Source organism: Telopea speciosissima, chromosome 6 (genome assembly GCF_018873765.1).
Source record: "Telopea speciosissima isolate NSW1024214 ecotype Mountain lineage chromosome 6, Tspe_v1, whole genome shotgun sequence".
NCBI lineage: Eukaryota > Viridiplantae > Streptophyta > Magnoliopsida > Proteales > Proteaceae > Telopea > Telopea speciosissima.
In genome coordinates, this window is record NC_057921.1 from 30,004,486 (window position 1) to 30,143,623 (window position 139,138).

General features: G+C 39.3%; 1 protein-coding gene and 2 long non-coding RNA genes across 3 annotated transcripts; all 3 read right to left on the bottom strand.

Moving 5' to 3' along the window:
- Positions 1-22,462: 22,462 nt before the first annotated feature.
- On the bottom strand, positions 22,463-22,705 carry LOC122664970. The gene is made up of 2 exons (XR_006333406.1): positions 22,621-22,705; positions 22,463-22,530 (listed from the first exon to the last, which is right to left on the bottom strand). It is a non-coding gene; the product is annotated as an uncharacterized LOC122664970 (long non-coding RNA).
- A 33-nt stretch (positions 22,706-22,738) lies between these two features.
- On the bottom strand, positions 22,739-43,237 carry LOC122665603 (high mobility group B protein 13-like). Its single transcript, XM_043861757.1, has 9 exons — positions 43,131-43,237; positions 31,341-31,545; positions 30,982-31,113; positions 23,718-23,960; positions 23,603-23,631; positions 23,408-23,513; positions 23,252-23,317; positions 22,988-23,155; positions 22,739-22,897 (listed from the first exon to the last, which is right to left on the bottom strand). The coding sequence occupies exons 1-9, from the start codon at positions 43,235-43,237 to the stop codon at positions 22,739-22,741; spliced, it is 1,215 nt and encodes a 404-aa protein (XP_043717692.1).
- Positions 43,238-43,869: 632 nt separating this feature from the next.
- Positions 43,870-59,703, bottom strand: LOC122664119. Its single transcript, XR_006333292.1, has 3 exons — positions 59,558-59,703; positions 50,504-50,508; positions 43,870-43,881 (listed from the first exon to the last, which is right to left on the bottom strand). It is a non-coding gene; the product is annotated as an uncharacterized LOC122664119 (long non-coding RNA).
- Positions 59,704-139,138: the final 79,435 nt, after the last annotated feature.

Here is a 139,138-nt window from a genome sequence, read left to right on the forward strand (position 1 = left end):
TGGAAAACCAAAGGTTACATGAACAATTGAAGGACTTTCAAATTATTAGGGTTACAGACACGCAGTAATGTTGCCCAAGGTTTCTACGAAGAAGGTTCTCAGACTTCTTCTCCTACTAATAATCCATCCTCACCAACACAAACTGATATGCAACATGATGCACAAGTTAGGGTTATTTCTCTAGAAGAATTCCAAATAGACAAACCAAAACTCCGGCAAGATTTCCTTCTCCCCAAGAACAAAGAAAAAAGAGAATGGTTTTTTAGTTATTTCTCTGATGAACAGCAACAACAGATTAAAAACCTTTGGTATGAAAAAAACAAAACCAATATTATGTTCTTCACCTATCTAGACATTTATACAAGTAACAGAAATATTGACTACCCTTTTACAAACATTAGTGTTAACAAAAAAGTCTTTCGTACTTACACTACGGCAGATGATAAGACTATTGAATCAGTCCACCCTCCAACCTCAAACATAAAACTAAAAGTCAACAATGGTGAAATCCATGCAACACCTTTCAGGTCTATTGAAGGAGTGAATGATGGATCAAAAAAGGTTATTGAACAAGTTAATTATACAAACCAATATCTACAAACTATAAGAAACCAACTTGTCCGAATAGAAAATCTTGTCCAAAAGGATTCCCATACCGAGTCTTCATCTGATAAAAATAAAACCTCCTCAACAACTACATTGTTCAAACCCTTTACCATATCAAACAAAAGTCTAAAAAATCTCAATACCACTGAAAGAGAAAATTTCTTAGAACAAGTCTCCTCAAAATTATCTTCCTTAGTTATCCTCGACATACCCCAAAAAGAATCAAAGGGCAGCACTGTTGCTACCATACAACAACATTCTTCCTCTGAAACATCCAGTGATGATGAAGAACAAGTTAATACCATAACCAGTTCCTACATGTCCCCAAACTATTATCCAAGACCTACCTACCCAGATCTCCAACTTGAAAATAGAAAATATTTCTCCCAAGCAAACTATCAAAGTGGCATCATCTATGAATGGAATATAGATGGAATGTCTGATTACAACTTAGTCAATAAACTTCAAGAAATGACCATGGTCAGCAATGCCCATCGCATAAAAAATATACCTGACCAAGCCATTGCCGAAATACTTATTTCTGGGTTTACTGATCAACTCAAAGGATGGTGGGATAATGTTCTTAGTTCAACAGACAAAGAATCCATACTAAATGCAATCCAAATTACTGAAACCGGACTTCCTATCATAATCAATAATCAACCAATAGGAGATGCTGTTAATACCCTTATTTTCAGTATCACTAAGTATTTCTTAGGAGATCCTATCAGACTCAAAGATAGATCCTCTGAACAATTGTCTAATCTCAAATGTAAAAAACTGCATGATTTCAAATGGTATAAAGACACGTTCATGACAAAAGTCCTAACCAGAGAAGATGCTAATCTTCCCTGTTGGAAAGAAAAATTTATCACAGGACTCCCCAGCCTGTTCTCTGAAAAGTTAAAACAAAAATTAAGAGATGAAAACAACGGTGATATACCTTATCAAGACCTTACCTATGGAGACCTTATAAGTCTAGTTCACAAAGAAGGACTAGCCTTGTGTACCGATATCAGACTCAGAAAACAAATTAGAAAAGAATTTAAATCCTACAAAAAAGAATTAGGAGGATTTTGTGAACAATTTGGATTTACATCAAAAGAAACTTCTCATAAAAGACACAAGACCCATCATCATATTAGAAAATCCAGATATAGATTCCAAAATAGAGATCACACACCAAAGCAAGAATCCAATAATAAGATAAAAACTTGGCAATCTTTTAAAAAATCTTCCCAAAAACCAAGGCCTACTCAAAATATTGGATGTTACAATTGCGGTAAACCAGGCCACATTGCCAAATATTGCAGACTTGCTAAAAAGATAAACTCTCTAATAATGCCTGATGATACTAAAATCCAACTATTAGCTGACTTAGCATAAATCAAATTTGACTCAGAAACTGAGTCTGAAAACAATGAAATTAATCAAGTCGAAACAGATAATGAAGAACAAATCTCTCCTTGCACTTGCAGTCAAGGAATATTTTGTAACAATTGTAGTAGTGATTCTGAAGAATCCAAATCTATTAACATGATACACACAAATCTAGGAATAAAAAATTTTGACAAACCTGAAGAATTTCTTCATTTTGTTGATCAAATTAAAGGTAAAAATACTAAAAGATTATATCTTCAACATGCCCAAGAACTTATGCAACAATTATCAACAACCAACACACAAACTAAAGCCACTTCTTACGATATCAAACAAATTTATAAACGCTTTGAGAAAACTCCCATTAGTTCACAAATTTCTGATCAAACTAGAATCACAACTCTTGAAGCAACCACCAATGATCTTAAAACTGAAATAAAAAACATTAAGGCTGATATAGCAAAGTTAAGGAGAACCCAACAATCCATTCTTGAACAATCAGAGATCGAAGAACTCCAAACGAACATAGAAAGACTCCCAACCAAAGAAGCTGAATTTATTGATCTTATCAACAAAGTTTCATGTCAACAGTGGTATGTAAACATAACACTTATAATATCTTCTTCCCACAAGATAAACACTGTGGCCCTAATAGATTCCGGAGCCCAACTAAACTGTATACAAGAAGGATTAGTCCCGACACAGTATTTTGAAAAATCAACCCAAAAACTAATAGGAGCAAATGGATCAAGACTCAATGTAAATTATAAACTTTTCGATGTTCACATATGTAACCAAGGAACCTGCCTAAAACAAGTTTTTATTTTAGTGAAAGATTTAAATACTGAAGTAATCTTAGGACAACCTTTTCTCGAACTCATCGAATCTTTTACAGTAACTAACCAAGGTATCTCAACAAAAATTTTGGGGAAACAAGTTGATTTTGAATTCCTAGAACCAGCCCAAACAAAACAAATTGACCTTCTCAAATCTGTTGCTCTTTCTACACAATCAACTGTTAATTTAATCAATAGTAAACAAAAATATCTTAAATACTTAAAACAAGAAGTAGCACATAGATATGTTGAACAAAAACTCAACGACAAAACCATACAAAAACAAATCTCTAATATTAAAGAAAAATTTGAAAAAGACCTTTGTTCTAAATTCCCCGATGCTTTTTAGTACCGACATAAACATATTGTTAGGTTACCTTATGAACCAGGATTTCTTGAGAAGAACATCCCTACCAAAGCTAGACCTATTCAAATGAACCAAGAACTTCAAGAAACTTGTAAAAAAGAAATACAAGACCTTCTTGATAAAAAATTAATCAGTAAAAGTAAGTCTCCCTGGAGTTGTACAGCCTTTTATGTTAACAAAAATACTAAAATTGAAAGAGGAACACCCCGATTAGTCATCAACTATAAACCTCTCAATGATGCATTACAATGGATCCGATACCCTATACCAAACAAGAAAGACCTACTACAAAAACTTTACCAATCCACCATATTTTCCAAATTCGATATGAAATCTGGCTTCTGGCAAATTCAAAGCCACAAGCATGATAGGTACAAAACAGCTTTTACTACACCTTTTGGCCATTATGAATGGAATGTCATGCCATTCGGCCTCAAAAATGCCCCTAGTGAATTCCAAAATATCAATGACATTCTAAATCCATTTGACAATTTTTTAATTGTCTACATTGATGATGTCCTAATATTTTCCACCTCAATTGAACAACACTTCAAACATTTAAAGAGTTTCTTCCAAACTATGAAAATAAGCGGCCTGGTACTCTCTCAAAAGAAAATGGAACTATTTCAAACCAAGATCCGCTTTCTAGGACACTACATTCATCAGGCCCAAATCATTCCAATCGAAAGATCAATTGCTTTTGCTGACAAATTCCCAGATCAAACTCTTGACAAAACACAACTCCAAAGATTTTTAGGAAGTCTCAATTATGTCAGAGATTTCATTCCTCAAATCAGACATATCTGCAAAAATCTATATTCTAGACTTAAGAAAAATCCCACTCCCTGGACAACTGACCAAACTACTGCCGTCCAAAACATCAAAAAACTTGTTAAAGAAATCCCCTGTCTCCACCTTGCTGATCCTACATTATTCAAAATTGTCGAAACTGATGCTTCAGAACTAGGCTATGGGGGTATACTCAAGCAAGTCCATGATGATAAGGAACAACTTGTCCAGTACACTTCTGGTTTATGGAACCATGCTCAACAAAATTACAGCACCATTAAAAAGGAAGTTTTATCCGTGGTTCTTTGCATCAAAAAATTTCAAGGAGATTTATTAAATAAAAAACTTCTTGTTCGAGTTTATTGTAGTGCAGCAAAACAAGTTTTAAAAAATGATATTCAAAACATTGCTTCCAAACAAATTTTTGCTCGATGGCAAGCACTTTTATCCAGTTTTGATTTTGATATAACTTATATCAAAGGAGAAATGAATTCCATCCCTGATTTCCTCACTCGTGAATTCCTACAGGGCCCAAAAACCATTTCTTTCATTATGGCTCCTAAGGAGCCCCCTAAACCCACAGTCAAATCCAAAGATTCCTATGCAAAGTCTGCCCCTTCTAACCAATTGATCAAAGTCTCCCCTTCCAAACAGGTCACCGCAAATATTCCATTCAGTCAAATTGTAGCAACCAGTTCTACCAAAATAGTCCCAGCTACCAGATCCTCACAATCCATTTCTCGAACAAGTTCTTCCACCACAGTCTCTAAACCAGCTCCCCCTCAAAATATCCCTCGAAGCCAATATATTCAAAAATCTTTTTACCAAGACCTTTTTTCCCTTGATGAACAATTCACCAAAGGATGCAAATCTCCCCTTGAAGTTGCCCAAAGAGTTTTCTACCAAGGCTGGCATTTTTATTCTCCAAACAATGCCAAAACCCAAGAATTCTATGAATTCATTCTTTTTTATACGGACTCTATTCGTATAAAACAAAACTTTGATAAAAATGACCCCCACATAGTCTCTCATACTTCGGTAACAATCCTTCAAATCCTTAGCCCAAAAGATTGGGGTACTCACCCTCTCACTACAAAGAGATTCTCATAAAATTACCACCCCCAAGACTATCACTACTTTGACTACATGGATGCTTGGCACCATGCATTCTTCTACCAGAATAGTAAGAACCAACATTCCTGGTTCTTTTGTTTCGACTACAAGTTTTCCAGTCCAATTCCCCACTGATTCCTCAGATGGTGGGCCGACTTTGGCCCAATTATTGATATCCTCCCAGATCCCATTTTTGAAGCCTTCCACATTTTCTGCCAACATACTGAACAGATCCCTGAACAGCCAGACCTCCTCCGTTTCTGAAGCCTTCCACATTTTTTGCCAACATACTGAACAGATCCCTGAACAGCCAAACCTCCTCCGTTTCTTTATCCAATGTCGTCTGGCATGGATCATGTACTGGGAGTATGCCATTGAACAAGCCGAAACTCCTGAATTCTCTATCCCTATCCTCATCAGAGGATTCAAAGTCAAGTGGTGGGACAAATGTGACCTTAGCAAATGAAACTCTTATCAAAGCCTTAACCACAATCAAACCCAAACCCCAAATTACTTTGTCTGACAAACCCAACGATAGTAAACGCCTTCAACTTAAGGCCAAATAGGCTGAGATTGAAGCCCAGCTTGCCGCATTGGACACTGAAGAAGAAGAGGAGGATGATGCAAGATCTAGTATTGGGTCCATCACACCTCACCTCCATGAAGGCCAATTCGCCAAGATCCTGATGAGGGGCTTGACCTTTTAAGCCAACAATTTTCTTCTTCTTCTGCAAGATCCCCTCGAAGGTCCTTGGGTCAGATTGCCCAAACTTCCAAGAAGACCCTTGATAAGCCTATGGGCTAGTTTCCAAGCCCTTATGTTGGAAAACCGTCAGCCATGACGACATCAAACTAATGGCTAAGCAGTTGACACGCGGCCGATTTAATAGGCGTGTCTCAGCCACTATCCCTGATCATGGATAGTCAAGCCACCACTGGGCCCATACTAATACAGTGTAACATCTAAACCAAATCAATGAGGAAAATAGTGTTTTTACACGTGGAATGCCTCGGTGCGGTTTTTGAAGATTCTACAAGATCTACGGCTCAAATCTCCACCGACACTTTTATAAATAGTAAAAAGTCAATTTTACTGTAGCACTCCAGTCCAAAATTACTTTCGGTGCCTCTTTGCCTCGAAAGTCAAAAGTTTCGTCTCTTCTTTCGGTGCTTGTGGTCCACTTTTCGTCCACTTGCCCCCAAAGTCAAAAGCAGCTGACAAGCCCATGTGCTCCCTATCCAAGATTCCCTCCGGATAAGATTTCTTGTTCAATGGAGAGGCAGCAAGTTCTCTATAAAGGACCATTTCATCTTCCGAAGAGGAGGAGGAGAATTGGAGAGACACAAATAGTGCAGATCCTCTGCAACTCATCTCTTCAAGGTTCTTCAAACATCAAAAGGGTTTAAGTAAACCCTCTGCAAATTTTAATTTTATTTTGAAGATTGTACTTCAAGTTCTCAAATGTTTGCTTCAAGAATCAAGTTTATGTAATATTATTCAAAAGTCTTTCAAGTGTTCGCCCCAAGTTCCATAAGCTTTTATCTCAAGCTTTCAAGTGTTCAACCTCATACTTGTAAGTTACATCTCTGAAGTCCTTCTAAGTCTCAAGTCCTAAGATTGTTGATGAGCACATTTATGTGTGAAATCTTAGGGCATAAAACATACATTTTACCACATTGGACAGAGTTACTCGCTGCTTTTTTGTGCTTTTCAGGTTTTAGGTGATTTCTTGTGAAAACGGAGGAGATGATGCTAAGAAAATGTTTTGATGTAGTTTAGATGTGTTAATGGCTTAGATGCGTAGCCCATCGAGTCAGCTTCGCAACAGTTCAAACAGCACATGATTCCAAGTTGAAACGAAGAAGTTACGGCCGTTTCCGTAACGAAGCGCGAAAATGGTCTATAGGGGTTTATTTGAAATTATTGACAGTCGACCGGAGACAAAGTGAAGCGAAAGTTCAGATTTTAGGGGCCTTAATGCAATAACTAGAAGTTATATTTCCTGTACCCGAAAGATTCCATTTGGAGGGCTCTGGACAGTCCAACTTCAACTTTAGATATCTTGGGCTCCCGAACTCCAAATTGGACGAAATTCGGGTCTATTTTAGGTGATTTTTCGTAAGGAACACAATGGTGAGGCCTATATAAACACCCCATGCTCCACGTTTTCTGAAGGACAGAATGGATATTTTATTTATTCTTGAAGGAATCCTAGTCATCACCCTTACTCTCTCTCTCCTCCAACTTCTCAAGGGCACTTCTGAAATTCTACTTGAGATAGATTTATTTTGAAAGATATTCTCTCACCTATGGAAAGTTGAAAAGTCAAAGATGATTTGATTTTATTGCTTGGAGAAGATATCTACAAAGAAAAGGAAGCACTTGTTAGAATTGGAAGTTTACTTTTCTAGAAATAGAAGGTCTATATGTAAACAATCTTCTCTTCTTCTTCTTTCTATTTTTTTCTTTTTTTTCTTAGGATTCAAGGCATTGTAAAAGAGGAAGGAGAAGAGAATATTCTCTCTTCTTAGGGAATATTTCTCCTACACTTCCCTCTTCTCTCTTCTCCTCTCTCCCCCTATAAATACCCCTTGCCCTTTGGGTTGTAACAAGTTATTTTTTTAGTTCAGTTTTTAGTTAGTTTCTAGTTCAATTTTAATTCAGTTTTTTAGTGTAATTTTTATTTCATTCACTTAGTGAAATTTTCTCTTCTTTTCCTATTTTTGGCTTAAGTTCTTAGTTTTGATTTCAAGTTCTTAGTTTTGATTTCATAAGTCTAGTTTAATGGTTGTAATATTTTTAGTTTAAAGCCTCCTAGTCTAAGTTCCTATGTTGATGAAAAGACATGGAGATTTAGAAGAGGAAGTCATGGTGAGTTTATTCAAGTATTCAAGCACATCAAGGTATCTCATTCTCTAAACCCTTTATCTCATTCTCCCTTTCCTCTATCTCTCTCTATCTTCTTCTTCTTCTCCCTCTATTTCTTTTAGTTTTTTTATATGGTTGTGGTATGTGGATGCACTTTTATTCCTTTATTTCTTTTTATGTGATTATGAAGTGTGGCTGCGTTTTTGTTATTCCTTTCAATTCGCTTTAGTTTGATAGGTTAGATGCTCATGTGTTAGGACGCCAATTTAATCCCTTAATTTTGTTAGATGCTTATGAGTTAGGATGCATTAATTTTTATTAGTTTAATTAGTTTAATTTAACACTTTAATTTGGTTCACTTTGCATTACTTTTAAGTTAATTAAATAGAGTGGCGTATATCTCCTCGTGTTCGACCCGTAGCTACGATTGACCCATACGCTTGCGGTATTATTTTAACTCAAACAATTGTATCAAGTTCTCTTTATTCATGTTTGTAATTCAAGATCTCCTTTAATATAATATATCAAGTTTTATTATTTTCATTTCAAATATCTTAAATTCACTTGGCTGGCGCAGCCGCCTACTCAAATCACAGCAAAAGACTACATGCAAAACGGTAGATCGCTGAGGGTTACCCCCTCTGAGTGTGAAAAAGGATCCATCCCTCGATCATCAGCACCTGCTTTGCACACAAGACACTTTACATTATTTCATTTTTGTATAATTTTATTCAGCATCCTGGTTAACCTACTGGTATCAGAGCCAAGTCGTATTGCGCCGACGACTGATTATTAGTCCTATTCCTCTTTTTCGTCCTATTTTTACCGTCCTCTGGGAGTTGCGTCGAGGAGTTTTAGTTGCTTTCTGGAGCCGTGTAGGGCAGAGTGTAAGTCCCGCTATCGGTTGTTAGCACTGAATCACCCTTCACCCTTTGGTGGATGAAAGTGTGTTTCTGTATGGGGGGATAGTACCGATAACTATGAGTCGACTAAATAGGTCAATGTCTTCGAGATTTGTAGGCGAACCTAGTTCGCATAATAATATCATCAGTAATGAAGTTTTCACAAGTGATCTTGACCAGTCCCTTCAAAATTGGCAAATGCCTAAAGTCCCTACCAAAGAAGTCTACAAACAAGATTGGTATAGTTTCTGTGAAACTATCAAGACCTTTGAACAAACTATAAACTATTCTCCTGATATGGAAGAGATCCAACTCCTAGATCCAACTCTTGTTTCTCTTCTGTTTTAAATAGTATGCACCCAATCTAAAGTCCTTCATATGCCCAAACCCAACCAATCTTGGTGCCCCTTGATTCTTTGGGTGGTTTGGATTGGCATGTGACTTATCTTTGGAGGTGACCACTCTTGATAATAGGAAAGCAACATAGTGAGAGTTTTGGAAACATAAACGTATAGTAGTCCTCCACCCTACATCAGAATCCATTTGGAGTCACCCGTAGGTGGCTCATGAAGACTATACGGGTTCCCTTGCTGTCAACCTATATGGCAACCTTACAGCTTTGGAACTATTGTTTCGATTTCTGAGGGATGGATACATTATCTACCTTGGGCTCCCTCTTGTTTTTAGTATTTTTTTTTCTAGTCTTTTATTTTTCTTTAAACTTTTTTTTTTTATGGGAGACCTCAATTTGGGATAGGTGGTTAATTTAGAATAATGGGAGATACACTTCCATATAAGACTTTGGGGGAAAGATGGACCTATGCTAAGGCAACCATGATTTTGGAGGAAATGTTTAAATAGGTTAGGGAAGCCAAAAGTAGTGAGATAGAGAACAATTTTGCACCACCCCAGTACAATTTTGCTCCCCGACCCAACTATGGGTTTTCGAGAAATTTTGATTGGTCACTTCCCTAGACAATCCATGTTATGGAAGGATGCCCTAATCTTTATGGGTGTAGCTATGGTGATGAGAATGTGAGTCCTCAATTTCAATACAATTCTTTTGGCACTTACAATCAGGGGTGGAGTGATCATCCCGATTTCTTGTGGGATCAATGGAATAACCAAGCTGGACCACCCAATTTCCAATATCATGGTCAGTTTGGTCCTCCAATGCCCAACCCTCCATTGAATCTCAATGGGCCACCTCTCCTTGAACCATACCACCAACCCCCTGAATTTCAGAACATGGGTGAGGAGGCCAGACTGAGTGAGCTTGAAAAATACATAGACCTTCTCACAACAAGCCAAAATACCATGGAGAAGCAACTCTCTCAACTGATAACCATGGTACAAGAGGAGGAAACGGGTACATTACCTAGTCAACCTGAACCGCCCCATCCCCAGTTTAATGATATTGAAAGTCCACCATCCCAATTTGAGGTTAATGAGAGTCACTCCCAACAAGATGCTCTTCATGATAATTTACATGTTGAGATTGAGTCTCCTAAAGATATTAGTGAAGTGAGGTTTGATGAGCTACCTGGGGAAGTCCACCTTTTGCCTAAAATTTCTGATTTTAGTGAACCTAGTGAATTTATTGATTTAGAATCAGATTTTCATGATAACATAGAAAGCCAGGAAATTCGATCTCCCCCTCTCTCTTTGGAAAACTTAGATAATTGTCATTTTGAGGATTTCATTGTCTCACATGTTGATTTGTCCAAACCTCCTAGGTTTGACGATTTTATTGAGGAGGATAATGTTAGTCATAATGCCTTTCAAGCATTTTTTCATGATCCTTATTTGACAAACCAAGTTATGCAAAGAGCGGATAGTTGTATTGCTAGGATTGATTTGAGTAAACCTCCAATTTTTTATGATTATTTAGATGAGGTTATTCATAATCCTTTTTATGCTTATTGTGATCCGTTTTTGGTTGGTTTTTCAAAGAATGATAGGTGTTCTACATTGCAAATGGGAGAGAAGGGAAGGATTTATGGCCTGAGTTTTATTGCCTTCATTTTTCACTGTCCCATGAGGACAGATTTTTCTATTGGATATTTCTCAGTTGTGCTTAACTTTCGTATTATTTCTCGCTTTACTAAAATTCATGGTCGAGTGTTTTCTGGTTCTGAAGCTATTTCTCCATTTACTGGTCATGGATTGAGATTTCTATTGTTGCTCCTAGCACTTTTTGTAGAGCTCATGACTCTTCATGATCCTCTTTGTTAATTATATCTGGTAAGCCCCTTCATCTCCTCCCTTGTCCTTATTTTTTTTCTTTTATGCATGCATTGAGGACACTGCATGAATTAAGTGTGGGGGGGATGTTGGGTTTAATTGGTGAATTTTGATTGTGGCAATAGTTTGGTTTTGTTCACATGTCTCTTTGATTGCAAAACGAGAGAGAGAAGAAATTAGGTGTCCTAGCATGCGAAATAATAAAAAATCCCTTTTCAAGGACGGTAGTTGGTTTGTATCCGGTGATGGGGATTGAGTTTGAAAATATGAGCGTTATTTCATTTGATGGTTAGATTCCTCTATGTGTTTTATGGACCCTTTGATCTTTTGGCTAGTAGTTGAGACCAAGTTGTTTGTGGCAAGGCAAGGCATGAAAGTGGAAGTGAATGAAAAAAAAAAATGAAAAAAAACAAGGAACAGAAAAGAAAGTGGAATTCCTTGGGACTAGACAGGGCACTGTGCCTCATGAAGCAGGGTGACTTGATCGAAATTCCTTGGAAGAAAACTCAAAAAACTCTTGCATCAATGTCTCAAAGTCTTATGGATATATGCAAAAAGCGAAGCTACCAAGTATTTGGGTGTCTGGTGTATGCTCCACCATGTCATTCAGAGAACAGTAGTGGAGTAGAAATAGAGTTTGTGGTTGAGAAAGAAAAAAACTTTTGCCTTAATGCCTGAAAAAAAAAAAGTATGGTCAACAATACTCAATGCCTAAGTCTTTGGTTCCATCGATGCTATGGGGGGGTTTACTTGAAAGTGAGTAGTGTTTAGAAAATATGAGGAGATCCCTTGAACTTGTTGCATGCTTGTTACTTAAATTGATGTGGGGTGATAAAATTCAAGTGTGGGGGAACCTTTGGCTCCTTAATCTTTAGTTGAGTATTTCTTTGAGATTGTGTGCCCTATCTTACTTATGCCATGAGAAAAATTTACATCATTCTTTTTGATTTATTGAATATTGGGTGTATATTCATTGCAAACACCCACAAGACACAACTCGTCCACTAGGGGTAACCTAGGGGTTGAAAGGCTTGTTGTACATACTAAGTCCAACCGTGATTCCTACGAAAGTGAGTTAGGATTTTTTTTGCATTCTAGGTTAGTTTATCTTTTGTTTTACTTGAGGAAAAGTAACGTTCAAGTGTGGGGGAATCTGATGAGCACATTTATGTGTGAAATCTTAGGGTATAAAACATACATTTTACCACATTGGACAGAGTTACTCGCTGCTTTCTTGTGCTTTTCAGGTTTTAGGTGATTTCTTGTGAAAATAGAGGAGATGATGCTAAGAAAATGTTTTGAAGTAGTTTAGATGTGTTAATGGCTTGGATGCGTAGCCCATCGAGTCAGCTTCGTAACAGTTCAAACGGCACATGATTCCAAGTTGAAACGAAGAAGTTATGGCCGTTTTCGTAACGAAGCGCGAAAATGGTCTGTAGGGGTTTATTTGCAATTATTGACAGTCAACTGGAGACAAAGTGAAGCGAAAGTTCAGATTCTAGGGGCCTTAATGCAATAACCAGAAGTTATATTTCCTGTACCCGAAAGATTCCATTTGGAGGGCTCTGGACAGTCCAACTTCAACTTGAGATATCTTGGGCTCCCGAACTCCAAATTGGACGAAATTTGGGTCTATTTTGGGTGATTTTTCGTAAGAAACACAATGGTGAGGCCTATATAAACACCTCATGCTCCACGTTTTTTGAAGGACAGAATGGATATTTTATTTATTCTTGAAGGAGTCTTAGTCATCACCCTTACTCTCTCTCTCCTCCAACTTCTCAAGGGCACTTCTGAAATTCTACTTGGGATAGATTTATTTTGAAAGATATTCTCTCACCTATGGAAAGTTGAAAAGTCAAAGATGATTTGATTTTATTGCTTGGAGAAGATATCTACAAAGAAAAGGAAGCACTTGTTAGAATTGGAAGTTTACTTTTCTAGAAATAGAAGGTCTATGTAAACAATCTTCTCTTCTTCTTCTTTCTATTTTTTTCTTTTTTTTCTTAGGATTCAAGGCATTGTAAAAGAGGAAGGAGAAGAGAATATTCTCGCTTCTTAGGAAATATTTCTCCTACAGTTCCCTCTTCTCTCTTCTCCTCTCTCCCCCTATAAATACCCCTTGCCCTTTGGGTTGTAACAAGTTAGTTTTTTAGTTCAGTTTTTAGTTAGTTTCTAGTTCAATTTTAATTCTGTTTTTTAGTGTAATTTTTATTTCATTCACTTAGTGAAATTTTCTCTTCTTTTCCTATTTTTGGCTTAAGTTCTTAGTTTGATTTCAAGTTCTTATTTTGATTTCATAAGTCTAGTTTAATGGTTGTAATATTTTTAGTTCAAAGCCTCCTAGTCTAAGTTCCTATGTTGATGACAAGACATGGAGATTTAGAAGAGGAAGTCATGGTGAGTTTATTCAAGTATTCAAGCACATCAAGGTATCTCATTCTCTAAACCCTTTATCTCATTCTCCCTTTCCTCTATCTCTCTCTATCTTCTTCTTCTTCTCCCTCTATTTCTTTTATTTTTTTTATATGGTTGTGGTATGTGGATGCACTTTTATTCCTTTATTTCTTTTTATGTGATTATGAAGTGTGGCTGCGTTTTTGTTATTCCTTTCAATTCGCTTTAGTTTGATAGGTTAGATGCTCATGTGTTAGGACGCCAATTTAATCCCTTAATTTTGTTAGATGCTTATGAGTTAGGATGCATTAATTTATATTAGTTTAATTAGTTTAATTTAACACTTTAATTTGGTTCACTTTGCATTACTTTTAAGTTAATTAAATAGAGTGGCGTATATCTCCTCGTGTTCGACCCGTAGCTACGATTGACCCATACGCTTGCGGTATTATTTTAACTCAAACAATTGTATCAAGTTCTCTTTATTCATGTTTGTAATTCAAGATCTCCTTTAATATAATATATCAAGTTTTCTTATTTTCATTTCAAATATCTTAAATTCAGTTGGCTGGCTCAGCCGCCTACTCAAATCACAGCAAAAGACTACATGCAAAACAGTAGATCGCTGAGGGTTACCCCCTCTGAGTGTGAAAAAGGATCCATCCCTCGATCATCAGCACCTGCTTTGCACACAAGACACTTTACATTATTTCATTTTTGTATAATTTTATTCAGCATCCTGGTTAACCTACTGGTATCAGAGCCAAGTCGTATTACACCGACGACTGATTATTAGTCCTATTCCTCTTTTTCGTCCTATTTTTACCGTCCTCTGGGAGTTGCGTCGAGGAGTTTTAGTTGCTTTCTGGAGCCGTGTAGGGCAGAGTGTAAGTCCCGCTATCGGTTGTTAGCACTGAATCACCCTTCACCCTTTGGTGGATGAAAGTGTGTTTCTGTATGGGGGGATAGTACCGATAACTATGAGTCGACTAAATAGGTCAATGTCTTCGAGATTTGTAGGCGAACCTAGTTCGCATAATAATATCATCAGTAATGAAGTTTTCACAAGTGATCTTGACCAGTCCCTTCAAAATTGGCAAATGCCTAAAGTCCCTACCAAAGAAGTCTACAAACAAGATTGGTATAGTTTCTGTGAAACTATCAAGACCTTTGAACAAACTATAAACTATTCTCCTGATATGGAAGAGATCCAACTCCTAGATCCAGCCAATCTTAACAAACTCAAAAAAGATTTCAATTATATCCATATAGGACTCATCCAAGTGGCCATCAAACCTCTCCACAGAGAAGGACTTAATATATCTCTCCTTCTCGCACTCAGAGACCAAAGATTCATAGACTTTGAAGACTCTCTTCTAGGAATGCTAGAAACCAGTCTTTGCAAAGGACCAGTCTACTTCAATTGTAACCCTGATATCAACCTCCCTCTTAGTGATGCCAACTTACTTGATGCCTTAAAAGTTAACATTAACACAAGTGGTTACAAAATGAAGAAGGGATCTATCCCTATTGCCATAGTTCATCGCATCCAATATAAAGCCATGAAAACCATCAGATCCAGAGCCCTTAAAAGAACCACTAAAGGCCAGACTACATTTATAGAAACTGACTTCGTGCATTCTCGAACCATCCCACCAAAGCAGTTGATCGCTGAAGTTTTATTTACATATCGAATTTGGAAAATATGGTGGATTGGTAAAGTTTTTGTAGTAGGTCTTTCTTGTTTGGTATAGGGTTTCGGATCCATTGTAATGCATCATTGAGAGGTGGTGACTTCACTGGGGAGATTTGCATCACCCTTCATTTTGTAATAATTGTAGTAGTGAATCTGAAGAATCCAAATCTATTAACATGATACACACAAATCTAGGAATAAAAAATTTTGACAAACCTAAAGAATTTCTTCATTTTGTTGATCAAATTAAAAATAAAAATACTAGAAGATTATATCTTCAACATGCCCAAGAACTTATGCAACAATTATCAACAACCAACACACAAACTAAAGCCACTTCTTATGATATCAAACAAATTTATAAACGCTTTGAGAAAATTCCCATTAGTTCGCAAATTTCTGATCAAACTAGAATCACAACTCTTGAAGCAACCACCAATGATCTTAAAACTGAAATAAAAAACATTAAGGCTGATATAGCAAAGTTAAGGAGAACCCAACAATCCATTCCTGAACAATCAGAGATCGAAGAACTCCAAACAAACATAGAAAGACTCCCAACCAAAGAAGCTGAATTTATTGATCTTATCAACAAAGTTTCATGTCAACAGTGGTATGTAAACATAACATTTGTAATATCTTCTTCCCACAAGATAAATATTGTGGCCCTAATAGATTTCGGAGCCCAACTAAACTACATACAAGAAGGATTAGTCCCGACACAGTATTTTGAAAAATCAACCCAAAAACTAACAGGAGCAAATGGATCAAGACTCAATGTAAATTATAAACTTTCCGATGTTCACATATGTAACCAAGGAACCTGCCAAAAACAAGTTTTTATTTTAGTGAAAGATTTAAATACTGAAGTAATTTTAGGACAACCTTTTCTCGAACTCATCAAACCTTTTACAGTAACTAACCAAGGTATCTCAACAAAAATTTTGGGGAAACAAGTTGATTTTGAAATCCTAGAACCAGCCCAAACAAAACAAATTGACCTTCTCAAATCTGTTGCTCTTTCTACACAATCAACTGTTAATTTAATCAATAGTAAACAAAAACATCTTAAATACTTAAAACAAGAAGTAGCACATAGATATGTTGAACAAAAACTCAGCGACAAAACCATACAAAAACAAATCTCTAATATCGAAGAAAAATTTGAAAAAGTCCTTTGTTCTGAATTCCCCGATGCTTTATTGTACCGACATAAACATATTGTTAGGTTACCTTATGAACCAGGATTTCTTGAGAAGAACATCCCTACCAAAGCTAGACCTATTCAAATGAACCAAGAACTTCAAGAAACTTGTAAAAGAGAAATACAAGACCTTCTTGACAAAAAATTAATCAGTAAAAGTAAGTCTCCCTGGAGTTGTACAGCCTTTTATGTTAACAAAAATGCTGAAATTGAAAGAGGAACACCCCGATTAGTCATCAACTATAAACCTCTCAATGATGCATTACAATGGATCCGATACCCTATACCCAACAAGAAAGACCTACTACAAAAACTTTACCAATCCACCATATTTTCCAAATTCGATACCAGTAGGTTATCCAGGATGCTCAATAAAATTATACCGAAATGAAATAATGTAAAGTGTCTTGTGTGCAAAGCAGGTGCTGATGATTGAGGGATGGATCCTTTTTCACACTCAGAGGGGGTAACCCTCAGCGATCTACCATTTTGCAGGTAGTCTTCTGCTATGATTAGAGTAGGTGGCTGAGCCAGCCAAGTGAATTTAAGATATTTGAAATGAAAACAAGAAAACTTGATATATTATATTAAAGGAGATCTTGAATTACAAACATGAACAAAGAGAACTTGAGACAATCTTAGGACTTGAGACTTGGAAGGACTTCAGAGATGTAACTTACAAGTATGAGGTCGAACACTTGAAAGCTTGCGATAAAAGCTTATGGAACTTGGGACGAACACTTGAAAGACTTTAGAATAATATTACATAAACTTGATTCTTGATGCAAACACTTGAGAACTTGAGGTACAATCTTAAAAATAAAATTAAAATTTGCAGAGGGTTTACTTAAACCCTTTTGATGTTTGAAGAGCCGTGAAGAGATGAGTTGCAGAGGATCTGCACTATTTGTGTCTCTCCAATTCTCCTCCTCCTCTTTGGAATATGAAATGGTCCTTTATAGAGAACTTGCTGCCTCTCCCTTGAACAAGAAATCTTATCCGGAGGGAATCTTGGACAAGGAGCACATGGGCTTGTTGGCTGCTTTTGACTTTGGGGGCAAGTGGACGGCAAGTGGACCACAAGCACCGAAAGAAGAGACGAAACTTTTGACTTTCGAGGCAAAGAGGCACCGAAAGCAATTTTGGACTGGAGTGCTACAGTAAAATTGACTTTTTACTATTCATAAAAGTGTCGATGGAGATTTGAGCCGTAGATCTTGTAGAATCTTCAAAAACCGCATCGAGGCATTCCACGTGTAAAAACATTGTTTTCCTCATTGGTTTGGTTTAGATGTTACACTGTATTAGTATGAGCCCAGTGGTGGCTTGACTATCCATGATCAGGGATAGTGGCTGAGACATGCCTATTCAATCGGCCACGTGTCAACTGCTTAGCCATTAGTTTGATGTCGTTATGGCTGACGGTTTTCCAACATAAGGGCTTGGAAACTAGCCCATGGGCTTATCAAGGGTCTTCTTGGAAGTTTGGGCAATCTGACCCAGGGACCTTCGAGGGGATCTTGCAGAAGAAGAAGAAAATTGTTGGCTTAAAAGGTCAAGCCCCTCATCAGGATCTTGGCGAATTGGCCTTCATGGAGGTGAGGTGTGATGGACCCAATACTGGATCTTACATCATCCTCCTCTTCTTCTTCAGTGTCCAGTGCGGCAAGTTGGGCTTCAATCTCAGCCTGTTTGGCCTTACGTTGAAGGCGTTTACTGTCGCTGGGTTTGTCAGACAAAGTAATTTGGGGTTTGGGTTTGATTGTGGTTAAGGCTTTGATAAGAGTTTCTTTGGAACATTTGCTAAGGTCACATTTGTCCCACCACTTGACTTTGAATCCTCTGATGAGGATAGGGATAGAGAATTCAAGAGTTTCGGCTTGTTCAATGGCATACAATTTGACTGAATGGAATATTTGCGGTGACCTGTTTGGAAGGGGAGACTTTGATCAATTGGTTAGAAGGGGCAGACTTTGCATAGGAATCTTTGGATTTGACTGTGGTTTTAGGGGGCTCCTTAGGAGCCATAATGAAAGAAATGGTTTTTGGGCCCTGCAGGAATTCACGAGTGAGGAAATCAGGGATGGAATTCATTTCTCCTTTGATAAAAGTTATGTCAAAATCAAAACTGGATAAAAGTGCTTGTTATCGAGCAAAAATTTGTTTGGAAGCAATGTTTTGAATATCATTTTTTAAAACTTGTTTTGCTGCACTACAATCAACTCGAATAAGAAATTTTTTATTTAATAAATCTCCTTGAAATTTTTGGATGCAAAGAACCACGGATAAAACTTCCTTTTTAATGGTGCTGTAATTTTGTTGAGCATGGTTCCATAAACCAGAAGTGTACTGGACAAGTTGTTCCTTATCATCATGGACTTGCTTGAGTATACCCCCATAGCCTAGTTCTGAAGCATCAGTTTCGACAATTTTGAATAAGGTAGGATCAGCAAGGTGGAGACAGGGGATTTCTTTGACAAGTTTTTTGATGTTTTGGACGGCAGTAGTTTGGTCAGTTGTCCAGGGAGTGGGATTTTTCTTAAGTCTAGAATATAGATTTTTGCATATATGACTGATTTGAGGAATGAAATCTCTGACATAATTGAGACTTCCTAAAAATCTTTGGAGTTGTGTTTTGTCAAGAATTTGATCTGGGAATTTGTCAGCAAAAGCAATTGATCTTTCGATTGGAATGATTCGGCCCTGATGAATGTAGTGTCCTAGAAAGTGGATCTTGGTTTGAAATAGTTCCATTTTCTTTTGAGAGAGTACCAGGCCGCTTATTTTCATAGTTTGGAAGAAACTCTTTAAATGTTTGAAGTGTTGTTCTATTGAGGTGGAAAATATTAGGACATCATCAATGTTGACAATTACAAAATTGCCAAATGGATTTAGAATGTTAACACTAATGTTAACATATATATAAATATAAATATATATATATATATATATATATATATATATATATATATATATAATATTATATACTTATAATTAATACAGGTTTGGGTTGGGTCGGGTCGGGCTGGGCTAGGCCCAGGATCTAAACCCTGATCCGACCCGATCTTGCCAGGGCCAGACTATGACTAAACCCAAACCCGCCCTCAGGGTTGAAAAATCAGGATCGGGCCAGGGCCGGGCTCAGGGCGGGTTTGGGCCAGCCGGGCTTTATTGACACCCCTACGTCTAATAGGATAAATTTTAGGGTTTTTGAGTATCGTCTTTGCAAGGGCCAGAATGATAATTAGCTCAGGGCAGGCTTTTCGGCTCTTATTGTCTAATTCGTTATCTCGTATGTGCGGTTTTATATTTGAGACTTAAAGAACATGACCAAGTTTCCCAGATCTTGGAGAGACTCTTCTCTTAACCTCTTCAATCTATCTTTGTCTGCTTCTGATCCATGGCCTTTCTCCATGAATTACTTCTTGTAATATTAATGATTCAAGAGACCCAATAAAAACCCAAAAAGCAAGTAGGGTTTTTTTTTTCAATTAAATTCTTGGTTGTTAAGTGAGAAGGGAGATGGGTAGAGGAGACAAACAACTTGAACTTTCAGATGCAGTTCTCGCATCATCACCATGGGGCATGGGATGAAGGATCAGAAGGCCATCCGAAAGGGGTACCTTGCGACTGAGATTGAGATTCCCAAACCTGCAACTCATCTTCTCTAATAACTTTCCCTCATCTCTGTTATTCACCATCCCGTGTCATCAGGGCCATGAACGCTAGTCCTCTCACGCCTCACTCTCCATCTCCTCTCTCATTTTCTCGGTTCAATTTTTGGATGTATGTAACCCCCTGGCCCCCTACCCCCACCTCCTTTTCTCTTCACTTTCCATTCCTCGGATCCTTAGCTCCATCCATTTATCGTACAAATTAAAGCCATGAGTTTGGTGGCTTGTTGTGTTAAGTGAACTCTCCATTCTTTAGATTATTTTACCGAAAAAAAGTTTCAGGCAGAAAATTGACAAATGGTTTGGTTTCTTTTAAAAAAAAAACCTGCAACTCATCTTCCCCAAATCGATTTGGGGAAGATGAGTTGCAGGTTTTTTTTTTTTTTTTTTTCTTGAAGGGGCATTTTGGTCACTTTACCTTTTTATTTTAACAGTATTAGTCATAAACTGACGGAATGAGTTTATTTGTTACCGTTTGTAAACCTCAAGGGGGGTACGCAGAATTTTCCAAAACTGGAGGGTAAAATCATCCTTTTGTCAAACCTCAGGGATGGTATGTGTAAATTACCCAAATATGAAAGATAGGAAGAAAGAAGAACCAACTCAATAACTCTTTCTTTCGGTAAAGTCTTCTTATATCAAGATGATGTGGTCTTAAATTAAAGAAGAACCCCACTGTTTGAAAAGCTAGGGCTATGAAAGCCAACCACTCTCCACTATGAGATTCAATCTCTATGTGGCACTTTCAAATAGAATAGAAAAGAGTTGCACCACCAAGGCCTGTTTGTTCAAGCTGCTTGCTTGCATTCTATGGTAGAGCTTGTTGTATTGCATTTTATGGTAGGCCTCATGTATTTTATGGAAAAGGGTTACTTCACCACTTCTTGGAAATTTTCAGATATGAAAGTTGAATTCACTCACTGCCTCATTTATTTTAGGGTAAAGTATGCGTACCCCCTATGATGCACCCAATATTCCTCGTACCCCCCTAAGGTTCTGAAAATTCTGCGTACCACCCCTCATAATTCCACGTATCACCCCTACTTTACCCCCTAATGCCAGACAAGTCCAAACTGTGAAGTTTAATCGTTAAGTGCTAAAAACTTGACCATTTTACCCTTTCTTCTATTTTTATAAATTTGAAAAGTCCTTAATGCCTTCACCTATTTGTTCATAATATGAAAAGACCTTTGGGCATTGAAAAGTCCTAAATGCCCTCACCCACTCAACCCAATACCACCACCACCACCACCCACCATTGCCGTAGCCACCACCACCGCCACCCAACATTACCATCATCACCGCCCTTTGTTACAGAGAGAAGACTCGCACTTAATGAAAACCGCACCTTTGAGGCTTAGACTTAAAAAGAGAAAAGAACACCTTTACTCTATCTACCCCCTCACTTGCTTTGGATTCTTTCCTGAATCTCCGCCGCTCTCTATGCACTCCAAAATCTTACCCTGTCTCTCTGTCTTCAGGCTTCCCTCTTCAACCTCAGCGACGAAAACCTAGCCATACTGACTTAAACGTTGTGAGGAACCATCTTTTCTTTTTTTTGAATTTATCGTGTTGGCTTCTAAAGATGAGGAAGATGAAGAAAAGCCATCTAGAGTGTGGAGTTCTAGACATTCTTTTTGTAGTTTTGATCTCTTCCGTGTTTATTCATGTAAAGTCCCAGACAAACTCAGTAGATGTTGCAGCGATGATGGCTTTGAAGTAGAGTTTGAACCCTCTGATGCAAGGATAAATGCGGGTTATCCTTGCATCTGTGCAGCCCACATTGGTGGGTGGTGGTGGTGGTATTGGGTTGGGTGGGTGAGGGCATTTAGGACTTTTCAATGCCTAAAGGTCTTTTCATAATATCAACAAATAGGTGAGAGCATTGGACTTTTCAAATTTATAAAAATAGAAGGGTAAAATGGTCAAATTTTTAGCACTTAACGGCTAAACTTAACGGTTTGGACTTGTTTGGCATTAGGGGGTAAAGTAGGGGTGGTACGTAGAATTATGAGGGATGGTATGCGGAATTGTCAGAGCCTTGGGGGGGTACGAGGAATATTGGGTGCATCATAGGGGGTACACGTACTTTACCCTTTATTTTATACATCAAAATAAGGCAGTGGTCTGTAGATTTTTAGAGGAAATTTGAATTGGAAAAAGTGATTCTCTTGAAATCGCAATTACATCTTGTAAAAAAAAATTACACTGGCCTCCACCTTTTGAATACAAATATATTTTTAGGTTAGCATAAAAGACAAGCCCCCACAGGCATGCAGCTGTTCAACAGAACTACTTGAACATGAATATAAATCTTGGGGTGTTCAGGGCTTAGGGTTGTTGTTAGCTATTATCACATTAGATTGATTGTATTCTTCCATCTCCTTTTTGTAAGCCTCCATTGCTTCTGCTGCTTTAACATTCCAAAGCTGTTTATCCGCTTCATTTAGCTCCTGTGTCACACAATCCACATTCACAATGAAAAATGCATAATGTAAAGCATGGAAAGAAACCATAGCCAATCACATCTATCCTGACTATACCTTCCATTTTACTGAAATCAGAGTATTAAGAGTGGAGTAGCTGATGCTTGGTCTTTCCAGCAGAAGTTCCTTCCTCATTTCTTTGCTGTGGCCACAAAATAAGAACACCTCATTGAAGTTAGCAAGATACATACTTACAAATTAAATTGACCTGTGTCAAATTTTTTTTAAAAAAAATACCTGAAAAGAAAGAATGAAGAAGCTTCTTTCGCCTTTTGGGGTCTGAATTCTGTTCTTCCTTCTGCTTCTTCTTCTTCAGGCGGTTCTCTTTTGTTTTTTGTTAGTAAAAATACCAACAATTGATCAGCCGGGAAGCTTCATGAACAAAATTTCACAGATCATATATGAATAGACTGATAAAATAAACCTTGATTATATTTTCTGCCTTCTCTTTCTTTTTGAGCAATTGCAAGGCTTCCTGTTTCTGAATTTTCATCTGCTCCTCTTTCTTATGAAGGCTTCCAGCTTCCTCATCCTTTTTCTGTTTGTATATCTCCATTTCCCTCAGATACTCTTCCTTCTGCTTTTTTGCCATCTGCCACGTTCATAAATTTTAAATAGAATCTTCCATCAAGGATGAGAAACAGGCTCAAACAAGTCATGGCAAATCGATCTCAAGGATGAAATGAACCTCTTCATATGGTCCACGCTGTTCTTCTGCCATGTTCTTCCGTTCCTCTCCTGCAAGCTTGGCAATCTGCCAAACATTAACAATGGCAATGAGGTCAGTGAAGAAAAACCCAAAAAAAAAAAATGAATCTAACAGGATGATGGGCTAGTCAAATACCTCCAAAATATTAATGTTATCTTGAAGCAGGGCAGCATGTCGCTCCTTTGAAAATAGGAAGAAAGCTGATAGAGGCTGCTTTGGCTTAAGAGGGTCCTTTTCTTTCCCGCTGATGGGTAGAAAGGAAATTGTAAGCAAATGTCTTACCGGATAGGAAAGGGCAAAGATAGGAGTCACTGATCAATCAGGGTTTACCTTGTCTTCTTGGTCTCTTTTTCTACTTCCTATTGGACAAATTTAGAATGCGTTCAGTTTTTCGGAAGCTAACACAAACGGTGCAAAATACAATCCAGGTTTGGCTTACTCTAACCTGTTTGAACTGGAGATACTGTTCAAGTAACTCCATTGCTGCCTTCTGCTTCTGTTCCTCCTCAAAAAGCTTCTTTGCTTCATTTTCACGCTTCTCTTTTCCAATGATCTGTAGGTATGCTTCTTTGTCAGCCTGGTATTTTTCCTCGTAGGGCTTCTTCTCTTCTGGGCTGAGGTTCTTCCATTTCGATCCCAATATGTTTGAGATTTCTTTGAACTCTGACTGTGAGTTCTCTTTCTTTACCTGTATCAACTGTAGGGATTTGGAAACCCCAATCAATCATATATATGCCCACATGGATTCGGAACACCATAAATGAGAATCGAATAATAGAACTTACCTTTAGAATGGCGGCTGTAGTCGATCCCCAAGCTTTTCTCCTTCCCTTTAGCCTTCCACAGTCTTTTCACCCTTTCTCCCGTAAGTAGGAATTCAAAACAATAAGTGACGGCTGTGGGGACCTTAGGGTTGAATATATAATATTCTCCCTGACCCTAATCACACTCCCACAATGTGTAAGGTCAGTTATACCCCTCACTTAACCTGGAGTAAAATAACACCTTATGGGCCCAATAAAGCAAACCCATATTAATTAAGCCCAATAACCCAACAATCTCCCACTTGGGCAAAATTAATACAGGTATCTTTATTGGAATTGGCCAAAGTCCCACTTTCACTCAAAATTACTTTGGCCCTATTAATGCCCACTTGTGTCGAACGACAACAGAAGATATGCCTCAACATACGGCATACAATTTTCTGTCATCACGGCCACAAATGATCCATTAACTCGAACCGCTTTGGGTATATGTAACAACAAGGAAATCAAGAGCATAACAAGTGATCAGCAAGTAAATGCTCGTTTCCTCGTAGGTCCTCTACCTTGAACATCCTCACAGGTAGTACACTTTGATATTGACTCATACTTGGGCTAAACCGCCATGAACCTTGAGTCAATACCTTACTTTGGCTTACCGCCCATGGCTTATCCGCCAATCTTAAAGCTTTGGCTAAATACTGCCTATGGCTAATTGCAATTTTGAAAACTTTGGCTAAATACCGCCATTTTGTAAGACATGTCTTATAAGAACAAGTAACGAACCATAACCAGTAGATGTATTAAGATGGCAAAAGAATACAAACAATCACTGGTTAAATAAAAGAGCTCAAATAATAACTAGGGAAAATAGACTCCCACTGAACAAGCATAAGAAAAACCAGACTCTCACTAAACAAGCATATCAAAAAACTCTGCTAGTCTCATACGAGTAAAATGACCCCTGAACACTCCCATTGAAAGAGCCTTGGTGAGAGGATCAGCCACCATCTTCTCAGTAGGAATGTGTGCAACATCAACTTCTCCCTCAGTCACTTTCTCCCTGACCAGAAGATACTTTATTTCAATGTGCTTCGAGCTGTTGGACTTCTTGTTGTTCTTTGAGAAAATGACTGCAAAGTTGTTGTCACAATAGAGCTGTAGAGGTTTGGAGATGGAGTCAACAACCCTCAGTTCTGTAATGAAATTTCTCAGCCATACCGCCTGCTTAGTCGCCTCAAACAATGCCACAAACTCCGCCTGCATGGTGGATGAAGCAATAATGGTTTGCTTGACACTTTTCCATGAAACTGCACCTCCACCCATCAAGAAGACATATCCAGAGGTTAACTTCATGTCATCAGTACAGCCACTGAAATCTGAATCTGAGTAGCCGACCACCTCAAGCCGCTCATCTCTTCTGTAGACAAGCTTGAAATACCTGGTCCTCAGTAAGTACCGCATCACCTTCTTAGCAGCAATCCAATGAGCCAAACCAGCATCAGACTGCAACCTACCAAGCATGCTAACTGCAAAGGCGATGTCAGGGTGAGTACATACCTGTGCATACATTAAGCTTCCAATGGCTGAAGCATAGGGCTTGTCCTTCATAGAATCTCTCTCAAGGTTATTCTTCAGGCACTGCTACTTATTCAACTTATTCCCTTTGCTGATGGGTGCATCATTCCCTGAACATTGGGACATGTTGAATCTTTTCAAGATTCTATCAATGTAAGCCTTCTGTGACAAACCAAGAAGACCTCGCTTTCTATCCCGACTTATCTCGATGCCAAGTACATAGGTGCTCTCACCCATGTCCTTCATCTCAAAGTTACTGGATAGAAAAAGCTTGGTTTCCTGAAGTAAACCAAGATCACTGCTGGCAAGTAGGATATCATCAACATAGAGTACCAAGAAAATGAACTTGCCCCTGGTGGCCTTCATATAAATGTAATTGTCAATTGCATTCTCAACAAAACCGAAAGAGGTCACTATCTGATTGAATTTCAAGTACCACTGTCTCGAAGCCTGTTTCAATCCATATAGTGATTTCTTCAGTTTGCAAACTTGATGCTCCTTCCCTTTCTCTTCGAAGCCTTCGGGCTGACACATATAAATCTGCTTAGCCAGATCCCCATTCAAAAAAACCGTCTTCACATCCATCTGATGTAGCTCAAGGTCAAAATGTGCTAATATGGCCATGATGATTCTGAATGAGTCTTTTGAAGATACAGGGGAGAAGGTCTCCTTGAAGTCAATCCCCTCTCTCTGGGTGAAGCCCTTTGCCACAAGTCTGGCCTTGTAGCACTCTATGTTTCCCTAAGAATCAGTCTTGGTCTTGAAGACCCATTTTGATGCAATGGCTTTGTAGCCCTGTGGAATCTCCACTAATTCCCAAACACCATTGTTGTGCATGGATTGTAACTCTTCCTTCATAGCTTTCACCCATTTATCAGACTCCCTGCTATTCATTGCCTGCAGAAAAGTAATAGGATCCTCCTCCTTACTGATATCGAACTCACACTCATTCAGATATGTGACATAATCTGAGTAAATGGTAGACTTGCGAGTCCTGGTAGATCTCCTCAAAGTCTCGGGGTCCGCAGCAGTAACCGTGTCGGCTGGTATCGGATTATCAGTCTCAGGGAGTGGCACATCCACAACTGTAGTGGCAGGGGTGACAGGATCTGTAGGCACATCCACATCAACATCCATGTGAGAATCATCGCCTTCAATTAATAAAGGCCTGCTCAACCCCGGTGCCACACTGGATGTTCCAATTTGTCCTTCATCAAACCTTAAGTTCCGAGGTACAGAAGGATCTCCTTGTGACTCAAGAAACTTGGCATGGGTGGTCTCCACTATTCTATTCCCTACACCTGGGCAATAGAATCTGTAGCCCTTAGACCTTTCTGGGTACCCAACAAAATAACAGCTCACAGTTTTTGGGTCCTAGACTTTCTGTTGTGGATTGAAGAGTCTGGCTTCGGTAGGGCAACCCTAGACTCGAAGATGTCTAAGGCTAGGTTTCTTACCTGTCCAGAGTTCATAGGGAGTCTTGCTTACCGATTACTCGACACTCTGTTGAGAATGTAGGCCGTAGTTTTGAGTGTCCCCATAAAGACTCTGGAAGGCTGGTGTTACTGACCATGGTTCGCACCATATCTTTTAGAGTACGATTCCTCCTCTTTGCTACACCATTTTGTTGTGGTGTACCAGGCATGGAGTACTGTGGAGCTATCCCCTGTTCCTGTAAATACTTGGCAAAAGGTCCAAGTAGTTGTCCTGCATCACCGGCTCTTCCATAATATTCACCACCCCTATTAGACCTGACAGATTTTATCTTTCTACTATGGAAGAGTTCCTCTTCAGCCTTGAAGACCATAAAGGCATTCCACGCATTCGCTTTCTCAGCTAGGAAGAAAATATAACCGTATCGAGACCAATCATCTATGAAAGTAATAAAGTAACATTGGCCTCCAAGTGCTGGAGTTGGAAAAGGTCTGCATATATCTGTGTGGATGAGATCTAGGGCCTCACTGTGACGAAATGCATCCTTCTTGGAAGAAGAAGTCATCTTCCCCTTTATACAGTCAACACATATTTCTATGTCCTGGAAATCCATCTCATCTAGTACCTTCTCCTTGATTAACCTATCCATTCTCTTTCTAGAGATATGGCCCAACCTTCTGTGCTAGAGTACAGGAGATTTCTCATCCACAAGTTGGCATTTAGTGCCAACATTCATAACCCAAGAGGAGATACAGTTCAGTCTATACAAACCATCAGAACAATAGCCAGAACCAACAACCACATAATTCGAAAGTAAAGTGAAGGCAACTTTATTGAAAACAACAGAATATCCATCTGAAACTAGTCTGGAAACAGAAATCAAATTCTTCCTCATGGAGGGAATAAAAACTACATCCTTCAAATCAATAAAATTGTCTGTATTGTCTGAATTTAAACATAATCTAACAGTCCCTATGGCTTTCACTTCCACTTCCGCTCCATTCCCGACGAACACCGTCACCTCACTCTTGCTTGGTACCCTCCTGCTTGTGAACCCCTGCAAGGAATGAGTGACATGAATGGAGGATCCAGAATCTAACCACCAAGAATCTACTGGTGCATCTATGAGGGAAGATTCATAACATACTAAGGATGTATCCTTACCAGTGTTCTTTTTCTTCTCAAAATAAGCCTTCCTTTTGAAACAATCCTTCTTCATGTGCCCCTTCTTCTTACACCAGAAACACTCAACACTGTTTGAATCTTTCTGCCCTGTGTTGTCTCTGTTGACCTGTTGCCCTTTATTGCCCTGTCCACTCCGATAAGGTGCAAATCAGCCTCTCTTGGAAAATCTCCTGTGATTCCTGTGAGGTCCCCCAGATGAGGACCCCTTGCCCTGTGTCAGATTGACACTTTCAATCTTGTCCCTCTTCATTCTAGCCTTTTCCTGCCCAACTATGGTGATCAACTCATGCATACCCCATTTATCCTTCAAGGCATTGTAGGTTCCATGAAGGTGCTTGTACTGCTCTGGGAGCGAATTGAGTGCAATGGTGACAAGGAAGTCGTCATCAAAGTTTATTTCCAGCTCCCTAATCTTGTTTCCTAAAGCAACAAGTCCTAAAAGATGTTCCCTGGTACTGCCATTTCCATCAAATTTGGCAGTGGTCAGCTTGCTCATCAAGTCACCTGATTGAGCTTTCTTGGATGATTCAAATTTGACCCTAATAGCCTCCAAGTACTCAGTAGCAGTTGCCTTCATAGTGATGCTATCTTTCATTGTTTATGGGATAGCATGCTTTATAACTTTTAGGCACTTCCTATTTGCAGTTTCCCATTTCTCAAGTTCAGTCTTCTCAGCCTGAGTACTGGCTGGGGTGAGATCTATAGGCTTAGGCTCTCTCAGACAAAGATCTAGGTCCCTAAGGCAAAGATAGACCTCCAAATCCTCATTCCAACTCCTATAATTTTCACCAGAAAGCTTGGGAATGTCCAATAAACCTTGACCTAGAGACATCTGCCATAGGGATATCATACAATCACATATCTATCATAGAAGAATAGAATATAAAATACCGGGTATTTAAATACCACTAACTTATGCTGGTTATATTAACTAATGTACCAGCACATAACTGAGAGTGTCAACCGAATCTACATCCCTAACCTTTGGGTTTTGAAATGTAGTGGTCCACTCAATACTTTGCATTACCGCGGGATAGCACTAACCTATGAAAGAACTGTCACCTTTGGGTAAACAATTATTCCTAGGCTAGTCTCTCCCTATGTGTGTGTCTCTATTACTTTGGTCTTGGATGATGCTACCTTTGGGTGAGCATCACCATTCTTTGCTGCTCTAAGAAAAACCTTAAGTTATTGGGCATTCTAATAAAATCAGATTTTACCAATTTGGTGGATTCCACCTGACCTTATTAGAGTACCCAACAACTCATGATGCAGCTATGGGATATTTATTTATAAATTAAAACAACTCAATATATAAACTTTATGACACACAAACAATCTATAAAATTACAGTTGTTCTGCATTGCATCATGACATAATATTGCATATGTTTGTTTATGATTAATAGGCAATCAGGAATGCAGGAACTCATGCTTTCAAGAATTGCACAACATAGTAAAAGTCCACTGTGGGTCCCAAAAGTCACAATTGAGGCAAGTGGGGCATACCATTGCGTAGCCCTCGAAAAAACAGACGCAGTAGAAAAAATCGCGACCTCAAACTCCCTCCCACGCGTGGTTTGAATCAGACGCGTGATATCACCCGCGGCCGGTCAAACCCAATCAACCCTAGCGGTTTGAACCGGATTGGTCTAACCCGGTTCGAACCAAACCGGTCCGACTAAGTCGGGCAGATTTTTTGGGTCAAAACCCCAGGTCGGATTACCTGCCTCAGCCGGGTTCAAGTCGTGGGTCAACCCGTATTTTTCGGTTCGGATTTCCCATTCGGGTTGGATCCGGGTCGGCCCACTTGGATCGGGTTTGGTCTGATCGGTTCGGCCTAGCCCACTTGGGTCGGGCTTGGTCTGGCCCACTTGGGTCGGGTTCGACCTGGCCCACTTGGGTCGGGCTTGGCCCAACCGAGTTCGGGTCTGGATGGGTTTGACCCGCCAGCTCATCGGGTTGACTCGGAAACCCTACCGAGTCGACCCGGGGATGAATCGTCCGCCACAGTCTCATCAAAGAAAAACGGTTTTTTTTTTTTTTTTAAAACTAGAAATCGGCGCGTGAGATTCACGCGCTTTTTTCGGGGGCGCATGCCGGCGCGTAGAGATGATTCTGACGAAATGGCTTACATGGCCGTGACCGGCTCGACCTCCTCTTCAATTCCATATCAAATTTTTCACATTTTGGTGGCCGTACACCACCAGCAGCGACCGTACAAGGTCGTTCCAAAACCCGAAAAACCTTAAAAAATTTGTTTCAAGCAAAACCATGGATTCCAGATCCATATGGGTTGGCTCTGATGCCACTTGTAGGGATTTGGAAACCCCAATCAATCACATATATGCCCATATGGATTCGGAACACCATAAATGAGAATCGAATAATAGAACTTACCTTTAGAATGGCGGCTGTAGTCGATCCCCAAGCTTTTCTCCTTCCCTTTAGCCTTCCACAGCCTTTTCACCCTCTCCCGTGAGTAGGAATTCAAAACAACAAGTGACAGCTGTGGGGACCTTAGGGTTGAATATATAATATTCTCCCTGACCCTAATCACACTCCAACAATGTATAAAGTCAGTTATACCCCTCACTTAACCTGGAGTGAAATAAGACCTTATGGGCCTAATAAAACAAACCCATATTAATTAAGCCCAATAACCCAACATCAACATCCCCGGAGAACAATTTCAGGAGAAATCAAGTAGGAAATTGCTAAATATGTGAAGCTATTTCTTCCTCGTGTTTACCTCGTTGCATTGGTCTCTGCACCCGAGGACATAAGTTGGAGATGGCTTTTTGATGACTGGGCCCGCCTTCTTCTTTCTCTTAACGTTCTTTTCTTGCTCCTTTTCTCTTAGAGATTTAACCAGGGGAAAGCTCTACATGAAATAAACAGAGAGAGGAGTAAAGATCAAATCTGAAATCAAGATCAAGTGAAAACTAAAATTAACCCCAAAAAATAAAAATGGCAATCAACAGGGCGTACCACCGTGGGTTTGAACTCCTTCAATATCTGTATCTTCTTCAACTCCAACTGCAGCTTCTCCTGCTCTCATCCACGGTTTTCAAGTTCTTCCTATTTCTGCTTCAACATCTCGTCTCTGACTTTCAAGAGCTCTTCAGTCTTCTCCTTCTCAAGGCGCATTTGATCAAGCTTTCCTTGAATTTCTTGCAACTCCTCAAATGATTGCTTGGATTCCTTCGCCTTCTTGGTTTGCTTGCGTGATTGAGGCTGAGACAAGTGTGCATTGTTCTCTTTACCGTCATCTACGACTGATGGCAAAGGAGAAGCAGAGGATTGAGATATCTTTCTGGCCAAGATGTTTCGTCGAGAGCGAGAGTAATAAGAAGGGGCTTTGAGACGTGAGAGGGACTTAGATTGGGAGAGGGAAGATCGTAGAGAAGGAGAGTAATAAGAAGGGAAAGTGAAAAAGAAAACTCTAGGAGAAAGATTTTTATTTTTTTTGGGAGGGGGGTTAATAACTGTATGAGAAGAATTATGAGAGAATAAAGAAAGAGATATAGTAAGTGGAGATATCTAGCGTGGAATAGGAGTCGTCAATTAGGGTTATCAAAAAAAAATTTAGAGTTGCCAAAAAAATTTATTATAAAATGTTGAGCATAAGGGTACCTCAGATTATGAAATTATAAAAGAAATGACCATAGATTAAGAATAGCAAATTAGAATTTTAAAATAACAATAAAGGATAAAAAAGGTAATTGAAGATTTTCCACTAATTAAAAATAGTAATTAATACTAAGGGTACCTAAGATTATGAAATTATTAAAAAAATGGCATAAAGATTAAGAATTTAAAAATGAAATTTTAGATTTGCCACCATGTGCTTTTATATAATAGTATGATATGATATACATAGATTACTATTTAATTCTTTTTTTATTATTTTATTCAAACCCCATACAGATTCACTTTCCTAAAATCCATCTTCCACCTCTTCTCTCCATATCCTAGTCGGCCACACTCTCTCTCATTCTTTTCTTTTCTCTCATGCCACCTCACCTTCCCACATCTACTACCTAACTAACTCCCATATCTTTATTTATTTTGTTTTATCTCTCCTAACTCTCATATGCTGCCATATCCTTTTATCCCTCTCTCTTACTTATACGTAGTTCACTCTTTCCCTTTCTCTCTTAGGCTGCGTTTGGTAACGGTCTGAACAAAGAACGCACGTTCTTGACTAAGAATGTTCTTTTGCGTTCTTGGTCTGGAACGGCGTTCTGAGATAAAAAATGAGTGTTTGGTAACGATCACAAGAACGTGTTCAGAACAAAAATGGTGTTTGATAAAACCTGTTCTTTCAAATTTGATTTTAATGACAATAATACCATTTCCTTCAAAATTATACCAAAAAATACTTGTAAAATCATTTTCTCTCTTACCAACCTTAGTATAAAATTAAAATATCTCATTAACATAACTAAAGTAATAAAAATATGTCAAATTTCAAAGATGCCATTAAAAATTGGGTTCTTGTGTGGATTAGTGCCATAACTGACTATGCTATGAACAATTGACTAAAAAGGGCCTTGGTGGATTTGAACCACCATCCCCTTGGAACATGCTCATATTCCAAGTGCTCTACCAATTTGAGCTAAAGACCCATCAAGTACTCATTGATTAGGGGAGGGGGAGTTGCCAATGGTGTAGGTGTGTTGTAGGTGGTTGGGGCTGCCAATGGTGGCCTCCCTCCTGTCTCTGTGTGTGTGTGTGTGTGTGTTGTAGGTGATTTTAATTGTCAATGGTGGCCTCAGCCACTGTTGTGTATAAAAAAATAAAGTGACATAGAAGAGACCAATCTATTCTACCACATCCATGGAAGCACATGGAATACCAACTTCTAAAAAATTATCAAAATTACCATAGAGGACTGCTGGCAGAAAATTTTTGGATGATGGAGTTACTACGTCAAGAAACTATGTAGGTTTATAAAGATGTTCCATCATCATTCTTTGAAAAAGAAATACAATTAGGTGAAGAAGAAGAATAAGAACTCAAAGGAGGAGCTGTGCCACACATCAACCAAAGCCCTTCAAAACAACTACCTGAGGATGGAACAGTGATAAAGGTAATTTGAGTATGGATCCATGATTCTGCTCCTAATGCACACACAGCCAATTAGAAGCTTAAAACAAGCATCAGAAGGGTATCTTATGATGAATACATGGATATATTGGATTGTTAGTACAGAACAAAGAGTCATCTTTTTTTCACAATTCCAAACCAAACCTCACATCTATGCTTCATAACATAAATAAATGGATTTCTGATTTGCACCTATATATGAATGCAAATTCCTATATATTTTCGCTGATTGGCGTATGTGATTCAATCTTCCAACTACTAAATGTTCATGAGATATTTTGACTAAGTACCACAAATATTTACACAACCTAGAGATAGAATCTCCCAACATTTTAATGTATCTAGTTAACCTTTCTCCATTTAAAATGAAAATAAAATCCAAGGGGGAAAACCCAACTCACCATTTTGAAATAGATGAAGAGGGACACAAGAACCATGCAAATATTTCTTAGCTCACTGAATGAAAAGAAATTGAGATGGATGGATCTGTTTTGAGTCCATTCAAAATCTGTTTAGAGGCATTGGTTGTTCAAATTGAACCTAACTTGAAAGAACTTGCCATCCAACTTAAATAGAAATCTCCACCTACTTGCCCGGAAGGGGCATTTCTCCCTACCTTACATTTCAGTTCCATTTTTAATTTTGAAGTTAGCAACAAGTTCAATATTTCATTGAGCTTTAAGTAATGCCAATGATAGCTTTTGTCAGCTATCCAAAACCATTAATAACCATCATCACAAAGAAGCAATTAATTCAGTGGAGCAGTTAGTCGATGAACATTTTATAGATTTGAATTCTTTAGTTGCATCTCATCCCATAATCTATAGATCCAATTAACCAAGGTCTAGAGACATGGAATCAGAGTGTCATTTGATCTCATCATGGACAAAAATATGCAGCGTATACGCGAGATTGGTAAAAAAGAACAGGAGCAGATGTAAATAAAAAAGAACCACAAATTCAGTTTCCAATCAAAATTTCAAGTAACATCATTTTAAAATAAATGTACTGCTAAATATTTCCAAAAATCAGGAAATAAGAAAGAAAATATAAATATCAAAGTTGCGGTATGCATAAAAATCGACCATCAATGTCGATTACCAATAATTCTGATCCAAACTAAAATAGACCCATTAAATAAGAAAGAATGTGAATGAAAGAAGGTAGAGAGGAAGGACCCAATCCCTCAAAAGTTCCAATGAAAAGATTTTCTTTTCTTTTGGATTTTTATTTTCTTTTGGCAAGGCCCATGGGAAAGATGAGAGGCTCTTAACCTTACATGAAGGATCAAAGATAGGCTCTGTCTTTGGTGTAGATGAACTAATGGTGTTTGCTATTAAAAATTATGGTTTGTATTATTGATTGCTTGATGTTGAGACCCTATCCCTGTTTGGATAATTTTAATTGATGTATTTAGTTGGAAAATTTTGTTTACACCATTAAAATTCATTGTTTTTCATTCAACATCTATGCTTCATAACATAAATAAATGGACTATGATAACATTGCACCTTTGGCACCAGCCTTCCGATTTCAGCAATACTACAGAGTGTTGCCACTACCCCAAAAAGCTCCTATTATTTTGAAATCATCACCTTTCGGCCCGTCATAGACAATAGTTTTGCTCGCATGTCAATTTCGCATGGTGGAAGATGATTCAGCTATAGTCATTGGTTGGATGATGAGAAAGCCTCTAGTTAGCCTTGGTGTTTATACCCACCTTATTTGTTTCATCATTCACATTGCTTCCTCGGAGAATACCTCATACCTCATTCCATTAGAAGCCAAAGTTAGCAAATGAGATAGTCAATGATCTAGCAAAGCAAGGAGCAATCGCTAATAAGTCCAAAATTATGTAGTGGGGATAGTAAAGATTTGTGAGAGAGTTTCTTGTTATATAACTTCTGTCCACTTTGAATAGCCCTATGTGAGCTTACTAGTTTTAACACAAATTCAAGGCTGAAATACCCATGGATTGGCCTACTAACAACCCCCTACTAGTGAACAATTGCCTCAGTGCACTTGGTAGCTTGTGGTGCATAAAAGCCCATTGCCACCTCTTTATATTGTTGCTTCCTTTCTATTGTTCTTTGAGACTCTTTTTTTCTTTCTACTTCTTCTTCTTCGTTTTAATCCATTCTATCTTGAGCTTCTTTTCCTTTTCTACTTGATGGGTTTCTTTGTTTTCAACGATAGCAATGTAGTTTCGCAATTTTTATGTGTCGTTTCTTCAAATTCCTCTACGCTTTGTTGGGGTGTTCTCACGAAAATGGGTTTCAGCTCGTGAGTGATTCAACCCTAAAGATAGTCTTCTCCCACATTTGCATATCATTGTTAGCTTAGATTTGTTTCTTTTGTTCTTAGTTTAAAAATCAGATTTAATGCAATTTAATTTTCATCACTTTCATCTAATCATCTTAGTAATTTAGCCTTCCAGTTCCCCGTAGATCGACCCCGTACTTGCTACTTGCTAGATTAATTTAGGGTTTTATTTTTGACCGGTTAACAACACGATCAACCCTGTGTTGCAGCAGCCTCAAACCACCCTATTTTACGTAGGATCACCCTTGCACGCAACCCAAACCATGGCCATATGCTGGAACACAGCTGACTTACTATTCCCTGTGCTGTCTGGGTAGCTCCTTGGTAGAAAAGGAAACTTGGTGGGTGAATATTGAATATTCAACCTAATATTTGATTCCTCTAGCAATGCATATCTTTCCTATTAGAGAAAGATTGGATGGATAGATAATTGAGTCACTTTTAGTAACTCAATATATCACATCCATATGAGCTAGCAATTTTAGGGATTTTGTGAGATAAATATATATTATTTGTGGAATCACAAAATCACAAGAGACACACAAGAACCAAAAATCGCAGAGTTCTCTCTCCCTCCTAGAAACCGTCCTCTCCCTCCCTTGTTCTCTTGGTGTTTGATCCTAGAGGTGGTCCAAGCTCTTGTGTTCTTGGAATTGTGGAGGAGATAGCTTGAGCATGGTGGGAAAGCAAAGCTTGCGTGGTGCGTGGAACGATCGAGAAAGGGCTATCATCGGTTGGAGGTCTTGCGCTTGTGAGGCTTAGGTAATAATCTATCCTTGCTTCGTTCAGTTGTTTGAATGACTTCTCCATCGATATTGTGATCCTATTTACGTTTTCGTTGCTATCGCACTTGCGATGCCTTCAGTGGCATCAAAGCCTCTTTATCGATGGAGTTGTTTTCAATTTATTTGTTCATTATTATGTGATGCTCATAAAATTTTTTATTCCACTTTGTTTATTAAAAAAAAATAAAAATTTTGGAGATTGAGATGCATGGGAAGGAGGGGCCGCTGGCTTGTTGCTTGCGTGCCCCGCCCACCGCATGCACCCCAACCCCCTCTCTTGCAGCAGCCTGCCCTCCTTGTGCGTGCCATGGCTGCACGCATCTGCGCAGATTTGGCAGCCCTGCCGTGTGTGGTGCTGCATATGTGCCTCTGTGCACTATATGTATGTGATCTTCTCATGTTTATGTGTTTTTGTTTTGGCTATATTATGTAGCAGTTTTTCAAAAATTTTTTTTTTTTTTTCTTGTTTGCTTTATTGGGAAGATCTCTTAGAGAAGATGGGTGAAAAGATTCTCTCATTCACCCACCTTCCCCATATGCATAATGGCTTATGATATTTTTATGGTTTAATAATTTTATTGTAAGCATGTATGTGATCATTTATGTGAGGGCATGAGATATAACCATTATGACATAAGTTGTCATGGTAATGGTTATGTGATGCATATGACTATAGTGACACTGGTTGTCATGGTAATGGTCATGTGATGCACATAATCATTATCACATAAGTTGTCATGGTAATGGTTGTATGATGGGTGCATTGGATGCACATGATCATAGTGACTTGGATTGTCATGGCAATGATATTTTTATGTGTTTTTAGCATTTTTCACATAAAATATTGGAATATTAATTTTTGAGCATCATATGTGTAATGAGGACCATGGTTATGGGATGTAAAATTACATGCATTAGATGTATGTGTGTGCTAGGCATGGCATGATTGTGATTTTATATGTAATTTCCTTTATTATCCTCCAGGCAGTCCAATTTTGGTGGACTGGTTTCCTGTTATGTAATTTTATTTATTTGGAAAATGTTGTAATATTTTTGGCTTAGTTTAAAATATTTATTATAACTACTTGGAGACTTTTGTGGATCGTGGATCATGGATCATGGATCATGGATTGGGGATTTTGTCGGTTCGTTGGAGAGAAGATTGAAGGATGGACTTGCTATCTTGGAGAGTCCAAATTTATTACAGTTTTGAAATTTCCTTGTAATAGTTATTACATATGCATTATCACACTATAATTGGCATGAGTGGGAGTGACATATGAGGCTATGATTGCTCCCATCCATTTTTAGGCAAAGTGAGTTTGTCTTAGTCATGAACTCATGTTGATTAAAAATGCTATCCCATAACCATTGGTGTTTATGTGTTTATTATTTCCATTGGATGGATGTGCTTTTATACATTGGATGTATGTTTATGGTTTATATACGTTTCCGTTTTCCCTCATTTAATACAAGTGTGATATGGAAAACCCTGGTTGGTAGGATTCTCATGGCCTCCCTTAGTTGGTGAGTGTAGAAATGTCATTGATCCACCCTTGTAGATGCCGATAGGATAATATTTGGGTGAATTGGTGAAATTGTCTGCACTCATCTCACATGTGATAGGTAGAGAATATGGTCAGTGGTATGTGTTCTATGATAATAGGCATTAACCCACAAACACCATAGTTCCCTCCGAAATTAAGGGTAAACACTTGACTTGAGTGTGTGTCAGCCGATAGGAATGGGCACGACACTCAGGTGACCAATTACATTGGAAGTCTAAGTGGCGGACAGAATAGTCCACCCAACCAAGATGCGAATGATGAACTCCGATAGACTAAGTCAGGAGCATGAGGGTTGGTCGTTTCCAATTCATGCCCACAAACTAGAGGGAAGCTTGGGGTGTGATTGACCATTGATTGGACTTACCTCAGTTATTTCAATGGTTGTAGATCATGCTAATCAGTAATTTTTGTACATCATGTAGATTTAAAAATGTCAACCCAAATGAACTATGCCGCCCTTATCAAAGAGCATATTTTGACTGGCCCAAAGTATGTTGATTGGAGGAGGAACATCAAGTTACTCCTGTCTGCAGAAGGTCTAATGTCTGTCTTGGACGTAGATGAGCCTGAATTCCCTAATGAGGCGAACCCTAATTCTAAGGCTGTCTATGAGTTGTTTTGATAGAAAAACTCTAAGGTAAAACTCCTTGTGTTGAGTTCTTAGGAGAAAACCATCGCTGATTCGGTTAAGGATCTGTACTTGACCAAAGACATGATGGAGGAGTTGAAGAAAATATATGGGAGGGAAGAACGACATGCCCATCATCAACTGGTGACACTCCTCCATGGCACGAAGATGGCTCAAGGTACTCCGGTTATTGACCATGTCATGAAAATGAGGAACTTGTTCCTGGATTTGGAGAACATTGGGACATCCTTCAAGCTGAATTATACGACGGATGTCATCTTCCACTCATTGCCTCAGGACATCTACGGATCGTTTATTGTCAATTACAACATGAATAAACTTTTCGTGGAACTCCCTGAGCTGGGTAACATGTTGCAAGAGGTGGAAACTGCATCCAAGAAGCTGAAAGTGGAGGTCTTGACTACAGAGGACAAGTCTTCTTCCTCAAAGCCCAAGGGCAAAAAGAAAAAGAAGAAGAAGAAGGCTAACAAGGGTAAAAACCCTAAGGCTGGCGATAAGGGAATTCAGAAGAACAAGAGCAAGGGGACTTGTTTCTATTGTAAGCAGGACGGACATTGGAAGAAGGAATGTCGAGCTTTCTTGACTGCTCAAAAAACGAAGCAGGAGAAACAGAAAGAAGGTATTTCTGAAACCTTGGTCCTTTATGAGTCTAATTTATCAGAGGAACCTACTAACACATGGTTGGTGGACTCAGGGTCTACCACCCATATTTGCAACTTATTGCAGGGGTTCAAGTTGATAAGAAAACTGAGTAAGGATGAAGTTCGGTTGCAAACGGGTACGGGTGCTGAGGCCGTTGGAGATTTTACTTTATTTTTCAGTAGTAGTACTTTAATTTTAAGAGATTGTTTTTATGTTTCTCGGTTTAGGAGGAAAATTGTTTCTGTTAGTAGGCTTGTTAAGGATGGTTATACTTTCCTCTTTGGTAATAAATTAACTATTCAGTTGAATAATTCTTTTATTGTGTCTGGCCTACTGGATAACAGGTTATATCTCTTAAAACCAGTACTAGAGGTTAATGAGATCTCCAATAATTCTTTGAAAAGAAAATCAGCCCAAGATAATTCTACATACCTTTGGTACTTGAGATTAGGTCATATTGGAGTAGAAAGGATAAACAGGTTGGTGAAGGATGGGCCTTTGGAATCATTGAAGGTAGAACCTTACCCAACCTGTGAGTCGTGTCTACAAGGAAAAATGACCAAGAAACCCTTCTCTAACAAGGGAAGAAGAGCCGAAGCAGTGTTAGAATTGATACACACAGATGTATGTGGACCCATCAACGTTCAGGCAAGGTATGGTTACGAATACTTCATGGCCTTCACTGATGACTACTCTTGTTATGGTTATATTTACTTGATGCACCGCAAGTCGGAAACCTTTGATAAATTCAAGGAATTTCGAGTGGAGGTTGAAAAACAGTTGGTAATTGCATCAAGTGTCTGCGATCTGATCGAGGAGGAGAGTACTTATTAGATGAGTTTAGGGACTATCTAAAAGAAGCTGGGATCATAACCCAGTTGACAGCCCCAGGAACACCTCAACAGAACAGAGTTTCAGAAAGGAGGAATCGAACCTTGTTGGACATGGTTCTATCCATGTTGAGTTATTCCGAACTGCCATTGAGTTTTTGGGGTTTCGCACTAGAAACTGCCATCTATATACTGAACAGGGTACCAACAAAGTCTGTGACCAGAACACCTTTTGAGTTGTGGTATCGACATAAACCAAGTCTTCAACATCTCAAGGTGTGGGGTTGCATAGCGTATGTAAAGAAACAACAGACAGATAAGTTGGAATCCCAAGCAGATAGATGCTATTTCTTGGGATACCCTAAGACTACAATAGGCTACTATTTTTATGACCCTGTTAATCAAAAAGTCATAGTTTGTAAGCATGCGACTTTTCTTAAGGATGACACGATCTCACCGAGATCAGATCCAGTGGTCATTAAAGAAATAACTGATGACCAAGTACCCTCTGCGCCGATAGAGGTTCCAGTTGACGTACCCACAATTGAGCAACAGCCTCAAGAGCCTAGGAGGAGTGGGAGGTCTATCAGACCACCAACTCGTTTGAACCTTCTCACTAAGGAGGATCACAAGGTGGAAGAATTCCACATGGTGTCTGATTGTTCATACACAGATCCTTATACTTACGTTGAGTCTCTTAAGGACGTTGACTCGGTGAAATGGCAGGAAGCTATACGCCGTGAAATAGATTCCATAGATTCTAACCATGTCTGGACTCTTAAAGATCTGCTAGAAGGGGTAAAACCCATTGGGTGTAAATGGATCTACAAGAGGAAGAGAGGTGTGGATGGAAAGGTGGAACGTTTCAAGGCAAGACTGGTGGTGAAGGGATACACTCAGAAAGAGGGTGTTGACAATGATGAAACCTTCTCACCTATAGCGATGATTAAATCCATACGGATTCTATTGTCAATTGCTACATACCATGACTATGAAATCTGGCAGATGGATGTACAGACCGCTTTCTTTAATGGTTATCTTGATGAGGTCATTTACATGAATCAGCCAGAGGGTTTCATCACCCCAGGAGAGGAAAATAAGGTATGTAGGTTGTTGAGGTCCATTTATGGACTAAAAGAAGCTTCCAGATCATGGAACATCCGTTTTGATCAAACTATAAAGGATTTTGAGTTTTAACAAAACATTGATGAGCCATGTGTGTACAAGAAAATCTGTGGGGGTGCCGTCTGTTTCCTAGTCCTATATGTGGATGATATATTGCTCATTGGGAATGATGTGGAGTTACTTTCATCTGTAAAGATGTGGTTATCCAAAACATTCTCAATGAAGGATCTGGGTGAAGCCAGCTACATCCTGGGAATTAAGCTTGTGAGAGATCGCAAGAAGAGGATGTTGGGATTGTCATAATCCACCTACATTGACAAAGTGCTTGAAAGGTTCAACATGCAGGATTCAAAGAGAGGTAATGTGCCTCTCAGACATGGAATCGGTTTATCCAAGTCACAATGTCCTCAAACTCCTGAGGAAATTGAGGCTATAAAGAGAGTTCCTTATGCTTCGGCAGTAGGAAGTCTGATGTATGCCATGTTGTGTACCATGCCAGATATTTATCATTCTGTAAGGATTGTGAGTCGATATCAATCCAATCCAGGACAGGAGCACTGGACAGCTGTCAAGGGGATCCTCAAGTATCTAAGGAGGACCAAAGATTACTTCCTTGTTTATGGTTGTGATTAGTTGTCAGTGCTTGGATATACGGATTCGGATTTCCAAACTGACAAGAATAACAGAAAGTCTACCTCTGGGATGGTTTTTAAGATTGGTGGGGGTGCAGTGATTTGGAGGAGTGCCATACAGAAGTCAACAGCTGATTCCACAATAGAAGCTGAGTACTTGGCAGCTAGTGAAGCAGCCAAGGAAGGTGTCTGGCTCAAGAAATTCTTGACAGACCTAGGGGTAGTGCCTGAGCTATTGGAGCGACCCATACAATTGTTATGTGACAACTGGGGAGCTATTGCACAAGCGAAGGAACCAAGAGCTCATCAGAGGAACAAGCATGTGGAGCGAAAATATCACTTGATTCGTGAGATCATTCAGCGTGGTGACATAGCCATAGCTAAGGTTGACACTTCAGATAACTTATCTAACCCCATGACTAAGGCATTGCCTCCTAGTGTTTTTGAGAAATATGTTGGGAATATAGAGGTGAAGTCCATGGGTGACTGGAACTGATGTACAAAACTCCTTCTATTTGAGTTAATAAATTCTTGTTTTTATTAGCATGATCAGTTGTTGAGCTCAGTTATTGTCCTTAGGTATTTATACCTAAAACTGTTCACCACTAGGGATGGGACTGGACATCCCATCCGGCATGATGGTCACATTGTGTGTGCTTAGGGAGGTTACTTTTCCAAGACACAAATGTGAGTGTACATATGGTGTGTACATTGGACTGGATCATTGAGAATTTTACATGTGGTGTACTGTCAGTGTATAAAGAAAATGAGATTCTCTTAAGTAGTTCACGATTGGTCCCTTGACCTGAGGGGTCCTTATCGACGCATTCACATGTTGAGTGTTTTGGTGTACCAACGGTTGATGTCTTTCTCTGACTATATATCGGTGCACTGGATTCTCAGTGTCTGACTGTATTCGAAAGAGATGCCCAACATGGAACCCACAGTCCATACGTTGGGAATATGTTGAGGAGAGTATTCTATATAGGATTGGACCCAAATCCAGATCCGGTAGCATCTTCAAAATGTTTTTGAAATGTTTTTAGTTATAAATATGAAACATTATCTATTTTCTTGAACATTTTATTTGAAACGTTTTCTTTGGTCCAATCAAGGTAATTGAATCTCTCAATCGGTGTAACGGTTCATTGAGGATTGACAGTCTCGTACACATGCCTTATATTGAACCATGCAACATTGTTTTGTGTGGGACTGATGCGTGTTTTAACTACTTACCTTAGGCGTAGGTTATTACATCTGCTTAGCATCTTCGATGTTGCATTTCTTAGAAGCTGAGTGGAATCCCATTGCAATCCTACCCCTTTGCTTTCAGTTCCATTCATCTATGCGGTAACGGTTGATCGTGATTCCCTTTTCATGATCCTATTGTAAGATTGGATCTTACAGTAGGATGGAGGAGATTGTTAGAAAAGGAAACTTGGTGGGTGAATATTGAATATTCAACCCAATATTTGATTCCTCTAGCAATGCATATCTTTCCTATTAGAGAAAGATTGGATGGGTAGATAATTGAGTCACTTTTAGTAACTCAATATATCACACCCATATGAGCTAGCAATTTTGGGGATTTTGTGAGACAAATATATATTATTTGTGGAATCACAAAATCACAAGGGACACACAAGCACCAAAAATCGCAGAGCTCTCTCTCCCTCCTAGAAACCGTCCTCTCCCTCCCTTGTTCTCTTGGTGTTTGATCCTAGAGGTGGTCCAAGCTCTTGTGTTCTTGGAATTGTGGAGGAGATAGCTTGACCGTGGTGGGAATGCAAAGCTTGTATGGTGCGTGGAATGATCGAGAAAGGGCTAGGTAATAATTGATCCTTGCTTCGTGCAGTTGTTTGAATGACTTCCCCATCGATATTGTGATCCTATTTACGCTTTCGTTGCGATCGCACTTACGATGCCTTCACTCCTGGTTGCCAAGTGGTGGGCCCAGGTCATGATCCGTGTGGACCATTGCAAACTACTCTACATGGGGTCCACAATGACCTACCATGCATAAGGGATCGACCATGGCACTTCTTGTGGTGCAAAACCCAAGAATTTGAGCCTATTCACGTTCTAAACAGGCTCTAGGCGATGCACACATCACCCAGTGAATCGCCTAGAGAATTAAAAAGGGCTGATATACAGATCTAACCATGGGGGCTTCCACCTATGGACCATAAATTGTATAAGGAGGTCATAAATGACCAGAATATCCCTCCTCACATCTGTCCACAATTATGTACACCGTGAGTGCCTAAGTGGGCCCCGTAGGGCTTGGAAACCCTGCCTGTGTTGGTTCAGCAACACTGCTTACCTAGGGACCAAACTGTGGGACTGTCGGGACCATGTACGAAGTATTACACTGGCAAAATGCCATATCTAACCCTATACCACATTCTCCAGATGATGCACCGGGGCATAGACTTAAAGCCCAATGCATGGCCTAGAGAATTCCAAGTGATACTATACTGAACACCGAGTCAGACCAGTGAGCCTAGATCAACACTAGGACATCCGCAAATAGTTTGGAATATTAAATAACATAATTCTAATTTAGCCTATAGGATTTGATCCCGCACTCGAGGTACACTACAAGACACCGGCTGGGGCTGAAACAACAACTGAACCTGTAGGACCAGACCAAGGTGAGTGGAATGTCATCATGTATGTATATGTAACACGAATGATATGTTGGAATTAAACTTTATAATATTATTACTATGATACATGTTTAATTCAAATCTTATAAATCCATTACAACACTGTGTTGACTGTTGGACAATTCTATTTGAATGTTCTATGCTGATTGTGAATGCTAGACTAGATGCAGTAGCCGGCTTGGAAATGAGGCCTGTGGTAGCCCATAGAATGGGATACGGTTGACACCGCCCGACTCATACAATGCCATATAGACATGGGGTTATAGTTTCATCACCCGTGCTATGCACCCTTACCAACAGGGGTTAAGGTGTTGGGTGCCTGTAAGAGTGACCATATATATGAGAAAAGAAATGTGATTATGGGCTATATGCCGGGCTATAAGCCAGAAAAGAAAAGAAAAGAAAAGAAAAGAGAAAAAGGGACGGATGCTTCATAGGTTAATCACAGAGGCCTGGTTGGGCTGACCTTGGTGAACCAATGCAGGAGCTGACTGGTCCTCTCCGAAAACTCAATGGGTGTATCGTGGGAAGGGGTTAAAAGCCCGCCCCAGGGACACATGTATTGGGGATTGTAGTAGCACTTGTCTGACTTAGCTCTATTTACAAGTGACTTATAAATAATTTGATCTGCATATCATGTAGGATCATATGTTTTGTGGTTGCATATGCATGCATGATGATATGTTTCATTCACGGGCTCAGTGGAGCTCATACTCTGTTATCTATGTTTTTCTATTAGATGATCTTACAGGTGGATGTCATTTGTGGCGGGGAGGCTTATTACCCAGAGGAGAACCATGGTGGTTATGATGATATTGGTATGAACCCCGACGGAGGTCATGCCGTTGATGCGAGTATTCTCAATGGTTACTGAAGATGACCCGTGAAGGATGCTCTTGATGCTTTTCATCTTGGGGACTCCTTTTTGTCTTTGACATGAGTTTATCCCCGTTTTTGCTTTAGCTTTCTTCTTTCTTTTTAGGGCTTGAATTACCTTGCCCTCTGTATATATTATTTTTATTTCAGCTGATGTATATTTTATCTTTTACTATTTTGTTTGTGGGAATGTGCGAGAGAATGATCAGAAATATTTATGTATATAACATCATTTCCTATAACGCTACGCTTCTTTTATTTCTCAATGTATATATAGTTTCTCTGTAACACTCTGAGTTACATGTTGTATTACTATGGATGTGTGTCTATTAATGGATTAACTACTTCTAGATCCGTGGGATTTGGTGGATTGCCGATATACAATTCGGGTCACCTACCTAATCCTCCCAAGGGTGGTTTGGGGTGTGACAGATCATATGTATGGAAAGCTTGAGATCTTTGACCATCAAGACTTTGACATTGGAAGGAGTAATGTATTTTTTTTCTTTTGTTTTTTTTTCAACAATAGTCATGAGATCATCATAAAATGCTATTTTGATGAAAGTGAAAAGAAAGAGATTGAATAGACAGAAATGAAAAAATGTTCATTGATAGCTAATAGAAAACACACTGTGGATGAGATTAACTAAACAGAAGGAAATTTGATTGAATGAAAAGCCTAAAGACTTAAGGGACATGGACCCAATGATGTCTTTAGTGTGATCCTGTCTATACAAGAGTAAAGTACTATCGCTGCTTCATCATCGGACTCTTCAGTTTGTACCATCAAAAGTGCCCATTTAATCGGAGCTGATTACTGGATCCATTTTAAGTCGGCCAATAAGACTGGTGTTCATCAAGTTAATGATTGTAATTTAACACCTTTGGGCGACAATGGTGCCCTTAGTCAGTGTTTGTCCCTGTTCCATAAGAGGAATATGGAGAATTTCCTTTGGCAACCTCGCCTTCCTGTATCCTCACAACATCCTGGGTGACTGTCATTAATGGAGGCATTTGATTTACTGTGACTCCTTTTGCCGGTACTGAAAAAGTTCAGATCAATATGGTGGGATTAAAGCCTTCTAAATCTTGTTCGAGAACATTGATTGTTTGATTAACAAACTGTTGTTCTGCCTTTGGCTTGAGCTTTCCTGGTTCCAGTAGGTCCTGGATAGCATGGCTGAGTGCAATGCATTCATTAGTAGGGTGTCCCTTGTGGATGTGATAGTCATAGTAGTGATCTGGGTCATACCAAGATGGTGGAGGATCTCTGACCGATTATGATCGAACCGCGCCCAAAAGCCCTATTTTCTTCAATTTGGAATATGCCATACACCAAGTCATGCCCAAGTCAGTGAACTCACATTGTTTTGAATTTACCATATTCACCTCTGGGTTTTGGCTCTGATTTTTCATCGGGTGATTATCCTGGCCAAGTGCATCTTTGAACAATTTGTCTTCAATGCACTTCTTTGTGGTCAAGTGCTTCAAAAGTTGTGAGGTGTTGACAATAGAGACAATCATGATATTCTCCATACAGATTCTCCAGGATCATCTCTACTTGTTTTGCTTCTGTCGGGCAGCTCCACATCTTTGCGGCCTTCTCTCTAAACCTCATGATGAAATTAGAGAATCCTTCATTTGGCCCTTGCCTTAGTGTCTCCAACTCTCATCGTGTGATATCCACTTCAGTATTATATGAGTATTGCTTTATAGATGCCTTTTCAACTGTCGACCATGTCTGGGTTTGACCTTGATCTAGTTGTGTAAGCCATCTCAAAGTAGACCCAGTAAATGAATAGAGGAAGGCTTGGCTCATTTGATTTTTGTGAGATCCCAAGCCTTGGCCATATTAGCAAAGATCTTTAAGTGAGCCCTTGGGTCCCCAGTTCTATCGAACATTATCAAACTTCCACTTGAAGTCTATGGGTATCCTTCCTCCTGAAAAGAAAACCAAGTCATCTTTTGGTTTCTCAACCGCTTTGCCTTTCATCATAATTTCAAGCTTCTAAACCTTCTCTTTCATCTTCTTTTCTCTTTCACTCTGATGGATTCTAGAGGGCGTTGATGGCTACATCCTCCTCCTCTATCATAATCCTGAGTTGTGCTCTAGACATCATTGGGGTCACCCTAGGCTCCTCAGGGATTGTGCATTATCACTTCGAGACTAAAATTGCATCACCTGAACCAATTGTGTGACTAGTTGTTTCATCTGTCATGTCTATCCACATGCTAACCATTTCCCAACTCAATACTTCTTCTGAAGAGTTGGCCTCTGTTGGATCCATGGTGCTTGTAACAAGGGATGACCTTATTGGATTCTGCTTCCCAAAGTTGAGCGAAGAAATTGAAGTACTTAAGACCTCTGGGGATCAGATTTGACCAATTCGGGTTAGCCTATCTTCATGACGGGCCCACACAGGTGATAGGGATCTCTCTCGATGTGAATCGTTCTTTAGAAAAAGCTTAATTTAGGACTTGAGAAGATTTTTTTATTGATTTTATTTTTTTGTTACAGTTTATATCAAAATATGTTTACAAATAAGGTTAGTCCGCGCAATAACTCGCCTTTAACCTCTTGATTCCATCTTACTCAAGTATTCCATGGTGCAATTTCACTGGCACTCATGATTAATCAGGGAAGACCCTTATAACCTTAGAGTTGATGTAATAAAACCATAAATCCTTCGTTGTTTGATGATTTTTTAAGGTCAAATTCAAATTGTCACACAGCAACAGACAAAATGGCCTAATTGAGGAATTCTTGGTGGTCTATCCTTTGCTAATATAGAGTGCCTTCCATTACGGGATAATCAAAGCTTTATCAACGACGTACTATACTGGATAGTGTATCATTCTCCGAGGGAGAATTGTGGCTACATTCTTTGATACGCTAATCTAGGTAGGTATGTCACTTTTGATGAGGGACTATCGAGGGATAGGTAGAGCTCTTTCCTATGACAGGCAATCCACATTAGGAGGGGTATACCATTGAGAATCTCGCTTATAGCCCTAAATAGACTATGTTAATTTGTGGCATATCCTAGTCGTACATGGTCTAATTTCTTACATGATACATGCAATAGGTAGGTTGATAGGACAGAATAATGTTACCCTTGATAGAACCAATATACCGATTGCTCGTGATAGCGAATTGTGGGTATATGGTTCCTTTGATATACCCTGGGGAATAAACTCAAGTGATTTCAGAGTAATCAAGCTAGTGCCCTTTTTGAGTAGCAAAGTACCCCATGACATACTAATGAATACCCTCGCCGATGATTCTAGACCCGTACAGTAAATATCAAGGGTTGTGGCATTGTTGCTAATTACCCATGACTATATATGGAGTCCAATGACTAACCATAGGGCTAAATGTGTTCCCATGCCATGTGTGCATGATACTGGTGCAGGAAGTGGATATCATCTGATCTCAAAGTACGTAGTATGATGTGTCCCACTTCCCTAGGGTTAGAGGCACAACAGGGAGTACCCCCATCATTTGATTTCACTTTGAACACGATGCATGATGCAGTTAATACAACAAAAGGGGTTAGCAAAATATGTTATCAATCACAGAATGCATGAGGGAGAAAATTTTTACGTTCAACAGTAAGCATCTAGTATTGAAAGCTTGACCATCAATCCCTAGTTGAGTTGCCACTGTGAGGATCCGTTCCTGCAACGCACGTGCAATGTGTGCGGAGGGTTAAGGTTTGTTGCTCCTCGGTTGGAGGGAGAAGGAATGCATCTTCTCAAGGTTATGATTATCAGGGGATAGGGGTCATGCAATCATGTGAAATGGAGTCACCACCTAGGATTAGGGCCTAGGACCCGTTGGTGTAGCCCTAAGAAGGGTTACATGACTTCGTTTGGTCTAGTCAGAGATTCGAGGCAAGTGGTCAAGTTACGAGAGTGGGAAGGTGTTAGGCACCCACCTCGCTCGGGTAAGCCTGTCATTCTACTAGATGTTTGTTTTTGAATATTCTCCCTATATGAATGTCCTATACCTACATGCTAGGCTAAATAATGATGCACAAACTGCTTAAATAAATTGAACTATGTTACACTAACTACTATGTACACTACACAAGAATGCTTGAAAGACTAAATTGTGCCAAAATTAAAGGTTAATGATAGGAATGTATACCTATACACTAAACCAATGCAATTATGGAAAATGCAATGTGAAAGGCATCCTCGGCTCAGGTTTAGACAAATGACTGACTTTATCCTCTGTTGGACAGAGTAATAGCTTATAAGTATTGAAACTTTGATTTTTGACCAAATAACGGTGTTATGAGGTTTAGGGAGCTGACATTCGATTCTCAGGCAGAGTGGCTACGCCAAGAAAGATTTCTAGGACTTGGGCAAAAAAGGGTCGAAGAAGTTAGGTTCGAATAACCTGGACTTCAGATAAGGGGACAAGTCTCAAAGACTCGGAATCGGGTTGGGGAAGGGCCTCAGAATAAGGAAACTAGGAAAAATAAAAAAACTGGAGCTCTAGGGTGCCCCCATCCCACAAACTTGGAATGTGCAAATGAAGAGGGGAAGGGGCTATTAATGGGAAAATTTTGGGTTCAACGGCACCGCGGTAAAGTATGTGGGGCCGCATGTCGGGGCTGCGAACGATGAAAAAAAAAGGTTGGGTGTTTGCAGGGTTGCTTGTCAGGGATGCATAGCGCGTGTGGTGCTGCATGGCAGGGTCGTACAGGCTACAGTACCGCTGGGCGGGGCCGCGTGGCACACACAACGCTACCTTGCAGAGTTGCACAACACACGGTGCTGCAGGACGGGGCTGCGTGGCACACGGCACTGCCTTGCGGGGCCACACAACACATGGCACTGCCTAGCATGGCTATGCAGTGTGTGCGGGGCTGCCTTACGGGGTCACACAGATTGCGGTGCTGCCTGGCGGGGCTACGCCTTGTCCGTGGGGCTGCATGGCAGGACGACGTCTATTGTGGTGCTGCCATGCATACGGTATACACTTTTCAGGATGAACAGAGATGCTTTTAGGTTTTTCTGTGTTTCTGTGGTGTTGGGATATGGATTCCAAGGGACATTGTCTCATTCGTGTCAGATTATCATCATCGCCGGGTGGTGGTGACAAAATTCAGCATCTAGACCTAGGCCTAGTTAGCCCTGATTTTTGTCAATGTTGATGTCACGTGTATTGGTTTGCATGCCATTAATTTTTGAAGTATTTACACAGTTGAAAATCCATGAATTGGTATATTTTTTTATGCCTTACAATGCCAACTTATGTGCATTTATAATCTTTTGATTTGATTCCATTCCCAGGAGTCAATCATGACCTGGACTCGGTGCACAGGAGTTGGAGATCTACTTCCCGTAAACCAAGATGGAGTGGGGACATCGAACCCTCCTCCTCCTACAGCCCCAACTATACTAACAGCCAAAGATGTGACGAACATCATGGGGGATATGATGCGTGGGTTCTAACATCAACAAACATAATTCTTGGCTCATATTCATGCCCGATTCTAGGCTATGCCATAGGCCCCAGCTGTGCCACCTCCTCCTACACCTATGAACCCTCTGGCACCAGCTGTACCTCAAGCACCCATAGTCCCTCTAGTACCAGCTGTACCCATTGGACCCGATGTACTCCCACCATATATGGCAGCACTAGTGTGGGTTGACCTATCCAAACTAATGGAACGATTCCAAAAGTTCTGTCCTCCCTACTTCATGGGCCTAACCCGGGACTCTCTTCAACTAGCAAAATGGGTCCGAAAAATGGAAAAGGCTTTTACGATGCTAGGCTACACAGAAGAATAGAAGTTGATCTATGCTGGATATCAGCTCCAAGGAGAGGCAGATGCATGGTGGAGGGCCAAACAACAAATATTGGCTTCCACACACTCTAATCTTACATGGGAACACTTTCAAGAGGCCTTCTTTGGCAATTACTTTCTAGAAAGCTTTAGGGATTGCAAAGAGGAAGAATTTATGGAACTCACTTAAGGATTCAAGTCAGTGTGGGATACCAATAGAAATTTGAAGATCTCTTCTATTTCTCACCAGAACACTGGAAGGTGGACTGAGCGAATGCTAAGAGGTTCAAAAGAGGATTGAGGCTAGGAATCAGCTCAAGTTTTTTTGGCTCATAGGTTACACTCTTATGTGGAGGTTGTACAGCTAGCTAAGTTAGTGGAAGACCGACAAAGAGATAACTACTTGGCTCAGCACGGAATGGGAAAGAGGCCATGGTTGCACCAGAAGCTAGAGGATCCAATAAGACCTTCAAGAGACCTTATACCAGCTCTGCTATGGTGCAATATAAGAATTCGGAAGTGAATCAACCAGCCAGAGTTCCTCAACTAGCTGTTGCTCCTACAATAGTGGGACCTCACACTTGATGCTACAAATGCAATTAATATGGCCAGTTGTTTAGGACCTGCCCGCAAAAGAAGACGGATGTACCTCACCCAGTACCACCTAGGCCACAATAACCTTACCAAGCTGCCCATGCCCCTCAGCTACCTCAAGGCAATTGAATTCCTGGCCAAGTTTATGCTATCATTGGTGCTGAGGCGGAAGTGACATCAGACGTTATGACAAGTATAATACCTAAACCCATTGGTATGCATGCATGTTGTCCTTGTACTTCCTTACATGACCAGCCCGGGATTAATTTTAACTGTCATGTCAGGTACTCTTTATATATCTCTAACCCATGCACATGTCTTGTTGATTTTGGCACGTTACAATCCTTTGTCTCGCCCACCTTTGCAAGAAAAATGGGAATTCCCTCAAAGAACTTAACACATGGACTAGCAGTGAGTACACCAATCGGGAACGTCGTGAGTTTGGATATAGTGTATGAACCATGTCCAGTACAGGTCGGTGATCATGAATTGATAGCTCACCTCATAAAGCTTGATATGACCAATTTTGACGTACTTTTGGGCATGGATTAGTTGTCAGCCTATAGGGCTAATGTTTTATGTGTGGAGAAGAAGATTATTTTTAGACCAAAGGAAGGGGAAGAATTTCTTTTTGGGTAAGAAGACGAAGAAGCCCAAGAGATTGTTAATTTCAGCCCTACAGATGAAGTTAATGGATAAAGGATGCCAAGTATTCCTAGCCTCGGTGATGGATATAGAGGCAAAGGTTAGGCCAATGTTTGAGATCAAGATAGTGAATGAGTTTCCCAATGTCTTCCTAGAAGACTTGACTGAGATACCACCGGACCAGGAAACAAAATTAGTCATTGATCTTCTACTTGGGTCAGCTCTAGTATTGAAAGCACCTTATCAAATGGAACCCAGTGAATTGAAGGAACTCCAAGTTCAGCTACAAGACTTGTTAAAGAAAGGATTCATCAGACCTAGTGTCTTGCCATGGGGAGCACCCATACTATTAGTCAAAAAGGACAAAAGTATGAGGATGTGTATAGACTACTGGCAACTAAATAAGTTGATCATCAAGAACTGGTATCCCCTATTGAGAATAGATGATCTATTTGACCAGTTGTAAGGTGCACAGGTGTTTCCAAATATTGATCTCCGATCTAGGTACCACAAACTCAAGATCAGGGAGGGTGATATAAGTAAGATTGGCTTTAGAATCAGATATGGACAATACGAACTTTTTATTTTGTCCTTTGGTTTAACCAATGCATTGGTGGTGTTCATGGATTTGATAAAATAAGGTTTTTAAGATGTCTTGGACAAGTTTGTGATAGTTTTCATCAGTGACATTTTGATGTACTCAAAGAGTAAGGAAGAGCATGAAGTACACCTAAGATTTGTATTGCAGCGACTGAGAGAGAACCAACTATATGCGAAGTTTAACAAGTGTGAATTTTGGTTATCACAAGTTGTATTCTTAGGACATGTGGTCTCAGATAAGGGTTTGAAGTTGACCCAAGTAAGGTTAAAGCTTTAGCTACTTGGGAGTAGCCCAAGACCGTGATAGAGATACCAAGCTTTTTGGGCCTAGCTGGGTATTGTTGGCATTTTATTGAGAACTTTTCTAGTTTAATGGCACCGATGACTCGGGTGACACGGAAAGGTGTCAAGTTTGTGTGGGCTGAAGCTTGTGAGAAGAGTTTCCAAGAATTGAAACGTAGGTTGGTTACAGCTCCAGTGTTGACCATTCCATCTGGCACAGGTGGAATGACTATCTATACAGATGCATCTAGGATAGGCCTAGGATGTGTCTTGATGCAAAATGGAAAAGTAGTCGCCTACGCTTCTCAACAACTGAAAGACTATGAGAAGAACTACCCCACTCACGACTTGCAGTTGGCGGCAGTGATCCTTGCTCTTAAGATCTAGCGATACTACTTGAATGGGGATAAAAGTGAGATCTTTAGTTATCACAAAAGCCTCAAGTATTTTTTCACCTAAAAAGAGATGAACATGAGGCAAAAAAGATGGTTAGAGCAGATGAAGGATTATGACTTTACGATCCAATACCAGCCGAGTAAAGCTAATGTAGTGGCGGATGTACTTAGTAGGAAGTCGCAAACCCTATCCCTAGCATCTTTGGCTGTTAGCAAGGAACTCATTGAAGAAGCTAGGTGGTTCGACTTGGAATTATTGGTAGAAAGTACTACCTTTTCTCTAGCTGCATTGGTATTACAACCATCTCTTCGGGAGAGAATCATCACGACTCAATCATTGGACTCTAATTTACAAAAGATAACTGAGAACATCGAAATGGGAAGCATCAGTACACAAACTTCACTTTGACTGAGGAAGGTGTTCTCAAATTCAAGGATAGATTGTGTGTGCACGTAGATGAAGATTTGAAGGGTATTATTTTGAAGGAAGCTCATAGTTCTCCCTATGCTATTCACCTGGGCAACACTAAAATGTACAAGGATTTGAAGCAAACCTATTGGTGGTCAGGTATGAAGATCAATGTAGCTAATTATGTATCTAATTAAATGCTTGGTCCATCAACAAGTGAAGATGGAAAGGCATAGGAGGCCACATGGACTTCTACAACCTCTACCAATACCAGAATGGAAGTGGGAGAAAATTTCTATGGATTTTGCCATAGGGCTACCCCGTACCTCTAGGGGAATGGATGCTATTTGGGTGATCCTGGATTGGTTGAGCAAGACAGCGCACTTCATACCAATGAAGGTGACATACCCGATGGACAAATTGGCCAAATTTTATGTGGAAAACATAGTTCAGCTACATTGTGTTCCGGTTAGCATTGTCTCTGATAGAGATCCCAGGTTAACCTCTAAATTTTGGGATGGCTTTCAAAAGGCCATGGACTCACTTTTGAATTTTAGTATAGCTTTTTATCCTCAAACAGATGGCCAAATGGAGAGAACTATGCAGACCTTAGAGGACATGCTTAGGGCATGACGAGCACATATCTTTCATAGAGTTTGCTTATAACAACAGTTACCAGGCCACTATAGGCATGGCACCCTTCGAGGCTCAGTATGGAAGGAAGCGCATGATACTCTTATATTGGGATGAAGTAAATGTGCGATGCATTTTGGGACCAGAATTGATACAAGCCATTTGCGAAAAAGTGGATTTGATCTGGGACCGAATAAAGGCAGCCCAGTCTAGACAGAAGAGTTATGCAGACATAAGGCAAAAATATTTGGAGTTTGCTATCAGCGACAAGGTATTCCTGCGAGTGTCTCCAACCGTTTGCAAGAAATAATAACCGCAAGCGTATGAATCAGTCGTAGCTATGGGTCGAACTTAAGGACATGTACACCACTCTATTTTACTCACTTTAAAGCAATGCAAAGTGAACCAAATTGATTAAAGGGTTGAATTAAACTAATGATAATTAAACTAACATGTCATAACTCACAAGCATCTAGCAAAATTATGCATCTAACAAATTGAATTGGCGTCCTAACACATAAGCATCTAACCTATCAATACTAATGTTGATTTGAAGGAATAAATTGCAGCAACCACACACCACAACCACATAAAAAAACAAAGGAAAAATAAAGCTAAGAGATTAGAGAAGTAAACCCTTAAGGTGCTTCAATCGGACTGAAATTTCTTGCTTCTACCACACTTGAAATGATGCTACCAAATCTGAAATTAAAACAAAAATAATTAAATTAAAATCCTAACATAATGCATGATAATGATAGTGAATAAAAAATAAAATCCTAAAAGCATGATTGAATTAGAGAGGTAGATAATGAGAATAAGATCAAAATAATGAAGAATTAAAAGTCCTAATAGAATGGAGGGATTAATGGAGATGAGAATACTAAAAATAATAGAAGAAGAAAGAGGTAGAGAATAAGAAGAAGAAAATAGAAACTAGAAATAAGAACTAATACTCTCTTCTACCAAAATTGAATTTGCATGAATTAAGTAGGCCTTGCATGAATGTAGTTGAAGAAGCTTGAACACTTGAATAATCCTTGCATGGCTTCCTCTTCCAAATCCTCCAAGTCTTCTCACAAACTTAGGAACTTAAACTAGAAAGCTTTAAAAACTAAACTAAAATTAAATTATTACAACCAAATTGAAGACATAAATTGAAAGTAAAGCTTGAATTAAACCTATTACAACCATTAACCTAAGCTCATAGATCAAACTAGAAACTTAGAAAGCCAAAAATTTAGAAGAAGAAGAGAGAAATTTTACTAAGTAATTGAACAAGTTACAAGCCTAGAGCTATGGGGTATTTATAGGGGGAAGAGGAGAGAAGAGAGGAGAGGGAGAGAGGCCTCCCCGATTTTGGGGGCTTCTCTCCTTCTAAAACCGTGGAGGGGAGAGAGAAGAGAATCTCCAAATAAAAATATTCCCCTCTCCTTCATTTACAATAAGGCTTGAACCCCAAGAAAAAAGAAAAAATAGAAAGTGGAAGAGATAAAAATCTTAGCTACATAAATCTTCTATTTTCAAAATGTGGACTTTTTATTTCTATTCTTGTGCTTCCTTTTCTTTGCAGGTGTCTTCTCCAAGCAATGAGATCAAGGCATCTTTTACTTTTCAACCTCCCATGCATAAGAGAATATTTTTTAAAAGAAATCTTACCAAAGTTAAATCCCAAAAGTGCCCTTGGAAAGTGGAGTAGAGAGAGAGAGTGGTGCCTAGGATTCCACTCAATAATTAAATAAATCCCCATCAAGTCCTCTAGAAAAATCATGGAGGGTTGTGTGCACCCTCTAAAATTCGTGGACAGCTGTGGTCCTTCAAAAATCATGGAATCTTGTGGCAATGTGAGTCCCCGATGTGGATGGCAGCTCTTCCCTCTCTTCAAGATTGGAAAATTGCTGAAACGGTCATGTACGTGCTGTAGATCTCTACCATTGATTAGAAATGCCTTCTTTAATGTTAAAAATACCTTTGGGAAGTGGCAGAATGGCTATGGGATTACATTACAACTCATTTCTAACCTATTTTCCTTTCTTAGCCTGAAAAGAATAATCGACTGCATGGAGGCCTAAACGAATGCGTAACTGAATTCCGTCACATCCATCTTGCTCAAAACTTAGCTCTGAACACAACCATACAAAAACATTGGGCAGCTTCAAGTGTAAATTTTGACTTGCAGCCCCCGATAGTCCAGAATAGCAATAAATATCCCAAAAATCTGAAAAGCACAGGAAAGCACCAAGTAACTCTGTCCAATGTGATAAAATTCATGCTTTATGCCCTAAGATTTTACACATAAATGTGCTCATCATATTCCCCAACACTTGAACGTTACTTGTCCTCAAGTAAATAAAAACAAAAAGTAATCTACAATGCAAAAATCCTAACTCACTTTCGTAGGAATCACAGTTGTACTTAGCATGTGCAACAAGCCTTTGAACCCCTAGGTTACCCCTAGTGGATGAGTTTAGTCTCATGGGTGTTTGCAGTGAATGTACATCCAAAATTCAATAAGAAAAAGAATATTGCAAATTTTAATCATGACATAAGTAGGATAGTGCACACAAGCTCTAAAAGTGCTCAACTAAAGATCAAGGAGCCAAAGGTTCCCCCACACTTGAATTTTATTACCCCACATCAATTCAAGTAACAAGCATGCATCAAGATTAATGGATCTCCTCATATTTTCTGAACACTACTCACCTTCAGGTAAACCATCGATGGAACCAAAAACTTAGGCTTTGAGTATTTTTTACTATACTTTCTTTCCAGGCATTAAAGCAATAGTTTTTCTTTCAAAATAGTAAACTTTATTTCTACTCCACTACTGTTCTCTGAATGACATGGTGGAGCATACACTAGACACCCAAATACTTGGTAGTTCGCTTTTTGATATATCCATAAAGATTTTGAGACATTGATGCAAACGTTTTTTTTTTTTTTTAAGTTTCCTTCTAAGGAATTTCGAACAGGTCACCCTGCTTCCTGAGGCAACAATGCCCTGTCTAGTCCCAAGGAATTCCACTTTCCTTCTTGCTTTTTTTTTTTCATTCGTTTTCATGCCTTGCCACAAACAAATTGGTCTCAACTACTAGCCAAAAGATCAAAGGGTCCATAAAACACATAGAGGAATCTAGCCATCAAACAAAATAGTGCTCATATTTTTCAACTCAATCCCTCTCACCGGATACATACCAATTACCGTCCTTGAAAAGAAATTTTTTTTTTATTATTTCACATGCTAGGGCACCTAATTCTCTCTCTTTCTCTCGCTTTGCACTCAAAGAAATGTATGCACAAAACCAAACTACTGCCACAATCAAAATTCACCAATTAAGTCCAACACACCCCCCACACTTAATCCCTACAATGTCCTCAATGCATGCAGAAAAGAAGGAATAAGGACAAGGGAGGGGATACATACCAAGAAGTCAGTCTTCAAGGTAAAGAGGCTCATCGAGATCCATGACCTCTTCCACACTTGGAACAGGTATCTCAATATATGGCTTCAAACATTGGCCATTTACCTTAAATGTAGCACCTATACTGGGATTGGCCACTTCAACAGCCCCATGAGGATAAACAGTCTGAACTATATAGGATCCATCCCATCTTTAGTGCAACTTACCTAGAAATATCTGCAAATGAGAATTGTACAACAAAACTTTCTGACCTATCTCAAAAGATTTTCTCAAAATATGCCTATCATGGAAACCCTTGGTTTTTGCCTTGTAAATCTGGGTATTCTCATATGCCTCATTTCTAAGCTCTTCCAACTCAGATAGTTGAAGTTTCCTTTGGGCACCTGTAGTGGGTAGATCAAAGTTAAGCTTCTTAATAGCCCAAAAGGCTTTGTACTCAAGCTCAACAGGTAAGTGACACGCCTTTCCATATACCAAATGGTATGAAAATTGACCAAGGTCGATCTTAAAGGAGGTCCTATGAGCCCACAAAGCATCTACCAATTGATTAGACCAATCCTTGCGGTTCAGATTGATAGTTTTTCTCAAGAATTTGCTTTATCTGCCGATTTGAAACCTCAACCTTGCCACTTCTCTGGGGATGGTAGGGTGTGGCCAACTTGTGAATGACACCTTATTTCTTCATGAGGGCCTCAAAGGGCCGTTTGTAAAAGTGCTTGCCCCGATCACTAATGATAGCACAGGAAGTACCAAAACAGGAGAAGATGTTCTCCTTTAGGAATTTCACAACCACCTTGTGGTCATTGGTTTTACAAGCAAATGTCTCAATCCATTTGGACACATAGTCCACAGCAAGTAATAAGTACAAGTTACCAAAAGAATTAGGGAAAGGCCCCATGAAATCTATGTCCCATACATCAAACACCTCAACCACCAGAATTGGGTTGAGGGGCATCATGTTCCTCCTGGTGAGACGTCCTAAAGATTGGCATGAGGAACATGCCTCGCAATAAGTAAAAACGTCTCTAAAAAGAGTAGGCCAATAAAATTCACACTGTAAAACCTTGTCCGTTGTCTTATTGGGCCCAAAATGGCCTCCACAAGCCTGATCATGACAAAAAGATAAGACAAATTGTTGCTCATGATCAGGAACACACCTCCGAATTACTTGATCTGGACAAGTCTTAAAAAGATAAGGGTCATCCCAAAAAAAATATTTTACCTGTGAAAAGAAACGATTCTTATCTTGGGTGGACCAATGTGCAGGTATCACACCCGTAACCAGATAATTAACAATGTCAGCAAATCAAGGGTTACTAGACGCTGCCATCAAATACTCATCAGAAAAGTTCTCATTGACTGGAGAACCAACAGTCAAGGAATTAGGCAGCCAGGATAGATGGTCTGCAACCAAATTTTCACACCCTTTCTTATCCCTAATTTCAAGATCAAATTCCTACAATAAGAGGACCCACCTAATGAGGCGAGCCTCATCTTTCTTCTGCATAAGATATTTGATAGCTGCATGGTCAGTGTAAATAATCACATGTGAGCCTATCAAGTAGGGCCTGAACTTCTCTAATGCAAACACAATAGCTAAAAATTCTTTCTCAGTGGTGGTATAATTAAGCTGTGCATCATCAAGAATCCTACTTGCATAATAAATCATATGGGGCAATTTGTTGATTCTTTGCCCAAGAACAACCCCTATTGCAAAATCAGAGGCATCACACATAAGCTCAAATGGCACTGTCCATTTTGGAGCTTGAATAATGGGGGCTGAGGTCAAGGCTCTTTTCAATTGCTCAAAACTCTTATGACACTCAGGGGAGAACTCAAATGGGCAGTCCTTTACCAAAAGGGAAGTCTGAGGTCCAACTATCTTGCTAAAGTCCCTGATGAACCTTCTGTAAAAACCTACATGACCTAAAAAAGATCTAATGTCCTTCACACTCTTGGGTGGTGGTAAATTGACAATGAGGTCCACCTTAGATCTGTCGACCTAAATCCCATCTTTCAACACTATGTGACCAAGAACTATGCCTTGCTTCACCATGAAGTGGCACTTCTCCCAATTCAAGGCCAATTTCTTTTCTATGCATCTTTTGAGAACCAAGGAAAGGTGATGCAAGCAATTAGAAAAGGTAGAGCCGTGAATAGAAAAATCATTCATAAACACCTCTAGGAAGTGCTCTACCATATCAAAAAAGATACTCATCATGCACCTTTGGAATGTAGCAGGGGCATTGCAAAGCCCAAAAGGCATACGTTGGTAAGCAAAGGTTCCGTAAGGGCATGTGAATGTGGTCTTATGTTGGTCCTCCAAAGCAATAGGGATCTGATTATAGCCTGCATATCCATCAAGAAAACAATCGTATTCATGGTCAGCTAGTCTCTCTAACTTCTGATCAATAAAAGACAAGGGGAAGTGGTACTTCCAAGTTATCGCATTTAATTTTCTGTAGTCAATGCACACTCTCCATCCCATTTGGATAAGGGTTGGAATCAATTCATTATTTGTATTCTCAACTACAGTGACTCCTCCTCTCTTTGGCACAACCTGCACAGGACTCACCCATTGGCTATAAAAAATATGATAAATTATGCCATGATCTAAGCACTTTAGGATCTCTTTCTTGATTGCCTCTTTCATCACAGGATTAGCCCTCCTTTGGGGTTCCCTAGAAGATTTAGAACTCTCCATCAGATGAATATGATGTTGAACAATGGAGGGGCTAATATCTTTGAGGTCTGACATGGTCCAACCTATGGCTTCCTTATGTTCTTTTAGAAGCTTGATCAACTCTTCTTCCTGAATAGAAGTCAAATCAGAAGAAATAATTGCAGAGAGAGTGTGATCTTGCCCAAGGAAGACATACTTGAGGTTAGAGGGAAATGCTTTCAACTCTAATGTGGGGGGCTCAATAATAGAGGGTTTAAGAATGGAAGTAGATAGGGGTCGAAGGGGCTCCAATGGTGGTTGGATGCTTCAGACCTTAGATAAGGGGGTATCATCAACACCTTCCAATTCCTGCATATATTCCTGGAATCCGAAATCAAAATCAATCTTAAAGAAAGGATCAACATCATCGGGAAATCCTTGAAGCATATGTACCTCTTCATCCATATCAGGCTGCTTGCCCAACCTAAACACATTAAAATCCACAGAAGTATTGCCAAAAGATAGCTTCATGAGACCATTCCTGCAATTGATTAAAACATTATTGGTAGCAAGGAAAGGTCTACCCAAAATAATTGGGATTTGATCCTTAAATTTGGCAGTAGGTTGGGTGTCTAAGATAATAAAATCCATAGGAAAGATAAATTCCCCAACCTTTAACAGGACATCCTCAATCATCCCCTTAGGAACTTTAACCGACCTATCTGCAAGTTAAAGAGTAATTTTAGTTGGTTTCAGCTCTCCCAATCCCAACTGTTGGTAGACATAAAAGGGTAATAGGTTCACACTTGTACCAAGGTCTAATAAGGTATAATCAATAGTGGTGTTGCCTCTAGTGCAAGAGATGGTGGGGCTTCCAAGATCCTTATGCTTGGCTGCTACTGGCTGTGTGATGAGAGAACTGATATTAGAACCAAGAATGCCTTTTTGGGCACATTGATAGTCTACTTTTGGGTGCATGAGTCTTTGAGGACTTTAGTATAAGTGGGGACCTGGGCTATAACATCTACTAAAGGAATGTTCACTTGAAGCTGCTTAAAAATATCCAGTATTTTCTCCATAGAAGGAGACTACTTGCTAACCAACCTATTTGGGAATGGGGTAGGATGGGGTATAAACTCTCCTAGGGGTGGTCCTTTTCACTTTTTCAACAGAATCATTTTTGGTTTCCTCAACCAAGTCATCTAGAATTTCTTTAGGTTCATCAGACGAACTAGGAACATAGGGCACTGCAATTTTCTCTTCAGAAGGGGGAGAGACAATAGGAGTATGAGATGGTAAAGACTGAGGTGTACTAACCTGTTGATACTCATGACCACTCCTTGAGGCATACACTGCATTTACCTTATTGGAGGGCCCTTGATGCTTTTGGTTTGGTGCAACATTGAGTTGAGGAGCTTGGGTACCTTCATGTATTAGAGCTTGATGCTAGGATTTGGCTCAGGTTGGCTAGGCAATTTCACTGTTTGCCTCTCATGCAAGATTGTGATAAGATGGGTGAGTTGTTTCTCCATATTATTGTGGCTTGTCATGAGAAGGGCTATCCTGTTTTCTAGCTCACTTATTCTTGTTGCTTCTGCTATATTGGTAAACCCTGGGGGTGGTTGATAGGGTGCAAGGGAAGGAGGCCTAACAAAATTTATTGGAGGTCCTAGATGAGGACGAGGGAGAAGGGGGTGAGGAGACATACCTTGGTTTTGTGGTGCAAAGTTGGGCCTTTGGAGACCAAACTGACTTTGGTGGTTAAAGTTGGATAGGCCTGCTTGATTCCCTTGATTCCAAGAGAAATTAGGGTGATTTCTCCATCCTGGATTGTAAGTGTTGTTGTATGGACTATTTTGGTAGAGAACACTCACATTCTTAGTGTTGGAATTACCCACAAAGGTGTTGGGGCATTCCTCCAAAATATATCCAGGTGTATGGCACCAACTGCATATTGACACATGGTTGACCTAGTTAACCGGTATTGGCTCTTTAGAAACTATGGATTCAAGCCTTTTGATGAGGCAGTCAAGTTTGGCCTCTTTGGCTAGAACACCCTCAATGAGATAAGCCTTGGTGGTTCTTTCAGCCTCTTGGGTGGATTCTCACTCCCGAGTCTTTTTAGCCAAGTTGGTCAAGAATGTCCAGGCCTCATTCTCATCAGTAAAAGAGGTAAAGCCTACAGGACACATAGATTCTAAAAGTTGCTTGGTCTGAAAGTCTATGCTCTCATAAATAATTTGACAAAGCTGCCACAAATCAATACCATGGTGAGGGCATTCTAAAAGGAGGTCCTTAAATCTTTCCATGAACCTAGAGAAGGACTCATGTGGTTTCTGCCTGAACTGGAGGATATCACTCTTAAGTTTATTGGTCTTGTGAAGAGGAAAAATTTTCTCCAGAAGACAATGGTGAACTCATCCCATATAGATATGGAATTAGTTGGCAGTCCATAGAGTCACTTCTTGGCTTGGTCCTTCAAGACAAAGGTTATAAACCGAAGACTTACTGCATCATTAGTTAAATTTTGAACCTTAATTAGAACATAGACCTCCTCAAATTCTCTAAGTAAAAGATAGACATCCTCATTAGCCATCCTATAGAAGTTGGGTAGTATACTAATGAAGTGGGTCTTGAGTTCATAGTTGTTCCCTGTAGCAATTGACAGATTGATGCATGAAGGCTATGCAGAACTAGCATGATAAAACCTATGCTATTGTTGATCACCCATGGTCAAAGGTGGGGTCAAAGGTGGTGGAGAAGGTGGTATTCTAATAAGACGGTTACTTGAATCACAGGTCCACACTATAGCCACCTAAATAGATATGAGGTCTCCTTTAAAGAATAATAAAAGACTAGAAAAAATCATCAAAAACAAGAGAGAGTCCAAGGTAGATAGTGCATCTGTCCCTCAAGAATTGAAATAATGGTTCCAAAGCTGTAAGGTTGCCATAGAGGTTGACAGCAAGGGAACCCGTATAGTCTTCATAAGCCACCTACGGGCGACTCCAAGTGGATTCTAATGTAGAGTGGAGGACTACTATACATTTCTGTTTCCAATAGCACTCACTATGTCATTTTTCTATTGTCAAAGTTGGTCACCTCCAAAGATAAGTCATATGCCAATCCACCCAACCAAGTCAAGATGTAGCGTCATAGGTAACTTAATCCTTTGAGGGACATCAAAAGAGGTAAGGTTTGGGCATATGAAGGACTTTAGATTGGGCGCACAGTCTTTGAAACAGAAGAGAAACAAGATGAGGTTTTCAAAAAAAATTTATTTTTTGAAATAGAAGAGGAGAAGGAAAAAAAACTAAAACACTTTGAATTACTTAAAACTTATAAAAATAAAGTGGACAATAATCTCCCCGACAACGACGCCAAAAACTTGTTTGTAAGAAATAATAACTGCTAGCGTATGGATCAGTCATAGCTATGGGTCGAACTCATGGAGATTTACACCACACAATGCAAACTGAACCAAATTGATTAAAGGGTTGAATTAAACTAACGTGTCCTAACTCACAAGCATCTAGCGAAATTACGCATCTAACAAATTGAATTGGCGTCCTAACACATAAGCATCTAACCTATCAATACTAATGAGGATTTGAAGGAATAAATAGTAGCAGCCACACACCACAACCACAGAAAAAAACAAAGGAAAAATAAAGCTAAGAGATTAGAGAAATAACCCCCGAAGGTGCTTTTACCGGACTGAAATTGCTTGCTTCTACCACACTTGAAATGGGACTACCAAATCTGAAATCAAAACAAAAATAAGTAAATTAAAATCCTAACAAAATGCATGATAATCATAGTGGCTAAAAAATAAAATCCTAAAAGCATGATTGAATTAGAGAGGTAGAGAATGAGAATAAGATAAAAATAATGGAGAATTAAAAGTCCTAATAGAATGAAGGGATTAATGGAAATGAGAATACTAAAAATAATAGAAGAAGAAAGAGGTAGAGAATAAGAAGAAGAAAAAAGAAACTAGAAATAAGAACTAATACTCTCTTCTACCAAAGTTGAATTTGCATGAATTAAGTAGGCCTTGCATGAATGTAGTTGAAGAAGCTTGAACACTTGAATAATCCTTGCATGACTTCCTCTTCCAAATCCTCCAAGTCTTCTCACAAACTTAGGAATTTAGACTAGAAAGCTTTAAAACTAAACTAGAATTAAATTATTACAACCAAATTGAAGACATAAATTGAAAGTAAAGCTTGAATTAAACCTATTAGAACCATTAAACTAAGCTCATAGATCAAACTAAAAACTTAAAAAACCAAAAATTTAGAAGAAAAAGAGAGAAATTTTACTAAGTAATTGAACAAGTTACAAGCCTAGAGCTATGGGGTATTTATAGGGGGAAGAGGAGAGAAGAGAGGAGAGGGAGAGAGGCCTCCACCGTTTTGGGGGCTTCTCTCCTTCTAAAACCGTGTAGGGGAGAGAGAAGAGAATTTCCAAATAAAAATATTCCCCTCTCCTTCCTTTACAATAAGGCTTGAACCCCAAGAAAAAAGAAAAAATAGAAAGTGGGAGAGATAAAAATCTTAGCTACATAAATCTTCTATTTCTCAAAAAGTAGACTTTCTATTTCTATTCTTGTGCTTCCTTTTCTTTGCAGGTATCTTCTCCAAGCAATGAGATCAAGGCATCTTTGACTTTTCAACCTTCCATGCATGAGAGAATATTTTTCAAAAGAAATCTATCCAAAGTTAAATCCCAAAAGTGCCCTTGGAAAGTGGAGGAGAGAGAGAGTGGTGACTAGGATTCCACTCAATAATTACATAAATCCCCATCAAGTCCTCTAGACAAATCGTGGAGGGTTGTGTACACCCTTTAAAAATCGTGGAATCATGTGGCAATGTGGGTCTCCCCCATGTGGATGGCAACTCTTCTCTCTCTTCAAGATTGGAAAATTACCAAAACGGTCCTGTACTTGCAGTAGATCTCCATCATTGATTAGAAATGCCTTCTTTAATGTCAAAAGTACCCTTGGGAAATGGCAAAATGGCTATGGGCTTGCATTATAGCTCGTTTCTAACCCATTATCCTTTCCTAACCTGAAAAGAATAATCAACTGCATGGAAGCCTAAATGAATGCGTAACTAAATTTCGTCACGTCCATCTTGCTCAAAATTTAGCTTTGAACATAGCCATGTAAAAACATTGGCCAGCTTTACGTGTAAATTTGAACATGCAGCCCCCGATAGTCCAGAATAGCAATAAATAGCCCAAAAACCTGAAAAGCACAGGAAAGCACCGAGTAACTCTGTCCAATGTGGTAAAATGCATGCTTTATGCTCTAAGATTTCACACATAAATGTGCTCATTACCAACCAAAGGCGTAATGTAGTTTAGTAAGAAGGTCAAGTTAAGTTCCTGATACATTGGACCCAATGAGATATTGGCTAAGATTGGATCGGTAGCATACATATTGGCATTACCCCCATCCTTGGCAGGTGTGCATGATGTTTTCCATGTGTCAATGCTAAGGAAATGCATAGCCAACTGGACACACGTGTTCACTCAGGAGCCACCCAAACTTGCTGAAGATATGACTCATAAGGAGTTGCCAATGAAGATTTTGGATCGCAAGGAGAATAACCTTCAGAATCATACTATCTCATTCGTAAAGATGCAATGGGGTAACCACTCCGATCAAGAAGTATCTTGGGAGCGTGAAGACGAGATGCAGGCAAAGTACCCCCATCTATTTGAGGCACCAAGTACGTCAATTTTGATGATGAAATTCTTGTGAGGAGGGGGAAATGTAACACCCACACTTTACCTAAACCTACCCTTGACCAATGGTGAGTGATCCCATTAAACCCGGGCCCAAAAATACGGGCTAATTTGAAATTTTGTTGAAGGTCCAAAACCCGAGTTCAATGGCCCCAGTACCTTATGGAGCGTTGAACGAATTGTCGAGATAAATGACATAATGTAATGCCCGCATCTTTGTATTAATATTTCCCCGTTAACTTTGGTTGGCTACAAATGCATCGCCGATGTAACCTAGCGATCGATAAACAATAAAACAACTTATATTTGTAATATAGAGGCGTTATGGTAATTATACCAACTCATGAAAAATTGAGTAGTAACAATGTGAAATTGTTACATTCGTGCTCGGACCCTGACCCGAACTTCGAATGTAGGCCCGAAACCCGATGGATCCTGGGACTTACCCACTAGGAACCTGTGGTGCACTGACTCGATACTCATTGTTTTTTTTAGGGGGATCTCCGATAATATCATACCTACCGATTCAGAGGCAACTACCAGACCTGTGTTGCTGTTCCATACACTAGATGATGAGCAACCTAAGGTATAACCCCTGCTTAACCAAAACAGGAATAAATTCATTTTTAAATGATTAAATGGGGTTTAAAGGCCATAAGTTCTACAAGGACAATGCCCTAGGCATGGTACAGGCCTTAGTGGGACCCTGATGCAAAAATAGCAGGGATTTACCTACTGGTCCATCCCTACTGGTCTATTGGATCAACCAGTTGGATCGACCAGTACAACTGTACTACATAAAATGCATCTCAGATGCATGGGGCCCTGTGTTTCGTACCCCGGGTCACCTCTCCATACATAGAATGACCCGAGGAAATATTGCCCTAACAATGTGATCATGTGGGGCCCACTTTGAAGCTATTTACATGGGAAAATGGGTTTCAAGAATGTCTTTCTTCATAAAAACACCCTTGGCAAACAGGCCTTAGTGGCTGGGCCTATATTAATATGACTTCAGCCCAAAAACCTGCTCTAAACATTTCGTTGGAAGAAAGAAAAAGAAGGAGAAAGAGAAAGAAGAAGAGGAAGAGGAAGGAGAAGGCTTGGAAATCCTCTTTGAGGTTGGAACCAGCAAGGTAAGCCCCAAACCCAGCAGTTCCCTGCTGTATCTTCCATTTTCCATGGCTGTAACCCTATTTCTTACCCTGTTGTTGGTTGTCCAGCCATGTTTCCATGAGTTCTATAATAAAAATCATGATTTGCTAACCTTTGATGCATGAATCATGCATGCATATGAAAATCTGCCATGCTTGGCCTATTACTTATCCTTTTTCTTAAAGATTATATGTTGTGCCTACAGATTTCAGACTTAGTTGCTCAATTGCCAACCCATATAGCATGCTTAGATCATGAGAATAAGTGTTGGACATGCTTATTTTAGATGCATGATAATATTTGGCTCTGTTCTCTGAAACAGAATTATTTTATCATAGTTATAACCTACTTTCAACTATTTTCTTGCATATAAAGCCATGTATGCTGTCCATAGTAGCCAAGAACTCTAAACCTCCATGCATGTTTGATTTACCACCATGTATAGGTTAGATGTCATGCATGGAACCCTACTGTAACCCCTGATCATCCAAGCAAGCTATTGATCCAAAGATCTAAGCCAAAACAGCCTTAACTTTTGAATTTTTGAGCTGTACTTGCACTGGTCCATTGCCACTGGTCCATTGGATGGACCAGTACCAATAGACCACTACAGGAAACTGAAACCTGTGCTACCCCTAGCTTACCTCTTGGTTTATAATGCCCCATAAGAGACCTTGCATGTCATCCCAGCTGAAATCCATGCTCTATACCGATGTTTAGAGCTAATCTGACATCCCGGGATGGGTTTTAGGCAACCAAACTTGTATCTGGCATAGAAGCATAACCTAAATCATTGATGGGACTACTGTAGTACCATCTAATAACCCTGGTATGAACCCCTTTCAATTCTGTGGCTGAAACCCCCACTGGTCAACCACTGTAGAGAACCTAACTCTGTGTTGTCCCAGGCATACCCCAAGGTCTGAAACACCCTTTCCTAGGCCTTTGGAGTAAACCCTAGCCTAAACCTCATTAACTCAACCCTGCGCCTACACTTGGAGTTATGGGTTGATTGCCACTAGTCCATTGGATAGACCAGTTCAATCAACCAGTGTTAACCATTGATGAAGAACTTGACCCTAGCCTTTGTATTTACCTAGAACAGTACTTGGGCACCTCTTGGGTCTAAAACCATAAACCCCTTTTGAATTTTGGCCACAGCAGCCTACTAGTCCATTGCCACTAGTCCATTGGACAGACCAGTGCCAATCGACCACTGCTGCTGTCCCATCTATTTTGAGTCTGGCTTTGGTTTGGGACTTTAACCAAAGGTACCCCCAGACTCCATTACTCATTTAACACTCATTGATGTATTCTTTTGAATTATTAAACCTAGGCTTTGATTGTTCGCCCGAAGACGCATATCCAAGCACTTTCGTGGATCAATAATTTTTAGAACCAACGGAGTATAGACAAGGTGAGTGGATATTGGATCATCCTTGTAGGTGTAACCTTGTGAACATTCCAAAGATAACAAAATTACTTTTCATTATTTATATCTGTGTTACATTATTATTTATTTGCTTTTAGACTTTAAAATTTGAGATGTAACTGTGGATTGTGATTATCAGCATGTTGATAAAATAATTAATGACCAAAATGCATACTATGTGAACTGTTTAGATTAGATGCCGCAATAGACGACTTGGAAATGAAAGGCATGGTGAACCGTAGTATGGGCTGCAGAAGCACCATGCATTTCATACTGGAAATGAGGTTTGTGATAGCCCGTAGAATGGGATACGGTTGACACCACTTAACTCATGCTTATCATGTAGATCATTGGGCTAGGTGAACATACCCTTATGCTATAGCCCTTCCCAACAGGGGTGTAGGTGTTGGGTGATCATGGCATCCTGAATGCCGAGGATAGCAGAAGCCGGGTCAGTTTGCTATGGTTAACTAGAGGTCCGCCAAGGGAGGAGTTGGTGCTAACTACCCAGCGCGGGTTCCGCCCACAGTGATTGAGGTGGCAACCGAAGACGGAGGAGAAGCAACGGAGGTTGTTGCCCTAGTCATTGCAAGTAGCATATACCTAGTGACTTAATTGTGATGTTAGGTGGACTAGAGTAATAAAATTGCACCCAACATGTAGATTGATGATGATGATGGTTGTACCTGCTTGTATGATTTATTATTCATTCGCTGGGCTCGGTGGAGCTCATCCCTCGTGGATTGTTTCTTTTAGATGATTTTACAGGTACCAATTCATTTACCAATGTGTGATGAAGCTGTTGTTGCAGTTGTAGAACGTCCGTACTTTGCTATCCCGTGAAGATCTTATAGTTTTGTTGCTTCCTTCCTTTCGGAAGCGTAATCTTTTTGTATACTGTATCTTCAAATATAATAGAATATGTATATGATATAACATAGGTACTTGGGATCGTACTATAATTAATATAATCTATCTTGTGGGTAGTTTCTCTTTTACCTTCCGTTGCCTCTGATATTTATTTATTATCTTTTACCCTCATTGGGTGGTTTGTGACATGTAAATACTGCTTCGAGATCCTTGGGGTTTGGCGGATGTGGTTCGACATCTGGGTCACCCGCCCGATCCTCCCAGGGGGTGGTTTGGGGTGTAACAAAGTGGTATCAGAGCGAGAAGTTCTATTTACATTCACAAACAACGAAAGTAGGATGATGGGTGGGCTAGAGACAAGGAAATAAAAATTTTAAACAAGCACACAAATAAAGAAATAGAAGAATAAGTAGGAGACTAGCTAGGTGCCAAAGCCGATAACCTCATAATTTAAAGAGCATAAACTATTGCATTCAAACAAATGGAAGTACTACTTTCAAACACAAAAAAAAAAAAAAGAGAGTGCTACTAATAAACAGAATCAAACATGAATATAAACTGAGAAATTCTAAATTTTTTTAAAACAATAAGACCTAGGCCTACTCTTGAGTTGAACTAAGAGCTTGAATTGATGATCAATGACCATAGAGACCTATAGACCCAATTATATCAAAAATCAAACCTTGACAGTCAAGGATTTCTATGTAATTGAAGGGGGGAATAGATTAACTCCAAGACCAAACCACCCGTATTGAGAAGTTACCCAATCGATGGTCGGACCAAATCCAGTGCCTAAATTAGGATACACAGGTGCTTATTTTATTAACTATACCACATGATCACTACACCCATGCATTTCAAACTTCTTGTTCCAAATCATTTCATTCGAATATTTCACATACGTAAATGCTTTCTCAACATATGAAATATGTTGAATCTTCCCGTTGCGACCAAGTAATCCTAAATCCTAAATTCTTTTCAGAAAGCAATCATGGTGCAAACTCAATCCAACAGAAACATTCCTAGTGGAGCATGTCCTCCTATTATTCCTTCAGTAAATCCTCCCAATGAACCTATTGCTTAGAACATAGAAGTTCCACTTGCATCTGTACCTAAGGCCCCTCCAGCTTATGCACCTGCACCTCCCCCTGTTATGATCGCTAATGAGGTGTCTACCATCATGGCCAATATGATGCAGACAATGCAAAAACAACAACAAATCCTGATGCAAATCCAGCAACAATAACAAGAGCTGCTAGCCAACATGACCACTCAGTTTGTCACTGCAATGCAACAGCAACAGCAACTATCCTGACTTACATGAACGCACATTTTTAAGCTGTAAAGCAGGCACATGCCATACCGGGGACTTCTTCCGCATCTGACTCACCACCTGTACCGGATAAGTCTGTGGAAGACGGATAGGGAGTTGAGGGCGTAACACAATATGAGTCTAGGAAGAGACCTATAAACTCACAAGAGTCTGAAGAACCTAATAAGGCTCCTAAAGGACCCTATCCTGATTCAATTCCAGCATGCTCTGACGGAAAGGGTGCAAACTGACCTAGCCAATCCGTACAATTCACCACTACTCCTCGGATGTCTAAGTCGTCAAACATTCGATGTTATGTCTGCAATCAGTCAGGGCATATGGCCAAGGATTGCCAGTATCGTGGAGCCAATTATGTGCCGTATCTGAATGTCATCTATTCGGGGCAGCCACATCAGGATAGTAGGCCAGAAATGGAACAAACTTTTTAATCTTCTCGGCCAGCACCAGGTCAAGCAAGTCAAGCTTCTTCTCAATTTGCTCGCTATGTTCCTCCTTCCCAATCTATCAAATCCATCCAATGTTTCAGATGCGGTCAGCTTGGTCATTTCGCAAGAGAGTTTATGAGTTGGGGAAACAACGTACCCTCAAGATTCCAATCATCTGGCCAGCCCTACCAGCACCAAGACGGTGAAACTCAAGGAAAAGTGTACACGTCAACCAATGAGGAAGCAGAAGCGGATCCGAAAGTAATGACAGGTACTCTAAACCTAGCATCCATCCCTGCGTATGCGCTATTTGATTCTGGTGCATCGCCCTCCTTTGTTTTTAAATATCTTTGCGAGTAGAATAAACATAACCCCAAGAAATATAGGGCACAAGTTTGCAGTTAGCACCCCAGCTAGAAGTGTAATAAGTTTAAAGGAGGTATTCGATGCTTGTCCGATAGGAATTTACCGGCGGAACTTGATAGAACGTTTGATCAAGTTTGACATGGAGGACTTTGATGTAATCTTTGAAATGGATTGGTTGTCCGCCTATGGAGCTAATGTCACGTGAGCGGAGAAACAAGTTTTATTAGGCTAAGAGAAGACGATCAAACCTACTTGCAAGAATGTGTAACCGATAGAAGAATGGAACCAAAACTAAGGGATTTGACAAAACCTTGCTCAACAAAAGCTATGGGTGGAGTAATGGATCCCCGAATGTCCCCTCCGTTATTGGGAGCGAACAATAGGGATTCCATTAATATTTCAATTCATTCTTGAGTTGAGTCAGGTATTGGAGAACCCAACGCGAAAGTTTTATTAGAATGGAGCCTTACAAGCTCAGGTAGTTCAGACTTATGCCTTACAACTCAATACTAGAAAAGTATAGATTGCTGAATGAAACCAGCAGAGATAGTTGGATCATTTGAATTCTTGAGGTATATGTTTGAGGTTCGACTCTCCTTGGACTTTTATATTAAGCCGAGACTTAGATCAGCCGAACTCGTAGGTGATTTAGATCTTTGGTTAAGAAGTGAATATTATTGGGAACCGAATCTTGGTAGCCCAATCAAACAAAAGAGTTATGTAAGATGAGAGACGGAAGCAAAGGTAAGGCCATTAGAAGAGTTGGATGTAGTCTGGGAATTTCCTGATGTATTCCCTGAAAACTTAACTCAACTGCCATCAGAGCGAGAAACAAAGTTTGCAATAGGTTTGGTCCCTGGAGGAGCCCCGGTGTCTAAAGCACCGTATTGTATGGCGCCCATAGAGTTGAAGGAATTACAAATACAGTTGCAGGATCTGTTAAAGAAAGGGTTTATCTAGCCCAGTGTGTCACCTTGGGGAGCACCGGTCATGTTTGTAAAGAAGAAGGATGAAAGTATGCGTATGTGCATCGATTATCGGGAGCTAAACAAACTTACAATCAAGAACCGATCTTCGTTGCCGCGCATCGATGACTTGTTCGATCAGCTGCAAGGCGCAAGTGTTTTCTCAAAGATTGACCTCAGATCCGGATATCACCAGCTGAGAATCAAGAGCAGTGATATCTATAAGACTGCGTTCAAAATGAGGTACGGACACTATGAATTTTTTGGTACTGTCCTTTGGACTGACAAATGCCCCTGCAGCATTCATGGATATGATGAATAGAGTATTTCATGACGTTCTGGACAAGTACATCATAGTCTTCATAGATGACGTTTTAATCTATTCGAAGAATACAGAGGATCATGCACATCACCTGAGGTTTGTACTTCTACGACTAAGAGAACATCAATTGTTCACAAAATTCAATAAGTGCAAATTTTGGGCTTCGCTAGATAGGATTCTTAGGGCATATAGTCTCAAGTAAGGGCATTGAAGTCGATCCCGGGAAGGTCAAGACGGCCCTCGAGTGGGAGACACCAAAGAATGCCATGGAAATTCGTAGTTTCCTGGGACTGGCTGGTTGTTACCGGTAAATCATTGAAAACTTCTCACGAATATCGGCGCCTATGACTCGTCTGACCAGGAAAGGGGCAAAGTTTGAATGGACGGAGGCATGTGAGAAAAGCTTTCACGAACTTAGAAGATTATTGGTGTCAACTCCGGTTTTGACCATCCCAGATGGCACAGGTGGCATGACTGTGTACACAGATGCGTCTAGAACTGGCTTGGGCCGTGTATTAATGCAAAAAGGGAAAGTGGTCACCTACGCATCAAGGCAACTAAAGGAACATGAGAAGAACTACCCCACTCACGACCAAGAGTTAGCGGCGGTGGTTTTTGCCCTAAAAATTTGGCGGCATTATTTATATGGTGAGAGAAGCGAAATCTTAAGCGACCACAAGTGCCTGAGATATTTCTTCACACAGAAGGACCTAAACATGAGACAGAGAAGGTGGTTGGAACTAGTAAAGGATTACGACTGCGACATACAATACCACCCTAGAAAAGCCAACGTAGTCGCAGATGCATCAAGTGGGAAGGCCAAAACACAATCCCTTGCCTCCCTAGCTTCTACTGAGCAATTGATTGAGGAAGCCAGAAAGTTTGATTTGGAACTCATGATTGATGGGACAATAGTATTGTTGGCAGCCTTGGATGTCCAACCATCAATCAGAGAAGAGATAATAGAAAAATAGCCGAGAGATCCAGAGTTGTGGAAGATTATTAGAGGCATCCAATAAGGAACTTGGGAAGATCCAAACTTCTCGATTGCTAGCGATGGAGCGCTGAAATTTAGAGATAGACTGTGCATCCCAGCCGATTATGATATGTAGGATCGAATTCTCAAGGAAGCCCATAATTTTCCATACTCCATACACCCGGGCAGCACAAAGATGTACAAGGACCTAAAGGGGTATTATTGGTGGATCAAAATGAAGGAAACCATAGCGCTGTATGTTTCGGAATGTCTCTCCTACTAACAAATAAAGGCGGAAAGGCACTGGCCACATGGGCTGTTGCAGCCATTATCGGTCTTTGAATGGAAATGGGACCATATTACTATGGATTTTGTGATTGGTCTACCATTGACGAAGAAGAGCATGAATGTAATTTGGGTGATCATTAATAGATCGACGAAATTAGCCCACTTCATACCTATAAAGGTTACTTACCAGCTGGACAAGCTGGCCCAGCTATATGTTGATGGTGTGGTTCGCCTTCACGGTGTGCCGGTCAGCATCGTATCTGATCGAGACCCTAGGCTCACCTTAAGATTTTGGAGATGCCTTCAACAAGCTATGGGCACTCAGTTAAACCTCAGCACTGCCTTCCACCCTCAGACCGACGGGCCATCCTAGCGGACCATGCAGACATTGGAAGATATGCCCAGGGCATATACCTGGGAGATGAAGGATAGCTGGTATTCGCATGTTACCCTGATAGAGTTCGCTTATAATAATAGCTACCATTCCACCGTTGGAATGGCACCTTATGAAGCACTATATGGGAGGAAATGTCGCACGCCTCTCTACTAGGATGAAGTTGGAGAACGATGCATGGTACGCCCAGAGGTAGTACAAGTCACATATGGGAAGGTGGACATGATTAGAGAAAAGATCAGGATAACTCAATCAAGGCAGAAGAGCTATATGGACAATAGAAGGAAAGATATTGAATTTGCGGTTGGTGAGAAGGTGTTTCTTTGGATTCTCCAACCTAGGGTACCACGCATTTCAACAACAAAGGGGAAGTTGAGCCCAAGGTATATTGGTCCATAAGAAATCCAAACAAGAGTTGGACCAGTAGCATACCGGCCAGCTCTACCTCAGGCATTTGAAGGCGTTCATAATGGGTTCCATGAGTCGATGTTAAAGAAGTACATTACCAACCCGACACATGTACTTTCGGCTGAACCAGAACATCTTGACTCTGATCTGACCTATGTGGAGCAACCTAAAGAAATTCTAGATCGAAGGGAGCGTAAGCTCCACAATCGTACCATTACGTACATCAGGGTTTGATGGAGAAACCACACCCCCGAGGAAGCCTCGTGGGAAAATGAAGAAGAAATGCATAAAAGGATACCCTCAATTTTTCAGCTTACGAGGTACATCAATTTCGAGGACGAAATTCTTGTAAGGTGGGGGGGGATGTTACATCCGTGCTCGGACCCTGACCCAAACTCCGAATGTAGGCCCGAAACCTGATGGATCCTAGGACTTACCCACTAGAAACCTATGGTGCACCAACCCGATACTCTTTTTTTTTTTTAGGGGGATCTTCGATAATATCATACCTACCGATTCGAAGGCAACAACTAGACCTGTGTTGCTGTTCCATAAACTAGATGATGAGCAACCTAAGGTATAACCCCTGCTTAACCAAAATAGGAATAAATTCATTTTTAAATGATTAAATGGGGTTTAAAGGCCATAAGTTCTACAAGGACAATGCCCTAGGCATGGCACAGGCCTTAGTGGGACCCTGATGCAAAAACAGCAGGGATTTACCTACTGGTCTATTGGATCAACCAGTTGGATCGACCAGTACAACTGTACTGCATAAAATGCATCTCAGATCCATGGGGCCCAGTGTTTTGCACCCCGAATCACCTCTCCATACATAGATTGACCCGAGGAAATATTGCCCTAACAATGTGATCATGTGGGGCCCACTTTGAAGCTATTTACATGGGAAAAATGGGTTTCAAGAATGTCTTTCTTCATAAAAACACCCTTGGCAAACAGGCCTTAGTGGCTGGGCCTATATAAACATGACTTCAGCCCAAAAACCTGCTCTAAACATTTCGTTGGAAGAAAGAAAGAGAAGGAGAAAGAGAATGAAGAAGAGGAAGAGGAAGGAGAAGGCTTGGAAATCCTCTTTGAGGTTGGAACCAGTAAGGTAAGCCCCAAACCCAGCTGTTCCTTGCTGTATCTTCCATTTTCCATGGCTGTAACCCTATTTCTTTCCCTGTTGTTGGCTGTCGAGCCATGTTTCCATGAGTTCTATAATAAAAATCATGATTTGCTAACCTTTGATGCATGAATCATGCATGCACATGAAAATCTGCCATGCTTGGCCTATTATTTATCCTTTTTCTTAAAGATTATATGTTGTGCCTACAGATTTCAGACTTAGTTGCTCAATTGCCAAGCCAAATAGCATGCTTAGATCATGAAAATAAGTGTTGGACATGCTTATTTTAGATGCATGATGATATTTGGCTCTGTTCTCTGAAACGGAATTATTTTATCATAGTTATAACCTGCTTTCAGCTATTTCCTTGCATATAAAGCCATGTATGTTGTCCATAGTAGCCAAGAACTCCAAACCTCCATGCATGTTTGATTTACCACCATGTGTAGGTTAGATGTCATGCATGGAACCCTACTGTAACCCCTGATCATCCATGCAAGCTGTTGATCCAAAGATCTAAGCCAAAACAGCCTTAACTTTTGAATTTTTGAGTTGTACTTGCACTGGTCCATTGCCATTGGTCCATTGGATGGACCAGTACCAATCGACCACTACAGGAAATTGAAACCTGTGCTACCCCTAGCTTACCTCTTGGTCTGTAATGCCCCGTTAGAGACCTTGCATGTCATCCTAGCTGAAATCCATGCTCTATACCGATGTTTAGAGATAATCTGACATCCTAGGACAGGTTTTAGGCAACCAAACTTGTATCTGGCATAGAAGCATAACCTAAATCATTGATGGAACTACTGTAGTACCATCTAATAACCCTGGTATGAACCCCTTTCAATTCGGTGGCTGAAACCCCCACTAGTCCATTGCTACTGGTCCATTGGATGGACCAGTACTAATCAACCACTGCAGAGAACCTAACTCTGTGTTGTCCCAGGCATACCCCAAGGTCTAAAACACCCTTTCCTAGGCCTTTGGAGTAAACCCTAGCCTAAACCTCATTAACTCAACCCTGTGCCTACACTTGGAGATATGGGTTGATTGCCACTGGTCCATTGGATAGACCAGATCAATCAACTAGTGTTAACCATTGATGAAGAACTTGACCCTAGCCTTTGTATTTACCTAGAACAGTACTTGGGCACCTCTTGGGTCTAAAACCATAAACCCCTTTTAAATTTTGGCCACAGCAGCCTACTGGTCCATTGCCACTGGTCCATTGGACAGACCAGTGCCAATCGACCACTGCTACTGTCCCATCTGTTTTGAGTCTGGCTTTGGTTTGGGACTTGAACCAAAGGTACCCCCAGACTCCATTACTCATTTAACACTCATTGACGTATTCTTTTGAATTATTAAACCTAACCGTTTGATTGTTCACCCGACGACGCATATCCAAGCACATTCGCGGATCAATAATTTTTAGAACCGGCGGAGTATAGACAAGGTGAGTGGATATTGGATCATCCTTGTAGGTGTAACCTTGTGAACATTCTAAAGATAACAAAATTACTTTTCATTATTTATATCTATGTTACATTATTATTTATTTGCTTTTAGACTTTAAAATTTGAGATGTAACTGTGGATTGTGATTATCAGCATGTTGATAAAATAACTAATGACCAAAATGCATACTATGTGAACTGTTTAGATTAGATGCCGTAATAGACGGCTTGGAAATGAAAGGCATGGTGAGCCGTAGTATGGGCTGCTGAAGCACCGTGCATTTCATACTGGAAATGAGGTTTGTGGTAGCCCATAGAATGGGATACGATTGACACCACTTAACTCATGCTTATCATGTAGATCAATGGGCTAGGTGAATATACCCTTATGCTATAGCCCTTCCCAACAGGGGTGTAGGTGTTGGGTGATCATGGCATCTTAAATGCCGAGGATAGCAGAAGCCGGGTCAGTTTGCTATGGTTAACTAGGGGTCCGCCAAGGGAGGAGTTGGTGCTAACTACCCAGCGTGGGTTCCACCCGCAGTGATTGAGGTGGCAATCGAAGATGGAGGAGAAGCGACGGAGGTTGTTGCCCGAGTCATTGTGAGTAGCATATACCTAGTGACCTAGTTGTGATGTTAGGTGGACTAGAGTAATAAAATTGAACCCAGCATGTAGATTGATGATGATGATGGTTGTACCTGCTTGTATGATTTATTATTCATTCGCTGGGCTCGGTGGAGCTCATCCCTCGTGGATTGTTTCTTTTAGATGATTTTGCAGGTACCAATTCATTTACCAAAGTGTGACGAAGTTGTTGATGAAGTTGTAGAACGTCCGTACTTTGCTATCCCGTGAAGATCTTATAGTTTTGTTGCTTCCATCCTTTCGGAAGCGTAATCTTTTTGTATACTGTATCTTTAAACATAATAGAATATGTATATGATATAACATAGGTACTTGGGATCGTATTGTAATTAATATAATCTATCTTGTGGGTAGTTTCTCTTTTACCTTCCGTTGCCTCTGATATTTATTTATTATCTTTTACCCTCATTGTGTGGTTTGTGACATGTAAATATTGCTTCTAGATCCTTGGGGTTTGGCGGATGTGGTTCGACATCCGGGTCACCCGCCCGATCCTCCCAGGGGGTGGTTTGGGGTGTGACAGAAATAATTCTTAAGATCAATAAGTTATTGAGAAGAACCTTAAAACGAAAGCTATACAGCTGACGAAAGTCGATTCCAGGTCTCCTAGACAAAATTTTGATCAAAACAGTAAGAACAAAAGGATAAATTAATTTATTCTTCAAAAGATAACAAAGTATAGTCTTAGCCCAACTGGTTTTTACTTTGGTCATTTAAGTGGGAGGTTGTAGGTTCAAATCCCCACCCATATATACTTTTACATATACATAAAATTTTAAATAAGTTAAATAAAAGACATTTGATGAGGTCGAAATTCAATTTTAAAAACAATATGCATGTGGGGCCCACCTAAAGGGGTAGCCACATGACACACTCAAGCATAGGGATATATGTTGCGTGTTCCATGCATACAATAGTTGGAGGCCACATGGCATCCCATTTGGAAGGATCCTATTGGTGAGAATTAAGAAATCAAATTAATAAATAGGTGACAAGTTGGGATAGGCTAGATATAATTGAAATAAAACATAAGACTAATGGGTAATTAAGTCTTTTCACTTTATAAGGGTACCTTAGTCAAAGAAGAAGACTAATCACTATTGGTAGAAAATAGAGGCAAAGTAGGGTAGGACTGGAATTTTATAGGTTTGGGACTTAAAGACATTTCATTTAAAGTATGGGGACATTCATGTCCTTACACATTTAGATGGGTACCTAAGATACTAAATAGAGAAAATAATATGTTGGCTATACAAGGATAAAGAAGGGGTAAAATTGTATCCTCATAAATCAAATCTAAATAAAAATAAAATAAAGTATAAAAGAACCCATCTTCATTGGTTTCATTTCAGCAAAACTGAAAAAGAAGAGAAGAACTTGAAAGAAAGTGGGGGAGAAGAGAAGAAAGAAAAGAAGAGAAGAAGAAGAGAAAGAGAAGGAGACGAATAAGGAGCCTGCACACCTCTTGCTCTCAAGACGCAAGGTAAGCACCACTTGGATCTGGTCTTCTCATATCATAAAACTTCCTTATAAATTATATTTTGGGAAAACAATTACAGAATTTAACCCAAACTCCTACCTTGCATGCTACCATGTATGAAATGCTTAAATTGGTAGCTAGGATGCATGATCCTCTTGCATAACCTCTCCCTCTTACCTCCTACCTTCTTCTCAAACTTGTAATGTACCTGAACTTAAGTTCCAGCCATGATTTGGCTAACCATCATGTTAAACTATAATATGAGCCCTGATTTGCAAGATAGAACCATGGATCCTTGCATGCATGCCATGGATTCATTTTTCATTTTATTACATTTAAATTTATATTCTATTATTTTTATTAATATTCTAATACTAATATTATATTAGAATTATTAGAATTTTTTTTTTTATTCTATCATTACATAAAAATATAGAATATCATTTTCTCTATTCTATCATTCTATCTATACAGTTCCAGCCATGAATATAGCTTAGTTTATACCAAACCATGTGCATAAAGCATGAATAGTAGGATAGAGCCACGGATCAGTACATGCATGTTAAATTCCAATAAAAATATCAAATTCTGCTACTCTGCAGATTGACCTTCTCTTAGTTAAAATGATATAACTCCACCACCCAAACTCCATTTGTGTTAGTTTTAATTTTGATAGAAACTAGACTCATAGGACTGCATTTTGTTAGAAAACACCACTACCTAGTTATGTCTCTAATTTAGTTAAAACTTCATTTCAAGTTGCTGTCAAAATCAGATCCTGCTGTCTTGACAGATTGACCTTTGTGTAATAAAAATAACATATCTTCATAATACAATCTTCAATTTCTTTGATTCCCATTTTTCTAGAAACCAGATTCATAGAGATTCATTTTCTTAGAAGGAACTATAAACCAATTATGTCTTTAAATGAACTGAAATTTCATTTCAATCCAAACAAATTCTGCAAATAAATTCTCTGGGTGATAGCACTGGGCGATGCACACATCATCCAGAGACATCACCTAAAGAATTAAAATGGACTGTTTTGTAGATCAGACCAAGGGCTTCCACAAATGGATTATAAACAGATCCATGTAGATACATGACTGGCTAGGTTGGAAAAACCTTTTGCTACAACCCTTTCCAACAGGGGTTTATGTGTTGGACAACCCATTTTGGTAAGATTGATGAGATATACCAAGGTACCACAATCTGTTGTACGATGATAATTTCTTCTAGAAACGGACCAAGTTTGGGTTCTGACCATTCCTTCGGAACCGACTGCTAGTATGGAGTTTGACTTGGGGGTTTGTGGATAATCTCTTTAGGAGTCCGATGCTACAGGCTCCCACCCACAACTTGGGTTTGACATTGTTGGGTTCTGCCATTCTCGGACCAAGGATGCTGCCTCTGGTATTGTAGTAGTATTATACCCTAACTAAGTATTTGTTGTTAGGTGGATAACAAATAAAATGAATCCATGCATCATGTGCGATTGCATCCATGAATGATATGTGTATGCTTGTGTGGTCTAATTCTCTTACTGGGCTTAGTGAAGCTCATACCACGTGTACACTTTTTTTTAGATGTTGATGCAGGATTCTACCAAAAAAAAAAAAAAAAGATGTTGATGCAAGATATGCAATGTTGGTGGGCATTGACGGTACTATTGATATGATTGATTATGGAGATGATTGGTGGGTTCCTGAGTTCGATGGACACATAGCCGATTGTGATTGTGACAAGTGTGCCTATGGGGTAAAGTGATATCATCGAGGATTAGATCTTCATTAATTCTTTACTTTCCTTACAGTTTTGAGATGTATTCGGTGGGATTGGCCCCAATTTTCTTTCCGGTCTTCCCATAAGTTGTAATAACTTTGGTATATTTAAAATAATGTTTGTTTGAAAATTTTAGTTGTTTATAAGTATAAGATACACATGGCTATGTATATATTATCATAATTTGTTTTTGCACTCTGATTTACTCTTATGTATTCTATTTCCATTGCTTGATTATATTTGTGATGGGTTAGGGATTGTGAGGGCTAACTACTACTTTTGTGATCCTGGGGATGTTGGGGTGCGTGTATGTGCATCCTAGTCACACTACCTTAGTCATGGGAAGTGGGGTGTGACACATTATCCTTGAAGTCAAGATGAATAGCATGAAAGACATAAATGTTAAAATCCTTAGGGTGTAGTGGTTTCCCAATGGCAGCCAATTCATCAGCGATGGATTTGGTACATTACAAGAACTGAGAAATTGGTTCATCTAGTTTGTGAACTAGATCTTGAAGGCCAAGATGCAAAGATAAAATTCTGGTAGTAGAGGCATAGCCAAATGTTGTTATGAGGGCATCCCAAATTTAGTGACTGGTACTTTTGCCAATAATAAGAGGAAGAACCTCCTCAAAGAGAGAAGAAATAAGGAGACTCGTGAGAATTACATCTTGTTCTTCCAACAGGGTAGTGGCGGAAGTTTTAGATGGGCATGGAAAAGGTCCATCGATGAGGCCAAAAATTCATTAGACCTTAAGAAAGAGAACAAGTTATCTTCCAGAAGAGAAATTACTTGAGTTAGTTTGAGAGAGAGAAAGTGGTGAGTGGACTTGAGAGAGGGGGAAAGAGAAGTGGCGATGGGAGAGATGGTGATGGTGATGATGTAAAGGAAGGGAATTCCATATACTTGGAAATGGGAAGCAATGAGATTGACCAGAGAAAGAGGGGGACAAGATGGCTGACTAGGTTGGTTGGCATGAGCCTTTGGTGGCTCTAATACAATGTTGGAGCTAAATATTCTGATTTGTATTTCACTCACTTCACAATAGTAATATACACAAGGAGAGACGTAGTTGACATTGGCTAGAAAATAAAGTTTACAAGATAATTATTCAAAATAATAATCCTAGATAATATGGTAATCGAATATTGAGTTCCCGCGCAAATATGGCAACTCAATATTTGGTCTGGCAATTCAATATTTGGTCAATACCTTAAAAAATGGTTCCCAAAGGACCAACTCTTGTTTTAGAATGAAAAGAATCCCTAACACTGCTTAAATTTTCCACAATTTAATACTTTGTTATTAGACTTTCAGCTAGAGACATTGGGTGAGACTAAAGGATCATTTGATGGAATTAGTTATTTTAATTGCTGAGTACAAACTATTTCACAGAAGATAAATAATTCATTCTGCAACTCCTTCGCGTCAAGATGAAGAGGCATCCACCCTATTCTCAATCTCAACCGCAAAAATCTTAAGCAGGACCCACAATTCTAAGAAGCACAGAGAAGAACACCAATTTCTCCTCGTCTTCTATCTCCCAACTGAAAATCATAGGGAAACTTGTATTGCGTTTGCTAAAAAGCTCCAATCATTGTAACGGGGCCTAATTTAAGTGCAACACAAGTATAATTTCTCCCTACCATAAATATATCGGGGGGTTGCACAACAAGGTCAGCTCCCCTGAAATGGAACGTCATAGTTGGATACAGTTAAAACTGGAAGGGTTAGGGAAACATAGATCTAATATTGGCACATCTCTAGGTTTACTTCCGCTATCGTATGGTTGACTAAGAAACTGTGAGAAGTACTGAATAAAACCAGTTCTCACATGAGCATAAGCATTAGAAATAAGTAAACTAATCCGACATCCTATATCGATGGCAGTACCTCTAGAGAAGGATCCATGTAGTCCAAGACGAACATTTTGGATACTAATATCCTGCAAGTCTACATATTATAGTGCTGGTTTAGATCCTCTAGTAATGATGTTGATAGCACTTGTTGTCCTACCATCTTGCACCTTCTCCAATATATAACTTAGAATTGGTGTCTTCAAAGGTACATAGGAAATAAGCAAAGTGTTTTTTGCCCACTTGGTTCCACAAGGAAAAAGTCCTAGGGCCTTCAAACTCTAAGCCTAAAATCCCACCAATTTGATTCTATTGTGGAAACCGAAAATTGTGGATCTGAAAGCCACAACCAAGAATAAATTGTTGTAAGGTTCTATACCTCTAAAATTAGAAGGAAAGGTTAAGGTCTCTCTTATAATGGCTCCCACTGCTGAGGGCCCTGGGCTCTCCCCATAACTTATTCTGAATCCATAAAATGATTGAAAGCAATCTTGTTTTGGAGTTGGACAGGTTGGATCACCACAAGGAATAGCCCTGTAACTCTGAGACATTTTGTATGGGGAATTGGGTTGTCATAGGGAAAAACAAGGATCACAACCATCACATTGAACCCATGTTAATTCACTTCTAGTGTCCATCATAAAGAAATAAGGTATTATCTTTGGGCCAGGAAGAGGTGGAAATGAACCTATACCCACTTGGGCTACATAGTAAAAACCAGTATATTTCATTGGTACCAATGTCGTCAACCTCACTCCTACCATTCTAGTTTTCTTCTCTCTTCATTGAGAATAGATGTTGCATACGAGCTTCTATGCCCTAAATAAGTAGATCAATCTTCTCGATATCTGTTATGTTCCCTAGATAGAAAGTTGAGTGGGGGAGAATGGGTGAATGAGCCTTAGAGCGATGGCCTTGGGACCTTCAACAATGGCATGTAGTAGCAAAGCACTTGAAGGAGAGAAATTAGAGATAACAAAGTTTCCATGAAAGCCATTAAAGCTATTTGGTGACAAGAAATGAAATATCACTACAATGGCCGAGGAGGTGAGATTTATAATTGAAATTTGGCTATCAAAGCTGTGGTTAAAGGGGTGTGCCCATAGATTCTATACTAAAAGGGAAATTGGGAAAGTAAATGTATTCTTACCAGAAAAAAAAAAAAAGGGGGTGGGAAGTAAATGAATAACTAAAGGATGTGACAGGAAACATCTTATGTGAAGGAAAAAATGGATAATTTTTAATGTGAGCCAAAAACCTGGTCAGTCCAAGGAATATTTTTATGATTTGTAGGAAACCACCCGAATGTGTATAAGAGAAAAAGTCAGAAATTTTATTTTGGACAAAAGTCTGTAGAGGAGTGTACCGCCCATGCCCAGACATAGAGGTTTGTGAAATGACCACCCCATCCCCATGAAAGGCGGAAATCCCGCTGCCCATGATGCCAACGTGCACTCTCATTGTCTCATGTGTGCGTATTGGGCCCACAGTTCCTTACAAGGAACACCAACCCATTAATTATAAATTAGGAAAACTGAGTTGAATCTAATTATGTTATTTGTCTAATGGGGCTTGATCTAGTGTATGGATGATAGATTGGGCCAGCCTTGTATGGGATAGATTAAGGATTTGATACGCATACCTCCCCCCCCCCTAAAATGGACCCAATATTCCTCATGCACCCCTAAGGTTCTGACAATTCTACACGCACCCCTCGAAAATTGCACGTACATCCCCTAATTTTCAACCTAAAGCCATTTAAGTCCATGCTGTTAATCTTAGGCGTTAAATGCTAACTGATCTGAAATTGAAGAATGTAATGTACAATTATACTCTCACTAGGGCATAATTACCACAATGCCCTTATGAGTAGTTATACCATTCTCTTCCATTTTACACAAAAGAAGAACGAGGAAAGACAAAAATGCACTCATCTTCTTCCCTTACAAATGTAGATACCCAATACTACCACCACCACCACCACTGCCATCCACCATCACCGCCCTCTTCCTCTTCCTAATCTTCTTCTATTTTTTCTGCTCCATTTTTCTTTGCACCACTGCCGACATCACCTCCCTTTCTTCTTCCATTTCTGAAACCTAATCTAATTAAGACCCTCAACCCAAAGAACTCACCCCAAGGTAATCTTCTTCCCAAAGGGAAAATGGACAAACTCCAGCCCTATCCCAAATCTATACAAACCCAAACCTTAAGAGAAATCCCCAAATTTAGAGATGGGTTTAGCGAAAACGATCAGAATCATAGTGCGTGAAACCGCTATTTTAGCATTTTTGCTACTCTTAGAAGAGTAAAAAACTTCATAGGTATCATTGTTTTTATACATAGCAACGACGATTCCAAGCCCAACAACATTTCCTTCGAAATAATTCCTCGGAGATTTCTCCTGGGCCTTGAAATTGAAGTCCATAGGAGTAGAAGAGTTGGGGGATTTCGAGCCATGATCGGACAAAATCGATTCAAAATTGATATATGAATACCAAAATTTATCAAAAGATAAAGTACAGATGCGAACTTTATTACACAGTAGAGCAAAAATAAAATGACTACCAATAAACAATCGCATCTAATGGTGCTCCCAAGCCCATACTAACAATATGTCTCTCAGAAGCATTAGGGCAAAGGCCTTTAGTTAGGGGATCAGCAACCATATCATCTGTACCAATATGTTCCACCGTAATATCACCTTCCTTAACCTTTTCTTTAATGGTCAATATTTGACCTCCATGTGTTTAGACCCTATGATACCTTTATTGTTGTTAATAACAAACACTGTAAAATTGTTATCACAGTACAACTGGATAGGTCTATCCACAAAATCAAACACTGTCAACTCCCTTATGAGATTCCTTAGCCAAACTACTATGGTTGCATAGTTGAAGAATTAATCATTCCTTACTTCGTGCTTTTTCACAACTGTACCCCTCCTGCCATTAAGAAAATATAACCTAAACAGCACTTCCTGTCAACCTGACAGCCAGCAAAGTCAAAATCTGAATACCCTATTAACTACAGGTCTTGAACACATCTTTAGATCAACATATAATCTCTTGTCCTCTTCAAGTACCTCAAAACCTTCTTGCAACAACCTAGCGATTGTGACCAGGCTTGGACTAATATCTGCTTAGAAGTCCTAATGCAAAAGTAATATCCAATCTAGTATAAACTTGAGCATACATGATACTTCCAAGTGCACTAGCATAGGGTACCAACTTCATTTATTCTCTCCCAGCATCATTTTTAGGGCACTGTGATAAGCTTAGTTTGTCTCCCTTGAGAACTAGAACATTCTAAGGTTTACAATCCTCCATACTGACCCTCTTCAAGATACGATCGATGTAACCCCTTTGAGAAAGATCTAATAGGTGGTGTGAACGATCTTTGTGGATCTTAATGCCAAGGATAAAAGATGTCTCACCAAGGTCCTTCATGTCAAACTCCTTGGATAATAACTGCTTTATCTCACGTAGCAATCCAACGCCACTACTTGCAAGCAAGATGTCATCCATATAAAGTACGAGAAAGATAAATATCCTCCCACTCCCCTTGTAGGATATACATTGATCTATGTGGTTCTCAACAAAACCGAATGAAGTCACAATACTATCAAACTTTATGTACCACAGTCTGGAGGCTTGCTTGAGGCCATAGATATACTTCTTAAGTCTACACATAAGATGATCAGAACCATAACATAGAAACACCTTTAGGTTGAACCATATAGACCTCCTCATCAAGGTTTCCATTTAGAAAGGCAGCCTTCATGTCCATCTGGTGTAACTCCATGTCGAAATGAGATACTAATGCCATAATTATCCTAAAAGAGGCCTTTGAAGAAACTGGTGAGAAAGTCTCATTATAGTCAACTCCCTCTTTCTGAGTAAATCCCTTGGCTACCAATCTGGCTTTAAACCTCTCAATCTTCCCTTTGAATCCTTTTTTGTTTTGTACACCCATTTACATCTAATGGGCTTGAAACCTTTAGGTAACTCAACTAGCTCCCAAACACCATTATGTCTCATCGATTGCATTTCATCTCTCATTGCTTCCAACCATAAATTTGACTGAGGACCAGAAACAGTTTCTAAAAAAGTAACTGGATCAACCACTGGACCAATGTCATACTCATGCTCTCCTAGACAAACCACATAGTCGGGTGATATGGCTGCCCTCCTCTCCCTAATGGATCTCCAAAGTGGAGTCTCCACAACCACATCCCAACCCTGAGGAGCTTCAGCAGGAATAGGATCAATAATAGATTCTTGAACCTTAATAGGTACAACCTCTGGTGCAATAGGTTGTGCATCTGCCTGAATTGCTAGAAGAAAAAATACAGTCATCCCAACCCCACTACTTTCCTATTCAGTCTGAGAACAAGTACTACTCTTCTCGATCACATCAACTTCCAGAAACTTGGTTGTTTGAGAATCCATAATTCTAGTACCTCCACGGGGGTTATAAAAGCAATAACCCTTCAAATGACCTAAATAGGAAACGAAAAAACAACGAGTAGTTCTGGATTCTAACTTGCTTAATGTTAGATTATGCAACCTTACTTCTGCAGGACAACCCCAAAATCTAAGATCGTTCAAGCTAGGTTTACACCCAGTCCAAAACTCGAAAGGAGTCAATCGAATAGATTTGGAAGGAACATGGTTAAGGATATAAAGGGCTGTCCTCAAAGCTTCAACCCATAAAAACTCAAGTAAATTTATCCTACTAACCATACTCCTCACCATATCCATAAGGGTGTGATTATGCCTTTCGGCCATTCCATTTTGCTTAGGACTTCAAGGCATGGTAAACTGACCTACTATCCCAGAATTCTCCAAGTATTTGGTAAATGGGCCCTTAAGCTGTCTAGCATTGCCATGCCTGTCATAATATCTCCCCCTGGTCAGATCTAACTATTTTTATGATTTTCCCTAACTGTTTTTTAACCTCAATCCTAAAAATCTTGAATTTCTCAAGAGATTTAGAGTTTTTTTTAATTAAGTATAAGTAGTCATATCGGGAATAGTCATCAAGAATGTGATGAAATAATAATTTCTCCACAATGTGACTGAATAGGGTCCACTGATGTTAGTGTGAATGACCTTCAATAGGTCAGAACTATGGATTTTCGATTTCTTCTTTACCTTGGTCATTTTACCTCTACAACAGTCTACACAAGTCTCAGGCTCACCTTCAAGAGTATACAGGATATTAGACTTTATCAGCCTTTTTACTCTTTCTTTAGAGTTGTGCCCAAGCCTTTTATGTCATAAAGTGTAAGATTGTTCCTTAGGTAAGGGTCTTTTGAAAATAATTTTCTTAACATTATAATAGACATAAATTTCATTGGGAGATAAACACAATCTATACAATCCATTAGACGTAGTGTAACAATCAACCTTACTAGAATTAAAAAACATCATAACCATATAGCCACACATGTCCAAACTAGAAACAGAAATTAAATTCCATCTAAAGGAAGGTATATAAAAAGTTTTAACATCAAATCAAAATCACTATCTAGAATTAAAATGACATCTCCCACGAACTCCACGTCAACTTGTTCATTATTCCCCACGAAGAGCTTTGACTCATCCTTATTTGGTTTTCTCCTGTTTCAGAACCCCTATATGGTAAAAGCAACATGATTAGTTGCACCACTATCTAGCCACCACGTACTGAATGAGGCTTCAGATAGATTGGATTCATAAACAAAAGCCAAAGAATCATTACCTTTACTCTCACAATTGGCTAACCAAGTCTTGTATTTAGCGCAGTCCTGCTTTATGTCACCTTTCTTTTTACAAAAGAAACAACACTCACCTTCTTTCTTGAAAGAAGCTTTTATTGGACCCAAATTGTTAGTCTGATCGGACTCTTTGTTATTTTCCTGAGCATCCTTTTTGATGGGGTATTTGGACTTCTTACCTTTAGGGGTATTGGATTTAGAGGCAAACAAGGCTACATGGGCTTTATCTTCCTTTAGTTTCTCTTCCTCAGTAACAACTCTAGAGATCAAGTCATTAATAGGCCAGGATTCATCCGTAGATCTGTAATTGATTCTGATAATTTCAAATTCAGATAGAAGCGTGTTCAATGTTTGATGAACAATACAAGCATTAGGAAATGAAACGTTCAGGGCTTTGAGTTTGGTTTGATAGTCAATCATACTAATGACATGATCTCTAACTCCTCCAGAACCATTATAAGTCATGTTGAAGAGTTCCTACCAAGGGGTTCCTATTTCAACATTGGATGAGACTCGGTACCTTTATGCCATTGTAGCTAACAACTCCTTAGCAGTGCAATCAGAAGGAAAACCACTTTTGAGGTGCTCCCTAATCGTTTTCTTCAAGGACAATAAACAGAAATGATTACTCTTTGTCCATGTAGCATGCACCAACTTATCATCATTAGAACTACTGTCATTTAAATCTGTTGGTTTGTCCATAACAAGGGATGTATGAACATCTGCAATTTTTATAACAAACAATACATCTTCTTTCCATTTCTTGAAGTTTGTCCCCGTAAGAATCTCAATGGTAACCATATTATTGTTGATAGAAAAAGTAACTGAAAAGAAAACAATGTAAATTATTAGCACAATGTGAGCAATGTGTAACTTGAAACCCATATAAGTACACCTCTTAGGAGTTTACAAGCATCACTATGTAAACACCTTTAGGCAGAATTCATGATATGCAATTGTAATACCCCTTTACACACCAGCAACCATGAGAATATATTCTAATCCTGGATAATCTATGACCTTTGGGTGTATAGATCTCTTGGGTTAGTTTGTAATATCCCGACATAATAGGGAGATCCAAATATGAAAATTTCGAGGATGAAATTTTGTTAAGGGGTGGAGAATTGTAGAACCCTGATTTTGGACTAGGTGTAATTTGTTTTTCTTTTACCTAATGCAGGATTAGGACAAGCTGAAGTATAGGAACTTGGACTAACTAGAGGTGCACACATGCATGCATGCTAAGTAGTGTACCCTAATGTAACACACTCATTTTGAGTTTATTCTTTGCCTCAGTGTAGATTAAGATTTTATTTAAAACATATATAATTTGATTTGAAAAACAATTTATAACTAGTAACCTAGCCTAGTGCTTGAACATTTAATTCAATTTTCTAGAGGTCTAAGGTTCTATTCTTAAAAGGTGGAGTTAAATATTTTATTTTTATAATTTTATAGAGCTTAAAAAAGGACTTCCACGATTCTAACTTGGGAGGTCTTAGATTTTAGCTAGGGAAGTATTATGGATTGATAAGGAAAGGAGAAGTGGCAATCTCCAATTGGCTAGAAACTCAATATTGGAGAAAGAAAGTCTTCATAAAATAAAATCCCAACAAAAAAGGAATTTAGCTAAAATTAAACTACCTAATCTAAAATTTTAAGTTAAAAAAAATCTTAAATAAAAATTCCTTTTAAAATAATTTGATTGGAGGAAAAATAGAGAGATTTAGTTAGAGACTAAATCAGATTTTCCCCACCTTGTTTCTTGTTAGGATCAAATCCCCATAACTAAATCCCAATCCTCATTCCCTTTATTATAAATTTGGGAGAGAGGAAGAGAGGAAATTCGTGGACTATAGAGAGGAAGAGAAAAAAGAGATTTAGACTGTGCACAACCAGTCACTTGAAGGCTTGAAGGCTAATTTTGACCCTTTTTGGAGTCAATTGAAAAAATCTATTTCACTATAAAATGTAGCTTCATCTCTTATTTTCATAACCCAACTTGAATAAGCCCAAACAGAGATCTGAGTAGAGAAATATCGCTAATTTGCTGAAGGTAGGTCATTCTGTTAAAAATCTGTGTTTCCCAAATCTGAGTTTAAGCAATACCTTGAAGTTGATTTCATCATACCTTGCTCATAGGACTCCATTAAAGTGATTCTAAACTAAGAAGGGGTAGATCAACATCATTAAAGCATTGATTTGAGGTCACCTATAGAAACCTTAGTCGCTTCACATAAGGTGAGTAGATCTTCAACCATTATACTTGATATTTTTCTTACATATAAAATTTATTTTGAAATATTATTTTAAATCTAAAAAATAATTTTAGATTGATACCAAGACAAAAACATATTTCATTCATGATTTTTACTCAATTAAATTGTTCACACATGATTGTTTACAAGGAATGATGAATTTCCTTATGATTCAATTCACATATGTATGTGTAGAATTTTTAATATTATCATGTTTATAGACTAATGAATCCAATGCTTGATTGTTGATAGTATGAGGAAGATCTATGAATGATTCTTCATGATTATAACCTGATGCATGATACTTTTAGATGATGCATTTAAATCTGATTTTTATTTGATTTACCAGTTTATATTCTATTGGAATTGAAGATGCTTGATGACAACTTTGTGCTTTATGTATTGCATTCTATGCCAAGATATGTTGATGAAACTCTATTTTTTTTTAATAACTCTTGATTAAATGTTCTAGTGTTTAGAACATAGGGAGTTACTAACCCTATGTTTTAGACTTGTTGTATAGCTTTATGTATAAGTATTGATGTTCTTTTTTGTTACCTTAATGACATGGGTTAAAGTATTGGCGTAAGAATAAGTCGACGGGTTTTTGAGCTACGGGCTTACCCTTATTGGAGCTATATGGACTACTAGAAAGAGGGAGATGATCAAAAACTCTCCAGGAGGGCATTACTGGTAAAACCTTCAGGGACTTTGACACGGTCTAGTTCAAGTTTGGTCACTAGTTTCTCCATCAGTTTCTTGATGTTGAGAGGGGACAGTGGTGTTGTAGTTGATCATAACTAGAATTCATACGCCGCTATCATGAGGGCCTTGACCAGTGTATGGTAACTAGTTCACACTAGTCCATTTGGGAGTGATGTGTTTGTTATTTTATGTTCTTTTGATGCACCTTTTGTTGATTATTGCCATAAATACTTTTCATTGCGGTAGTGGTGATAAGAAAATATGGTTATGATCATTTTGTTTTGATTCATTTTAGATCTATATATACATAGTATTGTATGTTTTTACATTTCGTATTACTTGTGCATGTTTTTTTTTACACTTGCATAGTTGTTGTGGATTTACTTGCTAAACTCTCCCCGAAACTTACCCTCACCACTTTTCAGATGAACAACTTTATGAATGCGAACCTGGATATGAGAATGCACTAGAGGAAGAAGTCCAAGGGGACGAAGCGTTTGGATTAGAAGAGGACAACTACAATTAGAAACTTCACTTTCTTTCAATTTTAAAAGAACTCATAGTTTGTTTGAGTTTAATTTAATTTTGGAAATTGTAACATTTATTTAAGAATTTTAAGTTTAATTTAGAAATTGTAATAGCTTAGTTTAAATACATTACTTTAGTTGAAGTCTTAATCTATATATTTTAGACATGTGTTTGTGTTTTGGTTCTACTCCAGTTCATATCTCCTTGACATAAACGATTTTATGGACCGTCAATGTCCCTAAACTGCTAGGATGGTTTTGGGAGTGTTACATACTCAATCCACAACCATATATTGTATATGTGACCCTCTAAACACTAATACACAATCACCTCCTTTGGATGTATGACTATGCATTAGAACCAGATACATCCCTTTACCATATGAGACCGATATTCCATAAACCTAATCAAGAGTGCCACTTTGGCAGTAACCACTCAATCAGATCCATGAAACTCTCTCACATAGAGACATATTTTGTAACACCCCAAAACCCACCCTAGGAGTATGGGTCATTACGATAACCAAGTTCAAAATACGAGTTATGATCGTGAACAATGATAAACCAACAATCATCTCAAAAGATCATTTCACATCATTAAGTTTTAAAATAAATATAGTGGAAGTCTTAATTATGAATAAATCTCATTAGGATATGAAAAATCTATGGTTCAATGTGCTGGTGACACCACAAAGTAAAGATAAAAGTAACTACTAAATCTCTATTACAACCCTTAAAATTTCAAAGCTAAAAATTAGTATCATCTTAAAACTCTAAATACTGTCAAATTTCAATCTATGCAAACTAAAATAAATGAAATCATCAATGCTAAATCAAAGTCTTCAGAGATCTTCTTCAACTGATTCAATATAATCCTCTTCAACAATATCACCATCATCCTCAACATTCACCAAACACTCATTGCATTGGCATGACTCCTGCTCAACAGCATCATCTGAAAAATACTATGGGGTAAGCTCGGAAAAGCTTACCGAATGAGGGGAACACTATCCACATAATAGTGATAAAACACATACTTTTTAAGGTAAAAGAAGTATTTCAAATCAGGAAATTTATCATAAAACAGATTTTAAATCATATCTTTAGAACATCAAAAGTCTATGTAATACAATCCATATTCTATAGTTAATTTTCTCACTCATAATAGTCTCAAAAGTGGAACTACTATCTCATATAATATATCAAATCAAACACTGGGAAGGAACTCAGGCTCTTGGCTCATAGAACCGGATATCGTGTTCCTATGGCAGGGAAAACACGTGCCTTAACATATGCTCTTGCCTCACCCCCCGATTTACATACCCACAAAAATGAAAATACAAGCGTCAAGCTCTTGGCTCCTGGAACCGAAACAAAGTCCTTAATGTCACGCTCTTACCTCACTCCTGTGCTCAACATTTCATCCCAACAACATAACCCCCTATTGGAAGGGTCATAGTCCAACAACAATATTCCATCCATAGTTCATAAAACCATAAAACCATTGGTCTCATCATACTTTAAATATCATGCCTAAATCACCATGCTTTAATGATAGGAAATCAAATCATAAAGTAAAATCATTCATGCATTGTCTCAACTTAAAACATGTTTAGAAACATCATGCATAACATTCAAATCATAATTTTCTCATAAAACAGTAAATCATGAAGATTTATAGAAAATAATACATAACCGAGTTGTGTAGTCTCACTCACTTTGATGACTCCTAAATTAAGGATCTCGTCAAAGCCAATATAATCTAATGGCCACCTTGATTCTCTGATGATCCTCCCCAAGCAAGTCCCTTCCCTCTCCATTCTATATTATACCATTAGATCTCAAAATTCTACCTTAACACTGTTTTGTCCATAGCAAAAGAAAAATACAAAAAAAAAAAAAAAAAAAACTTCAGGAACTCAAAAGTGAATTTTGTTGGTTTCTTTTGAAAGACAACACACATATCTCAATACCACAAAGAAATCTCATCATAAAACACTCACCAAGTTAACTCTCCAAACATTTTAACATAGTGTTTCTGACTAAGACAAAATCTGAGTCATTAAATTGTAAAATTTATATCTTCCCTTTCCTAAATTCAATTAAGGTTAAACTAGTAAAGGTTTTTACAATAAAAATTTTATACTAAATACCCTTTCTAAATATGTCTCCTCTCATTGTCAAATTCGGGTACAGAAAACTGCCCTGGCAGCAACCTATCCAGGTACGCGAATTATTTGACATATCAATTAGAGTTAATGAAATTTTTAGGAGATCATATAAACTCATATATGCAACCTCAATAAATTTTTCAGACCTTGAAACAACTTCTAAATATGGTAAATAACATGAAAGATTTTGGATTACTATTCTGTCCAACACTTAAAATACCTTCACATACAAAAATTTTGTTTATCTCTCATCACTTCCCAAATCTGAATTTGAATGTTTTGAAATCATGATCCAAATTATGAGGTTACAATTATACTTATAAAATCATGATGTATTCATCATGAAAATTTCTTAATACAACCTTAAGCATTAACCTTAGTCTAACCCCATGTTGCATATAAAAAATTTAAGGGTAAAGTACACGTAGCCCCCTATAATGCACCCAATATTCCTCGTACCCCCCTAAGGTTCTGAAAAGTCCACGTACCACCCCTGCAAATTCCATGTACCACCCCTACTTTACCTCCCTAATTCCATATAAGTCCAAACTGTTAAGTTTAGCCGTTAAGTGATAAAAACTTGACAATTTTACCCTTTCTTCTATGTTTATAAATTTGAAAAGACCTAATTGCCCTGACCTATTTGTTCATAATATGAAAAGACCTTTTTGCCCTAACCTAATTTGATAAGACCCTTTTACCCCCACTATTTGTTCTTAAGAACCTAACCCAACCTAATTATTAAAATGACCTTGCTAGGGTATAATTACCAAAATACCCTCATCTTCCCCAAATCTATCTTCCATTTCTGAAACTTCTCTCAAAATCCAACATAGACTGGTTTTTCAAGGGCTAGCAATCACCAGAGCCCCAGAGATGAAAGGACCAAAGCTGACGAGTTATAAAGACCAGACCAAAACCCTATCAGTAGCGACGGCATAAACAACAGTAGGATGTCTTGGATTTTCGAGGGCTAGCAATCCCCAGAGCCCCAGAGAGAAAGAAAGAAATTCAGAAGATTCAAATACCAAGTAAAGCGTTGAATAGATTCAATTTCTCTGAAGTGGAACCGGAAATCTATAAAAATAAACAAACAAGGAGGGGAAAGGGAGAGACTATAGAGATTGCAGAGATAGATTCTCGTTATCCTCTTCGTGACGTGGGGGTGGCGTATTTTAGAAGCGTTCCCACCATGAGTTGGAATCCCTCTCACCTCCATGGCTCCGGTTTCCTCCTCTATTTCGGAATCCTAAATTCTAACATAGAACAGAGAAGCTAGATTTACAGAATAAAGAAAGGAAGAAAAAATCCCAAATCTGAAAGTGGCCTTTTATTCTGTGTTTCCTTTTGCTCTGTGGAGTCAATTGATTGAAAAACTTGGATTGGGTTTGGCCATTTGGGATTTGAAAACAAAAATCAGTCTGTGTTGGATTTTGAGAGAAGTTTCAGAAATGGAAGATGGACTTTGGGGTAGATGAGATTTGGGGAAGATGAGGGTATTTTGGTAATTATGCCCTAGCAAGGGTACTTTAGTAATTAGGTTGGGTTAGGTTCTTAAGAACAAATAGTGGGGGTAAAAGGGTCTTATCAAATTAGGTTAGGGCAAAAAGGTCTTTTCATATTATGAACAAATAGGTCAGGGCAATTAGGTCTTTTCAAATTTATAAACATAGAAGAAAGGGTAACATGGTCAAGTTTTTAGCACTTAACAATTAAGCTTAACGGTTGGACTTATCTGGAAATAGGGGGCAAAGTAGGGGTGTCACACCCCGGCCCGGTTAATAAGGGCCAAGTGTGACTGGATGTCTCAGATACCCAATCAATCCCACCAGGATTGCAAATGCAGTGTTCTTTTCACAATCTCATTCACAAATATTAGAATTAGATGCAGTGGAAGCAATAATAGAGCAGTAAAACAGTAAATAAGGAAAGACTAGTGATAGTATTATATTCAAAAGGAGTTGTATGTGCATCGTTTACATTGATACCCAAAAAGAGATAAGATAAGCTCAAAAACCAACAGGTTAGTAACTATAGCTGTACAAAAGTGTTATAAACCAAAAAGGAAAGAAAGTAGCCTGGTCAGCCTGGACGTTCAGGAGAACGCGCAGTCATCACAGGAGCATGCAGCATCGTGTTCAATAAGGACAGGAGTATCAACTCCAGCAACAGGAAAAGCATCCTGAGAAGGAGTAATCCCCATAGAACCAGCAACGGTAACGGCAGTAGTATCATCTGGAAAAAAAGGACGTCCACTGGGGTGAAACCTTGGTCCCGGAACTAACCCTTCGGTCACCCGAGCGAAACTATTCTACCACGGTGAGGACCCGCCAGTTCTGGAACTAACACATCGGACCCCGATAGACCCCCAAATGACCAACCCTGCCTGTTTATTCCCACAGCGGAATTAGGGACCCGCTAACATGGGATAAAAGATGGCATCCCGGAACTAACACATCGGTCTCTGCCACGGGTTGTCCAACACCTTTCCCCCTGTTGGTAAGGGGTGCAGTACTGGGTAATGAATATCAACCCAGCCCAGTGCAGTCTAAACATGATGAGGCAAGCATGATTTGAGTTATAAATTACCGAATTCCACCATCATAAATTCACGTCATATAAATAATCAATGCAAATGCAATGCAGTATGTCTTTGTGCAACCTATTTTATCTGCAGTCTAATGCATTAAATAAAAGCTAGACAACTACATGCTCCAGATATAGAGGTAATGATGCATGAGCATGGCATTCAGCATAAAGTTGAAATTAACGTGATAAACATGTAGGAAATTAAGGTCGAATCCCCTTACCTGATGAGTAGTCTATCTCTAGTCAGTTAACCCAAGCTGAGAAGAATCCCTGGAGTCCTCCATAGGAGTGTCGAGAGATTCGTCTGTATCCTCGACCGATATAGTCTATAGCATAGATGCTACCATAAACTGAGAGCTGGAACCTGAAATCACACAAGTTCCAAAAGTTTAAATTTATTCTGAAATTTGACCGGGTTTCACACTCCAGCCCCCTTATAAAAAATTTCATCCTCGAAATTGACGTACCTGGAAGATTGAAGAGATAAGGGTATCTCTCTTGCATTGAATCTTCTCTTTCCCAAGACTCCTCAGCTTCAGAGTGGTTACTCCACCTCACTTTCACAAAAGAGATAGTTTGATTCCTCAGATTATGCTCTCTTCTGTCGACAATCTCTTCAGGCACTTCATCATAAGTCAGATCAGCAATCAGCTCAGGTGGTTGTTGGGGCAGCAGATGAGATGAGTCAAGGATGTATTATCTCAACATAGAGACATGGAATACATCGTGTATACCAGCAAGTGATGGGGGCAGTGCAAGCTGATAGGCCACTGCACCAACTCTGGCTATAATCTCATATGGATCGATGTATCGAGGGTTCAACTTTCCTCTCTTCCCAAATCTCACAACACCCTTAACTGGAGATACTTTCAGGAATGCCTTCTCACCAACTCTGAACTTGATATGTTGTCTTCTTCTATCTGCATAAGTGTTCTGTCTAGACTGTGCAGCCTTGATCTTCTCTCTTATCAAGTCAACTTGCTCACAAGTTCTCTGAATCAATTCAGGACCCAACATATGTCGCTCTCCAACTTCAGCCGAACACAGCGGAGTACGACACGTCTTTCCATATAGGGCTTTGAATAGAGTCATATCAATGGATGCATGGTAGCTATTGTTATAAGCAAACTCAACCAAGGACAAGTGTTCATCCCAACTGCCACTTATCTCAAGCGCACATGCCCTAAGCATATCCTCTAAGGTCTGGATTGTCCTCTCAGACTGTCCATCTGTCTCAGGATGATGTGCTGAACTGTGGGTCAATTCCGTACCCATAGCCTTCTGTAAACTTCTCCAGAATCTAGAGGTGATCCTGGGATCTCTGTTAGACACTATGTTCACTGGTACCCCATGAAGTTTGATAATGTTATCTACATAAAGCTTAGCCAACTGATCCATGGAATGAGTGATCTTCATGGGAATGAAATGGGCTATCTTGGTCAATCTGTCTACAATTACCCATATTGTATCTATTCCCTTCCTAGTGCGAGGAAGGCCAGTGACAAAATCCATAGTTATATCCTCCTATTTCCACTCTGGAATGGCTAAAGGCTACAAAAGTCCCTGAGGTTTGTGTCTGACAGCCTTTACTTGCTGACAAGTAGAGCATTTAGAAACATAGACTGCCACATCATGCTTCATCCCATGCCACCACAAATACTGCTTCAAATCTCGATACATCTTTGTACCACCTGGATGTACAGTGTAAGGAGATCGATGGGCCTCTTTTAAGATCATTTCCTTTAACTAAGTGTCAGCGGGCACACATAGTCTGTCTCTGAACATTAGAACTCCATCAGCTATCACCATGAAGTCTGTATCCTTATGTGTTCTAGCTCGAATGTTACTCACAATGTGTTGGAACTCTTCATCAGAAGACTGGGCTAATATGATTTGAGCCCGTAGTGCCATGTACCATTAATACTAAAATCAAATCTTCAGTCTCTCCAAATATAAGTTCCACATCCATGGCACTCAGATCCTTCAGAACTTCATCTTCAATGAATACCCTTCCAGTATCCCAATCTACAGATTTCCTGCTAAGTGCATCTGCCACCACATTGGCTTTCCCTGAGTGATATGAAATATCGAACTCATAGTCATTGATGAGTTCCAACCATCTTCTCTGTCTCATATTTAACTTCTTCTGAGTGAAGAAGTATTTCAGACTCTTATGGTCAGTGAAGATCTCAATTCTCTCACCATACAAGTAATGTCTCCACAACTTCAGTGCAAAGACAACTGCGGCCAATTCCAGGTCATGTGTAGGGTAGTTCTTCTCATGGTCCTTCAACTGTCTTGAACCGTAGGCAATGACTTTCCCATTCTGCATCAATACACAGCCTAAACCTGACTTGGAAGCATCAGTATACACTACCATCCCCTCAGTTCCTTCAGGAAGGACTAGAACTGGGGTTGTTACCAATCTTTTCTTCAACTCTTGAAAGCTGTTCTCACAGTCTTTATTCCATTCAAACTTAGCACCTTTTCTGGTAAGCTGCGTCATAAGCATAGCTATTTTGGAAAAATTCTCTATGAACCTCCTATAGTAACCAGCTAAACCCAGGAAACTCTTGATCTCAGTTACTGTCTTGGGACTCTCCCAATTTACTACAGCTTCAACCTTCCCAAGGTCTACTTCAATCCCTCTGGCTAAAATTATATGGCCTAGAAACCCAACCTGAGGCAACCAAAATTCACATTTGCTGAATTTTGCATATAGTTGCTTCTCTCTCAATCTCTGTAGAACAAACCTCAAGTGATGGGCATGTTCCTCTTCATTCTTGGAGTAAATCAAGAAGTCATCAATGAAGACTATCACACACTTGTCTAGGACCTCGTGGAATACTCTGTTCATCAAGGCCATAAAGGCTGCTGGGGCATTAGTAAGCCCAAAAGATAAAACTAGGAACTCGTAGTGTCCATATCGAGTTTTGAAAGCTGTCTTGGTAATGTCAGCTTCCTTAATTCGAAGCTGATGGTACCTTGATCTGAGATCTATCTTCAAAAAGACTTGGGCACCCTGAAGCTGATCAAATAGATCATCAATCCTTGGCAAAGGATATTTATTCTTGATTGTCAGCTTATTCAGCTCTCTATAATCAATGCACATTCGCATTGAACCATCTTTCTTCTTCACAAATAAGACTGGAGCACCCCAAGGAGAGATACTTGGTCTTATAAACCCTTTCTTTAACAAGTCTTGAAGCTGAGTTTGCAATTCTTTCAGTTCACTCAGTGCCATTCTGTAAGGTGCTTTAGATACTGGCGCCGCTCCAAGTATCAAATCAATCACAAACTCATTCTCTCTAGGTGGAGGCAGACTTGTCAAATCATCTGGGAAGACATCAGGGAATTCCTCTACAACAGGAATTTCCGACATTGGCCTAACCTGTGTCCTGGTATCCATCACCGACACAAGGTATCCTAGGCATCCTTTGTTTAGCAGCTTCTTCATTTTCAAGGCTAAAATCGCCATCTTTCTTGGTTTCTTCTTCTTGTCTCCCAGAAAAACAAAACCCTTCTCGCCTGTAGGTTGGAACACTATCTTCCTTTCAGCACAGAGTACACTAACCTTATCTGCCGCCAGCTAATCCATCCCCAATATGACATCAAAGTCAGTCATACAAAGTTGGATTAGGTGAGCATTCATATTTCTACCTGCAATTTTCATAGCACATGGCTCATATAGTGTATCCAAATCTATCCTCGACCCTGTAGGTGTACTAACTGCTAGACCCTCTTCTAGACTCTTGGGTGATACACCAGTCCTCTTAGCAAATGTCGGTGACACAAAGGAGTGCATCGCTCTAGTATCAAATAAAGTGTATGCAGGGGTAGAGCAAATGAGAATAGTACCTATACGCCATGATCAAATGATTATGTATGCATGATACTATTCAATTAAAAGCTTATTTAAGTATGAGTTTTAAAGAATACCCGTCACCACATTCTGACTAGCCTCGGCTTCACTGGTGGTTACAGAATAGACCCGTCCTTGAGGCTTGCTAGTAAGCTGAGGAGGAGGGTACATAGGCTTCCTGTATTGACATGACCGAGAGGTATGCCCAACTTGGCCACATGTGAAGCATTTCATGGTCAATGCACTAGTTGGAGTTGCTGTCTCTGTTGCCTTGGTACTGGGGTTGGCATACACCGGTCCAGAAGCTATTGACTCAGACTGAGTCTTCTGTGGAAAGGATGGTGCTGCAGTAGATCCAGAAGGCTTGCTGAATTTGCTGTATCCCCTATCATAGAACGGGGCTATCCGCTTGCCAGTTGACTAACCAACATGATAAGCATCCCTTTGCTTATCCTCTACCTTCTTCGCAGTCTGCACAGCTTCAGAGTATCCTTGGGTTGATCTGGTGGCCATTATTGAAGCAATCTGTGGCCTCAGTCCATCTTCAAATTTTTGAGCCTTAGCTTCATCAGTACCCATGTGAGGAGGGACAAAGAAGAATAATTCTTCAAACTTCTGTTGGTATTCTAACACAGATTTAGGTCCCTGTGTCAATTCAGCCAGTTCAACTTCTTTCCTCTTCTTCACACTAGTGGGGAAATAGTTCCCAAAGAAAGCTTGCTTGAATATGTCCCAAGTTAAGACTGGATGGGCAGCTAGGAGAATAGGCTTGGTGGTTTCCCACCAGGTCTCTGCTTCATACTGAAGTTTATACCTTGCACAAGTGAGCTTCTGCTGCTCCTTGCAACCCAGAAATTCAAAAGCTTTCTCCATCTCCTTCACCCATTTAACAGGCAATAGGGTGTCTTTGGTGATCCCAGCAAAGCAAAGGGGCTGCATCTTAAGAAATCTCTCCATCATGCGCCCATCAGTATCATTCGGTGGAGCAACAGGAGGGGGAGGAGCAGCAATGGTTGCAGGAGCTATAGGGGCTGCTTGAATGTTCCTTATGGCTGCCTGGAACTGATCACCCATGTCAGTGATCATCTGGTGCATTTGGTGTTGCTGTCCTTCCATTATAGTTCTTATAATGGAAGCAATGTCTTGAGTAGGCATGTCAGGAACAGGAACGGGAGGAGGATTGGGATTGGGCTGTGCACCCCTAGCTGGAGGATCATTATGGGCAGGATTAGATGAGGAGGCTGCCTGTGCACACCTCTCAGCAGTACGCCTCTGATAAGTAGCAGAAGGCTATGGATCCATAATGATCAGCTGAAAAGGGTAAACATCAAACTATAAGCACGGGTAATAGTTTGATATAATGAGCACAGAAGCTTAAAAGATAGCAGGAATAATGGAATAGGGCTTGTCATACTTAGCAGAATTAGATGAGACATTGTAGTATATCCGCCCATCTGTGAAAGATGGACTCGATGCAGGTGGTGTGGAATTGGAGATATTGAATCCTTCGTTCAATGATGTTGAAGTCCCTTGTCATTAAGGATTTACCATCATTCCAAAGGACCGTCTGGAGATCTTTCTTCTCTGGTCAGGGACCACCACCACCACCACAGCAGTGATGACGCCTTAATCCTAACTTAGTTTAGGTTTCACCTTAACTTGTCTTCAGTTAATGCTGGTAGTGGTCTGTACTTCCTTTTGTTTAACTTGTAAGGACTAGGTCCTGTGTAGTGTGTTAAACTGATGTACACAATCAGCCTAAGGGCTGAAATTTTGTAAAGATACATCAAGTACATATATACATATTTACTTTTCTTTTCTTAATCTTACTTGAGTTTCACAATCAATTCCATTTTTTTACTTGGTAGCTTTTAGTTGAGATTTTTTTTTTTCTTTAATTATCCCTAACTGAACTCACCTTCAGGTTAATGAGTCCAAGAGTTGCCATATTATGAATTTGACTACGAAAAGAGTTAGAGCAATGTGCTTTGATACCACTTAAATGTCACACCTCGGCCCGGTTAATAAGGGCCAAGTGTGACTGGATGTCTCAGACACCCAATCAATCCCACTAGGATCACAAATGCAATGTTCTTTTCGTAATCTCATTTACAAATATCAGAATTAGATGCAGTAGAAGCAATAATAGAGCAGTAAAACAGTAAATAAGGAAAGACTAGTGATAGTATTATATTCAAAAGGAGTTGTATGTACATCGTTTACATTGATACCCAAAAACAGATAAGATAAACTAAAAAACCAACAGGTTAGTAACTATAGCTATACAAAAGTGTTATTAACCAAAAAGGAAGGAGAGTAGCCTGGTCAGCCCGGAAGTTCAGGAGAACGCGCAGTCATCGCAGGAGCACGCAGCATCATGTTCAATAAGGACAGGAGTATCAACTCCAGCAACAGGAAAAGCATCCTGAGAAGGAGCAATCCCCACAGAACCAGCAACGGTAACTGCAGTAGTTTCATCTGGAAAAAAAGGATGTCCACTGGGGTGAGCTCTCAACTGAGCCCAGTAAGGGGTGGGAGAAACATACATACACAGTAAATCATGATGCATGTCCTAACTAGTATGCTCCTAGCACAGTTACTAAGTCTCATGAGGTATAAGTACTACTACTAGTGGTAGATGCTAACCTCGGTCCCGGAACTAACCCTTTGGTCACCTGAGCGAAACCATTCTACCACGGTGAGGACCCGCCAGTTCCGAAACTAACACATCGGACCTCGACAGACCCCCAGATGACCAACCCTGCCTATTTATTCCCACAGTAGAATTAAGGACCCGCTAACATGGGACAGAAGGTGGCACCCCAGAACTAACACATCGGTCTCTGCCACAGGTTGTCCCACACCTTTCCCCCTGTTGGTAAGGGGTGCAGTACTGGGTAATGAATATCAATCTAGCCCAGTGCAGTCTAAACATGATGAGGCAAGCATGATCTGAGTTATATATTACCGAATTCCATCATCATAAATTCATGTCATATAAATAATCAATGCAAATGCAATGCAGTATGTCTTTGTGCAACCTATTTTACATGCAGTCTAATGCATTAAATAAAAGCTAGAAAACTACATGCTTCAGGTATAGAGGTAATGATGCATGAGCATGGCATTCAGCATAAAGTTGAAATTAACGTGATAAACACGCAGGAAGTTAAGGTCCAATCCCCTTACCTGATGAGTAGTCTATCTCTAGTCAGTTAACCCAACAAGTATACAGCAAGACAATCAAAGTACAGCAAGACAGACCTAGTATATATATAAAATCAACATGTATCAGATTCCATTTGCAACTTGGTCTTTTCCCAGCAAAACAGGGCAGCAGGGGGGCATAAAAAATGTCAGCCGGATTCAGAGAGTACCAGGGCCGTTGGACCGGCCTTGGTCTACAAATCCATTCCGGAGTTTGTCTGAATTTGGGGCTTTTGCTCCTAGAGGTCAGATTGTCACATGCAAGACCTAATTTTGGGTTTTTAAGTCTGAATAGAAGTGGGTAGGTCTGTATGGGGTTTCAATTTGATGATTTGTTTCCTAATTCTGGAAATTCACCAATTAATCCCTAATTTCATTAGGTTAGGTTGATTAATTGATAAATAGAACAGCAATAGAGCTGTACAGAGGTACTACCATGAAGATTCAGGTCTAACTGAACATAAACAGCAGCAAAACAGCATTATAAATGGCAAAACTCATAAAAGTTAAGCTCAATTTAGAGTTTAATGGCTGCCTTTTACTTGGACAGCACATAGGTTGAGCAAGAATGGAATTAGGGTAGGTTTAGAGCAGATTTAGAAGGAATTTAGAGGAGTCGAAGGCAATTACAGTAAGGAATTCACTGAGACTTACCCGAAATTGATACTTGTAGCCTTCTAATGGTAGATTTTAGCTCAATTTCAGGTGGAGAGATGAATTTTGGGTATAAGCTCTCTCCTTCCTTCCTGCTCTTCCCTTCTTTCTCGGTTTTTCCTTGCTTCTCCAAGAGAAAATTCGATTCTGCCTCTCTAACTCAGATTTGTGAATAGTGACAGATTTTAATGGGTTTTGATATATATAGATTTCACTTAACCACTAAGGGGCAGTTTGGTCAATTGGTCTATAAATTAGATTTAAACCTGTATTTTAGTATTTAAAGCCTTAATCTAAGCACCGGGTGATGTCATGCGACATCAAGGGTGATCCGAACACGGGTAAATGTCCGGGACAGTGTTCTCCACTGAAAAAGTGGGTCCCACAGGGGCAAATTTACATAGACAGCCCCTCTAATCCTAATCGATCGTACAAAACACTGATATAAGTATAAATAAATAACACTTACAATAATTTTAATTGAGGGAGAGCCTTTGCATGGCCTCCAAAGAGCAAATCTGGCACAGGTAACTCTGGTGCGGGGTTTCACGGGGGTCCTCTGACTCCAACAGAGCAAGCTGAGAAGAATCCCTGGAGTCCTCCATAGGAGTGTCGAGAGATTCGTCTGTATCCTCGACCGATATAGTCCATAGCATCGATGCTACCATAAACTGAGAGCTGGAACCTGAAATCACACAAGTTCCAAAAGTTCAAATTTATTCGGAAATTTGATCGGGTTTCACAAGGGGTGGTACGTGGAATTTGCAAGAGTGGTATGTGGACTTTTCAGAACCTTAGGGGGGTACGAGGAATATTGGGTGCATTATAGGGGGTACGTGTACTTTACCCAAAATTTAATTGGAACATGGTGTAGTTCAACATACCTCTTTTGGAAGATTCAACTCCACTACCACTCTTCTTGCTCTTTTATATTATTTCTTCAAGATAAATCCACGGAACACACTCGTAGTAGCAGCAGCAAAGTGCTCATCTTTCTCTCTTCTCAAACTTCCAAAGAATATGTAAGGATAAAACTCCAAGGAAGAAGATGTGATAATATGATAATCCCTTTTCTTCTTCTTCTTCTTTTTTTTTTGTTCTTTTCTACACGTTTTTTTTTTTTTTTTTTTAAAGTAGGGAGAATCCTTCCCAACAAACTTCTCTTATCCCTCTCTCTCCCCCACGATTTGGGTAGGATGCAAACTCTAACTTCTTCTCTCTCTCTCTCTCTCTTTCTTTTTATTTCACACTTGCTGGCCACAAATTTCCTATTAATCTTTCAGTCCCCTCTCATGCGTGGAGACTCCCTCTCTCTCTATCCTATATTTTCTCCTCCCTATATTTTTACTTTTGGCTTTTGGTAAGTTTCACATGTTTCTCTGTTACATTGATGCGAAATGCGGGAGAAAGTGACTTAGGAACCCTAATCTGAAGTAATGAAAACCCTGTTGAGAGCACAGTAGCTAGAATGTATCCTAAGGTGGGTTTTGACTCAGACATTAAGAGCCCCATCTTGTCGAGGGGACAGACCACTTGGCTGTCATGTGTTTCTGTGAGCTTTTGGTTAGGAGCTAAGACCAAGTTCAGTTTTGGAGTGACATATTTAAAAAAAAAAAAATCATGAGAGTTTAGTCTTGTTGCTTCAGCTTAGTAACTGGGGCATCTAGGCCACAAGCCCGGAGTCTCGCGTAAAATGATTTAAGTGACCATTCAGGTTATTATTACTAGTATTCTTGAATCCAGTTCGGGCTTGTAGCCTTTTTGGTTCAAGTGAGTAAGCCCGAGGAGTGTTTCACACTCAATCCCCTAAAGCCATCTGGCTTGGGAGTGTTTGTCTTAAAGCTCGTTACATGAGCCTTCTAGAAAGCTTAAAAGGCCAGAACATTGCATGGATCTGAGAATCAAGTCATTTTCAAAAAAGAAAAAAAAGAAAAAAAAAAGAAACAAATAAAAGTAAGAGTTGAACTCCTTGGAGGTAGACAGGGCACTCCACCTCAAGAAGCGGGGTGACTTGATCGATACTCCTTGGGGTGAAACCTCTGAAAAAGAACTCTAGCATCACTATCCTTGTGGATATATGTAAGAAACAAAGCTACCAAGTAGCTCGGGTGTCTTGTGTACTGACCTTGCATGGCATTTGAGGAACAGTAGTGGAGTAACAAATGGAGTTCACTGCTTTGAAAAAAAAAAAAAAAGAGAGAAGAAATGTCATTACCTTGGTACAATTGTATGGTAAAAAATGCTCCAAAGCCTAAAGTCCTTGGTGCCTTTGACGTCATGAGTGGTCTTACCTTAAGTAAGGTGATGTTTGGAAGATATGGGGAGATTCCCTAATTAGGATGTGTACCTGTTGCTAGAATCAATACTGGGTAATAAGAGCTCAAGTGTGGGGATACCTTTGTCTTCTTGATCTTAAGTAGAACATCTTAGTTTCGAGTTTGGTGTGTGCTTCTTACCCATTATCAAAAATTTAAACTTGCATCATGAATTTTGTGTGTGCATTCCCTGCAAACTCTCACAAGACAAAGCTCGTCCACTAGGGGTAACCTAGGGGTTTAAAGGTTTATTGCACATTCTAAGTGCAACTGTGATTCCTACGAAAGTGAGTTAGTTTTTTTTGTTTTCTTTATTTTTTTTTTCTTGAGGACTAGCAAAATCTAAGTGTGGGGGTATTTGATGAGTACATTTATGTGTGAAATTATTCCATTTAATTCTGCATTTTTATTTACTTAGAATGGAGCTACCTTGGGTATTTTCTGTCGTTTTCAGGGTATAGGGGTATTTTAAGCGATTCTGGACTATGAGGCATCATATCTTCTAATTTACATGTAAAGTGGTACAGTTTCTTTTCATGGTTGCGAAGAGGGCTGAATTCAAAGCAAGATGGACGTGTTGCATTAAAAGTTCGCATTGATTTCGAAGTCCATTCATGTGATTATTCTTTTTGGGCCAAAAAAGAATAATGGGCCAGAAAATGAGTTGAAATGCAAGCTCGAGCCCAGACTTGCATAATACAAGTGGGCCCCTCCTTCATTGTTGGATGAATTTTCTCCCCTATTTTCTCTCTCCTCTATTTTATTTCCTGTCCTATTTTATCTCCTCCATATGTTTTATATATTTTATTTCTTTTTCTTTTTCTTCTTTTTCCCAATCACTTTCCTTTTTCTTATTATTATTATTTTATCTTTTCTCAAATTCCCTACACGGTTTCCACTTTCCTTATCTTATTTTATTCTCTCCATCTCTTATCAAGTCTCTCTCTCTCTCTTTTGGTTTTCACTTTCCTAAATCTATTCTATTTTTTGTTTTTATCTTTTTCTACTCCATCTCCTGTTGGTCAAACAACGGTCCAGGGATCAAACCATGGCTTCCTAGGGAAACCAATTATAAACCAATTAGGGTTTTGCATGCCCTGGGATATCCCATGGTGTCCCATGGGTGCCCCATTTAATTTTTAGCGCTTCCCATAGTCACCCATGGGAACCCTGGTGCATCCCTTTTAGGGTTTCTCCTTCCCTCATGTGTCCCATAAAATGTATCATCACAGTAGGGACAAAAAACTCATCTCTAGTCCATCACATGGCAAGAGGAATCCATCTCATACTCGAATGCGCAACGGAAATTAATCGATTCTAGTTTCTTTCGCATCCCATAAATATTAATAATTAAATAACTGAAGGAATTATTAAAGAACTGCTAACCTGGTGAGCCTCAAGTGTTGCTCCTCCAATAGACAGTGGTTCTTCCTCTAGTGAGCGCTCCAAGCAAACAGATCTGAACCTCCAATGGTGCTACCAAGGTTCTACACGCTAATCCCAGATGCTCTCAAATTCCTCAGCACAGATCTAGGGTTTCACAAACCTTAACTGTCAAACACAGATGAGAGAAGCAAGAAGAAGAAGAAGAGAGATCACAAGAGGGAGGGAGAGAGACCAAAACATAGGAGAGAGACTGTCTACCCAAAACGTGGAGAGCTTCTCTCTTCTGCGTTTTTTGGTCTCCTATTTATAATATTTGAATTAATTAAATCTCAGTACGATTTAATAAATCCTCAGTGAGAGTCTGACTCTCTCTCTCTCTCTTTGTTTGGCAGTTCTGTTTAAACTCAAAGTGCTACACAAGTGAAGAAGTAGAATCTAACAGGGAAAGTATTAATTAATTATTTTATTTAATATTTAATGGATAATTACAATTAGCACCATATCCATTAATTAAATAAAATACTAATTAAAATAGTAAATTTTAAATAACTCCCTATATGATAACTATTTATCATATACAACCCCCCCACTAATCAACACCATCATTATGGAATCTAGGGCATGTACGCATATACTACCAAACCCCAATCCATAGTACATGTCCATATAAGAGAGCCTGTGCATCTGATCGGGTCCTGCAAAACTCAATTAAACACTTTATTTAAATAACTATTTATAATGTATCATTTTAAGTAAAACAAATTTTGCAAAACCATTTCCAAAACGGCACTGGATCCAGATTTCGATCCGACCATACACAGACAGTCTCAATCTTGGTGTTCCCCAATCGGGCAATGGTGACCATGTTGGATAACTCCTTCACTCACAAAGTGTTCACGCATTCCTAGAACTTTGGCTTTGACTCGCTTGAGTCTCAGTCATGGATGAACCAAAGAATGCGGTCACACTTTGCAGTGATAGGGTTCCCTCAGGCATAGGGTGTCGGTGACACATGTCTATCCCTTCCTACATCTAGCAGTAATACATGAGGGAATTGACACAGTAGCTTCTTTGCCAATGCACACATCAAACATGTGAGCACTCGCATTCGTACCCTGACATCGCATGTCTAGGCATACCCAATGCGACGACCATATGATAAGGGTACACAGCCCAAACCCTAGTCGTGACTACCATTTTAAGTAAAACTTAGGGATACATAATGCTCAAAAAGTTTATATCGCATGTGATAAAATTAAACTAAAATGTATAAATGTTCAATACAAAGGTGAACCGGGTTGAACCGGACCGAACTGGGTTTGATGGACACACACTTGTCCAACATCTCCCACTTAACCCCCATCTCCTCATGTTACATATCTCTCTCTCTTTTACTCTCCCATTCCAATCCGGTCCCTTTACCTTTATCTTAGTTTGATTTTTAAAATTCCACTTAATCTCTCTCTCACATTTCTACCTCTCCTAATCCCATATGCTGCCACCTCACCTTCCTTCATCTAAATACCTAACTAACTCCCATATCCCTAATCCCCTTCTACATGCCTAACCTCTCTTCCACCTCCCTTTCAAACACTACCCCTATTTCCCAAATTCCTCACTACTTCTATGTCTCTCCCTATCCTCTATCTCTCACATTCTCTTTTTGTTTTTTTTTTTTATTATTTGATTTTATTAAATTATTTTAAAAAAAAATAGATATATAACACCTACGGACAGATTGGGAGGGGGATTTTTCCATTCCAATTCCAATCCATTAAACCGTGCTCTCTCTTCTTCTCTCTATTTCCCTCTTTCTTCTTTTGTTTCTTCAGCAAGGGGAGGAGGGAGTGATCACCATTCCAACAGCTTCATCTCCATGGATAATCATCACAATTGCTGCCCTTTGTCTCTTGGCACCATGATTGGCTAAATCCCCCCTATCTTTAGGTGTAGATGAACTAATGGTATTTGTTATTTAAAATTCTGGTTTACATTCTTGATTGCTTGATGTTGAGACCCCATCCCTGTTTGGATGATTTTAATAGATGTATTTAGTTGGAAAATTCTGTTTCTGTGATTCATTATTTTTCATTCAAGCAATGGTATTTTATTCTTATGTGGTTGTACCAATGATAGATTATAGCTGAACGAAGTAAGCGTGCCAATCCCTATAAGCGAAGGACGATAGTGCTCGTCAAGAACATCCATTCCTAGGAGGAACCCTACATTCTGTGGTATTATTAGGCCTGTCGTTATAACAAACCGAAGCATGCAACCGAATTGAATAGCCACCCATTGGGGATTCAAACCCTAAAGATAGTCTTCTCCCGTATTTGCATATCTTTGTTAGCATAGATTTGTTTCTTTTGTTTGTAGTTTTAAAATAAGATTTATTGCAATTTAATTTCAATCACTTTCATCTTATCATTTTAGTAATTTAGCCTTCCAGTTCCCCGTAGATCGACCCCTTACTTGCTACTTGCTAGATTAATTTAGGGTTTAATTTTGACCGGTCAACGACACGATCAAATTTTGGAGCCACTGTCGAGGAACCAAAGCATGGTTGCTAGGATTGATTGAGTTGTTTTGTGTCACTTTGTTATAGTTTTAATTTCATAATTCCAGAATTTTTATTTTTAATCTCTTTATTAGGATAATTTTAGTATATCTAACATTCTCTTTGCAACTTATCAAAAAAAAAAACATTCTCTTTGCACGGTCGGCATTCTTTACACCCCAACTTGACTACCCTTGACCAAGAAATAGAGCGATCTATGGCTAGACCTAAGGATAATAGTAATAAAATGGGTGACGAAAAACTAACCAAGAAGGCCACTCAGTGAGCACTTCACTCCAACTGCCTATACCCTTGCATCTTGTATTCAGCTGCCTGCCATTCAGGCTGCTCAATATGAGATCAAGTCCATCATCATACAGATGTTACCATCCTATTATGGACTTGCTAATGAGGAGCATTATAAGCAAATTGATGAGTTCTTAGAGGTGTGTTCTACAGTCAAAATCCAAAATGTTACACCCGCACCCCAAATATACCCCTGTACCCCGGGGCAGTTTAGACCTTTACCTGAGGGGCAATGCCACGATGACACTGGCCAACACCTATAACCTTAGACTTAAAATATTACTAAAAGAACCCCCTCAGAGCCTTGGAAGTGTGGGCCAAAGCCCCACAACTTTCCATGAAGTTTGGGCCATGACAGCAGCACCGGAGTCATGAACAGACTCACTCTTACTGAATCCGCTCGAGGATCTGCCCGTGCTGTCATCAGCCATTTTGGATTATTTTCCTGTGGGACCCACACTCCCGTGTCCTGGATACCTTAATTGGACCTTTGGACCATATGGACCCCTGCCCTTATCATGAGCTGGTTATGTGGTTCATGAAAGTGGGCCCACAAGGCTTAACTTAGGTGAATAATGGGTTTTATACACCCTAACCTAGACCAAACAGACCTTAGTGGACAATTAAGTCCTATGGACTTAAGATGCACCCCAAACATGACCTAATGGACCTAATGGTCATAACTAAGGCCAAACAAGCCCTAGACCTAACCCAAAACTCATTTAAAGACCTAAGGGCCACTAAGTGATTGGGGATACCTAATCCAAACACACCCTATGGCCCATCTAACCCCTTAAAGGATACCTAAACCCCTCTCATTCACTTATCTCTCCTCCTCCATAAGAAACTGTGGAGGAGAAGAGACAAGAGAAAAGAGAAGGAGGACGAGGAAGGAAGAAGAATGAGAAGTAGGAGAGGAATAGGAGGGGAAGGGAAGAGGATGGAAGCCATGGTAAGGAGCCCGGCTGCCACACACCTCCTCCCAAGCTGCCCAGACCCAAGGGAGAAAAGAAAGAGGAGAAGAATAGATGGAGAAAGTGGCTGGAAGAAGGAAGCTCACCAAGGTAAACTCCCCAAACCTAGTTCTCCCTCATTTCTCTTTGATTTTGGTAGTAGTTCTTGAGCTTGAGCTAACCTAGGGTTCCATTTGGGACTCAAGATGATGCTTGGCCCTAGTTGGGAGCTCTAATGAATGCTGACCTAGGCCTCTAAGTGCTACAATTGCAGCCATGGCCAATGAATCCTTGGTTTAAACCTAAAACCCAACTCTTTGGAATAAATTGGAGATCCAACCTGATGAGCACATTTATGTGTGAAATCTTAGGGCATAAAACATACATTTTACCACATTGGACAGAGTTACTCGGTGCTTTCTTGTGCTTTTCAGGGTTTAGGTGAATTATTGTGAAAATGGAGGAGATGATGCTAAGGAGATGTTTTTAAGCTTTTTAGAGGTGTTAATAGTATGGATACATAGCCCATTGAGTCAGCTTCGTAACGGTTCAAACGACACTTGATTCCGAGTTGAAACGAAGAAGTTATGGCCGTTTTCGTAACGACGCGCGAAAATGGTCTGCAGGGGTTTATTTATAATTATTGACAGTCAGACGGGAACAAAGTGAAACGGAAGTTCGGATTCTAGGGGCCTTAACACAATTATCAGAAGTTACTTTACTGTACCCGAAAGATTCCATTTGGAAGGCTCTGGACAATCCAACTTCAACTTGAGATATCTTGGGCTCCCCAACTCCGAATTGGACGAAATTTGGGTTTATTTTGGGTGATTTTTCACAAGAAACACAATGGTGAGGCCTATATAAGCATCCCATCCTCCATCTTTTCTAAAGGACAGAATGGGTATTTTATTTATTCTTGAAGAAATCCTAGTCATCACCCTTATTCTCTCTCTCCTCCAACTTCTCAAGGGCACTTCTGGAATTCTACTTGGGAAAGATTTATATTTTCTCATCTATGGAAGGTTAAAAAATCAAAGATGCTTTGATTTTATTGCTTGGAGAAGATATCTACAAAGAAAAGGAAGCACTTGTTAGAATTGGAATTTTACTTTTCTAGAAATAGAAGGTCAATGTAAACAATCTTCTCTTCTTCTTCTTTCTATTTTTTTTCTTTTTTCTTAGGATTCAAGGCATTGTAAAAGAGGAAATAGAAGATAATATTCTTTTTTCTTAGGGAATATTTCTCCTACACTTCCATCTTCTCTCTTCTCCTCTCTTCCACGTATAAATACCCCCTACCTCTCTTGTAAAAAATTGCTCATTCACTTAGTGAAATTTCTTCTCTTCTTCTCCTTCTAATTTGTGATTTTTGGCTTTTCTAAGTTCTAGTTTGCTTTTTTGATTTTCATTTAATGGTTATAATAGGTTTAGTTTATGCTTTAATTTCAATTTAAGTCTTCAATTGGGTTGTAATTTCTTAATTCTAGTTTAGATTTTAAGCCTTCTAGTCTAAGTTCTTAAGTTGATGACAAGACTTGAAGATTTAGAAGAGGAGGCCATGGTAAGTTTATGCAAGTATTCAAGCTTTTTAATTACATTCATACAAGCACATCCAGGTTTTACTATCTAAACTCTCAATCTCATTCTCCATCTCCTCTATCTCTCTTTATCTTCTTCTTCTTTCCCCTCTATTTCTTTTATTTTAATTTTATATGGTTGTGGTGTATGGATGCATTTTTATTTCCTTATTTCTTTTTATGTGGTTATTATGTGTAGCTGCATTTTTTATTCCTTTCAATTCGCTTTAGTTTGATAGGTTAGATGCTCATGTGTTAGGACGTCGATTTCATCGCTAAATTTTGTTAGATGCATATGAGTTAGGATGCAGTGATTTTCGTTAGTTTAATTAGTTTAATTTAACACTTTAATTTGGTTCACTTTGCATTACTTTTAAGTTAGTTAAATAGAGTGGCATATATCTCCTCATGTTCGACCCGTAGCTACGATTGACCCGTACGCTTATGGTTTTATTTTAACTCAAACAAGTTTTAAATAATAAAAAAATCTCTTTTCAAGGATGGTAGTTGATTTGTATCCGGTGATGGGGATTGAGTTTGAAAATATGAGTGCTACTTCATGTGATGGTTAAATTCCTCTATGTGTTTATGAACCCCTTTGATCTTTTGGCTAGTAGTTGAGACCAATTTGTTTGTGGCAAGGCATGAAAGTGAAAGTGAATGAAAAAAAAAAAAAAAGAGAGAAACAGAAAGAAAAGTGGAATTCCTTGGGACTAGACAGGGCATTGTGCCTCATGAAGCAGGATGACTTGATCGAAATTCCTTGGAAGGAAACTCAAAAAAAAAAAAAAAAAACTCTTGCATCAATGTCTCAATGTCTTATGGATACATGCAAAAAGCAAAGCTACCAAGTATTTGGGTGCCTGGTGTATGCTCCACCATGTCATTCAGAGAACAGTAGTAGAGTAGAAAAAGAGTTTGTTCCTTGGAAGGAAACTCAAAAAAAAAAAAAAAAACTTTTTCCTTAATGCTTGGAAAAGAAAGTATGGTAAAAAATACTCAATGCCTAAGTCTTTGGTTCTATCAGTGCTATGAGTGGTTTACTTGAAGGGGAGTAGTGTTCAGAAAATATGAGGAGATCCCTTGACCTTGATGCATGCTTGTTACTTGAATTGATGTGGGATGATAAAATTCAAGTGTGGGGGAACCTTTGGCTCCTTAATCTTTAGTTGAGTATTTCTTTGAGATTGTGTGCCGTATCTTACTTATGCCATGAGAAAAATTTACATCATTCTTTTTTATTTATTAAATTTTGGGTGTATATTCACTGCAAATACCCACGAGACACAACTCGTCCACTAGGGGTAACCTAGGGGTTGAAAGGTTTGTTGCACATGCTAAGTGCAACCGTGATTCCTACGAAAGTGAGTTAGGATTTTTTTTTGCATTCTAAGTTAGTTTATCTTTTGCTTTACTTGAGGACAAGTAACATTCAAGTGTGGGGGAATCTGATGAGCTCATTTATGTGTGAAATCTTAGGGCATAAAGCATACATTTTACCACATTGGACAGAGTTACTCGGTGCTTTCTTGTGCTTTTCAGGGTTTAGGTGAATTATTATGAAAATGGAAGAGATGATGCTAAGAAGATGTTTTTAAGCTTTTTAGAGGTGTTAATAGTATGGATGCATAGCCCATCGAGTCAGCTTCGCAACGGTTCAAACAGCACTTGATTCTGAGTTGAAACGAAGAAGTTATGGCCGTTTCCGTAACGACGGGCGAAAATGGTCTGCAGGGGTTTATTTATAATTATTGATAGTCGGACGGGGACAACGTGAAGCGGAAGTTCTTATTCCAGGGGCCTTAACGAATTATCAAAAGTTACTTTACTGTACCCGAAAGATTCCATTTGGAAGGCTCTGGACAGTCCAACTTCAACTTGAGATATCTTGGGCTCCCCAACTCCGAATTGGACGAAATTTGGGTCTATTTTGGATGATTTTTCGCAAGGAACACAATGGTGAGGCCTATATAAGCACCCCATGCTCCATGTTTTCTGAAAGACAGAATGGGTATTTTATTTATTCTTGAAGGAATCCTAGTCATCACCCTTACTCTCTCTCTCCTCCAACTTTTCAAAGGCACTTCTGGAATTCTACTTGAGATAGATTTATATTTTCTCATCTATAGAAGGTTGAAAAATCAAAGATGCTTTGATTTTATTGCTTGGAGAAGATATCTACAAAGAAAAGGAAGCACTTGTTAGAATTGGAAGTTTACTTTTCTAGAAATAGAAGGTCTATGTAAACAATCTTCTCTTCTTCTTCTTTCAATTTTTTTTCTTTTTTCTTCGGATTCAGGCATTGTAAAAGAGGAAAGAGAAGACAATATTCTTTTTTCTTAGGAAATATTTCTCCTACACTTCCATATTTTCTCTTCTCCTCTCTTTCACCTATAAATACCCCCTACCTCTCTTGTAAAAAATTGCTCATTCACTTAGTGAAATTTCTTCTCTTCTTCTCCTTCTAATTTGTGATTTTTGGCTTTTCTAAGTTCTAATTTGTTTTTTTGATTTTCATTTAATGGTTATAATAGGTTTAGTTTATGCTTTAATTTCAATTTAAGTCTTCAATTGGGTTGTAATTTCTTAATTCTAGTTTAGGTTTTAAGCCTTCTAGTCTAAGTTCTTAAGTTGATGACAAGACTTGAAGATTTAGAAGAGGAGGCCATGGTAAGTTTATGCAAGTATTCAAGCTTTTCAATTACATTCATGCAAGCACATCCAGGTTTTACTATCTAAACTCTCAATCTCATTATCCATCTCCTCTATCTCTCTCTATCTTCTTCTTCTTCCCCCTATATTTCTTTTATTTTAATTTTATATGGTTGTGGTTTATGGATGTATTTTTATTTCCTTATTTCTTTTTATGTGGTTAGTATGTGTGGCTGCATTTTTATTCCTTTCAATTCGCTTTAGTTTGATAGGTTAGATGCTCAAGTGTTAGGACGCCAATTTAATCCTTTAATTTTGTTAGATGTTTATGAGTTAGGATGTATTGATTTTCGTTAGTTTAATTAGTTTAATTTAACACTTAATTTGGTTCACTTTGCATTACTTTTAAGTTAGTTAAATGGAGTGGCTTATATCTCCTCGTGTTCGACCCGTAGCTACGATTGACCCGTATGCTTGCGGTTTTATTTTAACTCAAACACAACCCTTGTAGGATCTTGGAATCCTTGAGGTCAACCTAGGACCTAGTGACCTTAGGAGGGCTTAGACACCTCTCCCTTGTCCCTGAGAGCTTGTTGTTGAGGTTTTGGTGTCTTGAGTTCTGATCTTGGAAAACTTTTTAAGGACTATATGGGTATTTCGGTAAACTTCCTGTATAGGATTTTCGCTAAAATTCTATAGCGAGAGCTCTTTCCCAGTATTGAAAAATCTGAGAGAGGTGTGAGGAATGAGTGATTGTAACCTATTCTCCATTGATAGTGAAACAGATCTCATCTCACCGTGGACGTAGGCAACCTTGCCGAACCACGTAAATCTTTGTGCGCACTGTGTGATTGTGTTTTTACGATTTCCATTATTCTTTGCATCGTGTTAGGTTTCATACTTGTGGCACTCCAAGCTTCAATGCTGGAGCTGAAGCCCTCTGCAATCTCAGAAGAGACTGCTAGCAGATGAACGATCGGATCCATCTATCATGGTAATGCCCGTCAGTCCCCCAGTACAAACCTTGCACCTTAGACTGAGCGGACGAAGGAATGGACTCAAGCCTGCTGCCTCCGCTCAAAGCCTGTTGCTCTCGGGTCTGTCTCAGGAATTGAACGGATGTAGGGACGGACCCAAAAAGCACATCCGCCCGTGGATCCGCTCCCTTTTAAGTGTGTCTCAGGTGTCGAACGGATCAACCATCGGACTCAAGTAAGAAGTTTTGCTCATGGGTCCGCTCGCTCTGATTTTAATTTTTAGCCTGAACGTAGTCAGGGACAGACTCACCTCTGCTGAGACCGCCCGTGAGTCCGCTCGTGCTATCTTGGTTGAAATATGGTTTTAACCTAAAGGGCCTAGCATGGGACCGTTTTATACATACTTTAATGATTATTTTTGTAATCCTAGGCTACCCAACTCGATAGATTGCGGGGAGCCCAGGTGAGATTCGTGGCAATCACACCCGTGTTAGGTGAGTAGGTTCTGGGTGACTTTGTTGGGTTTGAATATTATATAATTGTTAATATTAAGCTTGTTGTTATATATTTATAAGCATTGTGAGCATTGCATTATTATCCAAATGTGACTTGTTATGAATGTGATAGCATGCTCACCACTGTATCGGACTACGGTGCCGGGTGTGTCAGTACCGGACCCCAATTTATTTAATTTATGAAAACTGTTGTATGTCATCCTGAACTGTATGTGTTGTGCCATGCTGGTACCCAGGTACAAGATGGAATGGGACGTTGATGCACCCGGAATACCTCTTGGGACAATAGGACTTGCATATAGTATATCTGTGGCTAGGATGCTTGTCCCCTTATGCTACGACCCTTGTCAACAGGGGTTTATGTGTTGGATAGTTTGAGCACCTATGGTCTGTGGAGGTGGGAGATGCCAGGATAGGAGTAGTGATGGCTATTGGGGTTTGCCACTGGGTGGTCATGATGGCTTCTACCGATGTTGGTCCCTTTGTGATAGCTGAGGTCTCACTGGGGCGATAGGATAAGTGACTCTCAGTGTTTCCCAAGTTATCACAGCAGCATATACTTGACGATAGAATTATGTGTTAGGTGGAAAATGTATCTAACAGTAGCATGCATCATTTTGACTGATATTGATTGTGTGATGTATGCACATTCCCCTTTGCTCCCTCACTAGCTAGTGTAGCTAACCCTGTTGTGCAACCCTTTTTTAATTGATTATGCAGGAGGTACTACTTGGATGAGCACCGTTGGATGCGCATCAAGTGGAGCCGGTGGCTATGACTTGGATGTAGATGTACACCCAAGATTGGTGCCCTTGTGGTAATTGTTTATTATTTAATTTCATGTCTTCATTCCACAATCATGTATAAACTGTATGTTTATTTATAGGGATAATAATTAATGGTTACTTATGTTAGAATTATAATATGTGTTATCATTAGAGAACCAATGCTCTATAATTTCACATGATTTAATTTAATTTTGCTTCCTCTAACTCTGTATCTGGAACGGTTTATTCCTTTTGTACGTTTCTTTCTGTTATCAAGATGCGATGATAGGGTGGACTGTGGCTCGGGACACTGTATCTGCGATCCTGGTGGGTGTTGGGATGATGTGTGATTGTCCCAATCATACCCCTATGTGGCAAAATATCTTATATCGGGATAGGGGCGTGATAGAGTGGTATCAGAGCGTGATGCTCTGCACCGACCACAGTCCAGTATAACCTCTTGATTTACTCTCCACAAATAGGTTCTAAATAAAAAATCTCAAAAACATAAATGATTGTGTGCAGACTTAGGGAGAAGACTGAATGGAGTTGAAACAAGAACCTAGATGATAATAGGCAACATGGAACTTAGGATTTGAAACATAGATTTTTGAGATATAATTATGTACCTGCTTGGTTGAGTCCTAAGTAGATATTAGTTGGATAAATATATGTTGTCATTCATAAGTGATAATGGATTAAACATGATCAACCCACAATAATCCACAATGATCTAAACAAAAGGAATTAAGCAACATATATAGATATGAATATATATATATATATAATTTCCAATTGTTCTAAATTCGTTCTTGGGTATGATTTCGCCCATTCTGACCCAAAATCACAAGATTTCACCTGTGCCAATTCAAAACATCTGATTTGTTCCATCCAACTTAAAGAGTACATTCATCCACCACAATGAAAGTTTGCAAATGTTCACTAAACCACCTGATCGAAAGAAGAAAAGAAGAGAAAAGGAGAAAAGGGAAAACTAAAGGAAAAGATCAAAATAAAGAGTTCCACAAAGATCCATCAAGACCGGATACACAAGAGCTAATCAAAATAACTTCAAAGAACTGCTCGAGAAGAACTAAGCTAGGTAGGTGCACCACCTCTACCTCCGCGACCCAGGGAAGCATTGAGATCTTTCACCTCTCGCTCGATGCCCTCTAGGTGCTAAGCCTGATCAGAGAATTGCTTCTTGACATCGTCGAAGCCGTCAGCCATTTTCAGGGTCAATCGCTGAATAGCCATCATGATGTCGCTACCTCCCCTGGGTGCACTAGAAGTCCTCGCTATCGAAGGCTCCGAGCCCATAAACTCTAGGTCATCATCACTGTTATCCTCATCCTCCTCCCTGTTACCTCTGCCACCCCCGTAATGCACTTGCTCACCTGCACTGTCATAATCATAATGCAGATTCATTTTTTGCAGGGCATTGAATCCAATAGGTCTATTTGTGCTTGTTTCTTTGGATTCATGATCAAGATCAACCCCAAGGAATAAGAAAATCCTAGTAAGCAGGCGACCATAGGATAAGGTGTTGTTGCGAGCAGGATTCATCACCGCATGGGCCATATGCTGCATGACCACGTAAGGCAAACAGATAGGCTGACCAGTATATAGAGAGCGGGCCAGAGACATCAGAGGGGGAAGAGTGCTATGAGCTTTGGAAGGAGCCAAATTAGTCTTGGCTATGAAAATCAGAACACGCTGTGAAGGAGGAAACTTGGTAAGGTCAACATTCTCCTCATAGTTGTCATTGGTGAGGACCTTGAATAATTTCCTGCTCTCATCTGAATCCAGGCATTTGTCTGGATGATTGCCTGGAGGATAGTATACTTGCTCACCCTCTAAAGGAACACTGAGAAGAATCCCTAACACTATTGCGATGAAACCAATGACCACTCCCTTTACATAGGAAGTCAGCTTGTACTCATCATCCTCCTCCTTGGTCAAGACCAAATTCGCATAAAACTCGCTGAACAATGTTGGATAGCAGAAGTCTGGTTGGATGAGCATGTTGGTCCACTGCAGTCTCTGAAACCTAGCCCTTTACCTTGTAGGCTAGAAGCTCCTCTACTGTTACGTATCTCTCCACCAGAATCTTCTTGTTGAAGAGATGCTCCCTGTAGATCCCTTCGGTCTTTTCGGAGGTAAACCGGTGCACGTTGTAAGCAATGAGAATAGCTTGCACAATGGACAGATCTCTCCTTCTCTTTGGGCCCATGATTTGATTACCTACACAACAAGGGCACAAACCAAAGAAGGACAGTAAGTGTAAGCCCAATTGGAATGATGACAAACAAAGGGCAAACTAATTATAGGAGTAGAATGCTTAAATGATATGGAAATGATTTAAAAAGAAGGCTATACATGATGGGGAAAATTAAATATACATATGTGAATGATGAGGACATAGAATGTGAAATATGGATACCATTGGAGATATGTTGAGAAGAAAAGAGGCAAGATCAATTCATACATGAAGTCCACATGAGATCCCTAGTGTGCTTAGAGGTGAACAATGAGGCCTACACAAACAACATATGTGTTTTTTATTACTATATGTTTTAATTAATGATTAACAAATAAGTGATTGGGGAGGAATACCCCAACAAGAGATAAGGATTTATTTATTTTATTTGAGGAAAAACGGGATAAATACTAAGGATTTTACAAATAATCCCAAAAACAAGTAATGCATTGAGGATATATCAAGTGAATGAATTTCTTGGAAATAAAAGATAAATTTCAAGAGTTTTATCAATAATCTTACAAATAAGAGGAGATGTTTGAAGATAAGACAATGAGATAAATATCAAGGAATTTTGGCAACCATTGGAAAGAAAATGGGAAATGTACTTGAAGATATGTTAATGGGATAAATTCCTATGAGATTCTAGAGCACATAAAGGATTAAGTACCAATTTGAAGATTTCTCAAAATATTGAAGGATTGAGGTTTTACCAAATTTACACCTAGAACCAATCCAGGAAGATCCAACTACACTTGGCAACCATAGAAAACAATTTTCAAAGGCTAGCAAAGGCTTTAAAATTCTGATTTTACAAGCATGTGTTTAACAACTTGATTTGAGAAAATTATGTTGAAAAATACATTGATTTATGAGCATAACAGCATGAGATATAGTGAGAAGGATGTTATGATGATATTCTTCATGATTATGGTTGCATGACAATCCTTTGCATGCTTATGGATGTATGGATTTTTTTTTTATTGAATTGTGATTGAGAAGATGAGCCTGTAGTACGGTGGACATACTTCTCGCCCTCACCTTTGGTGAGTGAGCTGCGCTTGCAGTACGGTACAAGGCTGGTGTTTATGATTAAATTGATGTGCATGTTCATGATTAAAATTGATATCGTGGTTATGCTTCTTGCCAGGTGTAAACATGGTATTGGTACTTGATTATGTATATGCGATGTTTTTGTTTTTGTGAAATTTGCTATAGGGATGAGTAACCCTAAATTTATGTATATATTTTTTCAACTCTGTTATAGTGCATGTTTTTAAAATGTTCGTATGAGGTTTAGATGTTATCTTGCTAAGTTTCTTCCCGAAGCTTACCCCAATTATGTTTCAGATGGAGAGACCGTAGACATTGATTAGACCTGTGTGAAGAATCATGAGGATGAAGCTTTTGATTGTGAAGAATACATCATTAGGATTGAATCTTGAAGTTGATTTAAATTCTGTTTTAGACTTGAATTTTTGAACATTTAACTTTGATTAATTTGGGTTTTGAGACGATGTAATAATCAGTTGAATTTTTAGTACTATTGAAAACTTGAATTTTATTATATTGATTGAATGGATGTGGTTAGAGACTTTCGCTGCAATTTATGTTTTGAGGTTACCAGATGATTTATAAATTTGGTTCACATTCTGGTTCCTATTCCCCTAAGACTTAGATCTTGTGGACAGTTAATGTCCCTCAAATGCTAGGGTGGTTTTGGGGGCATTACAAAGTGGTATCAGAGCCATTTAGGTTGAAATAAGAATTAGAAACGTGAACCCTAGACATTGATATTGAACTTAGAAGAACCTAGAAACTCAAATTTAAATATTACAAATTAGAGAATTTCTCTATAGTGGGGAGAATAGTAGTCCGGTTTTTAGTTTGATGGTTGACAAAATTTGGAGTTAAAGTTGGATCTAAAATTTTTACTGGGAGTAAATTAATATATGTAGAGGATCTCCAAACAATTTCAATTGTTTTAAGAATGATTTGGTAGGTCAAATAAATTCTGCAGTCAGAACTATGCAGTTGCTGTTAAAATCTAGAGACTAAGAAAGAAAGGGTTCACAGAGAAACTTAGAGGTTGAAATTGGAGGTGATTTTTGGACTGTAGACACATCTAGGAATATTACTAATCCAAGAAAAATTAGGGATATAATTGATTTGAGAAACCCACTTTTTGACTATTTTAAAATTCTTGGACGGAATCTGCCTGCAGTCAGAGCCTGATTTTGGAGAACAAAGAAACTTAAGTTAGAAAAACCTTTTTGATGTGATTATTGGATATGTTTTAAAAGTATAACGTAGGTTTCACTAAAAAAATTAATTTCAACTATAATAGATTTTTAAAAATTTTAATTCCTAATTTCTACTATAAACGGACAGAATTTTAATGAGTTACAATTTTGAGTATGAGTTGTTGATCTTTTCTACTTGACCAAAATAGAACCATGCCTCCATGAAGAGTGAGACAGAGTGGTGGCAATGCACTACTAAATTCTGGAAATCATCCCCCACCATCAGTTGAGGATGAATTTTGATTTATGAAACCACATGAGAATTATTGGAGATGAGTTTTAGTGAACCTTGAACTTAGAAGTGTGGTGGCATAGGATTTTGAACATAGAGACATTATACCTAGGTTTGAACTTAAACAAAACTCTTTAATATTTTGTTGTGAACTTGAGTTGTGGAATGAGAGTGATATATTTCTTTACTATTGGGAGAGACGTTTGTGGCAGACACTGTATATATGTCTTGTCAACAACAGATAAAAGGTAGAGATATGCTTGCAAATTTGATCCTTTTTGGAATTGATAAATTTTGATGTCATACTTGACATGAATTGATTAACCTCCTATTATGTTAGTGTTTATTATTTTGATATGAGAATAATGATTTTGATATGGAGGACAAGCTAAGCTTAGATTTATGGGACCCTCCAAATTTGAGGTACACATAATTTCGGGGATGAAATTTTCTTGAGGGGAGGATGTAATAACCATAAATTTTTTTTTGGAAACCTATTGGTTGTACATGCTAAGGTAAAAACAATTTGACTTACAATGTAAGGTGCATGTATGCGAGATTATGTGATACATGACTGTATGTAGTACACACAAAAATAATTTAAATGGTTTGAGCTTGTGCGATTCTACATGGATAAATGTTGAATGATTGAGGACCAAATCAATTCTGGTTCAATTCATTGGTAGTCTAACTCAAGTGTGAGTGGTCCAGTTATAGTCAAACCTATTCTGTATAATAATTGGTAAAAAATATAGAGATAATGATCAAGAAATTTTTAGATATTGATTTCACTAAGGTAGCATGTTGCTGTAGCTGTTCAAGAATAATAGGTTGGTTTTGGTTCAGCTTAGTAACTCAACGTTTTAACCAGGAACTAAGTTGATTTTCTGATCTATTAAGGTAGACCATGTTGGATATTATTTATATCAGTCAATAGATTTTGTCTGATCAAAGTTGAATTTTGGGAGTCTGATTTAGTAAATTGGTTAAGTTTCTAAACATATTATCTCGACCAACAAATGGATGGGCAGTTAGAGAGAGTAATCATATTTTGAGGAAATGCCTACTGGATTCTAGATCAAAAGGAGAAAGTCCTACGAGACTATACCATGGTATTGGTGATAATTCTCTGAAGGAATTATGCTATTTAAGTGGCTTTGTGGGAAAAAGAAAATGAAATGCAATCCAAGTATTTGCAAAAGTTTAGAGATCCTGATATGTAATTTCAAGGACGAAATTTCTTTAAGGGGCTTGGATTGTAATATCCCGCATTTATTTAGTGATCCAAATAATTGTAAATTTTGATGACGAAATTTCTGTAAGGATGGTGGATTGTAATATCCTGGATTAATAAGTGAGTTAATTTAAATCTTTATCTGTTATATAGATCCTATACAAGTGATGGAATGATGATCTGATTTCTGGGAAAGCCCTGAGAGCACTTTGGCCTTACAACCAACCAGGGGTTAGTACTTTTGCCAAAAATAATATTTTACTAACTTTTAGGCTGAAATAAGTCCGTACTTAGTCTAGATTAGTTCCCAAGAGTTATTCTGAAAGTTTTACCAAAAAGGGTAAAAATGTCTTTTTTAGGGTTTTCTAGAGAGAGACTAAAAATGGTATTTTTGGAGTTTTCTATAATAAATAATTTAATAAGTAAATCAATAATTAATTTAATAATATTTTCTATTTGAATAATAAGTTAATTTTTAATTAGTGCAACCAAACAAACCTTAACCTCAATTGGGGCTAAACCTAAACCGGCCTAGTTCTAGTGTGAACGGGCCTAACATTTATGAGCTTAATAAATTATAATTTAATTATTATAATTTAATAAAATAACATTAATTTAAAGGATTTATGCTTGGATGATTTATATAGACTATGTAAATTTTATTTGAGTTTTGGATGAGGATTGAGGTGATGTGGCAATCTCCCATTGGTTGGAGACTTAGCACTAAGAGAATCTTTTCTCTAAGGATAAGAGAAAATCTCCATGGAATAGAATCCTATCAAAATAAGGAAGTTAAGTTAGATTAAAACTATCAAATCTGATTTTAATTAAAAACTCTAAGTTAAAGATTCCTTTTGAAATAATTTTATTGAAGAAAAGCAAATTAGACTTGGAATAGAATTTTGGAAAGAATCATAAAAGGATTTGAATTATTCAAAGAGTTTTAAATATGAGAATGGAGCTCCCTTTTCCCCTAGCAAAAACGTGAGAGAGAGAGAGGGAGAGAAATCGTGGAAGAGGAAGAAGAAGAAAGGAAGAAGAAGGAAAAGAGAAGAAGAAAGGAAGAAAGGAAGGAAAAGAGAGGAGGAAGAAGAGGATGAGAAAAGGATCAGAGCTATTGATTCGCCTCTATTGCTAGACCTATAGTTGCAGCGTGTTTATCATCCTCCATTAGAGCACTTTCAAAGCTTTGTTAAATCCGATTTGTCAAGCAAATTGGTGAGTTGATTCTATCACGTACAGATTCGACCTTTCGCTATTCGAAAGACCATAACTCACTCAATATAGAACGAAATCAAGTGATTCTCACTCTATTAGTTAATAGACACTAAAATCTATAAATTTTACAGAAATAGACATCTTCCAATTACTACTCTAAATAGATCAAAAGTCAAGTTGTAGTTGAGTAAGAAATTCTAGAATTTCAGGGGACTGGGTTTGACATTGCGGGTATGGTTGGTTAGAAGATCTCTTTCAAGAAGTTAGTTTTAAAGGAGAATTTGAGTGAAATTAGGAAAGAGGGGGAGAGATATAAATCATGAAAAGGAGAGAGAGACTAGAATCATGAAAGAGGAAGAGAAAGAGATCGTGGGAAAAAAAAAAAAGAAGAAGAGAAGAGAAAAACAAGAGGGAGGTCTTCCCCCATTACCCTATGAGTTAACATCTATACTTTGTGCTTATTTTATATTAAAAATATTCTCCTCTCTTGATTTTAAAATTCTGATTTTACAAGCATGTGTTTAACAACTTGATTTGAGAAAATTATGTTGAAAAATACATTGATTTATGAGCATAATAGCATGAGATATAGTGAGAAAGATGTTATGATGATATTCTTCATGATTATGGAAGCATGACAATCCTTTACATGCTTATGGATGTATGAATGTTTTTTTTTTTTTATTGAATTGTGATTAAGAAGATGAGCCTGTAATACGATACAGGGCATACTTCTCATCCTCACCTTTGGTGAGTGAGCTGCGCTTGTAGTACGGTACAAGGCAGGTGTTTGTGATTAAATTGATGTGCATGTTCATGATTATGTATATGCGATGTTGTTGTTTTTGTGAAATTTGCTATAGGGATGTATATGCGAGGTTGCAGGCGAAGTCACAAGAGGGTGCCTCGAATAGGTGCCAATCTGAATCTCCATCTCTATAATTATGCGGTGTTTTTTTTTGGAACATTAGAGGAGTGGGGAACTCGAAGGCTAAAAGTCACCTACGATAGTTGCTGAAGGAGTGCAATCCAGACTTCCTTTGTATCGTTGAACCTAAAATAAATGTAGATAAAAGCCCTTGTAAATTCTGGGAGACATTGGGGATGTGCAAGGATGTAGTGACAAATCATAAGGATGAGAGCATTCCAAATATCTAGGTTCTCTGGAAAGCTGGCCTGTGTAGGCCAACCGTGATTCTTGAGTCTAACCAGCATCTCACCTTGCAAGTGGAGGTTAATGGGGTTAAGAGTTTCATCTTGGTAGTGCATGCGAGTTGCTTGAGAGTGGCAAGGAGACAACTATGGTGTGATCTATCGTCGCTAGCAGGGGTGACTTGCCCCTAGTCAATGATTGGGGACTTCAACGCATACATGTATGCGAATGAAAGGAGGCGTCCAGGGCAGTTCAATATGGGTTCGGCTTAGGAGTTCGCTGCTATGGTGGACTGTGCTGCTCTCACGCCAATTCCAACCACGGATTGCAAATATACGTGGACAAATAATAGGAGAATTGGAAATGTTCAGGCCAGATTGGATCACAGCTTTTGCAATGATATATGGTGGCAGAAATATGCAGATACAATACAAAGGGTACAAGTGAGGGGTACGTTTGATCACTCCCCCTTGCTGGTTCTTTGAGACGACATTCCTCGCCCTTGCAATACGCCTTTCCGTATGCAGCGCTTCTAGGCTGATCATGTGGACTTTATAGGCCATGTATCTAGATCTTGGGCTGCTCCAGTACTTGGGTCGCCTCTCTATGTTGTAGTTGCAAAATTGAAGCGACTCAAGGGTCCCCTGCGTGAGTGGGCCAGGGGGTCTTTCCCAACATTGATCAAGAGGTAGTTCAAACACAGGCGTTACTAGATACCATTTAGAGATCCATGGACACCAATGGAATTATAGATGAATTATTTGAAGCTGAATTACAAGCTCGACGGGACTACGACAGGGTGGTAGGGCTGTAAGAGCGGTTGTGGTGCGAAAGGGCAAAGGACAAATGGGTGAAATTTGGTGATAGATGCACAAAATATTTCCACCTATCCGCCAAACTAAAGGGGGCCAAAAACACCATCAGGGAGATAAAAAAGGAGGATGGCACAATGATGATCGAAATGCAAGCCATTGGTGACCATATGGTTTCGCACTTTGAGAACTTTTTCAAACAAGGATCTTCAACTCGAGATGGCAGCATGCTAGAAGTAATTCCAACCTTAGTTTCGGAGGAGGATAATGAGATGTTGGCTAAAGTCCCTTCCCATGAGGAAATCAAAAAGGCAGTATTCGATCTGGACCCCTCCAGTGCCCCAGGGCCTGATGGTTTTCCTGGGGTTTTTTTCTGGGTGTGTTGGGATGTTGTCGGCAGAGATGTCTGCAAAGGGGTACAGAATTTCTTTCAAGAAGGTGTGGTCACAAAAGGGGTTAATTGTAACTTCATGAGCCTGATTACAAAGGTAGATAATGCCGATTCAGTGGGTCAATATAGACCGCTTTGCATGGGGAATTTCTTCTTCAAAATCATCCCTAAGATCATGGCAACAAGATTATCAACTATTCTACACAAGTTGATTTCTGCAGAGCAAGGAGCATTTCAAAGAGGCAAGGTAATTTTTGAAAATATTGGAGTGGCTTCGGAATTAACAAACTTGATGGAAGCAAAGTGCAGGGGAGGCGGGCTTGGGCTGAAACTAGATATCCAAAAAGCCATTGATATGCTTGAATGGAGTTTTCTCTTTGACGTCCTCCGTGCTTTTGGCTTCTCCTCTCTATGGATTTCTTGGGTACACCAAATCCTTCACACAACAAGGATTTCAGTGTTAATTAATGGAGGACCCGTGGGTTTCTTTGGGGTGGTGCGGGGCTTGCGACAGGGGGATCCACTTTCCCCCCTATTATTTATACTCTCTGAGGAAGTGTTGTGTAGGGGTCTACGATCCCTTCGGGAATAGAGAAGCATTAGTGCACTGCCAGGGCCACGCCAAATAATCATGCCCTCCCATATCCTATATGCTGATGATCTCTTTATTTTTATGAAGGCTGATCTAAGAATGGCGAAGCGGGTCATGCGCTTTCTTGATTCCTATGGAGCTTACTCAGGCCAAGTAATTAACTTGGCAAAGAGTAAGGCATTCGTAGGTCGCAATGCGGCAAGATGACAACGATTGGCATCGGCCCTCCAAATTCCATTTTGTGCTTTCCCAACTAAATATTTGGGCGTGATGTTGAAGAAAGGGAGGGTAAAACAATACCTTATTCAGCCGATGGTTGACCAATTTAAAAAGCGGCTCGCAGCATGGAAGGGGCGACTGCTCTCAATGGCAGGGCGTATTGAGCTGGTTAGATCTGTTACGGGAAGTATTCCAGTACATAACTTCTCAGTTTACCTTTGGCTGGCGGCAAAAATAGAAGTGATGGAGAGATGGTGGAAACTTTATATGGTCAGGGGAAGCGAACAGATCCAAGGCAATAACAGTGCGCTGGGATTGCTTATGTAAACCAAAAAAGGAGGGAGGTTTGGGAATTAGAAGACTAAGGGATCTTAATTTGGTGCTAATTGCCAAGCTAGCGTGGAGCATTAAGAACGATGGCTCAGAATTTGCATCATTGGAAGAAGCCGGATGGGTCACTCCGTTCTGCAACTGGGTCATCCACCCTCCTCCCTGGGTTATGAAAGGTGTGGGATTCCATACATGATTCAGAGCGATGGGTGGTAGGGAATGGTCGTTCCATCAAATTTTGGTATGACAGATGGATTGGGAATAGCAGTACTGAAGTGTTGCTCCAGCCTGCACAGGTGCCATAAAATCTAACCGCCACGGTTGCGAATTTCCTAGAAGAGGGTTCTCAACCAATGTTAAATGCCCTGGCTCTACAAGATATCATCAATAAAATCCAGGATTTGGGGGAACTGGGAACTACTAACAATGATATGCGTGTCTGGGCTCATTCCATGTCAGGTGCTTTGTCAGTCAGAACTGCTTGGGAGTCAATCAAGAAAAAGTCACCTACACCCTACTGGTATTGGGCGATCTGGCAGTAGGCACTTCATCCCCGTACCTCGGTGTTCAGTTGGCGAATGATATATGGTACATTACTCACAGATGACAAAGTGCGCCAAAAGAAGGTACCCTTGGTTTCCAGGTGTGAGTTATGCAAGGCACCAATGGAATCAGTCGAGCATCTCTTTTTCAATTGTGAGTTCTCTTGCACTATTTGGAGAGAAGCACTGAGTCTATTTGGAGAAAATTGGGGTGGTTTCCCTTCCATCGAATTACTTTTCTCCTGGTGGCGTAGAAATCCAAAGTGGTACCACTCCCCAATGCATGGAAGGTCCTACTGATTAATTTATGCCAGTAAATATGGATGGAGCGGAATAGGAGAAAATATGAAAATGTGAAAAGAACCCTAACGCAGTTTTGAAGCTATGCCTCAGATCGGTTTCAAATTGCTCACATGTAAAAGAGGTCCCAGTGAAGGATGTCAAAGAACTGGTGTTAGCTAAAAGGGTACAAATCAACATCTGTAAAACCCCAGTGAGACATGTAAAGGAAGTAATATGGAAACAGCCACCAAGAGGGTGGAGAAAATTAAACATTGATGGTTTATCAATAAGAATCCCGACACTTCAGGTGCTTTGCTTGTTACCAGGGCATGGGTACAAACTTCATGGTGGAGATGGCAGCTTTCTTCAATGGTGTTGAGCAAGCAAAAAGCTTAAATATTACACACCTCTGGATTAAGAGCAACTCAATAGCAGTGGTATCATCCATTCTTGCTCGAAACATCCCTTGGGCCTTCATTCAGAGATGGTGATCAGCCTCCATCTTTTTAGAGACCATTTGATGGCAAATTACCCACTGCTACAGTGAGATAAATGCAATAGTAGATATCTTAGCAAACCACACTGCAAAGACAAAGACATCTAGTACATGGAATGGCGCCCCAAGCTTCATTGCATAGCACCTTGTGTTAAGTTTTGATTTGGATATTGCTTTGACGTTTCTATGTTCCTTTTGTAAGTTATTTGACATCTAATATACACATTGCTGATCTTCAGCAAAAAAGAAAAAAAAGAAAAAATAGGGATGAGTAACCCTAAATTTATGTATATATTTTTCCAACTTTGTTATGGTGCATGTTTTTAAAATGTTCGTATGAGGTTTAGATGTTATCTTACTAAGTTTCTTCCTAAAGCTTACCCCTGCTAAGTTTCTTCCTAAAGCTTACCCCAATTATGTTTCAGATGGAGAGACCGTAGACATTGATCAGACCTTTGTGAAGAATCATGAGGATGAAGCTTATGATTGTGAAGGAGACATCATTAGGATTGAATCTTGAAGTTGATTTAAATTCTGTTTCGGACTTGAATTTTTTGAATATTTAACTTTGATTAATTTGGATTTTGAACCGATGTAATAGTCAGTTGAATTTTTAGTACTATTGAAGACTTGAATTTTATTATATTGATTGATTGGATGTGGTTAGAGACTTCCGCTGCAATTTACATTTTGAGGTTACCAGATGATTTATAAATTTGGTTCACATTCCGGTTCCTATTCTACTAAGACTTAGATCTTGTGGACCGTTAATGTCCCTAAAACACTAGGGTGATTTTGGGGGCGTTACAGATACCCTAATGGCAGCGTCAAACAGGGTTGTACCGCAATGGGGGAATCTCATGTTTCTTTATTAACAAAGTGGCCTTAGGAGATCTCCAATACACATGAAAAAATATATGGGACAATGTGGGGTAACACACTATCACCCATTTTTCTCCCATGGATCTCACAAAATAATTTCTCACTAATGGGGGGTGCACATGACATAAATAAAATACCCTCAGAAATGAGAAACCCTATAGGGGAGATCCTAAAAAATTTGAAGAGGTCCAAAAGAACAAATCATAAACAATACATATATCAAATTACATGCATATAAAAAATTATGATTTATTCCTTGATCAAGAAACCATATAATAATCAACTCAATAACAATCCCCCATTGCATAACAAACAAATTCATATGATATTTTTATAATACCATTTAATTATATATATATGTAGGGACAAGTCCCTCTTGGATACAGTTTAACTGTGCTCCTGAATCAATCAGGGCCACAGAAGTGAACTTGTATGATGAGTCAATAGTCATGTTGACTTTGACAAACCATTTTTGAGGAGAGATGCTCTCCACGTAACTAGTCTCTGTTTCCAGATTTTCTGGAGTTTGTTTGGCTTTTCCTTTGAGTTTGATTAACTCATCTTTGACTTCTTTAATTTCTCTTTTTAATTCTTGAGTAGTTATTTCAAGATTTGTTATTCTTGTTTTGTCTGATTTTTCAGCAGACTTTTGTTTGTCAAACCTTTTGAATACTTGATTAATATAATATATATATATATATATAACCCAAGAAAAAGATATCAGTTTTTTTTTCTTTTTCTCTTTCTTCTTCTTCCCCTTTTCTGTTTTGGGTCTTAAGTGCAGCTGCTGAGGCAGCAGCTTCTTCCTTTTTTTTTTTTTTTTTATAAAACCGTGGACGGTGGGCTGTGGCAGGTCGTGGTTGGCGCTGCCGAACATGGCTACAGCCGCAGCCTGCACTTTTTTTTTTTAAACCACATTGCAGCCATGCTTGGCGCTGCCGAGCATGGCTGCTGCCCAGCCTGCTGCGTGCAGGCGGTCGCGGCAGCCGGGGGCCGAGGCCTTCTGCCGCACACGGCTTGTCCCTCCCCTTCTTCCCTTCGGTTTCCCTGTCCTGCGCGCACTCACACACAGCCATGGTAGCAGCCGCGTGCTGCTGCCTTGTTGTGCGCCAAGTGCTGCAGCCTCCATGTGATTCATCGAATGGGAAGAACGGAGAGGAAGGGAAAAAACAAAAGAAAGAAAGAAAGAAAGAGATCCGATTGTGCATCTTCAAAAATCTTTTTTTTTAATCTCTTAAAAAAAATATGCACCATGTGCGAACTGCAAATCCTAATGGCTCTGATACCACTATTAGCATATTAGCATTCCATTAATCACAGAGGTTTAGGGATTACCTGAACTGAATGGAATCGCAGCGGAAGGGATGATTGAATGCAGCTTATAGTTACGAGCAGATCACAATCACGAACAATCTCGAAAGGTTCCTTCATGAAGAAGAACTCCACACCACAAAACCTTAGGCAATGATGGAAACCCTAGGATAACACAGAACTTGAAAGAGAGGGAGAGAAACGGCTTCTCAAAATATATGAAAATTAATTGTATTAGGGTTTAAGCCTAATACTTATTTATAGACAAAACCCTGGGCGCCCCTCTCACTTGGTCGACTCCCACTAGAGGTCTAGACCGATTAGAAAAGGGGAGGGGTTGGTAGTGACCGACCCCTCCAGAGCTCAGGTCTCACGCGACCAGCCCCTTGTGGGCGCACAAATTGGGCCTTGCCCATTAACGTTTTACAGGAGGTGTAATGACTCGACCATCCTTCTGAAGACAGGAATCTTCAACAACCAAAACAACTCCTCTAAGGACAACGTCTTCACTAACAACCTTATCTTTTAGAAATAGACTCATGCAAATAATCGAGTTTGCTTCTAAAAACATGCCTTTAGCAATAGCACCTTTGATATGTGTAAGTACCGCGGTCCTTCGGGACAAAGATTTCCTCAGCCCTAGCCCTTTGTGGTATATTGGCGACATAGGGTTTTGGGAGATACATGTGTGTGTATGGATGTGGATAACGTTGTCAATGTATGATAAATAGGGGATTGGGATCATGCATTAAAATACGTTAACATAATGAGAAGTCGCCACCTAGGGTTAGGGCCTAGGACCCATTAAGTGTAGCCCTACCTGTGGTGAGTGGAATCGGGCTACGTGACTCCATATGGTCCGACCAAAGGTTCGGGTAAGGGGTCAGGTTACGAGTGTGGGAAGGTGTTAGGCACCGACCTCGCCCGGCCGAAGCCGGTCTCTCTGTGTTAGATGCTACATAAGGACGAATGTTGTCTCCCTCTTATTACGGGGATGGGGGATATTATGAACTACATTCAGATGCTATGAATTGAACTAAAGCATAATAAACTACATCATATATGTGAAAAATGCGGACTAAAACGGTAAAATACGAAAGGGCTACATTGGATCAACAAAAATGCAATAATTATACCTGTATGGTTGTATGCCCCTGGCTCAGGGGAGATGGACGAATGGACCAATGCTGCTTCTTTCTCGACAGAGCAACGGCTCTTTCAAGTGATTTGGGAAAGAGTAAACAGACAGAATAACGTCTGTAACAAAGGAGTTTCGATGGTTATCCGTGCACAGACGGGATACCAACACCAAGGAGCCAAAGCGCTCTATACTCAGAGGGACAATCGAAGGATCTGTCCGCCACAAGAAAACTTCAAATACTCACACACTCATGAGAGAAGGAGGAGAAATGAGGGTGAAAAGGGAGAAAAAGATGCTAGGAATCACTTGGGGAGAGTCTCTCTACCCAAAATTCCTTGGGAAATGTGGGAGGGGACCCTCCTATTTATAGGGAGGGACCTTTTCTCTCTCCTGGCCGGAGAAGTCCTCCACGGCGCCGTGGGGGACTTTTCCATGGCATCGTGGGTGACGTCAGCAGGCTGATGTCACACCCCCTCAGGGCACTGTGGAAATGCGGTACACATCCCCACGGTGCCGTGGGAAGGTGCACACGGCACCGTGGGAGCACAGTGCCATTTTTCCTTGTTTTTTGGCCTAAAATGGACCATTTTGTGCTCAGCATGGTTCTTGGTCCCATGGGTCAGGTATCTTTGGGTCTGAAAAGAGGGAGGGTGCGTCGTCCATCGTCCATGTCCCGTTGTCATCATCGCCAATTAGGGGGTGACAAAAAATCAGCGTCTACAATATGATTTCACCAGAAGCAACAGTTGATGTGGCACAAACTGGAGTCACCACTTCAACAACGGAATGCGTGGCTGCTGACATGACACAAGAATTAGCAACAAGCACAGCACTTCGTCGAAGCTCCTGGACACTCACCTAGTCTGTTACCTTAGTGGATTACGTGTAATAGCCTGATAGGTCTCTCAGTAATGGATTGGTTTAGAGAACATGTGTAAGGAGTGATATAAGGAATGAAATGCAAAGTGAATGAACAGACTTGAGATTACAACCTTTTTCTCTCTTTTCTCTTTCTCTCCTCTCTTCTCTCTTCTTTCGTATTCTGGAGGTTGCTCCCTCGAAGAGCAGGGCTTTTCCCATATCAACCTTCCAAATTAATATTTGGAAGTTCCAGGCCAGTCTCTGACGAGAACCTGCAAGTTGAGCATCCCCTTGAACTTCTGGAACTATCCTTCTCATCATAAGAACACACATCGGCTCGATGACCATACCAGCGACAAACAGCACACCTCACCGGCAGATTTTCGAACACCATAACCTGTTTAAAAATAAAAGATTCAGAAGACCCAGGTTGTTCTCTCTCAACGTATAGTTCCTCCACTCTCGAACACGAATCATCAATATCAACACAAACACGAGCATAATGGCCGAATGGAGTACATAAAGAATGCTCTACAAGCATATATACAACTTGTACAAAAAGAATGTCATCACGGTCCGGTCCTCAATCAGCGACCTCACCACTTTCAAGTCTTGAAGACTCTGAAAAATAAGAAAAATAAGAGTCCATGAGGGGTGAACTACAACAGCCAGTGAGTAAGAAATAATCCAACGCACTCTCACCAACACATATATTAATATACAAGATTAACTCATAATACAAAATAACGTAGTCATGCTCATGATCAAGTCAAGTACATAAGGATACCAATGCAATTTAAAATTTACATTTTGTATTTCACCCATTTAAGTAACCATTTACGTAAAGTAGTACCATTTCCATAATTATTGTGGAATGGCCTCACAATAGAATCGGACGCACATCGCATTTTACCATCATTACCATACACAAATACACACTGGGTGGAATGGACTAAAGCCTCTTCACTTCCATCTCAATTCCTTGATACTTCCCATCTCATGCCAACACACGCTTGGCCTTCATGCTGAATCTCCACTCCTCCCCCCCGCTAAGTGAGTTCAACCCCATACCCTCCACTCCTCCCCCGCTAAGTGAGGTACGCCATAACCACATCCTTACACTCACTCCTGCTCCCCCTGCTAAGTGAGGCATCACACATGCATTATCATACACAAGAGTACATTGAGCATAGCATATTCCAATATTCATAATTCACGCATTCCAAGTCACAATTTATCTTCTCACAATCATCTACCGAAACACAATAAGTTCCACATTCGATGCTATTACTCATCATTTCTTCATTTCTTACTAATGTCATACTAAGTTACATACAAATAATCAAGTCCACATTTTATCTTATGATATTCCATATACCAACAACCACACATACATACTAGTACACATTTTAACAATTTAAGTCATCCAAAAACAATTCTCAATTATACATGTCATCACACATTTGGAAAGAAGTCTTGAAGTAAGTCCCACTCACAAAAGTATGCAATCAAAGATAGATTGCTCCTACTTGAACTTTTGGGTATTTTTGACCTCATGCCACCTATAGTCCAACAACCACAAAAAACATGTTAGAATACTTCCAATGGTTCCATCATCATTGGATGCAGCTTGATGAAATAGGCAAAATCACTATACAGTGGTGATCCGGGCTTGTCGATTTCTTGCCGGACTCGTTGAATACTGTCAAACTCTTTGTTGTTTAAAGAGAAAATTACATGTACCACCCCTGTTGTTTGGTCCACTTACAAGTAACCCCCCATTGTTTGAACAATTACATCCGTACCCGTGAAGGTTGACAGTGTTAGTGAGGTGTTAGTTTTGAGATGTAAAAGACAGTTTTAACCTTATTATATCTTCAACTAAAATGATAATTTTTAAATACCAATTTTACCCTTAATACATCTTCAAACCTAAAATCCTCATTTCGTTTCTTCTTCTTCTTCCTGCAACCCACCTGCCACCATCATCACCAGCTCCAGTAATAGCACCAGTGGCCAGCAATCAACATCCCACAAAATAGCAATGAGATCAATTGTAGATATACCTGAAATTGGGATCGAAGGACCCTATAAGAAGTACCAGTAATTCCCAAAAATGTCACTTGATATTAGGGATCAGATGAAAAGCAATTTCAGAGTTGCATTCTTGCAGAACTTTTCTCACCAAAGAAAGGAGATTTTAAATAGCAACAAGGTGCCGGAGTAATGGACGATATACTCTCCCTCTCTTTTCCAGCACATGTGATATTGATTTTCATCACATGTGATATGGATTCTTGTCCAAGATTGCTAGAGATTTCTGGAATCCTTCCTACATGAAAACTTTGTATTACAATCTTTCTTTCTCTTTATATTCTGATGAGCTCTCTCATCTATTGTAGTTATTATATATACTCCCATTGGAGAATCAAAGAATTGAGGAAACAAATTATACTCTAATATGGTATCCAGAGCAGCCTAACTCCAACGAGTTTTTTTTTTTTCCATTCTTCATGGGTTTTTTCATCATATTTTCTCTAATGGGAGACGTTGAGACCTCCTCTCCCTCCACCATCTCTTCTTCTTCTACCTCCTTTTCTTTCCCTAATGCTCACTATTATATCTCAATCAAACTTACACCTAAAAATTATTTAATTTGGCACTCTCAAGTTGAACCGTTCCTTGATGGTTTAAATTTGTTTGGGCATCTCGATGGTACAACCTCATGCCCTGACGATCTGACTACTAGTGCCGAAGCGCATCATCAAGACTCGATGATACGAAGCCTCCTTCTTGCCTCTCTTTCTGATGAAGTCTTTCCTCTAGTGCTTGGCAAGAAGACTAGCCGTGCCATTTGGAACACCCTGTCCACCGCATTCTCTGCCTCTTTTGAGAGTAGAATAATGTCCCTCAACATGGCTCTCACAGATTTGACTCAAAAGCTTGAAGAATCGGTTTCTCAGTTTTTGCAGCGTGCTAAAACTATTTCTGCCGAACTCAATTCAGCAGGACAGACACTCCGTCCAAGCACATTCAATCTTCATATTTTTCACAGCTTGAAAATAAAAATCCGCAACATGGTCTCATCTCTTCTCACTTGGCTTGATCCAATCTCTTATGATAACCTCCTTGCCATGCTTTTGAGTCATGAGTTTCTTCAAGGCATTTCCATGACCAAGCTTGCACTCATGGATGCTCCACCTGCAACTAGT

Coding starts and splice junctions, on each gene's coding strand:
- LOC122665603 (XM_043861757.1), bottom strand. CDS start 43,237: ATGAATGGAACTGAAAGCAAAGGGGTAGGATTGCAATGGGATTCCACT. Junction 31,546..43,130: donor TGTAATAACCTACGCCTAAG/GTAAGTAGTTAA, acceptor CATCTTGGCCAG/AAAGATATCTCAATCCTCTG. Junction 23,318..23,407: donor ATAACATTAATATTTTGGAG/GTATTTGACTAG, acceptor AATGTTTGGCAG/ATTGCCAAGCTTGCAGGAGA.